General features: G+C 45.0%; 4 protein-coding genes across 10 annotated transcripts; 1 reads left to right on the plus strand and 3 right to left on the minus strand.

The window, feature by feature from the left end:
* Nucleotides 1–2,534: 2,534 nt before the first annotated feature.
* On the minus strand, nt 2,535–33,052 carry NOXRED1 (NADP dependent oxidoreductase domain containing 1). 2 transcript variants are annotated; one of them, XM_005561896.5, is made up of 6 exons: nt 32,772–33,052; nt 21,928–22,121; nt 15,632–15,812; nt 14,892–15,043; nt 14,055–14,277; nt 2,535–3,314 (listed from the first exon to the last, which is right to left on the minus strand). In XM_005561896.5, the coding sequence occupies exons 1-6, from the start codon at nt 32,924–32,926 to the stop codon at nt 3,140–3,142; spliced, it is 1,080 nt and encodes a 359-aa protein (XP_005561953.2). In that variant the 5' UTR covers nt 32,927–33,052; the 3' UTR covers nt 2,535–3,139. The 2 variants fall into 2 exon arrangements, 1 of the variants encoding a protein (XP_005561953.2); XR_012416041.1 differs by lacking the exon at nt 14,892–15,043.
* Nucleotides 33,053–36,620: 3,568 nt separating this feature from the next.
* Nucleotides 36,621–68,744, minus strand: VIPAS39 (VPS33B interacting protein, apical-basolateral polarity regulator, spe-39 homolog). Of its 5 annotated transcripts, XM_045396810.2 has the most exons (21): nt 68,634–68,744; nt 68,457–68,552; nt 64,856–64,948; nt 64,150–64,252; nt 61,436–61,582; nt 59,946–59,984; nt 59,528–59,592; nt 58,733–58,789; nt 54,744–54,836; nt 53,584–53,617; nt 53,012–53,114; nt 51,534–51,561; nt 48,398–48,471; nt 46,439–46,514; nt 45,818–45,952; nt 44,850–44,891; nt 44,432–44,521; nt 39,659–39,745; nt 38,982–39,071; nt 38,341–38,445; nt 36,621–37,581 (listed from the first exon to the last, which is right to left on the minus strand). In XM_045396810.2, the coding sequence occupies exons 2-21, from the start codon at nt 68,466–68,468 to the stop codon at nt 37,561–37,563; spliced, it is 1,494 nt and encodes a 497-aa protein (XP_045252745.1). In that variant the 5' UTR covers nt 68,469–68,552; nt 68,634–68,744; the 3' UTR covers nt 36,621–37,560. The 5 variants fall into 5 exon arrangements, with proteins under 5 accessions (XP_045252745.1, XP_005561951.1, XP_045252746.1 ...); XM_005561894.4 differs by lacking the exon at nt 68,457–68,552; XM_045396811.2 differs by lacking the exon at nt 68,457–68,552 and having other exon boundaries at nt 64,856–65,048.
* A 438-nt stretch (nt 68,745–69,182) lies between these two features.
* AHSA1 (activator of HSP90 ATPase activity 1) lies at nt 69,183–80,648 on the plus strand. Of its 2 annotated transcripts, XM_005561900.3 has the most exons (9): nt 69,183–69,408; nt 70,722–70,912; nt 73,266–73,348; nt 73,744–73,861; nt 75,696–75,784; nt 76,638–76,766; nt 79,223–79,324; nt 79,603–79,654; nt 80,253–80,648. In XM_005561900.3, exons 1-9 carry the CDS (start codon nt 69,329–69,331, stop codon nt 80,423–80,425), a joined length of 1,017 nt encoding a protein of 338 aa, XP_005561957.1. In that variant the 5' UTR covers nt 69,183–69,328; the 3' UTR covers nt 80,426–80,648. The 2 variants fall into 2 exon arrangements, with proteins under 2 accessions (XP_005561957.1, XP_045252748.1); XM_045396813.1 differs by lacking the exons at nt 73,266–73,348; nt 73,744–73,861.
* A 5,247-nt stretch (nt 80,649–85,895) lies between these two features.
* Nucleotides 85,896–108,282, minus strand: ISM2 (isthmin 2). Its single transcript, XM_005561901.5, has 6 exons — nt 108,119–108,282; nt 96,387–96,629; nt 94,413–94,758; nt 90,091–90,231; nt 89,754–89,834; nt 85,896–87,644 (listed from the first exon to the last, which is right to left on the minus strand). Exons 1-6 carry the CDS (start codon nt 108,257–108,259, stop codon nt 87,127–87,129), a joined length of 1,470 nt encoding a protein of 489 aa, XP_005561958.3. The 5' UTR covers nt 108,260–108,282; the 3' UTR covers nt 85,896–87,126.
* Nucleotides 108,283–111,738: the final 3,456 nt, after the last annotated feature.

Consider the following 111,738-nt stretch of genomic DNA (forward strand, 5'->3'; position numbering starts at 1 on the left):
ACATCTGTAATCGTAGCACTTTGGGTGGCTGAGGCGGGCAGATCACCTGAGGTCAGGAGTTCAAGACCAGCCTGGCCAACAAGGCGAAAACCCATCTCTACTAAAAATACAAAAATTAGCTGGGCATGGTGGCACATGCCTGTAGTCCCAGCTACTCAGGAGGCTGAGGCAGGAGAATCATTTGAACCCAGGAAGCAGAGGTTGTAGTGAGCTGAGATCGTGCCACTGCACTCCAAGCTAGGTGACAGAGCAAGACTCTAAAACAAACAAAGAAAACAAAGCAAAACAAAATTCCTGAAAATTCTAGTAATGCACCTTGTAGTAGGAACACGTTGGGGAAATATAATTAAAAATAAAATCTCCTGCCAACTCCAGAGAGAGAATTCTCTCCACAAATGCAGAAAAGAAACATTTTTATTCTTGAATAAGCATTAAACTATGATGCACATCACAGGCAAGCTGCTAAAGAGATTGCAAAGACAAATCTCACCCTTTTAGATGGCAGAGCAGATACAATCCATGACATACATGTTAATTATCTGTGTCCAAAGGAAAAATAAAACTTCTGTCTTGACAACAAGCAGAAGTTACTATTTGGAGCCAGGTACCTAGGCTAAACTCCCACAGAGACAGGGAGACAAAGCACCAACCTCCTCAGTGCTCACATTTCAAAGAGATGTCGCCATGGCATCCCAAAAGAGTATGTCCTGAAGTATAAAATGCTAGAGACTTATTCAGCTTTTTAAAAAGATTTACATACATCTCCAGGGCATAGTAAAAGGATTTATGGTGACAAGTTCTTTAAAGGAAATGGTTGTTTTTTGTTTATTTTTTTGAGATGGAGTCTCACTCTGTTGCCCAGGCTGGAGTACAATGGTGTGATCTTAGCTCACTGCAACCTCCACCTCCTGGGTTCAAGTGACTCTCTTGCCTCAGCCTCCTGAGTAGCTGGTATCACAGGAATGAGCCACCACACCCAGCTAATTTTTTTGTATGTTTAGTAGAGACGGGGTTTCACCATGTTGGCCAGGCTGGTCTCAAACTCCTGGCCTCAAGAGATCTGCCTGCCTCGGCCTCCCAAAGTGTGGGGATTACAAGCATGAGCCACTGCGCCCGGCCTAAAGGAAACGTTTTACGAAAAAGAAGTGGAGAAGTTCTCTCTTCCTTTTGGCATCAGGGAAAATTTAAAAGAAAAAAAATTTTTTAGCTATGTATGTATCTAAATATGTAAATACCTAAACATGGCTTACCACTATGAAATAGGTTCTGTGGTTTGCTTACAGACTCTTTCATGTGGTACTTTCCAGGTCTTTATAATATAAAATTTAGGCTAGAGTCTACCCATGACTGCACTTCTCAAAAGAAATTATAGGCTGGGCGCAGTGGCTCATGCCTGTAATCCCAGCACTTTGGGAGGCCGAGGCAGGTGGATCACCTGAGGTCAGGAGTTTGAGACCAGCCTGGCCAACATGGTGAAACCCCGTCTCTACTAAAAATACAAAATTTAGCCAGGAGTGGTGGTATGTGCCTGTAATCCTAGCTACTCAGGAGGCTGAGGCAGAAGAATCACTTGAACCCGGGAGGTGGAGGCTGCAGTGAGCCAAGATTGCGCCATTGCACTCCAGCCTTGGCAACAGAGCGAGATTCCATCTCAAAATAAATAAATAAATAAAAATAAAAAAGAAATTATAGGCCGGGCGCGGTGGCTCACGCCTGTAATCCCAGCACTTTGGGAGGCCGAGGCGGGCGGATCACAAGGTCAGGAGATCGAGACCATCCTGGCTAACACTGTGAAACCCCGTCTCTACTAAAAATGCAAAAAATTAGCCGGGCGAGGCGGCGGGCGCCTGTAGTCCCAGCTACTCGGGAGGCTGAGGCAGGAGAATGGCGTGAACCCGGGAGGCGGAGCTTGCAGTGAGCCGAGATCGCGCCACTGCACTCCAGCCTGGGCGACTAAGCGAGACTCTGTCTCAAAAAAAAAAAAAAAAAGAAATTATAAAATATTTCTCATTACCTGAATGGCTCCAGTTCCCCTCTAGTTTTACAGATTTAACTGCTCATTCTCTTCCTGAACTCACATTTTAATCCTGAAAACAACTGTGGGCTAACAACAGTCCTGAAGGACAGTGATGAACCTCCAGTTCCCTACACCTGAATGAATAGTAAAAGATATATTTTTCTGTTTTTCCACTGACAGAAGCCAGAGTGCCTCAAATGAACGTTCATGCCAAGTGTTAATATTTGATGATGAACCTAATATTTTCCCAAATTGGACTAACAAAATTTTATCAGAAACCATTCTAACACCATACCATTGCATTTGCCTGGCTCACGATTATGTAAAAAAATGAAATGTAAATGATTAACCTAAGACCATGGTGATTTACATATATAGCGAAAGGTTTTGTTCAAAAGCCGTTTAGCATTTAGCAAACAGCAGTTATGTTCTATGACAGAGCATAGTGACATCCCTGTTGTTTTCAACTGTTATAATTGACAAAAAGTATTTGCAAAACATAAAGGAAATCAACAAATTTGCAATACAGATCTATATTTTGCAAAGTTAGTTTTAGCCATTAAATACCAGTTTTTAAAATGATTTAAATGGGAACAGCTGTAAATAAGATAGTACAAGAACAGTCATATATAGTCAAAATAATCATGAGAGAAGCCATAATTCAATTAAGATGGTTTACCATACCTTCACTTCCCTATCCAAAATTGTGAGAAAATCAAACTATATCTTTTTCCAGCTACCTACTGCTGGCAAATGGATTGAAATTTGATTTATTGGAAAAGAAGTTGCAGTATGTAATTGTCTAAAACTTATAACATTATAACTTCTTGGATTTTAGAAGAGAAATAATTTGTATTAATAAGGCTTTTCTGCGGGAGCAGCTTACTTAAGTTAGGTTGTATAGTTTCACTAGTTGCTTCCGAAAGCCAGATACATATTGATGGATAGGACCACTTGTTTTATTCTACGTTTTCCTCATCAGTACAGTTTTCTAATTCCTGATGTCTATCATGTGGCAAACACAATACAGTCACAAGACTCCCACAGTCAATTGTGATAATCAGGGCATGATATTGTAGGGAAAATCTGTGAGTGGGAAAAAATCCTGATTCCCGAGTTCTCTTATTGGGATGGAGAGCCTGTGGAAACGACTGGCTGTTCTTTGGTTAGGGAGATGCCAAATGAAGCACAGTACAGATGGGTAAGGTGGTCTTGGAGAACAGGACTGCTTGAGAGATGCTGGCTAAACGGAGTTTCCTTGAGTTGCACAGCGGTCAGATCAAACCAGGGGAAAGGCCTGAGGTGAAAGAAAAATTGTTACTTTTTTATGTCTGTTCAGTATATCTGATTTGGCTGTCAAACACATCTTTTAAAGGAAGTTTTCCTCATAACCTTTTCATAAACTAGAAATTCAGCTAGAACTAGTCAATGTGTAGATTTAAGTGTACTTAATGGTGATTTATCACACTTATGTACATTTCTCTAAGTGTGTTTGGAGAGGAATTCATAGAGAATTATTGTAATATTGACATTGACACCCTTTGCAGAATATTTTTCTTGAATTTAGAAAGAACATAACATAAGAAGATCGTGGACATTAAGCAAGGAAGAAGTCTTATTGCTTTTAAGATAGCCTCTTTAGCTGTATAGATTAAAAAGTAGGCTGGGTGCAGTGGCTCATGCCTGTAATCCTAGCACTTTGGGAGGCCAAGACAGCAGGATCACTTGAAGTCAGGAGTTTGAGACCAGCCTGGACAACACAGTGAGACCCCATCTGTACAAATTAAAACAAAAAAAAAATTAGCTGGATGTGGAGGGACACACCTGTAGTCCCAGCTACTCAGGAGGCTGAGGTGGGAAATTGCTTGAGCCCAGCAGGTCAAGGCTGCAGTGAGCTATGATCACACCACTGCACTCTAGCGTGGGCTACAGAGTGAGACCCCCATCTCTAAAAAAACAGAGAGAGAGGAAAGTTAATATGCAAATGAATACTTAACGGGGCAACGTTAAATATTAGTCTATAGTGTAATTCAAGGTAAAAAGCCTTAAGACGGCCGGGTGCGGTGGCTCAAGCCTGTAATCCCAGCACTTTGGGAGGCGGATCACGAGGTCAGGAGATCGAGACCATCCTGGCTATCACGGTGAAACCTGTGATACTAAAAATACAAAAAATTAGCCGGGCGCGGTGGCGGGCGCCTGTAGTCCCAGCTACTCGGGAGGCTGAGGCAGGAGAATGGCGTGAACCCGGGAGGCGAAGCTTGCAGTGAGCTGAGATCCAGCCACTGTACTCCAGCCTGGGTGGCAGAGCGAGACTCCATCTCAAAAAAAAAAAAAAAAAAAAAAAAAAGCATTAAGACATAGGGTTTCGATATTTTTCAAAAGATCAGGAGAGCCAGGCACGATGGTGCGCACCTGTAGTCCCAGCTACTCAGGAGGCTGAGAGAAGAGAATTTCTTGAGCCCAGGAGTTCAAGGCCAGCCTGGGCAACATAGTGGGACCCTGTCTCTTAAAAAAAAAAAAAAAAAAAAAAGATCAAGAGTAAGGCTAAGGCAAAGATACCTGCTCTTACCAGTCTTATACAACACAGTACTAGACAGAAGTTCTAGGCAATGGAATAAGGCAATAAAAGGAAATTAGAAGGCATGGACATTGGAAAGGAAGAAATGAAACTGTCTCTATTCATACATGACATTATTATCTATGCAGAAAACTCCAAGGAATCTTTTTTTTTTTTTTTTTTTTTTGAGATGAGTTTCATTCTTGTTGCCCAGGCTGGAGTGCAATGGTGCGATCTCAGCTCACCGCAACCTCTGCCTCCTGGGTTCAAGTGATTCTTCTGCCTCAGCCTCCCAAGTAGCTGGGATTACAGGCATGCATCACCACGCCTGGCTAATTTTGTATTTTTAATAGAGACAGGGTTTCTCCATGTTCGTCAGGCTAGTCTGGAACTCCTGACCTCAGGTGACCCACCTGCCTTGGCCTCCCAAAGTGCTGGGATTACAGGCATGAGCCACTGCACTCAGCCCAAGGAATCTATTTTTAAAACCTCCTAGAACTAATGAATTCAGCAAGGTTGCAGGATATAAAAAAAACATATAAATATCAATTGTATTTATATATAATAGTGATAAACATGTGGACACCAAAATTGAAAATGTTATTTCATTTATTGTCACTCCAAAAAATGATATACTTAAATGTAAATCCAATAAAACATGTACAAGACTTGCATAATAAAAACTATAAAATGCTGATGAAATCAAAGAATATCTAGATAGAGAGACATACTATATTAATGCGTGGGAAAACTCAACAAAATGTCAGTTTTCCAAAAATTGATCTATAGATGTAATCATAAAATAAAAATTATTGACAACACCAGTTGCTGGTAAGGATGCAAAGAAACTGGATTATACATTGCTAGTGATAATATACACTGGTACTACTATGAAAAACAATTTGGCAGTGTCTTAAAAAAGTAAATATTCAACTACCAAATGACAATAATTACACTCCTGGTCATTCATTCCAGGTAAGCGGACACTTATGTTCACACAAAAGCCTGTATATGCATATTCATAACACCCTTATTCATAATAGCCAAAAACTGGAATCAACCCAGATGTCCTTCAACAGGTGAATGGTTAAACAAATTGTGATACAGCCATGCCATGGAATATTATTCAGCCATAAAAGCCACTATTAATACACATAACAACTTGGATGAATCTCCAGGGACTTATGCTGAACGAAAAAAGCCAGTCTCAAAAGGTGGCATACATATGATTCCATTTATATAACATTCTTGAAATGACAAAATTATAGGAATGAAGAACATATTAGTGGTTACCAGGTTTGCAGCTGTGAGGAGGCAACATGAAGAATTTGTTAGTGAAAGAAACTGTTCTATATCTTAACTGTATCAATGTCAATATCCTGGCTGTGATATTGTGCTACAGTTTTGCAATATCTATTTCCATGGATGGAAAATGGGTAAATGGGTACATGGGATTTCACTATTATTTCTTAACAATTTCATGTGACTCTGTATTTATCTCAAAAAAAAAAAATTATCTTGGCTGGGTGCAGTGGCTCACACCTGTAATCCCAGCACTTCGGAGGCTGAGGCAGGCGGATCATTTGAGGTCAGGAGTTCAAGACCAGCCTGGACAACATGGTGAAACCCTGTCTCTACTAAAAATACAATAAAATCAGCCAGGCTTACTGGCTGAATCCCAGCTACTCAGGAGGCTGAGGCAGGAGAATCGTTTGAACCTGGGAAGCAGAGGTTGCAGTGAGCCGAGACTGCACCACTGCCTGGGTGACAGAGCTCAACTCCATCTCAAAAAAAAAAAGTCTTGAATTCCAGTTTCTGGTCCAACATGTAAAAAGCTAGAAGTTGCCACTCTATCCTAACAATAATTAAAAAGCTGAACTAAAAAATCAATAACTCTTCTAGATGTGTAAGAAAGGTAGGGTCAAGAGCAAACTACTCTCCCTAAGACTGCAGGGACCAGAACGCAAATGCTCAGAATTAGCTTGCTAGAGGAGAAGCTCATGGGCTGAAACCTCTAGGGGAACCCAGTGCCAAGATAGGGAACCCGGAACTGTAACTGACAAGTTGCTGGAGGTTCAGAGTGGACAAGTCTGAGAATAAAAATGTCAGGGGGACCCAATTATTGGGGACCCTCACACATGATTTTTACTTCTAGGAGTTCAGCCAGGTTCTCAGTGATATGTGAGAAGAAGCCCCTTGTGCTTCCGTCAGAGGGAGAGGAAAAGGAACCATTTTGAAATATGCCATCTTAGCAAGGTTTGCCCTTGGGAGAAACTATTTAACCAGAGCCAAACCTTCTGGGGTTTTGTCTGAGCCTGACTGACCTGGGGGAAGAGAAATAGCCAGTTCCGGTCAGGTCTGCCCTTCCACGTGGAAGGAGTGGGCTCCTCAACTCCAGCCCACTTTAGCCATCCTGTTCCACTGAAGAAGGAAAAAAAACCTGAGAAACATGTGTGAAGTGTCCAGAGCACAGGCCCACTCAAAGACTGAGACCTACTCATAGGACTATAGAACACCTCCCCTCCTCGACTCCTTACTACATTATTAAAGTCCTATTTACAGGCCAGGTGCAATGGCTTACACCTGTAATCCCAGCATTTTGGGAGGCCGAGGCAGGCAGATCACAGTGTCAGGAGTTTGAGACCAGCCTGGCCAACATGGAGAAACCCCATCTCTACTAAAAATACAAAAATTGGCTGGGTGTGGTGGCGGGCACCTGTAATCCCAGCTACTCAGGAGGGTGAGGCAGGAGAATCGTTTGAACTCAGGAGGCGGCGGTTGCAGTGAGCCGAGATTGTGCCATTGTACTCCAGCCTGGGTGACGGGCAAGACTCCCCCCGTCTCAAAAAAAAAAAAAAAAAAAAAGGCCTATTTACACCAGTTCTTTTTACCTGGTACATCATGTCTGACTATCAAGAAAAAGTTAACAGGCATAGTAAAAGCCAAAAAACAAAAAAACACCAAAACCCACACTTTGAAAAGGTAGAACAAGCATCAGAACCACATATAGGAGGAATATTGGAATAATCAGACTGGGAATTTAAAATAACTATGAGACCAAGCAAGCTGACTCGCTCCTGTAATCCCAGCAATCTGGGAGGCCGAGGTGGAAGGATTGCTTAAGCCCAGGAATCCAAGCTTGGGCAACAAAGTGAGACCCCAGTCTCCACAAATAAAAAACCTAGCCAGGCATGGTGGCATGTGCCTGTGGTTCAGCTACTCGGGAGAGGTGGGAGGATCACTTGAGCTTGGGAGATTGTAGCTGCAGCGAGCAGTGATCATGCCACTGCACTCTGGCCTAGGTAACAGAGCAAAACCGTGTCTCAAAAAATAAAATATGACTAATATGTGAAAGGATCTAATGGATAAAGTAGACGGCAAGAACAGCCAGACTACGGAAGCAGAAAGAAGGAAGTTCCAGGAACCAAAAATAAATACTACTCATCAAAAACACTGTGACAGATATGAAGAATGTCTTTGAGGCCCCTATTAGTAGACTGTACATGGCCGAGGAAATAATCTCTGAATTTGAGGATATTTCAACAGAAACCTCCAAAACTGAAAAGCAAAGAAAACAAAGACTGAAAAATACCGAACAAAATATCCAAGGGCTGTGGGACAACTACAAAAGATGTAACATGCATATAATGAGACTAGGAGGAGGAGAGAAAGGAACACAAGAAATATTTGAAACAATAGTGACTGAGAATTTCCCCCAAATTAATGTCAGACACCAAACCACAGATCTAGGAAGCTCAAGAAGACACCAAGCAGGATAAATAACAAAAACAAACAAAAAACTATACCTAAACATATCATTTTGAGACTACCGAAAAACAAAAATAAAAAATCTTGAGATAAGCCAGAGGGAAAAAAACACCGTACCCATAGAAAAACAAAGAGAAGAAAGCTGATTTTGAGAATCATGTGAGCAAGGAGAGAGTGCAGTGAAACATTTAAAGTGCAGGAGGAAAAAAAAATCACTAACCTAGAACTCTGTGCAAAGTTATCCTTCAAAAGTGAAGGAGAAATAAAGACTTTACCAAACAAAAATGGAGGGAATTTGTTGCCAGTAGACCTGTCTTGCAAGAAATGCTCAAAGAAGTTCCTTAGAGAGGAGGAGAATGATATAGGTCAGAAACACGGATCTACATAAAGAAAAGCAGAGCACTGAAGAAGGAACAAGTGAAGATAACTTTAGTTTTTCTTACTTCTAATTGATCTAACAGATAACACTGTAAACCAGAAAGTATCTGAGACAAGTGTCAGTCAATTTAGAAAGTTTATTTTGCCAAGGTTGTGGCTATGTGCCTGTGACAGAGCCTCAGGAGGTTCTGATGACATGTACTCAAGGTAGTCGGGGCACAACATGGTTTTATACATTTTAGGAATACAGGAGACATCAATCACTATATGTAAGATGTACATTGGTTTGGTCTGGAAAGATGGGACAACTTGAAGTGGGGTGGGGTTTCCAGGTCATAGGTAGATAAGAGACAAATGGTTTTATTCTTTTGAGTTTTTGATAAGCCCTTTACTGAATACACAATTTATAGGAACAGTCTGTTATGCCTTAGAATGGCTTAGTGAAACAATAGGGCAAATGTTTAAATGTATGTTGCAAAGTTGTAGGATACAAGATTAATATGCAAAAGTAAGTCTCTTTTCTATATACCAGCAATGAACAAGTGGAATTTGAAATTAAAAACACATTACCATTTATATTAGCACCCCCCAAAATGAAATACTTAGGTATAAATCAAACAAAATATGTACAAGATCTATATAAGGAAAACTACAAAACTGATGAGAGGAATCAAAAAACAACAAAATAAATATAGAGATTTCGTGTTCATGGAGAAGACTCAATACTATAAAGATGTCAGTTCTTCCCAACTGAATTACACATTCAATGCAGTCCCAATCAAAATCTCAGGAAATTATTTTGTGGATATTGAAAAATTGACTCTCTAGTTTAAATGGGGCCAGGTGCAGTGGCTCACAACTGTAATCCCAGCACTTTGGGAGGCTGAGGTGGGTGGATCACTTGAGGTCAGGAGTTCGAGACCAGCCTGGCCAACATGGTGAAACCCCATCTCTACTAAAATACAAAAATTAGCTGGGCATAGTGGCAGGTGCCTATAATCCCAGCTACTAGGGAGGCTGAGGCAGGAGAATTGCTTAAACCCAGAAAGCAGAGGTTGCAGTGAGCCAAGATGGTGCCACTGCATGGAGCATGGGCAACAGAACGAGACTCTGTCTCAAAAAAAAAAAAAAAAAAGTTTAAATGGAAGAGCAAAAGACTCAGAACAGGCTGGGTGTGATGGCTCATGCCTGTAATTCCAGCACTTTGAGAGGCTGAGGCAGGAGGATCACTTGAGGCCAGGAGCTTGAGACCAGCTTGGGCAACATAGCAAGCTCCCATCTCTACAAAAAAATATAAAAAATTAGCTGGGCAAAATGGTGTGTACTTGTAGTTCTGTAGTTCTAGCTACTCAGGAAGCTGAAGTGGGAGGATTGCTTGAGCCCAGAAGGTTGAGGCTACAGTGAGCCATGATTGTGCCACTGCACCCCAACCTGGGCAACAGAGCAAGACCTTGTCTCAATGACAAAAAAGACTCAGAATAGCCAACTCAGTATTGAAATGGAAGAACAAAGTCAGAGGAGTAACACTACTCAACTTCAAGACATACATTAAAGCTACAATAATCAAGACAGTGTGGTATTGGTGAAAGACAAATAGAGTGGAACAGAATAGAAAGCCCAGAAATAGACCCACATAAATATAGTTAACTGCTCTTTGACAAAGGAGCACAAGCAATATAATGGAGAAAAGACAGTCTCTTCACAAATGGTACTGAAGCACTTGGACATCCACGTGCAAAAAAGAAAAAATGAATCTAGACACAAACCTTACACCCTTCACAGAAGTGAAGTCAAAATTTGTCACATTCAGCACTATAAAACTCCTGGAAGATAACATAGGAAAAAATCTAGCTGAACTTGGGTTTGGCAATGACTTTATAGTTGTTAACACCAAAGGCATGATCCATGAAAAAAATAATTGACAAGCTGAACATAATTAAATAATTTAAATTAAATAACTAAAACTAAAAGCCCCTGCTTTGTGAAAGACACTGTCAAGAGAATGAAAACACAAGCCACAGACTAGAGAAAATATTTGCAGAAGACAGATAAAGGACTGTTTTCCAAAACATACAAAGAATTCTTAAAATTCAACAATAGGAACACAACCCAATTTAAAAATGGGCTGGAGACCTTAACAGACACCTCACCAAACACAATATACAAATGGTCAGTAAGCATATGAAAAGATGCTACACATCAGGCCAGGCATGGTGGCTTACGCCTATAATCCCAGTATTTTGGGAGGCCAAGGCAGGCATCACCTGAGGTCAAGAGTTCAAGACTAGCCTGCTAACATGGTGAAACCCCATTTCTACTAAAAATACAAAAAATTAGCTGGGTGTGGTGGTGGACACCTGTAATCCCAGCTACTCGGGAGGCTGAGGCAGGAGAATCGCTTGAACCCGGCAGGCAGAGATTGCAGTGAGCCAAGATCGTATCATTGCACTCCAGTTTGGGCAACAAAAGTGAAACTCCATCTCAGAAAAAAAAAAAAAAATTACAAGGAAAATTTGACAGGAAAACTATATAGTTTACAACATTAATTAAATATTACAATCTTAAAGGAGAGGAGAAACAAAAATCTCATTAAATGCTTAAAAGGGAAACTGATAAAATTTGAAATAGGTTTTCTTAAAACTTGAGAAGAGTAAAATTAGAATGAGTAAATTAGGGCTGACAAACTAATAGAAGGAAACTTTTTGTTTTTATTATGGAAATTTTAAAACAAAAATAGAATGAAACATAGAATAGTATTAAGTAAAAAAGAATTTAACAAAAAATAGTATAACGAAACTCTGTGTGCCTATCACTCAGATTTAACAATTATCAATTTATAGCTAATCTTGTCTCATCCAAAACCCCACCTCTACTCCTTTACCCCCATCTGCTGGATTATTTTGAAGGCAATCCCAGACACTATATCACTTGATAGATTTATCACTAAAAATACAAAAATTAGCCAGGCGTGGTGGTGTGTGCCTGTAGTCCCAGCTACTCGGGAGGCTGAGGTGGGAAGATCATGTGAGCCCAGGAGGTGGAGGTTGCAGTGAGCCAACATTACACACCACTGCATTCCAGCCTGGGCAGCAGAGTAAGACCCTGTCTCAAAAAAATAAAAATAAAAACAAAAAAGTTAATGGAAAAAAAAGGCCCACCAAGTGCTCAACATTTAATTAAAATAGACCTACATCATGGCACATCATAAAATTTCAAGATACTGAGGTCAAAAGATCTTATAAGCTTCCAGAAAGGAAAGAAACAGGTTTCAGACAAAAGATTAAGAATTAGAATGGCACTGTGACTCTCAGCAGCAACTCTAGAAGCTGAAAGACAATGAAACAATGCTTCAAAATTCCCCCATCCAAGTACTAACCAGGCCTGACCCTGCTTAGCTTCCGAGATCAGATGATATCAGGCACGTTCAGGGTGGTATGGCTGTAGATGCAATGCCTCAAAATTCTAAGGGAAAATTATTTCCAACCTACAATTCTATACCTGGCTATGTTCTCGATAAAATAGGAGTTTAGAATAAAAGCATCTCAAAGAGTGTGAAAATTATTTCAATGCACCCTTTCTCAGGAAGGTACTGCAGGATATGTTTCCCCCAAATTAAGAAGTAATTCATGAGAGAGAAATAAGAGATGTTTCCATGACAGGAAACAAGAAATCCAATACAACAGAAAAGTGAGGGGAATCCCTGGGATAATGAAAAAGAAAAATCTCCAAGTCAAAAGTGAATCACAGGCATAGAAAATAAACTGTCCATTGATGATTGATTGGAATACAAAAGATAAGAGGGGAAGAAGAATCTAGGATTACTTCTAGGGTTCTGACTTGAACAACTTGGTGAAGCAGCATATAATTAGGTAAGAAACATTAGAAGAGCAGGTATAAGAGCAGGTATGTTTTTGGATGTGGTGAGTTTGAGTGGAGATGGTGAATACACAGTTACCTAGGCATAGCACTGACATTTAGGCTAGAGATGGTCAGTGTCAAGATGGCAACTTAAGTCCCCAAAGTGGAAAAGATCACCAGGAACAAAGTGTAGAATGAAAAGAAGTACAGCATGAAAAGAAAAAGGCCTAGGATAGAGCCCTGAAAACACCCAGATTTAAGGGTGAGGCAGAGGAGGAGCTAGCAAAGGAGGGGCCGGGGAGTCAGGAAGAAAATGAGAACGGGAGGGATCACGTCAGCCTAGAGAAGAGGCTGCTTCAGGAAGGATGGCATGTTCAATAATTAAGGAAGAAAAAGAGTTTAAAGCATCCAGTGGATCTAGTGACATGGAAGTCACTAGTAATAAGAGCAATAATCTTTGCATATTAGATTATCAAAGATCAAAAATATTTATTTGATAGTTATCAAATAGAGAAGTGGCACCCTCATATGTTGTTGGTAGAAATGTAAACAAGTACCACATTTTTTATAAGCAATTTGGGAATACCTATCAAATATAAAATATAAATATGTATAACCTTTGACCCAGAGATTCTTTCACATATGCCACCAAAATACTGGTCCAAGTGCGCAAAGTACAGGAATGTTCAAAGCAGGCCGGGCGCAGTGGCTCACGCCTATAATCCCAGCACTTTTGTAGGCCAAGGCGGGCGGATCACTTGAGGTCAGGAGTTGGAGACCAGCCTGGCCAACATGGCGAAACCCTGTCTCTACTAAAAATACAAAAATTAGCCGGGCGTGATGGCACAATCCTGTAATCCCAACTACTCGGGAGGCTGAGGCACTTGAATCACTTAAACTCGGGAGGCAGAGGTTGCAGTGAGCCGAGATTGCGCCACTGCACTCCAGCCTGGGTGACAGAGTAAGACTGTCTCAAAAAAAAAAAAAAAGTAAAAGTAGCCCGTAATGCAAAATTGGGGATAGGACGAGGAACTACATCTCTATCAAGTGAGACAGGGTGAATAAATTTAATGAAATAAATGTGTCTGGTGGACACCTAGGTAGCTGCTCATAAGTGAAGTAGCTATGATTGTACTAACATAGAATGGTAGCTGTGATACAGTAAGTACAAAAGCAGAATGCATAGTTCCCATGTGTATAACACTGTATATATAGGAATAGATGTGCATATACATTATAACAATATAAATCTTTGTAAATGCATAGATAAAAATATAAAAACTGTTAGAGGTGAAATCTATGAAACAGGATTTGGAAGGCAAAGGACGACATTTACTTTTCCACTCTTTGAAATTCTTTACAGAAAGGTATGATTTTTATCAGTGTTTAAAGAGAACATGAAAGGATAAAAGAAAAAAGTATTAACTAAGCAGAGTCTGGGAGAAATGAGAATGGCCAGCTGTCTGATGCCCTTACCTTTCCTGAGACAAGTTCTTGCCATAGGCTTTGCTGACAAAATCTGTTATTTGAAACTTTGGGCAAGATGCTGTGTCTTTCCCACAGTCTTCAAAGTGCACGGAGAGAAAGAGTTCACTCAGAAGCTGCAGCACTTGGGAGTGGGCCATGTTTCTTGCTGTGCATATGTTTAGGGCCGCATAAAACACTCCCTCCAACCACTTGATCTTGAGGATTATTCCCCCTACACATCAATGAGAAGGTAAATACCAGTTAGCACCACCAAAAATGGTTGCAGAGAACCTAGAATAAACCCCTGACCGTGAATAGCCACCTTTTTGAATAGCCACCTTTTTTTCAAGACAGGTTGGTAATATGAACCACAAGATAAACACTCCTTCCTGAGCCATAAGCCCTACTTGTGCCCTTTATAACACATCATGTGTTGACCATCCCAAAGGCGGACAGATACGACTAATGTAGACATTGCTAATGGTAAAAAGTGTCTCTAGAATAGTCGTTGCTAATAAGGAGAAGGAACTGGAGAAAACTGCAAGATTAGAACAGGGAAAAGCCATTTTAGTCCAACATTACATCCTCCTATTGAAATAAGCTATCTCCTCTTTTGGTTTTTAGTTTGTCTTTAACAAGTCCAAATGATCAAGCTTCTCAGCTCTTCCCAAGTAGCTCTCCTGCAGTACCTTGTGCCTTGCGCACACACACACACACACACACACACACACACACACACACACACACAGAGAGAGAGAGAGAGAAAGAGAGAGATTTAATAAGACAGCAATGGGCCAAAAGGAAAGTAATTTTCAAAAGAATGCCAGAAATATGTTGAGCCATGACCAGCAGGACTGTAGGGACAGGTAGCTTGAAGAATCGTAGGATCTTGGAGAGCAGCTATGACTTTCTTATTGGCCCCCCAGATGCTGACAGAATCTTCACCATACTGATACTGAGGCCGCAAGATATTGGTGTGGTTCAACAGTAGTTTCAGCCTGGAAGTAAAGCCAAGACAGGGAGTGCAATGCCAGGACTGGAATAAATGACCACATAACCCACTGTGTTTACATCCAACCCATAAACAGACTCCCCCACACAACTCAGAGATAAATGCGGGTCTGGGTCTGTGCTGAGAACACTAATTAATTGGACTGTTCATCCACCTAACAAATCCTTCCTTACTGAATGTTATGTGCCAGGCACTGGGCTAGAAACTAAGTGTGCAGAAATAATACTTGACACATACTTTCAGTAACTTTTCATGTTATTGACTGATGATTTCTCTTCTCATTGATGCATAAGGAGAATACTTCAGTGTTCAAGTAATGGGAATAAATGTTCTATTGCAATTGTAAACCTTTGTACAGCAAAAAAAAATGGTTTGTGGGTACTATTTGTGGGTAAGCAGGGAAGTTACAAAGAAGATTGGCTAACTATGTTCTTCTACAGATAAAGTTGCTTCCCCTTATTACTGGAAATGACCAGCTCTAAGAGGTAGGGGCTACAGTGGAGGTGGGAGGCAGAAGTCAGAGATAGGGAGACAGAACAGTTGTGCCAGTTCCGTTCTCACCCTAATAAGATACCTAGGTAGTGGGACGGCAGCTACAAAGCTGTACACAATGCTGGTCTTCTCAAGGCTGGTGTGAATTTCTACGCAGATATTAGGCAGCTGAGATGGCAAGCAGCAGAGGAATATCACATCGGCCCAACTCACCAGATCAGCGTTACGGTAAAAGCATTTGATTCCCAGCTTCTGGAGCTCACCTGGGAGGGAAAAAGGAAGACAGAAAGAGCACAGTACTAAGGAGTTTGACCTGAACATCAACTATGGGGAGAGGGTGATCATTATTTTAGCTCAGTAAATCAACCCAAGTCTTGTTGCTCCATAAATCAGAAGATATTCCTTCCTACAGGACTTCTAAAAGCCATGCAGCAATGCCCTAACTCTAGTACTAAAGCAGCAGTAGTAGCTGAGACTACAGGCACATGCCACCACGCCCAGTTAATTTTTGTATTTTTAGTAGAGCTGGGGTTTCACTATGTTGGCCAGGCTGGTCTCGAACTCCCATCCTCAGATGATCTGCCCATCTCGGCTGCCCAAAGTGCCGGGATTACAGGTGTGAGCCACCACACCTGGCCTACAATTCATCTTTATCTTACTTTTAGATCAAGTGCTAGAATATTTCCGATTTTTTTTTTTTAAGACAGGGTCTTGCTCTGTCACCTGTGGTGTGATTACGGCTTATTATAGCCTCAACTTCCTGAGCTCAAGGGATCCTCCCACCTCAGCCTCCCAAGTAGCTGGGACCACTGGTGAGTGTGACCATGCCCAGCTAATTTTTTTATTTTGTGTAGAGACAAGGTCTCACTATGTTGCCTAGGCTGGCCTCAAACCCCTGGACTCAAATGATCCTCCCACCTCCACCTCCCAAAGTTCTGGGATTACAGGCATAAGCCACCATGTGCTGCCCAGACTTTTTTTCTTTAGGAAGAAAAAAAAATCTCAGAGAAGCCTTTTACTCCAATGTACTGCAGGATAACCATGTGTCAGATAATATACAAAGTACTTTACAGTGTCTAAGGTATAACCCTCACAAGGACCTTATGAAGCAGAAATGAGTAGCAGTCTCATTTTACAGATGAGGAGACTGAGGATTCAAGAAATCATACGACTTTTCCAAAGTTACAGAGCTGCTGGCTTGAGGTGGTGGAAAAGACTAGGAGTGTGGAAGGTATAAATCAGAGGCTGAGAGGAGTTTGCAAATATTTAACAGTTTCTGTAAAGTATATACAAATTAATTTTATTAGGATATTTATAAATGAAGAAAGACTGGCAACTCATGTAGTTGCATAAAAACACTTACTGGTAGTTCATTTTTTTTTTTTTTTTTTTGTTTAGGCTAGAGATGGGATCTCACTATGTTATCCAGGCTGGTTTCCAACTTCTGGCTTCAAGCAATCCCCCTGCCTTAGCCTCCCAAAGTGCTGGGATTATGGGTGTGAGGCAATATGGATTTTCAAAAGTATAAACCTAAAGTGTACATTCACATCTGGTGATATGTCGTAAATGTCATTGGAAAACAGAATATAACAGACATTGGCGAGTGACTTCTTATGTTAACCACTGAGAGTACATGGCAAATGTAATGCTGCAGTTATCTAGATACTGATAAACCTGGAAGAAAGATGATTTGGTTTGGCTCTGTGCCCCCACCCAAATCTCATCTTGGAATTGTAATCCCCATGTGTCGAGGGAGGGACCTGGTGTGAGGTGATTGGATCATGGAGGCAGTTTCCACCATGCTGTTCTCATGATAGGGAGGGAGTTCTCACGAGAGCTAATGGTTTAAACATGGCAGTTTCCCCTGTGTGCTGTCTCCTCCCGCCTTGTGAAGAAGGTACTTGCTTCTCCTTCACCTTCCACCATGATTGTAAGTTTCCTGAGGCCTCCACAGCCATGCAGAACTGTGAGTCAATTAAACCTCTTTTGTTTATAAATTACCCAGTCTCAGACAGTATCTTTATAGCAGTGTGAAAACAGACTAATACAACAGGACAAAGTTTACAAAACAGGCATATCTATCATTCTCTCATGTGTTGTTCTCATTCTTTTCACGTGCATAGAAGCTGATGTTGAGCATTTTGAATTCTTGTTTCCTTACACAACACACACTGACATTTTACAACTATAATTTTATTCTAATAAATACATTGCTTTGCAAAGAATATATGTACTTTGTTGAAATATCACATATATTAGTCCTATTGATGGGATAAATATACCTTGACTGGTAAGATTTTTTTGTTTTTTTTGTTTATTTTATGAGGCAGAGTCTTGCTGTCATCCAGGGTGGAGTGCATGGTGCGATTTTGGCTCGTTGCAACCTCTGCCTCCTGGGTTCAAGCAATTCTCATTCCTCCCCTGTAGCTGGGATTTGAAAGTATGTGCCATCATGCCCGGGTAATTTTTGTATTTTTAGAAGAGATGGGGTTTCGTCATGTTGGCCAGGCTGGTCTCAAACTCCTGGCCTCAAGTGATCCACCTGACTCAGCCTCTCAAAGTGCTGGGATTACCAGCGTGAGCCACCATGCCCAGTTGGTAAGATTTTTTTCTAGTTTCCTTAGGAATATAGGAAAAAAAAAATGGCCAGGTGTGGTGACTCACTCCTGTAATACCAGCACTTTCAGAGGGTGAGGCGGGGGAGACTGGTTGAGCCTAGCAGTTTAAGACTAGCTTCAGCATTACAGTGATAGCCTGTCTCTATTTATAAAACCAAAAAAGAAAAAAACATTACAAATCAATAAGAAAAATAAACCTTGGCATGGTGGCTCACACCTATACCCCAGTACTTTGGGAGGCTAAGGCGAGTGGATCACTTGAGGCCAGGAGTTTGAGACCAGCCTGGCCAACATGGCAAAACCCCATCTCTACTAAAATATTATACAAAAATTAGCTGAGCATGGTGGTGTGTGCCTGTAATCCCAGGTACGTGAGGGGCTGAGGCATGAGAATCACTTGAGCTTGGGAGGCAGGGAGGTTGTAGTGAGCCGGGATCATGCCACTATACTCCAGCCTGGGTGACAAAGTGAGATTGTGTCTCAAAATAAATAAATACATAAATAAAGTAAGAAAAATATGGGTACTTCAACAGAAAATATGGTCAAAAGCACCTCAAGAAAATATGACATAGTAATAAAACCTAAGAAAATAAAACTCTTCTAGTGATTAATGAAAGACATATTAAAACAAGAAAATAACGTAAAGCATATTAAAATGGTGATGTTAAAAATGATCCCAGCACTGACCAGGGTGTAGTGAAATGGGTATTCTTATGCAATGTTGGTAAAAAAGTATACCTGAAAACCTTTTGGGAGGTCAATTTGAAAAAATACATTAGAAGTTTCTTTAAAAATTACAGATACCTACCACATGACCCAGCCATTTCACTGCCTGGTATTTACCCAAGAAAAATGAAAGTAGTTGCCCACATGAACACTCATATACACGTATTCATGGCAGCTTTATTTGTAATAGCCGAAACTGGAAACAGCTTAAGTAAACCAAATGAATAAACTGTGGAATAATCATGCAAGGAAATACTACTCAGAAATAAAAAAGGATATTGATATATAAAAAAACTTGGATATATTTCAGCTGGGCATGGTGGCTCACACCTGTAATCCCAGCACTTTGGGAGGCTGAGGTGGGAGGATCACTTGAGGTCAGGAGTTGGAGACCAAACCTGGCCAACATGATGAAACCCCGTCTCTATTAAAAATACAAAAAATTAGCTGGGGATGGTGGTACGTGCCTGTAATCCCAACAACTTGGGAGGCTGGGGCAGGAGAATCGCTTGAACCTGGGAGGCGGAGGTTGCAGTGAGCCGAGATTGTGCCGCTGCACTCCAGCCTGGGCGACAAGAGTGAGACTCTGTCTAAAAAAAAAAAAAAAAAAAAAAAAAACTTAGATATATTTCAAACAAATTATGCAGTGTGAAAGAAGTTAGACTAAAAAAACACTATAAACTGTATGATTCCATTTATATAAAACTCTAGAAAATGCAAACTAATCTATGGTGACAGAAATCAGATTGTTGGTTTCCTGGGTGGAGAGCTACAGGGAAGTGGACAGAAAGGGATTACCAAAGACAAGGGGCAACTTTTAGGGGTGATGGGATACGTTCATTACCTTGTGATGGTTTCACAGGAGTATACGTGCCAAAACATCAAATTGTACACTTTTAACTGTGTGCCATTTATTGTATAGAAATATTTTAGGGCCGGGCACGGTGGCTTACGCCTGTAATCCCAGCATTTTGGGAGACCGAGGTGGGCAGATCACCTGAGGTCAGGAGTTCCAGACCAGCCTGGCTAACATGGTGAAACCCTGTCTCTACTAAAAATACAAAAAAAAATTTAGCTAGTCATGGTGGTGTATGCCTGTAATTCCAGCTACTGGGGTGGCTGAGGCAAGAGAATTGCTTGAACCTGGGAGGCAGAGGTTGCAGTGAGCTAAGACTGTGCTCTCCACAATCTGCACTCCAGCCTTGGTGGCAGAGCGAGACTCAGTCTCAAAAAAAAAAAAAAAAAAAAAAAAATTAATAAAGCTGTACCACTTCTTTGACCTAATAACTTTATTTGGAAAATTATGTACAAGGAAGTTCAACTAAATAAGGTACAGTTAACATAAATTATAGTACATCCATACTTTGGGATACTACACAACCTTAAAATCTTTTTTTTTTACATTAATCTCTTACTAATATAATTAACATTTTAAATCCTGAGATGAAAACAGAGCAAGGAAGAATGGTGTAGGGTGTCTGGTGGTCTCAGCCACTGCTGGGCACAACTACAAAGTCTGTGCATCCAAACACCAGATACAGCAAGCACACCCTGCTAGGGAGAAGCAAGGGAGTGTGCTCAAAGCCTGCTGGGGTAACCTTCTACTGTGGGAAAGTGGAGGGGCTTAAAATCATTATTTCTTATTGATTGATTGGAGACAGAGTCTCACTCTGTCGCCCAGGCTGGAGTGCAATGACGCGATCTCAGGTCACTGCAACCTCCGCCTCCTGGGTTCAGCCTCCTGAGTAGCTGAGACTAAAGGCACCCACCATAACACCTGGCTAATTTTTGTATTTTTAGTAGAGACTGGGTTTCAACATGTTAGCCAGGCTGGTCTCAAACTCCTGACCTCAGGTGATCTGCCCACCTCGGCCTCCCAGAGTGCTGGGCTTACAGACGTGGGCAAATCATTATTTCAAAAAATGTTAAAACAATATGAGAATATGCTCATGATACATTATGTAAAACAAGCAGAATACAAACAACTATATATAGTGTCAATTACTGATATAGAGAAAAGAAAACATGGGAAGGAAATGATAACCTGAGTAGATTATAGGTAGTTGTACCCTTCCTTATAGACAAATTTTCTATAATATGCATATTATTTTACATTTTTTATTATTGAAGTATAATTTACATATAATGCAACACACAGATATGAAGTATATAGTTTGATCAGTTTTGACAAAAGCATACACCCATTTAACCCATACCTCTCTCAAGATATAGAACATTTTCATCTCCCCAGAAAAAGTTCCTTTGGGACTTTCTCAGTCCATCTCCCCAGAAGAAATCATTGTTCTGATTTCTATCACCATAAATGGAATCATTACAAAACTTTTTTTTTTTTTTTTTTGAGATGGAGTCTCGCTCTGTCGCCAGGCTGGAGTGCAGTGGTGTGATCTCAGCTCACTGCAACCTCTGCCTCCTGGCTTCAAGCGATTCTCCTGCCTCAGCCTCCTGAGCAGCTGGGACTACAGGCACGCGCCACCCCGCCCAGATAATTTTTATATTTCTAGTAGAGACAGGGTTTTACCATGTTGGCCAAGATGGTCTCAAACTCTTGACCTCGTCATCTACGCACCTCGGCCTCCCAAAGTGCTGGGATTACAGGTGTGCCCACCGCGCCCGACCACAAAACATTTTTTAAAAGCCAGTAAATGTCATTTTTAAAAACATAAGGCCAACTGCAAATGCCTGGAACTGTATAACACCCAACCAGACCCTAACTGATTCAGTCAGAAGATCTGAACTCTGTATGGAAAGCTTCCCTGTATCAAAGATCCAGAAAGATAATTCACCACCAAGGGCACAGGGAGGAGAGATGGATATAAAACATATACATGGAGAAAAAAAGTTGCTTTAAAGAACAAGAGAGAAAGTCATGCTTCTAACCTTTCTTAGGTCTAGCAAGCTGAGAACTCCACACGCTGTATGCAAGGACTCCTCTTTGGAGGACCCTTTCAAAATGGCTTTGTTGACACCTACACAGCACAACCAAGCCCCCTTTCTCCCACACACCGCTGCTCACCCAGAGCCTCTGGCCTCCGAGTGGAGATCCGCAGGCTTTCAGCAGGGATGGGGACGAGCTGCAGCAGTGTGCCAGCCAGCTGCTTCCCAAGGTGGCCACCTCCAATGATGCCCACCTTAAACTCTTCAGGAGTGGCTGAATTAAGGGAGTCAATTGAGAGATGTCTGGAACTTTGATTCTCATTTAATGATGCTCTGGAGAATGAACACACAGACACATACATAACATAAATACGTGCACACACTGTAGTTCTTTTTTTTTTTTTTGAGACAGAGTCTCGCTCTGTCACCCAGGCTGGAGTGCAATGGGGTGATCTCGGCTCACTGCAAACTCCGCCTCCCAGGTTCATGCCATTCTCCTGCCTCAGTCTCCCCAGTAGCTGGGACTACAGGTGCCCGCCACCACGCCTGGCTAATTTTTTGTATTTTTAGTAGAGACGGAGTTTCACCATGTTAGCCAGGATGGTCTCCATCTCCTGACCTCGTGATCCGCCCACGTTGGCCTCCCAAAGTGCTGGGATTACAGCCGTGAGCCACCGTACCCAGCCTAGTTCTTCTTAACTGTCAATCTCTGATGATTTCTGCTTTGTCATTTAAGGTGCTTGGTGGCACCTTAAGTACTTCGGAGATAAGGCATTTCAACTGTGTGTCATTTATCCAGCCTCACTAGGGAATGAAATGTTCCTCCTGAGTTAATTTTCCAGAAACAAAAGTATAACCCTTTTCAAGGGACCAAAATTTAAAATGTTTTAAATGAACATACTTTGTTACATGTATTATGCTTGTCTGGTTAAACAGTCTGAATATTTAATCATTTCACTGGCTCAGTACACCACTGTGAACAGTCACTATCATACAGCATACTGTAATGTCTATAACACATTGTGGGCCAGTCCCCTCATGTTTTGTTTGTTTCTGTGCAGACATCTGTCAAATTTTTTTTTTTTTTTTAAATCATGGTTAAAAAACACAGGCTGGGTATGGTGGCTCCCATCTGTAATCCCAGTACGTTGAGAGGCCAAGGCAGGTAGATCACTTGAGCTCAGGAGTTTGAGACCAGCCTGGGCAACATGGTGAGACCTCGTCTCTACAAAAAATACAAGAATTAGTGAGGCATGGTGGCGCACACCTGTAGTCCCAGTTACTCCAGAGGCTGAGGCGGGAGGATTGCTTGAACTCAGGAGTTTGAGGCTGCAGTGAGCTGTGCTCGTGCCGCTGTACTCCAGCCTGAATGACAGAGCAAGACCCTGTCTCAGGAAAAGCACACACACACACACACACACACACACACACAGCATGAACTTTACTATCATAACCATTTTTAAAGTGCACAGTACAGTTGTGTTAATTATACGCACATTGTCACTAGGCATGGTGGCTGATGCCTGTAACCCCAGCACTTCGGGAGGCCAAGTGGGTGGATCACTTGAGGTCAGAAGTTTAAGACTGGCCTGGCCAACATGGTGAAACCCTGTCTCTACTAAAAATATAAAAATTAGCCCAGCATGATGGTGTAAATCTGTAGTCTCAGCTACTCAGGAGGCTAAGGCAGGAGAATCTCTTGAACCTGGGAGGTGGAGGTTGCAGTGAGCCGAGATCCACTACTACACTCCAGCCTGGGCAACAGAGCGAGACTCCATCTCAAAAAAAAAAAATAGATAGATAGACAGACAGATATAGATACAGATATAGTTGTGCAACAGATCTTTAGAACCTTTCCATCTTGCAAAACTGGAACTCTATATGCTTTTTTTTTTTTTTTTTCCAAGACAGAGTCTGCCTCCATTGCTTGAGCTGGAGTGCAGTGGCACAATCTCAGCTCACTGCAGCCTCCACCTCTCACATTCAAGCAGTTCTCTGCCTCAGCCTACTAACTAGCTGGGATTACAGGTGCATGCCACCACACCCCATGCCCAGCTAATTTTTGTATTTTTAGTAGAGATGAGGTTCTCCATGTTGGCCAGGCTGGTCTCAAACTCCCCACCTCAAGTGATCCGCCCACCTCCACCTCCCAAAGTGCTGGGATTATAGGTGTGAGCCACTGCACCCAACCTGAAACTCTATACAATTTTTCTCTCTCCCCAGCCCCTGGAAACTACCATTCTACTTTCTGTTTCACTACTTTAGATACCTCATATAAGTAGAATTATGTGGTATTGTCTTTTTATACATGGTTAATTTCACTTATCATAATGTCCTCAAGCCTCATCCATATGAATTTTTGGATTTTTTTTCTATCTTCATGAAAAATGTCATTGGGATTTTGATAAGGATTGCAGTGCATCTGTAGATGGCTTTAGGTAGTATGGACATTTTAAAACTAAGTCTTCCAATCCATAAACATGGGATGTCTTTCAGTTTATTTGTGTCTTCCTTAATTTCTTTTAACAATGTTTTGTAGTTTTCAGTGTACAAATCTTTCATGCCCTTATTAAGTTTATTACTAAGTATTTTATTCTACTGGAGGCTATTGTAAATGTGAATTTCATAATTTCTTTTTCAGGTTGTTCATTAGTGTACAGAAATGCAACTAATTTTTTTTTAGTATGTTGATTTTGTATCCTGCAACTTTGCTGAATTTGTTTACTACTTCTAACAGTTTTTTTCTTAATGGAATCTTTAGGGTTTTCTACATGTAAGATCATGTCAGCCTGAGAACAGTGACTCATGCCTGCAATCCCAGTATTTTGAGAAGCCATGGTGGGAGGATTGCTTGAAGGCAGGAGTTAGAGATTAGTCTGGGCAACATAGCAGGACACTGTCTCTACAAAAAAATTAAGTTAACTGGGTGTGGTGGTGTGCATCTGTAGTGTAGCTACTCAGGAGGCTAAGGCAGGAGAGTCACTTGAGCCCAGGAGTTCAAGGTTATAGTGAGTTATGCTCATGCCATTGCACTCCAGCCTGGTGGACAGAGCAAGATTTTGTCTCAAAAACAAACAAACAAAACATGTCATCTGTGAACAGAGACCATTTTATTTCTTGCTTTCCAGTTTGGATGTCTTTTATTTCTTTTTCTTGCCTAATTGCTCTGACTAGGATTTCCAGTACTTCAACAGAAGTGGTAAAAGTAGGCATTTTTGCCTTGTTTCTGATCTTAGAGGAAAAGCTTTGAGTTTTGATTTTTTTTTTTTTTTTTTGAGACGGAGTCTCGCTCTATCATCCAGGCTGGAGTGTGGTGGCGTGATCTCGGCTCACTGCAACCTCCGCTTCCCGGGTTCATGCCATTCTCCTGCCTCAGCCTCCTGAGTAGCTGGGACTTCAGGTGCCCACCACCATGCCCATCCAACTTTTTATATTTTTATTAGAGATGGGGTTTCACCGTGTTAGGCAGGATGGTCTCGATCTCCTGACCTCGTGATCCACCTTCCTCGGCCTCCCAAAGTGCTGGGACTACAGGCATGAGCCACCACGCCTGGCAAGCTTTTAGTTTTTACCATTGAATATGATGTTACTTGTGGGCCTTTCATATATAGCCTTTATTATATTGGGATAATTTCCTTCTATTCCTAGTTTGCTGAGGGTTCTTATCATGAAAAGGTGTTGAATTTTGTCAAATACCTTTTCTGCATCAATTAAAATGATCATGTGATTTTTGTTCTTCATTTTGTTAATGTGCTGCATTATATTGATTGATTTTGCATGTTGAATCACTGTTGCATTCCAGAAATAAATCCCACTGGGTCATGGTGTATAATCCTTTCTCTTTTTTTCTGGGACAGGGTCTTGCCTGGTCACCGAGGCTGGAGTGTGGTGGCACAATCACAGCTCACTGCAGCCTTGACCTCCCAGGCTCAAGCAATCCACCCACCCCAACCTCCCAAGTAGCTGGGATTACTGGTGTATGCTACCACACTTAGCTAATGTTTAAAAATTTTTTGTAGAGACAAAATCTCATCATATTGTTACCCAGACTGGTTTCAAACTCCTGGGCTCAAGTGATTCTCCCACCTCACCGTCCCAAATTGTTGGAATTCAACAGGTATGAACCATTGCACTTGCCATATAAATCTTTTAATAAGCTATTGGACTCAGTTTGGTAGTATTTTATTGAGGAATTTTGCATCTGTATTCACTATGGGTATTGGTCTGTAGTTCCATTATTTTTGTCTGGTTTTGGTATCAGGGTAATGCTGGCCTCATAAAATGAGTTCAGAAGTGTTCCTTCATCTTCAATTTTTTTTGAAAGAGTTTGAGAAGGATTGTTCATTCTTCTTTAAATGTTTGGTAAGGCCAGGTGTGGTGGCTCATGCCTATAATCCCAGCACTTTGGGAGGCCAAGGCAGGCAGAACACCTGAGGTCACGAGTTCGAAATCACCCTGGCCAATATGGTGAAACCCCGTGTCTATGAAAAATACAAAAATTAGCCAGGCGTGGCAGGCGCATGTAATCCCAGCTCAGGAGACTCGCATGAACCCGGGAGGTAGAGGTTGGAGTGAGCCGAGATCACGCCACTGCACTCCAGCCTGGGTGAGAGAGCGAGACTCTGTCTAAAAATATATAAAAAATAAAAATAAATGTTTGGTAGAATTTTCCAGTCAAGTCATCAGGCCTGCGGCTTTTCTTGGGAGTGTACTATTATTTTTGAGTCAATCTTACTAGTTATAGTTCTGTTCAGATTTTAAAAATTTTTTCATGATTCAGTCTTTGTAGGCTGTATGTTTCTAGGAGTTTTTCTATTTCTTTGAAGTTATCCGATTTGTTGGCATGTAATTGTTCATAGTAGACTCTTACTCTTAAGATCCTTTTTACTTCGACAGCATCAGTTTGTTTGTGTTTATAGAAACAGGGCGTTGCTTTGTTTCCCAGGCTGGGATTACAGGCGTGAGCCACCACACCTGGCCTGTGGCATCAATTTTAATGTTTCCTCTTTCATTTCTGATTTTGTTATTTGATTCTTCTCTCTTCTCTGCCATTTAGTCTAGGAAAGGGCTGTTAGCTCTTATTTTCATTGACTTTTTTTTCCCCATTGTTTTTATAGTCTTATTTTGTTTATTTCTAATCTAATTATGTGCTTCCTTTTGCTTCCTTTGGGTTTAGTTTGTTCTTTTTCTAGTTCTTTGAAGTATAAAAAGTTATACTGTTGATTTGAGATCTTTCTTATTTTTAATGTAGGCATTTACTCCTATAAAGTTTGCTCATGGTACTGCTTTTGTTGCAATCCATACGTTTTGGTATGTCGTTTTCATTTTCACTTAAGATATTTTCAAATTTTCCTTGTGATTTCCTGTTTGATCAATTGGTTGTTCAAGAGTTGTGTTAACTTCCACATATTTGTGAATTTTCTAGTTTTTCTTCTGCTGTTTCTAGTATCATTCTATCATGGTAAAAAAAAAAAAAAAAAGACGGTTGGTATGATTTGAATCTATTTAAATTTGTTAGGACTTGTTTTGTGACCTAACGTTGATCTATCCTGGAAAATGTTCCATGTGCACTTGAAAAGAACGTGTATTCTGCTGCTGTTGAGTGGAGTGTTATGCACTTGTCTGTTAGGTTCTAATTGGTGTATTGTGTTGTTCAAGTCTTCTGTTTTCTTATTAACCTTTTGTCTGGTTGTTCTATCCACTATTGAAAGTTGGGTATTAAAATCTTCTGCTATAATTGTCTACCTTCAGTTCTGTCAATATTTGCCTCATATATGTGGATGTTCTGATGTTAGGTACATGTATAATTGTTGTATCTTCCTGGTGAACTGATCTTTTTATCATCATGTCATTCTTTGTCTCTCATGACAGTTTTTGAAAATCTATTTTGTCTGATACAGGTATGACCACTCCTATTCTTTTTTGGTTACCATTTACATGGAATTATCTTTCTCTATGCTCTTTCAGTCTGTGTCCTAACATCTAAAGTGAGTCTCTTGAAGATAAGATATGTATTGAATCTCTCTTTTTTTTTTTTTAAATCCATTCAGTCACTTGGTATCTTTTGATTAATGGGCTTAATCCATTTACATTTAAAATAATTACTGACAGAGACAGACTTATCACTGCCATTTTGTTTTTTCTCCATGTGTTGCAGTTTTGTTCCTCTTTTCCTCTACTGCTGCTTTCTTTTGTGTTTCACTGATTTTTTTTTTTTTTTTTTGAGACGGAGTCTCGCTGTGTCGCCCAGGCTGGAGTGCAGTGGCCGGATCTCAGCTCACTGCAAGCTCTGCCTCCCGGGTTTTTACGCCATTCTCCTGCCTCAGCCTCCCGAGTAGCCGGGACTACAGGCGCCCGCCACCTCGCCCGGCTAGTTTTTTGTATTTTTTAGTAGAGACGGGGTTTCACCGTGTTAGCCAGGATGGTCTCGAACTCCTGACCTCGTGATCCGCCCGTCTCGGCCTCCCAAAGTGCTGGGATTACAGGCTTGAGCCACCGCGCCCGGCCTACTTGGGTTTTTTTTTTTGTAATTATATTATTTTCTTTTTTTCTGTTGATATTTTCTTTGTAGTTACCATAGGAAATTGCATAAAAATCATAAAAATAGTTGTAACAACCTATTTTAAGATAACATCAATCATATACAAAAACTCTACTTCATCTTTTCCTGCCTCTGCTTTTTGTTATTTATCTCACGAATTATATCTTTTGGATATTTTTTATCCATTAGCATGGTTTTATAGTAATAGTTTTTTTTCAGTATTTTTATTTTTGAGACAGGGTCTCACCCTGTGGCCCAAGCTAGAGTGCAGTGGCGTGAACACAGCTCACTTCAGCCTTGATCTCCTGGGCTCAGGTGATCCTCCCGCCTCAGCCTCCCAGGTAGCTGGGAGTACAGGCACATACCACCATACTTGGCTAATTTTGTTATTTCTAGTAGAGACAGGATTTTACCACATTGCCTAGGTTGGTCTCGAACTTCTGGAATCAAGCGATCTGCCTGCCTCAGCCTCCCAAAGTGCTGGATTACAGGCGTAAGCTACCGTGCCAAGCCTATTTTTAATTTTTATTATTTATTTATATTTATACTTATTGATAGTTATAATTTTACTTTCTACATTTTATTATTTCTATATTATTTACATATATATTTTTTATTTATCTTTTTATGAGACAGGGTCTCACTCTGTCACCCAGGTTGGAGTGCAGTGACATGATCATGGCTCACTGCAGCCTCAACTTTCGAGGCTCAAGTGATCCTCCCACATCAGACTACCAAATACCTGAGACCACAGGTGTGTGCCACTATGCCCAGCTAATTTTTTTTTTTAAGAGATGTTGTCTCCCTGTGTTGCCCAGGCTAGTCTCAAACACCTAAGCCCAAGCAATTCTCCTGCCTTGGCCTCCCAAAGTGCTGGGATTATAGGTGTGAGCCATCACAGTTGGCCAGCTTTTATCTTTAAATCCTATACCACAATTAAAAATGATTTATGTACCACCCATCACAGTATTATGTATATGGCTATATATTCACCTTTGTCAGAGAGCTTTTTATTTTTGTATACTTTTGTGTTGTTGACTAGCATGTTTTCATTTCAACTTAAGGATTCCCTTCAGCATTAGTTGTAAGGCAGGTCCAGAAGTGATGAGGTTTTTTGTTGTTATTGTTTATCTGGGAAGCTCTTTCTTTCTCCTTTTTTTTTTTTTTTCCCTTGAGATGGAGTTTCGCTCTTGTCACCCAGGCTGAAGTGTAGTGGTGCAATCTCAGCTCACTGCAACCTCTGCCTCCCTGGGTTCAAGCAATACTCCTGCCTCAGCCTCCCAAGTATCTGGGATTACAGGTGCCCACCACCACGCCCAGCTAATTTTTTTATTTTTAGTAGAGATAGAGTTTCACCATGTTGGCCAGGCTGGCCTTGAACTCCTGACCTCAGGTGATCTGCCCACCTCGGCCTCCCAAAGTACTGGGATTACAGCCATGAGCCACTGTGCCCAGCTTCTCCTTAATTTTTGAAGCACAGGTTTGCCAGATATAGTATTCTTGGTTGACAGGTTTTTTTTTTTCTTTCCCCTTTTAGCACTTTGAATATATCAAGCACTCCCTCTGGCCTGTAATGTTTCTGCTGAGAAGCCACTGATAGTCTTCTGGGAACTCCCTTGTGTGTGATAAGTTGCTTTTTCTTTGCAGTTTTCAGTATTCTTTGCCTTTGACTTTTGATGGTTTGATTATAATGTGTCTCTGTGTAGTCCTCCTTGGGTTCATCCAAATTGGAGTCCTCTGAACTTCTTGATTTTGGATGTCCATTTCCTTCCTCAGATCTGGGATGTTTTTGGCCATTATTCCTTCAAATAAGCTCTTTGCACCTTGCTCTGTCTCTCTTCTCCTTCTGACATTCCCATAAGGCATATATTGACCCACTTGATAGTATCCCGTAAGTCCTCTAGATTTTCTTCACTTTTCTTAATTTTCCTTTTGCTCTTCTGATTTGATAATTTCAAATAATTGCTCTTCAAGTTTGCTGATTCTTTCTTCTGTGTGATCAAGTCTAATGTTGAACCACTCTAGTGAGTTGTTTCAATTCAATTATTGTGCTCTCCAGCTCCAAATTTTGGTTGTTTCTCTTTATGATATTATTTTATTCATGTATTGTTTTCCTGATTTCATCACTTTTTTTTTTTTCATAGAGACAGGGTCTCACTATGTTGCCCAGGCTGGTCTCAAACTCCTGGGCTCAAATAACCCTCCCACCTCAGCATCCCAAATTGCTGGGATTACAGGCCTGTAATTACAAATTAATCTGTAAACTGTGCCTGGCCTAGTTGTTTTTCCGTGTCTTGTAGCTCACTGAGCCTCTTTAAGATTATTATTTTGAATTCTGTGTTAGGCATCTCATAGATCTGTTTCTTTAGGGCTGGTTTCTGCAGTAGTTTGTTCCTATGTTTGAGCAATATTGCCTTTTTATTTTTTGCTGGATTTGGGCTTTTGAAAGAACAGTCAGGTCTCTCCCAATCTGTACAGACTGGCACCATACAGGGGAAGATCTTTCCCAATCAGCCCAACTAGAGATTCTGGGGCCTGTCAAATCTTTCCAGGAATGAGTCTTCTCTGGGCCGGGGTTTGGAATTTCCCAATTAAAGAGTTTTGCCTGTTTCTATTGCAGGGACTCATAATCTTTTCCTCACTCTGGTATCTATCTGCAGTACTGCAGGTTCTCTGTACTGCAACAAGTCACTGAGTGATCCTTTGTTTTCATCCAAAATATGTTGGTTCCTCATCGATGCTCCAAGTCATGTGAGACAGAAACCAATCCCTTAGACAGCCCCCCAAAAGGTAGAACAGTGGACAAACATTCCATTTTTCTTTTTCCCTCCAAGGGAGAAGCCACAAATTAGGCATTTTCTCCTGCTCACCTGAGGCTGGCTTGAGGAAAGGAGTATCTTAGGTGAACTGCAATGGCTTTTCTTACCCCTGTAAATGCAGCTATTCTTGGATTTGTACCTCTCCGGGGCACTACAATTTCTTAAGTGCTTGCTGGAGTTTTCATAAAGGCTTTTGGACCATATATTGTTAAGTTAGTGTCTCAAGGTTACAAAGTCTGGAGCTTCCTATTTCTTCATCTTACTGATGCCACTGTCAATGATACCACTGTCTGAGACAGCTGTCAATTTTTATTGCTATTAGATGTGAGTGCATTCCTTTCCTATGATACACCCACTCTTTCTAGTTTGCTATTTCAAATCTGCAGACTTGAGAAACCAGATAACTTGGCTTTTTAAGAAGGTTATGACTTATAAACATAAATGGTTTATAAAAACAAAACTGTTCATTCAGGGTACAAATTTAAACAATAAAACAAAAAGGAACAGAACTGAGAAACTAAGGATGAAGATTTCAGACCACTATTTTCAGAGGTCCACTTACTGTTGGTGCTGGATGTGTTTCCTTGGCCCAAGATTAACAAAGTCAGACTTCTGAATACATAAGGTATACTTTCATTGCTATATGAGAGCCTTATATTTGTTCTGTATTTCTGTAAAAACCAGTGTCTTAAAGCTCTGGATTTTGCTTCTAAGCAACACAAGTCACACTCTATTTAAGCCTTCTCTCCTGGTTGAAAGAGCACTTTCTCTTAGTGCCTGATCCTTCGAAATATAAAATGCCACCTGCAAGTTTCATGTATTGTTTCCTCACCAGTCATATTGAGTACCACCAATAGGTTTATGCATCCTTATCAGTAAGCCAATCGATAAATTCACTGAGCAGCCTGCCTCCTTGGACATATGCTGTATCTATAAACATGTTTAATTCAAATCTGGTCCCACCATCCAGGAATTAATCTAACTTCAGAAAAAAACTAAGAAGTAGAGTGAGGAGGTGACATATACTCCCAGAGTGACCTGGAGTTGCAGAATTCTGGAGCCTAATTATAGGTACATGCTTCACACACATTTCCTATTTAAGTGTCTGAAGCCATATTGATATCAGAATCAAGACTGGACTGAGAGCTTTTCTGCAAATCAATATTCCTGGTTTCAAGGAAGTCATTGGCACAGGACCTGTGAAGGCCTGGGTAGCCTTCCTGTAACGGAGCATTCCACTATTACCTCAGCCCCAAAAGAAAGAACTGATTCCACTTGCACTCCTTGCCAATAGATAAGGAATGGCTAGACATTAGCAACTGTGGAGGGCAAGCTGGTGGTAATGATGAGTGAGTGAATGGATGAACAAATGATCATTTAATCAATCCATCCACTAAAAGGTAATCACTACTAGTCCATGCTTTATTATGTAACCACAGCTAGGGGACCCTGGTATAGATTTTCCCGTCCTTTCAGACCAGGAGTCATTGACTCTGGGTTGGAAAAGATAGGATGACAATCCACCAGCCAAACTTACCCTCCGATATAAAAAAAATGTAAGACATTTGAATTCTCAGCAGTGAGATTCTTGTCCAACTTCCTCAATTTGGATACTCAGCTTACCTCAAATTATATAATAGTTTGCAGAAGAAGGTTGCATGGGCACAAGCTTCTATCATCAGTCCCCGAGAACGGCCCTGCAAATACAGCCAGATACGATCTTCCTCTGGAACCCCATACTCAAACTGCAGGGACTCAAGGTCCTGGAGCATGTCCATTTCCAAGCCACTATTTCCTGCAGTGATAGATACTAATCAGTTTGGCTCCCTGTCCTGGTAGAAGAAGGGTCTATGTAGGAGGTGTGTGTATGATGGTATGTGTGCCCAGGTCACAAGCACTCACGCTGGTGGGCTTCAGCAACTCTCTACTCCCAAATTCTGAACTTGGAATTCACCTCTCTTGAATTCACACTCTAGAGTGTGAGTGTTTGAGAATTCCTAATCACTGGCTGCCCATGAATCCTGGACTCATGAAAAATCTGTACAGAAACCCAAAGTGTTGTTTCTCCACACGGGTTACAGGCACTGTTTTTGGCAGATGAATTTACAACAGCAATTGAGTTTTACAGGTATTCTTGAGCCAGGACGTTTTCCCTTCCATTCCCTCCTGCGTTTTGGAAATAGGACTGAACACATAGAACCACATTTCAAAGAAATGCTTCCCTTTCACTGAACTCTGTTCTCCACAGCGTAGAAAAGAACCCAAACTAAATATCACTGTCCTCTGTCTAGGACAGGGACATCTAGATTTTATAAACTAAACTCAAAGTCATATAAACCCATCTACATATATCTATCACCAAACAGAGAAGATTGGCTCTGCTCCTCAGTACTTCTGATCCTGGAGGGTAAGAACTACATTTCTAAGGAGAATTACCCAAGAAACTTGTGATTATGACTCCTTAACTACCAGATTACAGTCTCTGAGTCTTAAAGGGGCCAGCCCCACTTAGAGGTTTTCCTGAGCTGAATATCAGGACATGAGTCCCTTCCACTACTTCTAGGAGTACCACACTAGAGCAGTATGAGACCCTCCTTTTCCCAAAAGAAGATTCTGGATTTCTAGGTTTTTTTTTGCAGACTAGAATATCCTACAGATCTTAGCACTACTTGAGTTAGTTTACAACTCCTTTTTGTGTTCAAGAAACCAATAAAAATTTTTTCAGGTGAAACCCACATAACATAAAATTAGCCATTTTAAAGTGAACAATTCATCAATACATTCAGAATGTTGTGCCACCACCTCTATGTAGTTCCAAAATACTTTCATATTCCCAAAAGGAAAGCCTACACCCATCAAGCAGTTACTCCATATCCCTCCCCACCCTCAGCCTCTGGAACCACCAGTCTGCTTTCTGTCTGGATGGATTTACCTATTCCAGATATTTTATATAAATGGAATCATACAGTATGTGACCTTTTGTGTCTGGCTTCTCTAATCCCTTTTATAGGAAGGCTGTTATGTGACATAATCTCTTTAAAAGCAAAGTCTCACCCCGGCACAGTGGCTCATGCCTATAATCCCAGTACTTTGGGAGACTGAAAGAGGTGGATCACTTGAGGTCAGGAGTTCGAGACCAGCCTGGTCAACACGGTGAAACCCCGTCTCTACTAAAAATACAAAAATTAGCCAGGTGTGATAGCACATGCCTGTAATCTTGGCTACTCAGGAGGCTGCGGCAGGAGAACTGCGTGAACCTAGGAGGTGGAGGTTGGTTGCACTGAGCAGAGATTGTGCCACTGCACTCCAGCCTCAGCGACAGAACGAGACACCATCTCAAAAAAAAAAAAGTAACATAAAACAAAAGCAAAGCCTCTACACTTGAAATGTGGGGCATGGAAGTTCTCATCAAACCCAAGAAACACTTCCTTACACCAAAACAGTCAGTAGGTCATCCTAATGTTGCCAAGTAATGCTTCCTGCTCCAAAGGAAAAAGAAGCTCAAAACCTCCTAGATCAGTATGACCAATGCAGCATACAAGTTGTACAGACATGAATTCTAGGCCTATCCTTTACTTATGCATTCTCAAAAGTAGGCATCAGTTGTTACTGTTTTGTATCATGTCACCTTGGCTAGGCTGAACTGCAATTTCCAGAATTCCCTTCCCTGTATGTTTCTGGTTAAGGTGGACCACCGGAGATATTTCTGTGCAAGACCAGGAGGGTGGAAATGAACAGTAACCAACTTGTGTTTCAGTGTGCATAATCAGAGGAAGTACTTTTGTAGTTCACACATGTTGCTGTTTATCTGCTGGGTACCTTGCTGGTGAGGGGCAACAGTTGGACCTGTAACTGCTACATCTTCCCTGGTTCCTCCTTCAGTTGCTCACTCCTGGGCTGGGTGTTTTTCGGTTCCATGACAAAGGCCACTAGCTTTTCCAGCAGCAGGACACCCACTTCATGAAGGTTGGGGGCTGTGAGAACTGACATGGGTCCTAGTCCCTGCTCACTCACTTTATAATGATCTTCCCTTGTTCACGGCCTTCCCTATGGATTTCAAGCTCTACCACTGGACATGAAGACAACTACCTTAATCAGACCCTCCAGCTGCCATACTTGAGTGGAAGTACTCAAACAGAAAAGACAGGCTCTACTCCTCAGTACTTCTCATCCAATTTCTCTAACAGGTCAGAGAAAGGTCAAATGTCTCTAACAAACTGCATATATAGATTAGATTAGATAATGCATATATATGCCCAATGGTTCTGCTTCTCTAAATGAACCCTAACCAATATACTAGGTAATAAAGTAACCACTATTTGTTTGAAGATGAACCAATAATTTTAGTACAATCTAGTAAATTAAACTCTTGTTTCTTCAATAGCAGGAAGGATGATCAAGAAAGGAACTAAACATGAGGTTACCTGGAATTGCAAAGTGGAGAAGCAAAAGCTGGAGTCTGATCCCCTTAAAGCAGAGTTTCTTAACACTGGTGTTACTAACATTTGGGCAGGATAATTCTTTGTTGTGGGGTGTCCCGTGGATTGTAGGACATTTAGCAGCATCCCTGACCTCTACCCACTGGATGCCAGTAGCACTCCTAGTGTGGCAACAGAAAGCAACTTCGAACATTGCCAAATGTCTCTTGAGGGGCAAAACTGCCTCCAGTTGAGAACCATATTGCCTTAAAGCATGGTATGCGCCTCTGTAAGAGCATCTTCTCTTTTCTTTCTGTGACTTCACCCACTCCACAGTCACAGGAACACAGAACTCTACAAAATGTTAGCTGGGTGTGGTGGCACATGCCTGTAGTCCCAGCTCCTCAGGAGGCTGAAGCAGGAAGATTGCTTGAATCTGGGATGTCAAGGCTGCAGTGAGCCATGAGGGTGACAGAGCAAGACCATGTCTATTTAAAAACAGGCCGGGTGTGGTGGCTCATGCCTGTAATCCCAACACTTTGGGAGGCCAAGGCAGGAGGATCACCTGAGGTCAGGAGTTCAATACCAGCCTGGCCAACATGGTGAAACCCCGTCTCTACTAAAAATACAAAAATTAGTTGGGCGTGGTGGCAGGCACCTGTAATCCCAGCTACTCGGGAGGCTGAGGCAGGAGAATCATCTGAACCTGGGAGGTGGAGGTTGCAGTGAGCTGAGAGCGCCACTGCACTCCAGCCTGGGTGACAGAGCGAGACTCCGTCTCACAAACAAACAAACTCTATAAAATTTTAGATTATCTAATGAATCCAGAGAAAGAAAGGGACTCACCCAGCATCACATAACTAGTTAGTGGTAGAGTTGGAAAAAGTCAGGCTTCTGTTAACCACATAGCCCTGCTTTGCCATAGCACTGTTACCCTATAACCTGACATGTGCTGACAGGCTGCTGAATGCAGTCATTGAGGAAGACTTGTAATAATCCTAAGATCCTGAGCAATTATTTCATAATTCTGCACAAAACCACCAGGAGCAGGAGAGAAGGCACCAAGGAAGAAATACTTTTATTAGGAGTCTACGCATGTCAGAAAAACCCAGTTCAGTCACAGAAAAGGAGGCAAATATTGGTACAAAGGAAGAATCCAAGTGTGAAAATAAAACCTCCATCTAAATATCCTAACAGAAATGCTGCTGAGTTTAGCCCAGGTGAAACTTTTGAAAGCTCCTGGTGAAATGAGATTTTTGCATAAAGAGAGAGCTCTCCAGCACTGCTGCATCTGAGCTTCTTAGAAAGTGACAGGTCTGGGCTAGCAGTAGAGGAAGAGATAAAGGGGATGTCTCATCACCCAAGCAAGGTCATCTGTGTTCAAGTGAGAGAAGAACCTTAGGGTTTTGGACAGAGTAAACTGGGCAGCAGAGGGGAAATGGCTGAGGAAACACAACGTCTAGGCAATGTGTGGCATAATGTGGAGGGGTCTGTGCAGTCTGGTGTGAGTGCATCTCCAGCAGGTCTTGGGAAACACTGGCATTCCTTCCTGAGGCCATTTTGGTTCTGTTCTGACTTCATTCAGAGCAGAACTGCCAATGTCCAGCACCAAGTCCTGGATCATAATTAGCTGAGTGGAATGGAGTGGTCACCCTATGACACCTGTACTTCTTCCTTTCTGGAGCAGTCACTTTTCTCAGACCAAGTGAGATCTTACCCAGTAGGGGCCCAATCTAGAAATCACTCCCACCTTCATATGAGCACCAGGTGAAGAGAATCATTCTTATGAGTCAAAGCTTTAGATCTCAATCCTCAGATGATGTTCCTTGGACAGAAGTTCAGTCAGAAGTTATCTGTGTCAAGAGTAGCTGGCACTGCCTGTTGATAATGGGCTCAAGCGATGTGATGCTGCAGCTCTCTCAAAGAGGAGCTCTCTCTACTTTCACAGGCAGGAAAGGAGGAAATGAGGCAGGTTTCAGGGTAGTCAATGCCACTTAATTCTTCCATCGAATTTGCTGTGGAAAGAGGAAACAATGAAGGTGTATGATCAGTTTTCACTTATCCCTATAGCAAGGCAGAGAAAATGCAACAAAACAAGGCCCATAGCTAGATAATGTAAGGAAAAGAAAAAGTAGAATCAGATCGGGAGGTAGGGGATGTTGAGAAATTTTTAAAAATATGTGGGGGAGTTCATTTATTCAAAGATGCATTAAACACCTATTTTGTATTTTACAAGCCTAATTTTGGTCATTTGACTCTAAGGTAGGTCCCAAAATACCTAACAGGGAACTAACTTTCATATTAACAAAAAGCTCAGTAATTTCATGCTGTGAGAGATGAACCAGCTGTGCTCCCCAGATAGTTAACATCTATTTCACCCAGATAGTTAACATCTATTTCTTATTGAAAAATAAGATTTTCAACAGGTAGGTCCCATCCATCCCCATGAGACCATACAGTTTGGATATTCTGAATCTGAAACATGTTTTCATACTTTCAATATTTAGTTTCTCCTACCTGCTAGGTTTAACTATTATCAGAGTATTACAGTTGAGTCTTAGCTTGAGGTCCCCAGATTACCCCCCTATCATACCGCATCTTAGGAGTAATTTCTGCTATTCAAAGCAGTGCTTTTGACATTGTGGCCAGAGGAGAGCCTTACATCCATGTGGATTAGCCAACTGCAATCCTTCCAGGCCTTGGGAACATATACTTGGTACTGTTTTGTGAACTGTCTCCTGAGCCTGCTGGAGGGATAAACTGTAGCTGCTCACCGAGCTGCTGAGAAGAGCATCAATCTTCTCCTCCTCTGCTGATCCTTTATCTACCTTACTCCTGTATGCTAGCAACTGTTGACGATCCTTCAGGTCCCGGCAGGTCTGTGCATCAAAACAAACAATACGAACCTCCAATCAGCCTTCTGTACAGGGTTCTTTTTGCCCAGGATGGTCTCAAACTCCTGGGCTCAAGCAATCCTCTCTCCTCAGGCTCCTGAGTAGCTGGAACTACAGGTGTGTGCTACTGTGCCCACATGAGGGCTTATTTCTTTTTGTCATTATCACTTTGACCCAAGGCTCAAAGAGAGGCTGAGAGGCTATAGTGGGATGACAGTGGGGTCCAATGCCTACAGAACTCCATGTTGGAGAGAAGACTACACAGCTTATGTAGCTTGATTTAGTTCTATGAATTCTCTAAGTATGACAAGTTTATAAAAACACAGAGAAACTAGTCAGAGGGCTGGGAAAATAACACAGGAATGCTGGTCTCCAAACGAACTCTTGCCAGATTATTCTGTTCATTCAGTCAAAACTGGTGGTAGCACCTCAGGATCTTGAACAGAGAATATTATAATCCCCACCACTGCACCCCCGCCACTGAGGATCTAACGGAGGACTCCCATTTCTTGGGGACTCACATCAATGACGACATCATGGCACTTGAACTTAGTGGCTAAGTTCAACTTTGTGTCCACATCTTCCACCAGATTGACATACTCCTGTAATATCTGTGCGAAGAGGTACTTCCGATTAATGATTCAAAGACCCATAAGGCACAGAGCTATACAAGGTACAAAAGAAAGTCCTGAAGACGGCAAAAGAGTTCAACAGCGAATGTTTACAATTCCCGTCATCAACCAAAGGACTAGTTCTGCAATGGGAATGAGGTAATGCTACATAGTACTTCCATGCTGCCTCAGTAAGCAGGAAAGAGCGCACTTCTCCTGATCCTAGAGCCAGATACACACGCCAGCAATGACAGTGCTCTAGATCTGATCCAGTGCTCTGCTCCTTTTTCCCTGATGTCTTTTCTCCACGAGTTCTGCTTCTCTATCATTTGAACGGTACCTCAATATTCCACTTGGGCTAACATAGTAGATGCTACTCAGAGAGGACAGTTTGGAATTGTTTCTAAAGGGGAGAAAGGGAGAGAATTTCAATCCCTGGCCTTTTCTATCTTGAGGCCTATTGCAACCATTGTGCTGCCTTTAAAGGAAAACAAGGGCAGATCGGGTTTCCCATCACTGACCAGTAAGAGGCTTAAAGTTAGGTATCCGAGAATATCCTGTACCCAACTCTCTTTAGGAACCATTACCTGCACAGGGGCATTGTTCTTGTGCAAAATTTCGACAACCCGATGGAAGCCAATGGGTGCTCTCTTCTTGGTATAGCCCAGCCAGTTCTGAAAGAGGAAGATGGGGCAGCGGTAGGTAGGCCAGGCACACTCAACACATTCTAGGCTAGTCTATGTTTTATGATCAGACCAGAATAATGTGGTGGGTGGGTGGAGGTGCTGAAGGATACAGAAATAATGAGAAATGAATTTTTCAGAAAAATCAAGCGATTTGAGAAAGTAGAAATGAATCAGGTTTGAAATAACTTCTTAGATCTATAGAAATGAATGCAGGGAAAAGTCTTGAAATACTACTAAATGGGGTAAGTAACTTACTTAATATTTGTAGTATGAACTTATCAATGTAGAAAATAATTCCATCTTCCATATCTTTATAAGTATAGATGTTTATTTGCAAATTCATGAGGGAAGGTCTAAACTTTTAACAGTGTTTGCCTTGAGAAAGGGGGTGAGATAGGAGTAGGTAGAAAATGAAAAAGGAACTTCACTCTTTCTATACTTTAATACAGTGTTTGATTTTGACAACAGAAATGTATTGCTTTGTTAATACAACTAATTACATAATTAACAAATGGGAAAAACAGAAAAAATTTCAAACCTACAATGGAAAAACAGATATTAAAAATGTAAACCAATTCATATGGAATCACCAAAGATCCCGCATAGCCAAAGCAATCAATGTTAAAGAAAAACAAAATGAAGGCCGGGTGCGGTGGTTCATGCCTGTAATCCCAGCACTTTGGGAGGCCTAGGTGGGAGGATCACTTGAGGCTAGGAGTTCGAGACCAGCCTGGCCAACACAGTGAAACCCCATCTTTACTAAAAATACAAAAATCAGCTGGGCATGGTGGCGCATGCCTTTAATCCCAGCTACTTGGGAGGCTAAGGCAGGAGATTAGCTGGAACCTAGGAGGCAGAGGGTGCAGTGAGCCGAGATTGCGCCACTTCACTCCAGCCTGGGTGACAGAGCAAGTCTCCATCTCAAAACAAAAAAAAAGGGGGGTGGGTAGGGGTAGGAGGCAACATGCTTCATGATTTCAAATTATATTACAAAGTTATATATAGTAATCAAAACAGTACAGTGCTGGCATAAAAACAAACACATAGACCAGTGGAATAGAATAGAGAGCCTAGAAATAAACCCAAGCATACATGGTCAGCTAATTTTCAACAAAAGCACCAAGTGGACCCAATGGGGAAAGGATAGTCTCTTCAACAAGTGATGCTGGGAAAACTGGATTTCCACATGTAAAACAATGAAATTAGACCTTTATCTTACACCATACACAAAAATCAACTCAAAATGGATAATAGATCTAAGCATAAGACCTGAAGCAATAAAACTCCTAGAAGAAAACATGGGAAACAGCTCCTTGACATTGGCCTTGGCAATGATTTTTTGGATATCACACCAGAGGCTCAGACTACCAAAGCAAAAAGTAAATTGGATTACATCAAACTAAAAAGCTGCACGTGGCAAAAGAAACAATCAAAATGAAAGGCAGCCTATGGGTTAGAAGAAAATATTTGTAAACCACATATCTGATAAGGGATCAATATCTAAAACATATAAAGAACTCGCACAAGTCAATAGCAGAAATAAAAATTACCAAATTTAAAAAATGGGCAAAAGACCTGAATGGACATTTCTCCAAAGAAAACATGAAAATGGCCAAGAGGTATATGAAAAGGTGATCAATATCACTAATCATCAAGGAAATGCAAATCAAAACTACAATAAGACATCACATCACACCTGTTAAGATGGCTGTTATCAAAAAGACAAATGATGTGTTAGCAAGGGTGCGGGGAAACGGAACTCTTGTACCCTGTTGGTGGGAATGTAGATTGGGGTAGCCAATGTGGATAACAGCCTGCTGTGAGCTACAGTCATGCCACTGCACTTCAGCCTGGGTGAGAGTGAGAGCCTCTCTCAAAAAAATAAAAATAAAAATAAAAATAAAAATAGAACTACCATATGACCCAGTAATCAATCCTTCTTTTGGGTATATACCCAAAAGAAATGAAATCATCATCTCATAAAGATACTTGCATTTCCACATTCATTGTAACACTATTCATGAGATGTTAACTATTCATGATGTAACTATTATAAGTTATTGCTGAGAATTTAAATGTCTATAACTTACAAAAATAATAAACAAATAAATAATTCCCTCCCCCCAAAAAAATAGCCAAGATAAGGAAACAATTTAAGTGTTCATTGACAGACAAATGGATACAGAAACTATGGAACTATGGTATATATATACATACATGCTGGAACATTAGCTTTAGAGATCTAACTACAAGATGAGGACTATAGTTAATAATATTGTACTGTAATCAGGAGTTTTGCTAAATGAGTAGATTTTAGCTGCTTTTGCCACAAAAAATAATTTGAGATGATAGATATGTTGATTTGATTAACTGTAGTAACCATTTTGCTATCTACGTGTAACTCATAACATCTTATTGTATAACTTAAATATATACAATATATAATAACATTTATCTTTAAAAAAAAAAGAAGAAAGATAACAAGTGCTGGCAAGGGTGTAGCAAAAAGAGACCCCAGTATACTGTTGTCGGTGGGAATGTAAATTAGTGCAGCCATCATGAAAAACAGTATAGGCGTTCCTCAAAAATGTTTAAACAGAACTAAAATATTATCCAGAAATCCCACTACTGGGTATATATCCAAAGGAAATGCAATCAGCATCTCACAGAGACATCTACACTCCTATGTTTATTGTGGCATTATTCACAAGAGCGAAGATATGGAAATAACTTAAGTGTCTACTGATGGATGAATCGATAAACCAATTGTGGTACACATATACAATGGAATGTATTCAGAACTTAATAAGGAGATCCTGACATGTGACAGCATGGATGAACCCGGAGGACATGATGCTAAGTGAAACAAGCCAGACACAGAAAGGAAAATAACTTCCTGATCTCACTCATACGTAGGATCTACAAAAGTCAGACACATAGAAAGTAGTTTCCAGAGAGGGGAAAATGTAGGTCAAAGTTGTAGTTATGCAGGATGAATAAATTTAGAAATCTAATGTACAGCACAAGGACTACAGTTAATAATAGTGTGGTGTATACTGGAAATTTGCTGAGAGAGTGAATTTTAGGGGCTCTTACCACACTCACAAAAAATGGCTAACTGTGAGATGATGGATGTTAATTGGTGTGACTGTATAATCATTTCACTATGTATATGTAGATCAAAACATTACGTTATACCTTAAATATATACAATAAAAATTAATTTAAAAAAAGGCAAATCAGGCCGGGCGCGGTGGCTCAAGCCTGTAATCCCAGCACTTTGGGAGGCCGAGACGGGCGGATCACGAGGTCAGGAGTTCGAGACCATCCTGGCTAACACGGTGAAACCCCGTCTCTACTAAAAAATACAAAAAACTAGCTGGGCGAGGTGGCGGGCGCCTGTAGTCCCGGCTACTCGGGAGGCTGAGGCAGAAGAATGGCGTAAAAACCCGGGAGGCAGAGCTTGCAGTGAGCTGAGATCCGGCCACTGCACTCCAGCCTGGGCGACACAGCGAGACTCCGTCTCAAAAAAAAAAAAAAAAGGGCAAATCAGTAGAGACATGACAACCAAACTCAATGCAAGGTCTTTGATTGGATCCTGATAGAAAAAAATACAGAAGCAAACCAAAACCAGCTATAAAGAACTAATTTAAATATGGACCATGATTAAATATATATTATTATATTAATGTTAAATTTTTTTAGTGATAATTATATATCTATATATATGTAATTTTTTTTTTTTTTGAGACAGGATTTTACTCTTGTTGCCCAGGCTGGAGTGCAATGGCGCAATCTTGGCTCACTGCAACCTCTACCTTCTGGGTTCAAGCAATTCTCTCACCTCAGCCTCCCAAGTAGCTGGGATTACAGGCGCACACCACCAAGCCCAGCTAATTTTTGTATTTTTAGTAGAGATGGGGTTTCACCATGTTGGCCAGGATGGTCTCAAACTCCTGACCTCAGGTGATCCATCCACCTCGGCCTCCCAAAGTACTGGGATTATAGGCGTGAGCCACCATGCCCGGTCCAATATTGTGCTTATGAAGTATTAAAGGAGAGGTGTTAAGATGCCTACAGCTTTCAAATGATTCAGAAAAGAAAAACACATAGGTATAGAAAAAGAGAAAGCATACATAGCAAAATTTTTTTTTTCTTTGAGACGGAGGAGTCTCACTCTGTCGCCCAGGCTGGAGTACAGTGGCGCAATCTTGGCTCCTTGCAAGTTCCACCTCCCAGGTTCACGTCATTCTCCTGCCTCGGCCTCCCGAGTAGCTGGGACTACAGGCACCCGCCACCATGCCCGGTTAATTTTCTGTACTTTTAGTAGAGATGGGGTTTCACTGTTTTAGCTAGGATGGTCTCAATCTCCTGACCTCGTGATCCACCCTCCTTGGCCTCCCAAAGTGCTGGGATCACAGGCATGAGCCACCGCACCCGGCCAAAATTGTTAATAAATTAGTGATGTGGATAAAGACTATTATACTATTATAGTATATATTTGATTATTATATGAACTATAAAATTCATTCTTTCAACTTTTCTTTAGGTTTGAAATTTTGGAAAATAAAAAGTTGGAGGAAAAATGTACACCAGTAAGCAGAACTTGTAACATGATAGAACCCTTCTGTCTCCCAAGGCCTCAGCAGCATTAAACAGTTCCAGGGCACACACCTTTGTGGTGAATAGGGCATCTACATCATTCCAGGCTCGAAGCTTGGCACGAGCAGCCAGGGCTGTCAGCACATACTGTTTGTCTGGGATCTGAAAAGCAGAGACCAAGAAAAATTAAGGGGAAGTAGAAATACATCAATGGGGGTGCTTGAGAATTTTAGAAAAGACAGACATTAAATATTTCCTGATATTGACTCTGCTCTTAAAATCAAAACATTTCTCAGTTCAAGAACTTCTTAATTCCCAAGCCCCACCACTGCTATAGGGCATTCAGTCTTCTCTCACTTTCCCAAACTCATTCCTTTCCACCTTCAACCTTGAATATCAAAGGACATACTGCACAGGGTTACAAAGCAACATCCACTCCATGTAGTTACCCTGATCACTCCTTTCATAACACTGACCAATTTGTATCTACCTTAAATGTCTTCTTCAGGTTGACGGGACTGCTGAATGTCCCCTAGGATGAAAGCGAAAAAGGAACTTAAGTGATATTGACTTTCCCATGTACCACCCAAGCTCTCATTTTCTCTCCCACTACAGAGACTTTCTACATCTTACTCTGTTGCCATTTAAACACAGAAGTTAATTTCAGAGAAAAGCTCCATTGGGAATAGTCAGATACCACTATAAGCTGGCTTATCGGGAACTGGATTAATAAGTACGGTGCTTTTTCCCATTTTCTGCTAATCCAAATAAGGGGAAAATGTCTGCCTGTTATCATGGAATCCAAACTTCTTCGAAAAATTTAGAAAGAAACAGGAACGGCCGGGCGCGGTGGCTCACGCCTATAATCCCAGCACTTTGGGAGGCCGAGGCAGGTGGATCACGAGGTCAGTTCAAGACCAGCTTGGCCAACATGGTGAAACCCCATCTGTACTAAAAATACAAAAAAAAAATTAGCCAGGAGTAGTGGCACACACCTGTAATCCCAGCTACTCAGGAGGCTGAGGCAGGAGAATTGCTTGAACCTGGGAGGCGGAGGTTACAGTGAGCCAAGATCACACCACTGTGCTCCAGCCTGGGTGACAGAGCAAGACTCCATCTCAGGGAAAAAAAAAAAAAAGTATCCACAGCTACTTGCTACCCTGCTGCTCTTCTCCACACCATGCTAATCCATTTGAAATCACGGACCTTTGAACAGAGACTTCTACAGGTAACAGCACCAGGGATAGAACTTGCTATGCTAGCATGCCAGCTCACTTGAAGCCACAAACCTTACAAACCTCTTCCCTCCTGGCCAGATGAGACCCTCTTATCCCTGGTGAGGGCCAGGAAAGCTTCCAGGTGGATTTCTGAGAACTATACATACCCATTATTAATAGAGTACATAAAAGTACTGGATTTGAACTGTTTTTTGTGGAATCTTCCATATTTTGCCTGTACCTCAGCCTCTGTGTAGTGATAGAAGCAGGAGTAGAAAAGCGTTGTCACTAGTGGCATGTTGAGGATGGAAGCTTTGCGGGGGTGCTTTCGGAAGATCTCAGTCTGTCCTGCTGATTCTAGATGGCGATCATTTGCCTATGGTAGAGTGAGCCAAGTAAAAAACAAAACAAAACAAAACAAAAAAACAAAAACAACAACAACAAAAAACAATGTCCATGAGTAGAGGCAGGAGAAAAGTCTTTTAATATTACAGCAGTTGTGTTTCCCACCCAAGGGAGTGAAAACAAAGAAGAGAAAAAGAAAGAAATTGCCTAGGAGATCCCCAGGGTAGTTTAAAATCCATAAAGTGATCATGGATCCACGTTGGATGGAAACAAATAGAAGTGGTGATGACATGGGAGATTTGGGATGAAGAAGAAATACTTCCAGGTTAACAGCTGGTAAGAGGAAAAAGGATCCTAAAAACAATGGAGGAAGGGGGCTATTGTATAGAGGCAGAAAATGAAAGGCTTTTAGAAACCAACAAGAATGACCCACATGCAGAGTATAGAAATCTCCTAGATGCTGAATGGCACTGAGCCTTGGCACTGACGCAGAAGATGTGGAGATGAGGAGTCTAACCTCAATAATGATCTGGCGTTCCAGGAGCGTGTAATGGTCCTGTATGTGTGCAGAATCTTCTGCTGAAAATGGCAAGCTGGTAGAGTGCCAGAAGGTTAGTATTTTTCTCTATTCGAAAAAGGAAACAAACCCAACTAAACCAAATCACCAGCAAAAGTATAAGAGGCTCATGGTGCCTCACAATTCTGATCTCAGTTCACCTTTAGAGCGTCCCTTAGAGGAAGAAAGACATAGCATGAATGGCGTGAATTTCATATTAAAGGTTTTGCCAATTCAAGAGGGATCCTGAAAGTCCACAAAATACTTATAGTCACTCATAATTTTGCTGATAAATGAATTAGGATCTTCTCATTTTGGAAGCTGGAATATTTGGTGAACCAGTCACAAAGCTAATGAGTGAGCCTAGGCAACTGCCCATCATCCACATCCCAGTGAAATTCTGTGGCTTGTGCTTAACTTACTGAGGGGACACCTAGATTTGTTAGCCATTATTTTATTGCAGAGTACAAAAGGCAAATTAAATTACATGGCATGGTGGTATGTTTATAGATTGACAAATATCACAAATGTCAAGGGTCCTGTCTTCAATACTGCATTATGCTTTTTGTTTGTGTTGAGATGGAGTCTCTCTGTGTCGCCCAGGCTGGAGTGCCGTGGAGTGATCTTGGCTCACTACAATCTCCACCTCCTGGGTTCAAGCAATTCACCTGCCTCAGCCTCCTGAGTAGCTGGGACTACAGGCGCATGCTGCCACACCCAGCTAATTTTTGTATTTTTAGTAGAGACGGGGTTTCACCATGTTGGCCAGGATGGTCTTGATCTCCTAACCTTGTGATCTACCCACCTCAACCTCCCAAAGTGCTGGGATTACAGGCGTGAGCCGCCACACCCGGCCACATTATTGTTATACATGAAGATGCTAAGGGATAGCATCTTGCCAAAAAGTTATGTGGTCAGTCAATGGGGAAGGCCAGGAACAGAAGTCAGGTTTTAAATGCCCAGTTCACAGGTCTATCTTTTAAAAAGTACTGCATTATTCCCCGTACTCTGCGCACTCCAGGAAGAACTCTGAGTTTTAATTGCACTATTCCAGATAAGTTTTAGCCACAGTGAATTTTTAGAAGAGATAAATTAGAGAGATGCTTTAAATTCTAGTTACTTCACTATTTTAACTTTTCTCCTTGTTTTCCAGAGGCCATATAACATATCTCAGTATTTGGTAACATTAAATGGATTTCACTGATATAATCGAATTTCTAAACTTGAAGCCAGGAAATCATGTCACACGAGGAATGGTTGAAACAACCATGAGTGCTGAACCTAAAGAAGCAAGGACTACTTGGGAGACGCTACACCTGTCTCAAAAGATACAGGGAAGCAAGTTTCAGCTTAACATAAGGAAGCACTTTCCAACAATGAAGGTTGTTCAAAAACAAACTGAGCTGTTTCAAGAGCAACGGGCACCCTGTCACAGGAATATGCAGAGCTGGGTTTTGTAATAATTTAAATTCTGGATGAAAGCTTGCCCTGGATCAGTGGTTCTTGGACTTTGGGGTTTCAAGGACCAGTAACACTGAAAAAAATGCATCAGGTCCCTAAAGTATTGCTATCTTTTTATTACCTAAGGTCACAAAAAAAAAGGTACAACGCATTTTGGTACCAAATAAGAGGAGAAAAGTGAGGACAATAAAAGATAACATTTCAAATTAAATAAATTTGGCTTTGGGAAAAAAATCTCTTTACATTTGTCTTTTTTTTTTCTCGGTTTACCACTAAGCAGTGGAAACTCTGCTGGGGACAAGTGTGTGAACACCACTGCATGAGGTGACCCTGAATGATGCTGGTGTGATTCATTGTTAGCCCTTCCCTTCCTGCCTATCCATTCCACCCTTTTTAATTTTCTTCATTCCTTCTGGGTAAAGGTATTGATACTTAAAATCATTTCTCCCCCATACTTACCCAATACAGGTCTTAAGAAATTCTTTTCGTTTGTCAGGGTCCTGAATGTTCAAATGCTCTCGATAATGAGATAGCTACAAAAAGCAAAAAAAGGCTTTGAGGTATTTTGTCTCCTTAGATGAGGGAGATAGCTAAATAACTGAACTTCCCATGCTTTAAAAAAAACCAAATTCTTCATTTCTTGGTATAAATGGTTATGGAGGGCGGGCGGGGGGATAGGCAAAGAGTGACTACATATCATTAGTAGGTTTATCTATAACTGCACTGTACAATACAATAGCCACTAGCTACAACTGTTTCTTTAAATTTAAATTAATTAAAGTAGAAATTCACCTCCTTAGTTAACACTAGCTACTTTTAAAGAACTCAATAGCTACATGTGACCAGGGCTACTATATTGGACAACATAAATATGTATATATTTTTTTTTGAGATGGAGTCTCGCTTTTGTTGCCCAGGCTGGAGCGCAATGGCACAATCTCAGCTTCTTGCAACCTCTGCCTCCCAGGTTCAAGTGATTCTCCGGCCTCAGCCTCCCGAGTAGCTGGGATTACAAGCACCCACCACCATGCCTGGCTAATTTTTGTATTTTTAGTAGAGGCACGGTTTCACCATCATGGTCTCGAACTCCTGACCTCAGGTGACCCGCCCCACCTTGGTCTCCCAATGTGCTGGGATTACAGATGTGAGCCACCGCGCCCGACCCAAATATGGAATATTTCTATCATCGTAGAAAGTTCTGTTGGCCAGTGCTGATCTATATAATGAAGCACTGAGTAGATACAGTACTGAGCTTTACCTTTAAGTTTCACTTTAGCCTCAGTATTTAACCGAAAATGAATATTTTGCTTCAAATTTAGATTTTGAAAAGTCAAAGAGTTAAATGCGTATTTCAGTGTTATTTTTGGCACCCTTGATCATGTGCATGATCAATGGTAGTATGATCATGTCAACATCTAACAATTATCATCAGTAATATAAATAGGGCATGTCATTCTGACTCACTGTTCATAAATATTCACAGATTGAGCCAACAGCTGTATATAAAAATGTAAATGTAAAAATGTAAATAACATAAGACAGAATAACAGAAATTATATATCATAATCCAATCTTTGTAAAACATTTCATATAAAATAGTTGGTGTACAATCATTCCTAATATTAAAGAAAGTGTACTATCAGCCTTGCCACTTCCAAAGTTTACAAGGTTGAAAAATTCAAAATCTATATACAACAACATGCATGATAAATCATCTTCAATTCAAACATGAGTATAAAGAAAATAAAGTTTTAGATTAAAATGAGTTACCCAAAACACATTTATTCTCACTAATCAAATTCAAAACAAAAAAGTTTACAAGAATGCTGTAAGAAGAAAAATCCTTATAGTTTTGAACTTACAGAGATTTAAAAATATAAACAGCTTTTCAGTGATTACTACAGGCTACTAATCATTTTCAGTTGATTAAGAAAAAGGATTTTTCAGATTGTCTCATGCTTTGAATATGAAGTACAAGTTCCTTTCAGAAAACATGTTACTGAGCCAGGTGAGATGGTTCACATCTGTAATCCTAAAACTTTGGAAGGCCAAGGTGGGAGGACAGCTTGAAGTTAGGAGTTTGAGACCAGCCTGGCAAACAAATGGAGACCCCCATCTCTACAAAAAGATTTTAAAAAATTAGTCAGGTGTGGTCATGTGCACCTGTAATCTCAGCTACTTGGGAGCCTGAGGCTTGAACCAGGAATTGGGAGTCTGCAGTAAACTATATGTAAAATACATGATCATGCACCACTGTACTCCGGCCTGTCTCAAAACAAAAACAAAAACAAAAACAAAAAAAAACCCATGTTTCTGAAAAGCATTTTCAGTATTATATTGTAATTATGCTGTTCAAAGGTTAACAATACTTAATGTGCCAACTGAATGTGTTGTACAGTAACTAAAAAAGCAATCCTGCCATCAACAGTGCTGAGAAATCCTTTTTTTGAGACAAGGTCTCATTCTTTCACCCAGACATGACCTCCCAGACTTAAGCAATCCTCCCACCTCAGCTTCCCAGGTAGCTGGAACTACAAGCATGCGCCACCATGCTTTACTAATTTTTACAATTTTTTTAGAGATGGGATCTCACTATGTTGCCCAGGCTAGTCTCCAACTCCTGGACTCTAGTGTTCCTCCCACCTCAGCCTCCCAAGGGCTGGCATTACAGGCATAAGCCACCATGCTTGGCTAGAAATTCTTATAGCTGCATTATAATGACAAGTTTTTTTGGTTTTTTTTTTTTAACATGAATTGCTGAAGTTTTAATAATACAATTGAGTTTTTGGTAAAATTTCAGATTTATTCTTATATTCCAGGAGTTCATTCTGTGATTGTGAAAATCTGCCAAAATTCAATCTTAACACTTGGCCATTGAATTCTCAGCCAAAACATGTTAAGTGTTTCATCAACTTGACCTATCTTCCTTCTTGACCCATATCTGATTTCTTAGCCTCTTAGCCTTCAACATTTTCTTTGTGAGAAGCCAAAACCCCAAAACTCCTACCAACCAGGACCTGAAAACAACTGAAAAACAAATTACAAATTGACCAGGCCAATTTTCACATATTTATTTTTTAAAACTTATTCATAAGCCCAACCAAAAGAGCATATAAAAAGAAAAATACATCATTCAGATTAAGTTTTCAGGTTTTCCAGGTGCCTCTCTCTTCTGTATATAATCAATATCAAAGAAAATAGCTCAATCAGTCTGGGATCTTGGAGGCTGAGGTTTGGCTTCGATTTCTGGGTTTGTTTCTTTTCTGAGACAGAGTGTCGCTCTATCACCCAGGCTGAAGTGCAATGGCATGATCTCAGCTCACTGCAACCTCCCCATCCCAGGTTATAGAAATTCTCCTGCCTCAGCCTCCCAAGCAGCTGGGATTACAGGCGTGCGCCACCACACCCGGCTGATTTTTATATTTTTAGTAGAGACAGGGTTTCGCCATGTTGGCCAGGCTGGTCTTGAACTCCTGACCTCAGGTGATCCGACCACCTCAGCCTCCCAAAATGCTGGGATTACGGGCGTGAGCCACCATGCCCAGCCTAGATTTCTGTTAAACTGGTCCCCAACTGAAACAAAGGCCACACTTACCGCCAGCTCTTCTGTTCTATCTAGGAACCTGGGAAGAAGCAGAAGGGAGCAGGGCATTTGTATCTATTTATGTGTGGCAGTATAACCTCACAAAATAGAGTGCCTCCTCTAGGAGAAACACAGTTCAGACTCATTTCCCTCTATACACAAGATAAATGGTTGATCAGGTATCATTGTTCCCCTGGTCTCTCTGGCTGATCAAAAAGCAAGGACAAGAAGGTATTGCAAGGAACTAATAACTTTGTTAACAGGTCTGACAGGGAAGCTCAGAGCCACCTACTCGGGCCCACAGAAAACTTGGTTGTTTTTTTTTTCCCCTAAGATTAAAGCACTATTCTCTGTTCATACAATCTTGAAAACATATTTTCTATATTGTTCTTTACTGTTTTCACGGACAGAGTACAATTTTGCCTCCTCCAAAGGCTTAGGTAAAACCTTGGAGCACCAGGACTTTTGTCTTCTGATTCTTCTTTACTCTGAATAGACCACCATAATTAACATTACCATTTTGGCTTGGAGGTGATGCCTGATAAAGCCTTGTTCGTTGGGAAAGAGGAAAGGAGGGAAGGAGGAAGGGAGGAAGCAGCCAGCCTCTGTGACCATGTCTTCTTTTACAAATTTCTGGCTAACACCTGTAATCTTGACCCTAACCAGGTAACCTGTTTTTCCCCACCTCAGTCTTCTGGGGAGCTCATTGCTGTGCTGGAGTCACTGGGTAATCACAGTCACTTTGGGCCACATGTCAGTCTAAACAGAGGTTCTAACCATTTCCCTGACACTGAAGAAAGGACATCATGTGCACATATTTTAATCCAAAGGTGGGAAATAGTCCCTACTGACTGGAATTAGAGGGAAGAAAAATATGATAAAAGACCTTAGACCTCTTTACCCCCAGCAGATATGCCTTTCTCTCACCAATCAGAATCCTACCTAGTTTTATAGGCCCATGCAAATCTAATCACTTCCATGAGGCTTCACTTGGGTATCCTGACTGAAAATATTTCCTTCTTCTCTTCTACTGTACTTCCCACTGGTATCACTTAGAAATCAGTAATAAAAGATACCTTTATTCTACATCTTTTTAAATAAAAAAATAGATATTAATACTACAAACTAGGTATTAGGCTAAGTGCTGGCTCACACACTACCCCTTCATCTTCATAATAACCCTGTGGGTCGGTGTCATCATCTCCATGTGAGAGATGTGAAAACCTCACGAAGAGGGCTGATAACTTGGCCAAGGTCACTCTATGAATGATGTGGGAGATCTGTAATAGCATTCAACCCAAGTGCGTGTGACTCCAAAGCCTGGTTCTTAACCAGCTTGCACCTTCTCATAAGCTGTGCTGTACTGCTAGTTATCTCCTCACACTTCAATAGCTTGTCGGGCAGTTGGTGTCTTCTGTTCCTTTGTATCCCTCGGAGTGCTTTGAAACAAGTACTTACTCAACTTTATAGACCAGACGATCGGTTCTTACCTGAAGAGGTCTAAAAGCAGCTTTTGATCCCCTATTTCCTTAAGGAAGTGAATAAGATGTCTCAGGGCAACCTGTCGCACCTCCAGCTCTCGGAAGAGGATCTCTGTCAGACAGTCAGGATTTAGGTTGAGAAAGATTAAAGCCTATTAGTCAAGTGTGAAATTAGTCTCCCTACTCACACATTCCAAACAATATCTCATCAAAGCCTAACAAAAGCTAAGAATGGTTTACCCCTACGTCTTAATTCACCATCAACACACTCTATGGTCTTGGGCAGCTCACAGCCATTGAGTCAGCTTTGCATTTCACACCAACCCAAACAGCAGGCACTTAGCATGGATTCTGACTTCTTCAAACCAACACAGCCATCTGAGGGGGCTCTGTGGTTAATGTAGTCATCACCCTAATGGATGCCCTCAGAGATGTGATGTGTGCTCTGAAGTCTCAGGCCACCCCAGTTGTCTCTGAAATAGACTTGACTAATGAATTCTGGTATGAAAGGCACATGGCATTCTCCCCTCGAATGTGGCAGACACCTTGCTGACTGAAGATTTCCTGCAAGCCATTCTCACCTTTGCTTAGTGTCCTCTTCAGGAAAATCAGAACCTACGGGAGAAAAGAACAAAGACTGTGCAAACTTTCCAACACAGAGTCGTGCCCCGAGCACTACAGACACGGGGCCAGCAACTCATTAGCAATCTCTGCAGGTACAGCCACCAGCTCTGTATGTGATGGAAGGAAAGCCAATGGATATCTGGAACTGAGCTGTGTCTTGGGGAGACCACATGCCCGTGCCCATGCTGCTGAGAGACACCTCCCTCTGAAAGAGGATATGCTCACACCTCTCCTCCCTGAGACTGTTTCATATAACACACAGTAGCCAACCTTCTGTGTCTTGGTTACAATCCAGGGTTTCACATAGGCTGGGCATGGTGACTCATGCCCATAGTTCCAACACTTTGGGAGGCTGAGGCAGGGAGATTACTTGAGCCCAGGAGTGTGAGATCAGCTTGGGCAACATAGCGAGACCCTGTCTCTACAAAAACATTTAAAAATTAGCCAGGCAAGGCCAAGCGCGGTGGCTCACGCCTATAATCCCAGCTCTTTGGGAGGCCGAGGCTGGTGGATCACCTGAGGTCAGGAGTTTGAGACCAGCCCAGCCAACGTGGTGAAACCCCGTATCTACTAAAAATACAAAAATTAGCCTGGCATGGTGGCCCACGCCTGTAATCCCAGCTACTTGGGAGGCTGAGGCAGGAGTATCGCGCAGTGAGCTGAGATTGTGCCACTGCACACTAGCCTGGGTGACAGAGTGACACTCCGTCTCAAAAAAAAAAAAAAAAACACAAAAAAAACTAGCCAGCCATGGTGGTATGCACCTGTGGTCCCAGCTACTCGGGGAGCTGAGGTGAGAGGATCACTTGAGCTCAGGAGGTCAAGGCTACAGCAAGCCATGATCACACCACTGCACTTCAACCTGGGCGACAGAGCAAGACCCTGTCTCCAAAAAAAAAAAGCAAAACAAACAAACAAAAAAACACAGGGTTCCACACTTAGTGCATGTGTCACCAGCTAAGCCCTTAAAGCACAGATTACTTAGAATCCTACACCTCCAAGGGGAATCCAGGATCTTTACTTAACATTTAACACGAAATATTAGTCTGTTTGATTGGATTTTCAGAAACTAGTGAAAACAATAATTAAACAAACAACAACAAATTTGACAACTCACGGCCGTAATGACGTTTCCGTCATGCATGCTTACTGCCTCTTCTAGGAGTTGTAGTTTGTCCTGTAAGGAGCGGAATCTCTCTAGTGAGCAGACCTGGCAGAATAACACTAGAATTAGCACAAAAGAAGACAGTTTTCCTTATTCCTTTGTCGCTGGACACTAAAGAATGAGCAATAATGAAACAAAATGTCCCCAAGGAGAGTCTCTTTATTTTTACACTAGGGTCCCCATAACTTATAAAACAGTAGGTTCCCACCACCCTCTCTAGTTCTAGTTCAGCCTGCTGCCCTACAAGAAGCTAATGTCCCGAAGTCTTGATAAAGTCAACAGAAATCACTTGTTCTTTTTAAAGAACCCTTACATCATAATTTGCATACAGTAGAATGTACCCTATGTAAGTATATAGTTCAGTGATTTTTTTTTTTTTTTGAGACGGAGTCTCGCTCTGTCGCCCAGGCTGGAGTGCAGTGGCCGGATCTCAGCTCACTGCAAGCCCCACTTCTGGGTTCACCCATTCTCCTGCCTCAGCCTCCCAAGTAGCTGGGACTACAGGCGCCCATCACCATATCCAGCTAATTTTTTTTGTATTTTTAGTAGAGATGGGGTTTCACCATGGATCTCCTGACCTTGTGATCCGACAGCCTTGGCCTCCCAAAGTGCTGGGATTACAGGTGTGAGCCACCGTGCCCGGCCAGTATCTCATAGTTTCAACTCACATTTTCTTGATAACTATAATTTTAAGTATATTTTTAAATGATTATTGGTCATTCATGAATCTTCTTTTGTGATGTGTCTGGTCAACTCTTGTGCCAATTTTTTATCAGACTGTCTACTTACCACGGAGCTAAGAGTTTTATCTTTTTTTTCTTTTTTTTGAGACAGGGTCTCACTGTATTGCCCAGGCTGGAGGGCAGTGGTATGATCATGGCTCAGTGCAGCCTCAACTTCCTGGGCTCAAGCAATCCTTCCACCTCAAGCCTCCTAAGTAGCTGGGACCATAGGTGAGTACCACCACACCTGGCTAATTTTTATTTTGTAATGATGGGACCTTGCTATATTGCCAGGTTTAATAAAAGTTTTATATATATTCTGGCCAAGTGCAGTGGCTCAGGCCTATAATCCCACACTTTTGGAGGCCAAGGCAGGCAGATCACCTAAGGTCAGGAGTTTGAGACCAGTCTGGCCAACATGGTGAAACCTCATCTCTACTAAAAATACAAAAATTAGCTGGGCATGGTGGTACACAACTGTAATCCCAGCTACTCAGGAGGCTGAGGCAGGAGAATCACTTGAACCTGGGAGGCAGAGGTTGCAGTGAGCTGAGATCATGCCACTGCACTCCAGTCTGGGTGAAAGAGGGAGATTCCATCTCAAAAAAAAAAAAAAAAGAAAAGTTTTATATATATTCTGGATGAAAGTCCCTTATAATACATGTGTTTTGAAACTACTTTCTCTGAGCTATGGTGGTCTTTTCATGGTTTTAACAGTGGTTTCTAAAAAATAAAAGTTTTGAATTTCGATGAAGTTCATTTTATCAATTTTTTCATTTATAGTTCATGCTTTTTGTGTCCTACGTAATAAATCTTTGCCTAAGCCAAGATCATAAAGATTTTCATCTATATTTTCTTCTAGAAGTTTTATAGTTTTAACACTTAATTTACATTTAGGTCTATGATCCATTTTTTAAATGGATTATTTAAAAAATAATTTTTTTAAATAATTTTTTTTCATTCCCAATCCTTAGAACCTGTGAAGTATGATCCATTTTATCCGTTCTTTTTGAGAGACAGGGTTCCGCTCTCTCGCCCAGGTTGGAGCGCAGTGATGCAATCATAGCTCACTGCAGCCTCAACCTCCTGGGCTCAATTGATCTTCCTGCCTCAGCCTCCTGAGTAGCTGGGATTACAGGCGCAAGCCACCACACCTGGCACTATGATCCATTTTGATCCATTAATTATTATGATCATTGCCAATTCTACCAAAATTGATCTGTACATTCAAGGCAATCCCAATCAAAATCTCAGCAACTCTTCTGTAGACACTGCCAAGCTGCTGCTAAAATCGATATGGAAGTATAAGGGATCTACAATAGCCAAAACAAGAGAAGAAAAAAGTTGACAGTTGAGAGCTTCAACAAAGTTGAAGTGTCTTGATTTCAAGATTTAGACAATAATCAAGACTGTAGTATTAGCTTAAGAATAATCCAATGAACTAGAATAAAGAGTCCAGAAATAGGACTACATATATATGATCATTAATTTTCTTATTTTTTTCTTCTTGAGACAGGGTCTTGCTCTGTCGCCTAAGCTGGAATGGAGTGGCACAATCTCAGCACATTGCAGCCTCGACCGTCAGGGCTCAAGCAATCCTTTCATCAAGTAACTGTGACTAAAAACATATCCTGCTATAAAATGATAAATTATATTTATATATTTATAATTACAAATTATATTTATATATTTATAATTATAAATTATAATATACATTTATATTATAAATTAGTCACACCTGGGTTTTTTGGGGTTTTTTTGAGACGGAGTTTTGCTCTTGTTGCCCAGGCTGGAGTGCAATGGCGCAATCTCAGCTCACCACAACCTCGACCTCCTGGGTTCAAGCGATTCTCCTGCCTCTGCCTCCTGAGAAGCTGGGATTACAGGCATGTGCCACCATGCCCGGCTAATTTTGTATTTCTAGTAGAGACAGGGTTTCTCCATGTTGGTCAGGCCGGTCTCAAACTCCCAATCTCAGGTGATCCGACTGCCTTGGCCTCCCAAAGTGCTCGGATTACAGGCGTGAGCCACCACGCCCGGCCACATACCTGGCTAATTTTTTTTTTATCTTTTGTAGAGACATGGTCTCACTATGTTGTCCAGGCTAGTCTTGAACTTCTGGGCTCAACAGATCCTCCCGCCTTGGCCTCCCCAAGTTCTGGGATTACAGGCGTGAGCCACTGCGACTGGCCCGATTTTCAACAAAGGCATCAGCAGGATAATTCAAAGGGGAAAGGATAGTTTTTTCAACAAATAGTGCTGGAACAAATGGAGATCTATATGGGGAAAACAATGAAACTCAAACCCTTACATCACACCATATGCAAACATGAACTCAATGAATCACAGATCCAACATAAAAGATTGTTCTCACTCTTTTTTTGGGGGGTGCGGGAAGTGGAGTTTCACTTTTGTCACCCAGGTTGGAGAGCAGTGGCACGATCTCAGCTTACTACAACCTCTGCCTCCCAGGTTCAAGTGATTCTCCTGCCTCAGCCTCCCGAGTAGCTGGGATTACAGGTGCATGCCACCATGCCCAGATAATTTTTTGTATTTTTAGTAGAGATGGGGTTTCACCATGTTGGCCAGGCTGGTCTAGAACTCCTAACCTCAGGTGATCCACCTGCCTTGGCCTCCCAAAGTGCTGGGATTACAGGAGTGAGCCACCGCGCCCAGCCTCTCACTTTTTTTTTTTTTTTTTTTGAGACGGAGTCTCGCTCGCCAGGCTGGAATGCAGTGGCGCGATCTCAGTTCACTGCAACCTCCACCTCCCCGGTTCAAGTGATTCTCCTGCCTCAGCCTCCTGAGTAGCTGGGACTACGGGTGCCTGCCACCATGCCCGGCTAGTTTTTCATATTTTTAGTAGAGACGGGGTTTCACCATGTTGGCCAGGATGGTCTTGATCTCTTGACCTCGTGATCTACCTGCCTCAGCCTCCCAAAGTACTGGGATTACAGGCGTGAGCCACCGCCCCCAGCCCAGGCCTCTCACTCTTAAATGCACTTTTCCCTCTCATCCATCACTCCTTCCCCACTATCCCATCAAAGCAACAGTAATGGAGAATCAGAAACTTTGCCGCTGACTTTCAACCTTAGTGGACTTATTTTCCCCCTGAAATTCATTGAACAAATGAGAACTGAAGAGAGGTCAAAAAATCTTCCCTGTGTGAACAAGCTGCCCAGCTTCCCAAAGAACCTCACAAAAATTCTCTGTCCTTACCTTTCCCTTCCGGAGGCGTCGCACTGTATCACTGGGGCTCCAGTCATTGCTGTAATCCTGGAATATTAGCAATACATGAATCCCAGGAAGTTAAGGAATCAAAGTTATCAGTGTACCAACTCCTCAACTCAAGTCTTAGTGTCTAAGGGGGAAATACTTTGTGGGAGGGAATGGATGTGAAAAAAAATGAAGAAACGGGACAGTTTTGTTCTGAGTTTCTGAAGGAACTAGAGCAGGGGCAATATAGGTAGGAGGAGATGGATCAAAGAGGGAGGAGCCAATTGACAAAGCCAGTGGCCCATGCCTACTGGTTCAGGACTGCAACCTCTAGATGCAATTAGAATCACGTTTTAGGATTCTAACAACTAATGCCTTTGGCCAACAGAAGGAAAGAGAGACGTTGGAGACATGTTCCTTTTCTGACCTTAGGATATATGGTTTCTTCCTTATGAATCCATTTGCTTTTTTATTTGCTTCATGGGAATATGAGCTCTACCAAGCTTCCAGACTGCAGTGATGATCACTGGGTTTCAAAGAACAGCCTTCAAGTGGGAGCATGAGTAAGCAAAGTACGGCAGGGCTGAGTCAGAATATAGAGATTATAAGTCTAAGTTGCACCCTTTCCTAGCTGTGAGACCCCAGGTAAGCCCTAATGTTTAGAAACCCAGTTTTCTTATCTATAAAAGAGGGTTAAAAAAATTTCTGCTCAAATAGTTGGGAAAATCAAGCAAGGTAACATATGTCAAGGTACTTTATACTGTGGAAACTGTCACACCAGTGTATGCTGTAACTCACCCTATACTCCCCTTTGGGTCTCCCCAGCTCTGGAGCATAGCTTTTGGCAGGTGTGTCTGACAGAGCTGAAAAAGAAGCAGCTGGTTCAGAAGGGCACCATGAATCCTGCTTGTCGTTCCTTCTCTCTACTGCTTCCTTCTCACATTTGTTTGACTTCTGGGCTCCCAATGTTAACTTTGTGGCCAAAAGCAGATCTCCGTTCTTCCCCAAAGGCAGCATCCCTAGAAGTCACCTTTGCCCCTGTAGCCAGAATGATTTCTACCTCCTTAGTCAGTATCAGAAAGTTCCTCTAATAATGACAGTAGATGCAGAAGAAAGTTCATCTTGTCATCTAATTACTACCTGTCCCCATAACTCCCCAGACTGTACCAGATCAGTAACATTTCCCACAGCAATTAAAAGAGGGTTCAATGCGTACCATCAGAAAGGGACTGGAAACTTCCAGGTCTAGTTCTACCTAAAGGTAAAGAACACAAGAGGGAAAAGGTCAACAGTTTAAGTCAGAGCCATCCAGACTTGGTTAAAGACACAATGTATACAGGGCTCTATAATGCAATATAGGAACTTAAGCCGTAAAAAATGTTTTATTCATCTGTAGAAATCTGAAGTGCCATTAAAAAATTGAGCAGGGAGAAAATTTTTTTTTAATTATGGTAAAATACACGTAACAAAATTTACCATTTTAACCATTTTTAAGTGTATAAGTCAGTAGCATTAAGTACATTCACGCTGTTGTACAACCATCACCACTATCCATCTCCAGAAATTTTTCATCATCCCAAACTGAGACTCTCTACCCTTTAAGCAACTCTATACCCTTTAAACAATAACTCTCCATTCCTCTGCCCCAGCTCTTGGTAACCACCATTCTACTTTCTGTCTCGAGGAATCTGACTATTCTAGGTCATACATAAATGGAGTCATATAATATTTGTCCCTTAGTGCCTTCTTTATTTTATTTAGCATCATGTCCTCAAGGATCATCGATGTTGTAGCATGTATCGGAATGTCATTCTTCTTTAATGCTGAGTAACATTCCACTGCATGTATATGGCACATTTTGTTTATCCATTCATCCATCAATGGACATTTGGGTTGTTTCCATCTTTTGACTATTGTGAATAATGCTTCTATCAACATGGAGGTACAAATACCTATTCAAGTCCCTGCTTTCCATTCTTTTTGATATATATCTACAAGTAAAATTGCTAGATCATATGTTATTTATTTATTTATTTATTTATTGAGATGGAGTTTTGCTCTGTCACCCAGGCTAGACTGCAGTCGTGCAATCTTGATTCACTACAACCTTTGCCTCCCAGGTTCTAGCAATCTGCCTCCCTCAGCCTCCTGAGCAGCTGGGATTACAGACGCCCCCTCACCACGCCCGGCTAATTTTTTATTTTTAGTAGAAACGGGGTTTTACCATATTGGTAGGCTGGTCTAGAACTCCTGACCTCAGGTGATCCACCCGTCTCGGTCTCCCAAAAGTGCTGGGATTACAGGTGTGAGCCACCATGCCTGGCCAGTTATATGTTAATTCTATGTTTAATTTTTTTTTAAAAACCCGCCATACTGTCTTCCACGGTGGCTGCACCATTTGGCATTCCTACCAACAAGGTGTTCTAATAGCAATGCACAAGGAGTAGGGAGGAATTTTGATCCAGGCAAATTTCTTCAGTACCAGTCACATGGTTAATGTCAATTTCATTCATCGTGTTCTAGAAAACCAGTCCAACCCCTCTGCATTTCTCTCATTTCTCTTGCTCCTGACCCCAGCTGCCAGCTCCAATGAGAATGCTTTATCCTTTAATAATCTTTTTCTTACAAAGTAGATGAAAATTATGGCCTAAGATTTTTCTGAAAAAAGAGGAGGACTTCCCTGTCTCTTTAAGCATATCTCTTTACCTCTAAAAAAGCTGCTCAGGGAGTAGGTAGAAGTAGGCTTGGGTAGTTGTGCATAGGAGGAGAAGCTGTTTCGGCTCTTTAGCTGTTCACGCCCCTCATGGCTGGAGCCACTATTACCAGCAGTCTCTTTGATGGACCATGAGATACCTGTGAGATAGTAAGAACTACATCAGCAATTCTCATCCACAATAAATCCTTGACATCCAACATTCAACAAACTCTAAAAGCTTTTCACCAGAAGCCCTGGTCCCTTGGCCAAGTTGGGGCAAGGAGAAAAGATAGAATCAAATAGAATAATCAGCAGAAAAATGGATCAAGGACATGAATAAGTGGATCACAGAAAAGAAAATTCAAATGGCTCTTTTTTTTTTTGAGACGGAGTCTTGCTCTGTAGCCCGGGCTGGAGTGCAGTGGCCGGATCTCAGCTCACTGCAAGCTCCGCCTCCCGGGTTTACGCCATTCTCCTGCCTCAGCCTCCCGAGTAGCTGGGACTACAGGCGCCCGCCACCTTGCCCGGCTAGTTTTTTGTATTTTTAGTAGAGACGGGGTTTCACGGTGTTAGCCAGATGGTCTCGATCTCCTGACCTCGTGATCCGCCCGTCTCGGCCTCCCAAAGTGCTGGGATTACAGGCTTGAGCCACCGCGCCCGGCCTCAAATGGCTCTTAAACATATGAAAAGATGCTCAACCTCACTCTTTTTTTTTCCTTTTTCTTTTTTTTTGAGACAGGGTCTCACTACGTTGCCAGATCTCTGGAGTACAGTGACTATTCACAATCATATCTCACAATCACGTCTCACATCAGCCTCAACTCCTGGCCTCAAGCAATTCATCGCCACCACCTCCAGAGGCACACACCACCTGCCCCCAGCTTTGCTAAGAGTACTACAAATTAAAAATATAATGAGAAACCATTAGTCCCCTCCAAGATGGGGAAAGATCCAAAAGCTTGATAATACCCTGTGTTGGCCAGGCTATAGGGAAACTGGAACCCTCCTCCATTGCTGGTGGTAGTACGAATTGGTACAACCTGTGTGGAGGTCAATTTGGCAATATCTACCCAATACAGATGCAAACATCCTATGTGAGTAATTCCACTCTAAGAACTGCTCTGTCGTTTATTCATCTAGGGTCAGAATACAAAGTCACTGATAGAAATATAAAGAGCAAAAGACTGAAAAATCTAAAATTCAACAGTGGGCTGGCTAAATAAATGATGGTAAATCCATACAATACTATGCTGCTATTTAAAAAAAGAAAGAGAAAATGAGAACACCCTTTATATACTGACATAGAAAGATCTCCAAGCTATATTAACACATAAAAAGAGCAAGGTATGAAGTATGCTACTGCTTGCATAAAAAAGGGATAAGAATACATGTTTCCATATACATTTCCAAATGCAAAAAGAGTCTTTAGATGAATACACAGGAACCAAGCAACAACGATTGTTTTTTGGGAGGACAGGAACTGAAAACTGAGAAGATACATAACAATATGGAACGGAAACTTTTCACTGTATACCTTTAATTTTTAAAAATCTTTAGTCATGTTATAGTATGGCCTATTTTTTAAAAACTTTTAATTAAAAATATTTCTTAAAAATCAGATGTGGTAGGCCGGGCACGGTGGCTCATGCTTGTAATCCCAGCACTCTGCGAGGCCAAGGCGGGTGGATCACAAGGTCAGGAGATCGAGACTATGCTGGCTAACATGGTGAAACCCCATTTCTACTAAAAATACAAAAACTTAGCTGGATGTAGTGGTGCGCGCCTGTAATCCCAGCTACTCGGGAGGCTGGGGCAAGAGAATCGCTTGAACCCGGGAGGCGGAGGTTGCAGTGAGCCAAGATCATGTCATTGCACTGCAGTCTGGGTGACAGAGCGAGATTCCATCTCAAAAAAAAAAAAAAAAAATCAGATGTGGGCCAGGGACGGTGGCTCATACCTATAATCCCAGCACTTTAGGAGGCCAAGGCAGGCGGATCACTTGAGGTCAGGAGTTCGAGACCAGCCTAGCCAACAGGGTAAAACTCCATCTCTACTAAAAATACAAAAATTAGCCAGGCATGGTGGTTGGTGCCTTTAATTCCAGATACTAGGGAGGCTGAAGCATGAGAATCGCTTGAACCTCGGAGGCGGAGGTTGCAGTGAGCCAAGATTGCACCACTGCACTCCAGATTAGGCAACAGAGTAAGACTCCATCTAAAAAAAAAAAAAAAAAAAAAAAATCAAATGGACTTTGAGAAAGTATTAAGTACACAGCTAAGCAGTGAGACTGGGCGGGTAAGGAAGTCTGCTCTGTCAATCAGTTATGAGTATACTGAGTTAAGTCAGCAGTTCCCAAATATGGCTACAAATTAGAATCACCTGCAGTGTTTATTAAAACTTGAGAGCCCCCCCCTACTCCGCAGAAGACCTAATGAACAGAATCTCTGGGATAAAGCCTAGGAGTATCTCATTTTAACAAGCACCCCAAATGAGAATGAAATAGCCAGCCGAGCCTCAACCCCTGAAGAGCAGACCTATATGGCCATGTGGGAACGCCTGCTGGATTTCCCAAGTATCTTCTCCTGGAGTTCAGTTTCCAGATGTATGCTCATCTGAAAATAGTCTTACCTCATTCCCTCTCCAAACCGGCACTGAAGAGACAAACAAGTACAGCCTTCATTAGTGATAAGAATCCTGGACATCTATCCCCGCCTCTTCTACTTACTTCCCACAGGTTCCCCACTCCAGCTGACTCGCTCCAGGTCATCATCATCATCATCATCCACGAAGTCTCGGAGGCTGTTCACCGCCCGCTTGGACTCCTTTAACTGCAGAGGGACACAAGGCCAGGGCGCTCAGGCAATCATCATTCCCCACCTCTCTTCCGACAATCAAGAAGGCTGAGGAATTGGGGCCTGAAGGTGGCCAACGCTCACCCTGTGCAATCGAAAGCCTAGCATACTAGATACCTGCCAAGAAAACAAACTGATTTTTAGCCAACACTACAGTCCAGTGGTAAAAGAATTAGGAGGAATCAAAGTCACTTTTGAATTCTCATCATATTCCTGGCAGTGACTTGCTATGTAAACCTGAGTGAATTTATTCACCTCTCTAAAAATAAATGTTTCCCCAATTGCAAAATAGACACAACAAAAATAAATCCTCCAATCCAGTTCATCTTTCAAAAATAAAAAATATATATCACATGAATAAAAGACTTGAGGTTCTTTAAAAAGAAAAAAAAACTGAAAGGAAGAAATCATCTTAAAAAGGTAAAGTAAAAAAGGCAGTGAGCTGGATTTTACAATCCTTCTGGCTCTTTCCTGAGCCTAATGAAGACATGGTCAAAAGCCAAGTTACCCAGACTGCAAGAGGAAAGAATTTTAGAGTGGCACTGTGGAAAAGAGTACAAACTTCAGCAGTTGACCTACCTGTGAAAGCTCATCATCTTCATCGTCAAAGGTGAAAGCCTTGAACTTGGAGCTGTTCCAATACTCCTCCTCATCACCCTTTGTCCGATTCATCTACAGTGACAGGAAGACATACATCGTCTCTTTCTGGGTCTCTCCCTAAAGAGTTCCAAAGCTTTAACTGCTCCCAAAAATCAAGGATGCAGAAAAGGATCTGGTAAAACAAATATTGAACCTGCCATATAAAACCACATTCTTGGGTCTCCAACTGATCAAATCATACTTCTAATCTTCTAATTACCCAGAAGTAGTCATCCATTCTTAGAGCATCCACTTTGTCCAGGGCACTCTCTCAGGTGTTGTAAGGTATATTAAAAAGTGCCAGAGACTGGGTGCAGTGGCTCAGGCTTTTAATCCCAGCAATTTGGGAGGCCGAGGTGGGCAGATCGCCTGAGTTCAGGAGTTCGAGACCAGCCTGATCAACATGGAGAAACCCCGTCTCTACTAAAAATACAAAATTAGCCGGGCATGGTGGTGCATGCCTGTAATCCCAGCTACTCAGGAGGCTGAGGCAGGAGAATCGCTTGAACCCGGGAGGCGGAGGTTGCGGTGAGCCGAGATTGCACCATTGCACTTCAGCCTGGGCAACAAGAGCAAAACTCCATCTCAAAAAAAAAAAAAAAAAAAAAGGGTCAGACACGGTCCCACTTCTGAAGGACCCTACAACACAGCCAGGGCATTCAGCATAGGTATATATTAAAAGCAACAGGCAACAGTGCAAGGCAGGCAGATGCTTTAAGAATCCATCACAGCCGGGCGCGGTGGCTCAAGCCTGTAATCCCAGCACTTTGGGAGGCCGAGACGGGCGGATCACGAGGTCAGGAGATCGAGACCATCCTGGCTAACACGGTGAAATCCCGTCTCTACTAAAAATACAAAAAAACTAGCCGGGCGAGGTGGCGGGTGCCTGTAGTCCCAGCTACTCGGGAGGCTGAGGCAGGAGAATGGCATAAACCTGGGAGACAGAGCTTGCAGTGAGCTGAGATCCGGCCACTGTACTCCAGCCTGGGTGACAGAGCGAGACTCCGTCTCAAAAAAAAAAAAAAAAAAAGAATCCATCACAAAAGTTTGCTGAATACACAAGGAAGAGCAATCAAAACATGCACAAAACAGACAAAAATTGCATTCGCATTTTCAACAAATATTTATTGAGCACCATCTCTGGGGCACTGTTCTAGGTTCTGGGAATACTACAGTGAATAAAATTGACAAATATTCCACTCTCATAAATGCCTGAAAGAATGGAAAGCAAAGTAATTAAAAGAAGTAGAACTATTTCACCTAAATCTTCAAATTATGACTATTTGATTAACAACTGTTGGCCAAAATTTGGGAAATGAGGGCATGGCCAAGAAAAGCAAGTATATAAAGAAGTAGTCAAAAGACCACAAGTCCCTGTTATAACTACTATAAAATTCAATTTTGCCCTGCAAAAACAAGTTTTGCCCTAGAATTACAAACTAGGCAGGGTACAGTGGCTCACATCTGTAATCCCAGCACTTTGGGACACTGAGGTGGGAGGATTGCCTGGGTCCAAGTTCAAGACTAGCCTGGGCAACACAGTAAAACTGTCTCTACAAAAAAAAATTTAAAAACCAAACAAAAAACCAGCTGGACATGGTGACGTGGTCCCAACTACTTGGGAGGCTGAGGTGGAGGATCACCTGAGCTCGGGAGGTTGAGGCTGCCATGAGTTGAGGTCACACAACTGCACTCCAGCCTGGGTGACAGAGTGAGACCCTTCCTGTCTCTAAATAAGGAAACAGAATTACAAACTAAACTATCATGCCAACTGGATTAGAATGAAAACTATGATTTAAGCCAAGGACTAGGTACTAAAACTCCCACAGCACCAAAAATAATTGTAAAGGCTAAACAGCATCAAGTTCTAAAAGAACCATTTGCTTTTCCTTTTAATAGCACCTTCATCAATAAGAGCTTGAGAAAAGCCTCATCATGGTAGTCCTGTTGAGGCTTTTGATGGCCCTTAAAGATATTCTACTGTTACTTCCTGACTCTGTTTTCAACTCAGGGGATATAAGGATAGCAAGGGTATTGTGGGAATTTTCTATCTTGTTCCTTCCCACAGCAGACATTGCTAATTGATTTCTACTGGAAGTGTTGCTTTAAAATCCTTTTCTGTATTTAATTTTAGGGAGATAAACCAAAAATGCTGGCAGACATCATGAAATCATCCCACACAGACATTGTAGTCAGGCAACCTTGAGTTCAAATCCTGGTTTCTCTTAATTCTGAGCAAACTGGATAAATGACTTTACTTTTAAGCCTTGGAGAAAATTATATCCTATCTCACAGGGTTGCAGGAACACCTATAAAAGTGTCTAGCGGAAAGTAAATACTAAATGTTAATTCCTTTTAATATGGAATATCATACTGACATTTTTCTGTCTTGGTTTCCCCATCTGTAAAATGGGCATAACAGATGACCTACCTTAGAAATGGTTATGAGGAGTAAACCAGTTAATACATATAAAGTGCTTAGTGCCCGACCCAAAATTAACACTCAGTAGTAACTTTTATTATTAATACATCATCATAGTACCTTGGGATAAAGCTAAAAAAGAAAATATTTTTTAGCAATCCTAAAAATTAAAAAAAATACAAAAATTCTGAGTGGCCACAAATGCTGAAGATGTGCACAGAACATATAAATGTCTCTGGCACACATGTCAGTTCATAAATCTGTCATTCATTTGATCCTCAGAACAATCTTGTAAGGTAGGCCTGGGAAATTCCATTTCCATGTTACTCACGGGGAAAGGGAGGCACAAAAGAGTTCAGTATCAAAGCCACCTTGTTACGTGCTATTTCAAATTACAATCCAGGCTTTCTGGCTTCTAGACCATTTCTAGTGTCCTGCATGGTCCTTCTATCTATTTTTCACTCTCTGGAAAACTAGAGATCATTCCTTCACTATAGTAGTTATCTACAAATAGACATAGAATATGTCTAACAAACACAATAACCTGCCAGAGGATTTCTGGAAATCTTTTAAACCATGCAATGGCAGTAGACACCTGCCATCAATTTGTATTTATAACGCCAAATGAGAAGCTAGGTTTACTTGACAAGTATAGATAATGATCTAATAGCTCCAGAGTTATAAGTAATCAGGTACAATCTTAAGAGTGACAGGTGCTTCAACATGATTTAAAACACTTCAGAGGTTTATCTTTGTCGTCTCCTGTTTACTGACAGACCACAAGGCAGGGTGAGGGATCTCAGGGGAGAACAGGAACTTTACAAAAGAAAACAGAAGGATCAGCAAGAAAACCACAACATCCTCCCTGCCTCAGAAAACTCCAAAAACCAGCTTCTGAGAAAGTCAGACTTGGTTTCAATTATCTTCCGAGCCAGGAAGATACAGGTGAGGCTTGTGAACTGAGACCAGGGAACATGAGTTAAGCTAGGATGACTCTACGGGTGAACGTCCAGGAAGCCATGGATCTACCGCAGTCGTCAGAGCCCAGCGGATCCCTGGCAGAGTTAAATGCTCTTTCTGAACCAAATGTCCGCTTCCGAACCAATCGTTGGTGCTTACTCGCAGCCCCATTCCCAAGCGTACTCCAGCGCCCAAGGGTCGCCCTGACTGAAAGAAGAGAATCAGGCCTGTGGTCGTAGGATGTAGGGATGCCTCCTAGAAGAGGGGAAAAGATCAAGATGCGGAGAGGCTGGACTCAGCCAGATAAGCGACCCAAGGGGCTTGGGACACCCTCACCTCTTACGCACAGAGCCCTCCCTCTCAGGACTGCGTCAGCCTCCGCCGCCGCTGGAACAGCCTCTCTTTTCAGGCTGTGCAGCTTAGAGAAGGGGGCAGAAAGGAATAATCGCGCGGCGGGGAGAAAACGCGAATAAAGAGGCCGCAGGGCATGCTGGAAGTTGTAGTTTCTTCTGCCTCTGCTGTCAGGCGCCGTCCCGATGAACCACAAGGCTTCTTGACTACAGCCCCCAGAAACCCCACGCACTGTGCTAGGTCATTTCCTCTCCCTTCAGGGCGACCTTCCGCGGTTATGCAGCGGGTCACGTAAGAAGACTACAAGTCCCATGAGGCTCAGCAAGGCCGATTTAGGGTCCAGGGAAACAATGAGACGTGTTCTTTGTTTTCCTATGGGTGAGGAATGGTTGTATGAGCAGTTGGGTTTCGGGACCCTTTTTGGGGAGAACCTGAGGGAGTCCGAAGGAACACTAAATCAGATGGAACCCACGGTGCGGCGAGTTGGGACGGAAGTAGCCGGTGGAAGTGGGGAGGAGCCGGAAGTTAAGAAGGGGAGGGGGTGGAGGGAAAAGCAAGCCAGGAGGTGCTTGCGGCCGCTTCTAGTAGTTTCCAGGCGCTGCCGGGCGGCTGGCACTAAGCGGTCCTGAGGCTGTGGCTGCGGCAGCTCCGGAGCTGGTGGCGCCGCGATAGGAGAGCTGATGGCGAAGTGGGGTGAGGGAGACCCACGCTGGATCGTGGAGGAGCGGGCGGACGCCACCAACGTCAACAACTGGCACTGGTGAGGGCCAGCAAAGCAGGCCGGCCTTGGGAGACCTGCGGCCGGGCCAGGGTTCCAGGGTTCCTGGAACCTCGGACCGGACAGAGCTGGGGCTGAAGTAACCCTGTCCGGAGATGGGGGCGGGTCCTTCCTGTGGCAGGGGTCCGTAGCCCCAGGCCTCTCCACTCCCCGGCCACCTTCTCAGTGCTTGAGGGGAGGGAGATGGACGTGGAGGGCAGCGCCCCAGAGGAGGGTTGTCAGAGAGACTGGGAGATAACGCCCTGGCTGCTGCATCCAGCCCGAGCAGGGAGGTGCTTACTACACGTGGCCAGAGGAGTCACTGAGACTGGAACCTCTTTTGATTGTGTTGGGAGACAGCTGTGAAAGGCCTAAGGCCAGGGGTCTGTAATTCCTGTTTTGCGGCTTGCAGTAAAATTAAAAGTCATTCATAGGGGACCGCTGCAGCAGTCCCGCGGGAGATTGAGAACGTGTTGTGCAGGTGCTCAGAGCTCAGATAGCTGCGGCCTCTCACCCGGAACTGTCAGGTCAGGTGTGTTGGAACTCCAGGTTGCCGAGCAGCCGTGGTTTTATAACCTGTCCGTTCTTAAAATACTGCCCCGCTTCATGAAATCTTCCCAAAGTAATGTTTCCTTACTTTTGAATTCCACTGAATTCTGTTCATAATGTTTGTATTGTACCGTTACTTTGTTGCAGCTTTCTTTGCTGTTGTTTTCTCTAATAGTTGATAAGCAGGAGGGCAGATAGTGATGTTTCTTTTCCATATCTCACTTTGTGTTCTCTCTTCTAACATGCAGAGTAGTTGACCTAATTTTTGTTGTTTTGAAGCCCTTGTCTTAACGTTTTTGTGGCCATCTAGGGGGCAGTGAATGTGTAGGAAGTTTATAATACAAGTGCGAATCTGATAGGTCAGAACACTGTGCCAGTGAGGTCAGGGTTATTGGTTGAATCCTTTCTGGGCCTTTTAGCTAAGTACTATTTTTCCATGGTCCAGTCTGTGTTCCTGATCAGAGCAATATGTGCAGTTTTCCACTTGGTCAAATGGGGGCGCCATGTTAAAGTATCAAGTATTCTCCAGCACCATCATGCCATTGAGTTTATACCATTCTCTACAGCAGCTGTCTTTGTTGACAGTGTGCAACCCCTTGTCTTCCTAGAAAAGGGTGACATGTTTGTGGACATACTGGAGTGGGACTGGGAGTTTTTGTGTTCCTTTCAAACTATTTGTCAGGCCTCCTTTAACCTCGTATTCTCTTGCATAGAGCAGTATATCCTCCATTTGACTGCTAGTTCATAGCTTTGTTTCTGCTTTGCAGGACGGAGAGAGATGCTTCAAATTGGTCCACGGATAAGCTGAAAACACTGTTCCTGGCAGTGCAGGTTCAAAATGAAGAAGGCAAATGTGAGGTGACAGAAGTGAGTAAGCTTGATGGAGAGGCGTCCATTAACAATCGCAAAGGGAAACTTATCTTCTTTTACGAATGGAGCGTCAAACTAAACTGGACAGGTAAGTCTAAGCTGGGCTGTCAGAGAGATTAACTGTGTTTTGTTTAACCTGTTAAGTAGCTGGAGAGAACAGTTTTGAGGAGTTACAAACGTTGAAGGGAGAAGACAGATGTTGCTGCTTTGCAGTCCTATGTAAAGCAGTATTGGGTACTGAAATTTCTTTGCCATTGTGGGATGCTAAATGGATTTCCTCTCTCCGGGTCTCATCAGTCCCACCCATGAAGTGGCTGGGCCACTGCATGTTTGGGCCTTGGTCTTTGTTGGAACACCTAAGGTGATATTTCTTCAGACTAGCTACATGTATCTCGTGAGTGATTTAAAAGAAGGAAGGAGGGGTTTTTTTGTTTTGTTTTTGTTTTTGTTTTTGTTTTTTTGGTCTTGATCTTTTTTTTTTACTCTCCTCAGTGTGACTCTAACAAATTAAAAAGAAGCTTGTGTGTGACAGTAATTTGGGGCTGTTTTATCTCTCTTCTAGTTTTGTGTCCCTTCTGTATGACATTAGGAAAAAATTGAGGTCATGCGTATGCCCGTTTTGGACAGTCCTGACTGTCGAGAGCCTGAATGTAAAAAGACAATAAAGTTAAAGGAGTATGAGATAGCTACTGTCTGGGTATGAGGCAAGGCATGAAATTTGTGCTTTGATAAACATTTCTAAAGTGAATAGTCTTATCATAAAAAAGGGTGAAAGTAGATTTATCTGTCCTTGATTTTTGTTCATTTGTTTTTAAAGTACACTTGAAGCATAGTAGTATGGAAGGAATCTTTGGTGTCATTTTGCCCAGACCCCCCCTTTTTTTTTTTTTTTTTTTTTTTTGAGACGGAGTTTCACTCTTGTCGCCCAGGCTGGAGTGCAGTGGCGCGATCTCTGCTCACTGCAACCTCCACTTCCTGGGTGCAACCAATTCTCCTGCCTCAGCCTCCCAAGTAGGATTACAGGTGCCTGCCACCACGCCCGGCTAATTTTGTATTTTTATTAGAGACAGGTTTCACCATGTTAGTCAGGCTGGTCTCGAACTGTGTCTGGCAGACACTTTTTTTTAAAATATAGGCACTAAAAATTGGTAGCATAGTTTTGTGCACATTAAATGGTAAGAAATAGATAAATACAGGCCAGGCGCGGTGGTTCATGCATGTAATCCCAGCACTTTGGGAGGCCAGGGCGGGCAGATCATGAGGTCAGGAGATTGAGACCATCCTGGCTGACACAGTGAAACCCCGTCTCTACTAAAAATACAAAAAATTAGCCGGGCGTGGTGGCGCGTGCTTATAGTCCCAGCTACCCGGGAGGCGGAGGCAGGAGAGCTGCTTGAACCCAGGAGGTGGAGGTTGCAGTGAGCTGAGATCGCACCATTGCACTCCAGCCTGGGCAACAGACTGAGACTCCATCTCTAAAGAAAATAAATAAATAAATAAATACTACAGTAAATATGGTGCTTTATCATTAAAAAGACCTGAAGGTTACTTGTGAAAGTGGGCATCAGAGCCAGGCACGGTGGCTCACGCCTGTAATCTCAGCACTTTGGGAGACTGAGGCAAGTGGATCAAGGTCAGGAATTGGAGACACACCTGGCCAACATGGTGAAACCCCGTCTCTACTAAAAAATACAAGAATTAGCCGGGCATGGTGGCACGTGCCTGTAATCCCAGCTACTTGGGAGGCTGAGGCAGAAGAATTGCTTGAACCTGGGAGGTGGAGGTTACAGTGAGCCGAGATCGTGCCACTGCACTCCAGCCTGAGTGACAGAGCTGTCTTGGGGGGAAAAAAGTGGGCATCAGAAGGGTTGCAGCTTGAGGACTACTTTGGAATGGTAGAAGGAGAGTCATCTACAATCAGAAGGAACATTACACTAGATGAGGATGGGTATGGCTCACAATACACGCTGTAAACCGAGGTCATTGGCAGATAGGTGTTTGAGATATGTGTGTTTTATGTATCCTGTGTAGTTGGGTGAGGCTTTCCGTATTCACCTAGTGTTTCTCATGGATGGAGTCACATATAAGCAAATGTGAACTTCTCATTATAATCAAATTGCTCCCTAATATCTCAGTTGCACTGAAATAAATTGATATTTTCAAAAGAAGTTTCTAGCAGAACTACTGGCTTTTGACCCAAGTTCTCATGGTATAACTCATGCTAGTACCAATAACATAGTTGGTTTCCAGTAACCTGGTGAGGAAAAGACATTTCTTTTGGGGGTGCGGGTATTGATTGCATCTGGCATGTGGCATTCTCAGAATAAAGAGGATCGGTTCAGCCATCCAAAAGCAGCAGAAGTGAGGTCGCAGTTAGGACCCTGGAGCAGAGACCTTTCCTGCCTAGGAGTGGACTAATAACATTGCATTGGTTTTGACAGGTACTTCTAAGTCAGGAGTACAGTACAAAGGACATGTGGAGATCCCCAATTTGTCTGATGAAAACAGCGTGGATGAAGTAGAGGTTCGTGCTTCCTAACTCCTAATCCGAGTCCTCTATATCCTCTTACTCTCAGATGAGAAAAGTGACCTGTCATTGAGGATTCATAGTGCAGGCTTGGTCCAAGCATTCAGAACCCGAGTCTGCAGATACTTTGCTAGGCGTGTGGTGCCACTGGAAACTTCCAGAGCAATTTGCACTTTAATTCTTCACTTTAGCTAGTGACATGGGTTCTAACTAACATTAGCCATTTGACAGAGAGGACTCAAGAAGGAACACTAATGGGGATTGTACGAATATCGCAGTACTCATGCATTTCCTTTGGAAATGTCAGCAGTTACGTGATTGCTCAGCCCCCACATTCCATAATGAGGGTGCCCCTCAAGTTATTTACCACCTACTTCTCATCTTTCACTCAGATTAGTGTGAGCCTTGCCAAAGATGAGCCTGACACAAATCTCGTGGCCTTAATGAAGGAAGAAGGGGTGAAACTTCTCAGAGAAGCAATGGGAATTTACATCAGCACCCTCAAAACAGGTATCCCTTGAGTAGTTCTATATGCCTTAAGGAGGTAGTTTCCACCTGTTAGACTGTGGTTAAGGGCCTGGACAGTCCTTTCTTTGGCAGATGGGTAAAGATTTGTGGGGAGGGGGCTTATTTCATCTTAAAGTCAGTCCATAAGCTCGGAGTAAGGGAAAGATCTGGAGCTGTGTTGTCCAATACTGACAGTTGAGCATTTGAGATGTGGTTAGACCAAACCGAGATGTGCTGTGAGGGCCAGGCACAGTGGCTCACACTTGTAATCCCAGCACTGTTGGAGGCTGAGGTGGGCTGATTGCCTGAGCTCAGGAATTCGAGACCAGCCTGGGCAATATGCCGTCCTACAAAAAATACAAAAATTAGCTGGATGCGGTGGTTGGCGCCTGTAGTCCCAGCTACTGGGGAGGCTGAGGTGGGAGAGTGGCTTGAGCCCAGGAGGCAGGGAGGTTGCATTGAGCTAGCTGAGATCATGCCTCTGCACTCCAGCCTGGATGACCAAAAAACACAAGAGCCGTGCTGTGAGTATAAATTACACTATGGGCTGGGTGCGGTGGCTCACGCCTATAATCTCAGCACTTTGGGAGGCCGAGTTGGGCGGATCACTTGAGGTCGGGAGTTCAAGACCAGCCTGACCAACATGGAGAAACCCAATCTCTACTAAAAATACAAAATTAGCTGGGTGTGGTGGCGCATGCCTGTAATCCCAGCTACTCAAGAGGCTGAGGCAGGAGAATCGCTTGAACCTGGGAGATGGAGGTGGCGATGAGTCAAGAACATACCATTGCACTCCAGCCTGGGCGACAGAGTGAGACTCCGTCTCAAAAAAAAAATTATATTTGAGGCTCACATTATATTTCTAATGGACAGCGCTAATCTAAAGACTTGGCATCGCGGGACTCATTACTTAAATACAGTCTGGACTATCTTTGATGTGCATTCTCCAGGGATATTTAGATGGTTAGAATAGAAGTCAACTCAGCTTTCCCCTGGGATTCCATTTCTGCCAGTGTGTTCTGATCTTGGTGTTGGAATATGTATAATAACCATCAAAGAAGATGATAGAAGGTGATAGACACCTTTTTGGGGGAGGACCAGTACTCCAGTGCCATAACTAGTTGTGGCTTTTCTACAGAGGCAAGGCAGAGTGGAGGAAAGATACTAACCATGCATCCATGGGTGCTGGGTAGATTACCTACTCTTGAAGTCATCAAAGTGCCACAGCGTTCATGCCATCCTTCCATAGTAGACCTCACATGCACTTAATATGTTATAATGTTTCCAGTTGAGTCAGGAGGATAAGCTTTTAAAAATAATCCCAGTGGCCGGGTGCCGGTGGCTCATGCCTGTAATCGCAGCACTTTGGGAGGCTAAGGCCAGTGGATCACGAGGTCAGGAGATCGAGACCATCCTCGCCAACATGGTGAAACCCCATCTCTACTAAAAATACAAAAATTAGCTGGGCATGGTGGCGCTTGCCTATAATCCCAGCTACTCAGGAGGCTGAGGCAGGAAAATAGCTTGAACCAGGGAGTTGGAGATTGCAGTGAGCTGAGATTGCACCACTGCACTCCAGCCTGGCAACAGAGCAAGACTCCCATCTAAAAAAAAAAAAAAAAAAAAAGATAATCCCAGTGAACACACTATATTCTATAGCATATACCCTGATACCAGTCTGGCATAGACCAAAAGTAAAGATGTAAAAATAGCCTCTTCCTTTTCTGGTCAAAACCTCATTCTGTAGTAGGATGGCTATGTTTGTCAAGCTGTAATGAAACTCCAGATCTCAGCTACTAAGAAATAACTTCCATGAGCTGGAATTTTATCTTTTCAGAGTTCACCCAGGGCATGATCTTACCTACAGTGAATGGAGAGTCAGTAGACCCAGTGGGGCAGCCAGCACTGAAAACTGAGGAGCGCAAGGTAAATGGTTTTCCCCCGGGGTGGGAGACTGTCTGCAAAGGAACTTGAGAGACTGCCTTCTTAATTCCACATGTCAGCTCTTTGTGTCCCTAACCTCTAAGCCAGAGCAGCTGTGATCTGCTCATGGTACTTTTTTAGAGTCCCTGCAATATGCATTCATTCACCCATCTTTAACCTGGTTTTAATTTGTTTATCGCAGACCCCTAGAGCAAGTAGAAGCTATCAGACAATTAAAAGTCTGACTCTTGATTGCATTTAGCACCAATTAGGAGGTTATGAACAAAGGATGGTCTTCATCTATATAAGTCTTCAGCCTAATTGGTATGTTGATATCTCAGACTTTGATTTTAGAGGTCCCATCAGGAAATGGAGTTACATCCCTGTCTTCACCCAGTCTCTCCAGTTTACAGGGCGAGCAAGTACTTTATCTGGAGATGGAAGTTTGTGGTTCAAGCTCAGCACTTGGTTTAGAGCCCTGTTGCTCTTTTGTCAGCATAGTAGAGTGGATACTCTGGAAGTGGGGAGAAAACTGCTTCCAGCTATTTAAGCATAGAAATTGTTTGAGAATTACACTGAGCTCTTAAAAAATATCTCAATGATTTGATTTGTTATTTGACTATCAGGGTCTTCCTTGTAGAGTGGTTATTTTTACTGGGAATTGAGGATGTTTCCAGAAACATGACCCTCATGACTAAAACACCTACACACTCAAATTCCCTTCAAACCCCTTGGAATAATTAGCCTCGGAGGTGAAAATTTTTATGAGAATGAATGGTACAACTGTCTCTGAAGCCACGCTGATTGAGGTTGTATCATTACTCTGTACTGACCGTTTTCACTGCCACTTTCACAGGCTAAGCCTGCTCCTTCAAAAACCCAGGCCAGACCTGTTGGAGTCAAAATCCCCACTTGTAAGATCACTCTTAAGGAAACCTTCCTGACGTCACCAGAGGAGCTCTATAGAGTGTTTACCACCCAAGAGGTAAGTCAGTCTTGTCCTTCAGGCCTCGTGCCATCTGCCCTGAGTGTGCAGAAAAGGTGCTCACAGCTGGAGCCATGAGGCCTTCATCAAAGTGAAGTTTCCCTCCCTCTATTCTTTTTTTTTTTTTTTGAGACGAAGTCTCGCTCTGTCACCCGCCCAAGCTGGAGTGCAGTGGTGCGATCTCGGCTCACTGCAACCTCTGCCTGCCGGGTTCAAGCGATTCTCCTGCCTCAGCATCCCAAACAGCTGGTACTAAAGGCACACGCCATCATGCCCAGCTAATTTTTATATTTTTTAGTAGAGATGGGGTTTCACCATGTTTTTTAGTAGAGATGGGCTGATCTCAAACTCCTGACCTTAAGTGATCTGCCCACACCTCAGCCTCCCAAAGTGCTGGGATTACAGGTGCAAACCACTGTGCCCAGCCATATTTATTTATTTTAAAAACAAAAGACCTGGTCTTGCTATGTTGCCCAGACTAGCCTTGAACTCCTGGGCTCAAGCGATCCTCCTTCCTCAGCCTCCTGAGTAACTGGGATTACAGGTGCACATTACCATGCCTGTCCTAGTTTTGGGTCATATAAGTAGAAATCACTGAGTGAATCTTATCAGAAAAGTGAATGGCCATTCTTGGTTACTCTGTAGCACAGAAGAATTCCTGGCTTCTTTCTGTTGCACAGCTGACTTGTACCATTCTGCTGCTATAGTGTGGAGTTGAGAAACATGACTGTATTCAGCTTTATTATCTGATAGTAAAGGTGGTTAGGATACGTGGAAGTTCTCACATACTCTAGGACAAAATTCCAAGATCTTATTTTTTAAACAAAAATGCAAATACAGCCATAAATTAAGAGGTACCATGTAGTATATGGGTGTTAGTATGTCTGTGTGCCTGCACTCAAAATACTCTCATGATAGTTCTGTCCCCCTTAGAAAACCAAGAACTGGAGAAGCAGTTAAATGGACACAGACTTCAGTTGAATCTCTTCTTCCAAACTAGCTAAAGTTTTCAGAGTTTTAAAATACTTTTGTATGGGAGGATTCCTGACATTTTTAACCTTCTGTTCCTTTTTAATTTTTTACCATGTATTTGTATTACCTACTTAAAAAAATAGTAAAGCCTTTTTAAAAGTAAAAGTGGCACTGTTGAGTAATCGAACACAGCAAAATGATACTGATTTGATATATATGGAGTAGGCCAGGCACAGTGGCTCACACCTCTAATCCCAGCACTTTGGGAGGCTGAGGCCGATGAATTGCTTGAGCCCAGGAGTTTGAGACTTGTCTGGCCAACATGGTGAAGCCATCTATACAAAAAATACAGAAATTAGCTGGTGTGGTGGTACACACCTATAGTCCCAGCTCCTCAGGAGGCTGAGGTGGAAGGATCACCTAAGCTTAGGAGGTTGGGGCTACAGTGAGCCATGATCATGCCACTGCACTTTGGCCTGGGCAACAGAGCGAGACCCATCTCAAAAACAAAATAAAAGGGCTGGGCACGGTGGCTCACGCCTATAATCCCAGCACTTTGGGAGGTCGAGGCCGGTGGATCTGGAGGTCAGGAGTTCAAGACCAGTCTGGCCAAGATGGTGAAACCCCGTCTGTACTAAAAAAACAAAAAATTAGCCGGCGTGGTGGCACATGCCTGTAATCCCGGCTACTCCAGAGGCTGAGGCAGAGAATTGCTTAAAACCTGGACAGGCAGAGGTTGCAGTGAGCTGAGATCATGCCACTGCACTCCAGCCTGGGTGACAGAGTGAGACTCCGTCTCAAAAAAAAAAAAAAAAAAAAGATGTATGGCATAGATCTACTTTGGGACACGTTCTCAGAAATGAAAATAGAAGTCTCAAACATTTACTTGAGAATTTTCTTTCATAAGCTCATTCTCATATCTTTCTGAACCATATACTATTTCTTTTTTTTCTTTTTTTTTTTTTTTTTGAGACGGAGTCTCGCTCTGTCGCCCAGGCTGGAGTGCAGTGGCCGGATCTCAGCTCACTGCAAGCTCCGCCTCCCGGGTTTACGCCATTCTCCTGCCTCAGCCTCCCGAGTAGCTGGGACTACAGGCGCCGCCACCTCGCCCGGCTAGTTTTTTGTAGTTTTAGTAGAGACGGGGTTTCACTGTGTTCGCCAGGATGGTCTCGATCTCCTGACTTCGTGATCCACCCGTCTCGGCCTCCCAAAGTGCTGGGATTACAGGCTTGAGCCACCGCGCCCGGCCTACTATTTCAAATAAATAAAAGTAAATGGGTCCAAAGTAATGGCATCATCGGATCAGAAAGAATTCCCGAAGTCAAGTCCTGACTGGTAGTAGAACAGAATAGAGGGACACCTTGGACCCGCCTGTGGGGCAGACTGGCGGAAATGAGAGTTGAGACATGCAGCCTTCAGCTGGCATTTGTCCCTGGGTCCCACTGAGAGCCATGTATCTTCTGCCTCTTTTTTTTTTCCTGCAGCTGGTGCAGGCCTTTACCCATGCTCCCGCAACATTAGAAGCAGACAGAGGTGGAAAGTTCCACATGGTAGATGGCAACGTTTCTGGGGAATTTACTGATCTGGTGAGTACCTGCTGGCCCTAGACTTGGGTTGTTGCGTCTGTCTGGTCAGCTGAGTGACATTTCTCTTGTTTCTCAACTCTATAGGTAAAGTTTAAGGCTTTAATCTCTTTGGTTAATAAAACATTTTGTTTTTCAAAAAAAGGCTGTGATTTGAACTCTCTTGCAAGTAATACAGTTGCACAGACGGTGGACTCCGTATGAAGGGCAGATGACTGATCCTAGCTAGGACTGGGTCCGTTGTAGTATATAATGTAGACTGAGCTGTTTGATTATTTTAGGTCCCTGAGAAACATATTGTGATGAAGTGGAGGTTTAAATCTTGGCCAGAGGGTAAGTAAACATATATATTGCCATTACCCCCAGAACTTTTTCTCTTTGCTGTAGTTTTTTTTTTTTTTTTTTGCTTTGTTTTTTGGAAACAGGGTCTCACTGTCACCCAGGCTAGAGTGCAGTGGCATAATCACAGCTAACTGCAGCCTTAACCTCCCAGACCCAAACGATCCTCCTGCTTCAGCTTCCCAAGTAGCTGAGACTACGTGTACCACCACACCAGCTTTTTTTTTTTTTAATTACTTTTTTTGTAGAGATGGGGTCCCACTACATTGCCCAGGCTAGTCTCGAACTCCTGGGCTCAAGTGATCCTCCTGCCTCAGCCTCCCAAAGTACTGGGATTACAGGTTGCCCAAGTAGCTGGGATTAGAGGCGCATGCCACTACACCCAGCTAAGTTTTGTAATTTTAGTAGAGATGGGGTTTCACCATGTTAGCCAGGCTGGTCTGGAACTCCTGGCCTCTGGTGATCCGCCCATCTCAGCCTCCCAAACTGCTGAGATTACAGGTGTGAACCACCACACCCAGCCAGGTTGCCCCAGTCTTAAACTCAGATGGAAACCCTAGATATGAAACCCCATCCCCTCTGCCTTTCCCAGGGCACTTTGCCACCATCACCTTGACCTTCATCGACAAGAATGGAGAGACTGAGCTGTGCATGGAAGGTCGAGGCATCCCTGCTCCTGAGGAAGAGCGGACGCGGCAGGGCTGGCAGCGGTACTACTTTGAGGGCATTAAACAGACCTTTGGCTATGGCGCACGCTTATTTTAGGGCCAGCGGCAGGGGACTTCAGCCTCCTGGATACTTCAGTCCAGCCCTCTCCTGACTGGGACTTGCGACTCACAGGATTGCATCGTCCCAGCCGCTAACTTGGGGCCAGGGCCCCTCCCCTCCACATATACCTTGGGTTTGTGCATGTTTTCTTCTGGGTGGGTTCAGAGGGCAATTTCTCTTTTATGTGTACATATGCTAAATAAACATAATTTAAAAAACATGCGTGTCTGGAACCTGTGTTGATTGAGTGGCTGGTATTGAGAGCTCCCTCAAAGGTTCTGAATTCAGTAAAGGATGGGGTGGATGGCCTTGTCTCTATTCTGGATAAGTGTGGGTAATTAAGAGGCACAGCACCTGCTTCTCACTACCAGGCATTCCTGAGCTAGTCTTTCTTACTGGTAAATAGTTCCTGCCTTTTTACCCGTAAAAGTAGGGGAGGGTTGGTACCTGGGTAGAGAGTGCTAACAAACACTATACCTCTACTGCCAGTGCAGCTGACTTCTCACTTTGCACTGCCCATAGCCTCTTACCCTCTTGAAAGGGTTAGTGATCACCAGATGCTGCTTTGGGATATGGAAAGGTGGGAAATTCCTAACTTGTGGCAGCTTCTGTTACGTTGCATAGTTACTGAGTACCAGACACTACACTGTTTACTTGCATTAACTCATTTGATCTCCATGATATGAAGTAGGTACTCTGGTCATTTGTTTTACAAGAACTTAAGTCTTGGCTTTTAAATACATGTATTTGAGTCGGGCGCGGTGGCTCAAGCCTGTAATCCCAGCACTTTGGGAGGCCGAGACGGGCGGATCACGAGGTCAGGAGATCGAGACCATCCTGACTAACACGGTGAAACCCCGTCTCTACTAAAAATACAAAAAACTTAGCCGGGCGAGGTGGCGGGCGCCTGTAGTCCCAGCTACTCGGGAGGCTGAGGCAGGAGAATGGCGTAAACCCGGGAGGCGGAGCTTGCAGTGAGCTGAGATCCGGCCACTGCACTCCAGCCTGGGTGACAGAGCGAGACTCCGTCTCAAAAAAAAAAAAAAAAAAAAAAAAAAAAAAAAAAAAATACATGTATTTGACATATAGCCAGGTGTAGTGGCTCAGGCCTATAGTCCCAGCACTTCGGGAGGCTGAGGCAGGTAGATCACTTGAGGCCAGGAGTTTGAGACCAGCCTGGCCAACGTGGCGAAACCCCATCTCTACTAAAAATACCAAAATTAACCAATGTGGTGGCGCACGCCTGTAATCCCAGCTACTCTAGAGGCTGAGGCACGAGAATTGCTTGAGCCCAGAAGGTGTGAGCCAAGATTGCACCACTGCACTCAAGCCTGGGTGACAGAGTAAGACAGTCTCAAAAAATTAAAAAAATAAATAGTTTACATACATACTTGCTACAGGTGAGCCTTGGATTTCTTTTTTTTTTTTTTTTGAGACGGAGTCTCGCTCTGCCGCCCGAGCTGGAGTGCAGTGGCAGGATCTCGGCTCACTGCAAGCTCCGCCTCCCAGGTTCACGCCATTCTCCTGCCTCAGCCTCCGGAGTAGCTGGGACTACAGGCGCCCGCCACCTCGCCCAGCTAGTTTTTTGTATTTTTTTTAGTAGAGACGGGGTTTCACCGTGTTAGCCAGGATGGTCTCGATCTCCTGACCTCGTGATCTGCCCGCCTCGGCCTCCCAAAGTGCTGGGATTACAGGCTTGAGCCACCACGCCCGGCCGAGCCTTGGATTTCTTAACACCCAGACTGAACAATTAAGCAGAGTTGAGATTTGCAACAAGGACTGTAACTGCAACAAGGACTGTAACTGCAGAGCCCATATTCAGGAAGTTGTTTATTTAACAATATGTGGTACCATTAAGTTTGCTGGGCACTGACCATGAGCCAAGTGTTGGGGATATAGTGGATTCAGACTGCCACATTGCAGGAAGAGGTAACAGTACCTGAACAGGGAGAGTCACTCCTGGACAAGCCTCGCCCTGACTTCCTGCACCCCAGCATGAGTCAGTGCCCTCTAAGCCAGACACTACCTCCTACAGCTACAGCTATTTCCTTCATCTATTTTTTGCCTGTTTTATTGGGTGGCAGCAAGAACTTGCAGGCTAAAACTGGTTAAAGCAGAGTTCAAGATCTGGTTCATTTACATTTCCCAAAGCCATCTTTGGCTTGAATTATAGGAGTGCTGGGCTGAACTAATCTACATCTAGTTTGACATTACATCTGCCTCCTAGGGGTCCAAAATGACACCTTTTGCTGAAGAACCTGGACTCTAGCTTGAATCAAATCAATAAGCCCTTCCTAACAGACCCCTCCTAACACAGAGACCATTAAAAAATGAGCCTTTGGCTGGGCGCGGCGACTCACGCTTGTAATCCCAGCACTTTGGGAGGCCGAGGCAGGCAGATCACAAGGTCAGGAGTTCGAGACCAGCCTGGCCAACATGGCGAAACCCCATCTCTACTAAAAATACAAAAATTAGCCAGGCGTAGTGGCAGGCACTTGTAATCCCAGTTACTGGCTGAGGCAGGAGAATTGCTTGAACCTGGGAGGCAGAGGTTTCAGTGAACTGAGACCAAGCCACTGCACTCCAGCCTGGGCGACAGATGAAGATTCTGTCTCAAAACAAAAACAACAACAAAAAAGAGCCCTTTCGGCCAGGCGTGGTGGCTCACACCTGTAATCCCAGCACTTTGGGAGGCCAAGGTGGGTAGATTACCTGAGGTCAGGGATTCGAGACCAGCCTGGCCAACATGGTGAAACCCCATCTCTACTAAAAATACAAAAATTAGCCAGGTGCGGTGGCAGGTGCCTGTAATCCCAGCTACTCAGGAGGCTGAGTGGGAGAATTGCTTGAACCCAGGACACGGAGGTTGCAGTGAGCCAAGATCATGCCATTGATTGCATTCCAGTCTAGGCGACTGAGCAAGACTCCGTCTGAATGAAAAAAAAAAAAGAAAAAGAGAAAGAAAAAATAAGGCTTTTCATACACATCTGGATGGAAAGTTACCAGTTCCAGAACACTTAGAATTAATCAAGTAGAGATGACCAATACATTCGTTAAACCCAAGGCACCAGGCTAAGTGCCTGCCATGTGACATGTGCAATTGCCATTACATGCCAGTATTGATGGCTATTCAATTCTTACCATTGCCATTTTACTGATAACATTTTGGTTAGCCATCTGAACCTTTTTAGCAGATGGTATAGCTAGAAATAAAACTGTGGACTTTGACTTGTGTTTGAATAGTAAAAGTTCCCCACTTCCTAACAAATTGGGTGAACATCCTTATCTGTAGAATGCGTATAATAGGTGCCTTGTGAGAGTGTTCGAGATGATACATGTGGAAACACTGGCACCTGGTGTCATTTAGCAAATAGTCCCTGCTGAGTCCATTCAAAAGCCCAAGTGTTTTCCCTTAAGCCAGAATACTATTTTGAAAAGCTGGCTAATTTAGTCCAAATTGCATATCTTGGGCTAAGAGCTCTGCCTGCCTGAGAGGAAGAACAATGCACAAAAGTCGACTCCACTCCTAGAGATTCTTGCTCAGTGGGTGTGGGGTGTGGCTCATAAACAGAGTTTAATAAATATCCCAGGTGATTCTAATATCAGGGATGCACTTTGAGAAGCACCTCAACATGTGAAGCAAACTTCATTGTAAAGAGGGAGGCACAGCAGCACATTTGTGTCCCTTTTGCGACTAAGGATCTAATCATTCTGTCTTCCAAGAGACAGAGGTCAGCAGACTCCTACTGTTGGTTACCTAAAACTCTAGGAAGAATTCAATCTGACCAGCCTTGCCTAGCCTAGGGCCGTTTGTGAGGCAAACCAGAGGGGGAAAAATTGGGCAAAACCATCTTGGTTGCTGGGGTAGCTGTTAAGGTAGAAATAGTCAGTGGTATTCATGCTGGATTCATGACCACGGATGAACTCCTGGTGTTGGGGACAGGAAGAACAGCTAGTCAAGCCAGTGATGTGACTGACACCAGAAAAGAACGGAGTGGAGGGACCCTCTCTGGTTTCATGGGCTTCCTCTGGGCTCTGATACCAGCTGCTCTGGAAACCCTCCCTTCATCAGGCTCACTGCTCCCGCCGTTGGCGCTGCTCCTCACACACAGGTGCTCCTAAAGCCAGTCACCACCTGTGCAGTGTCTTTCTCCTTTGCATTGCTTGAATAAACATAATTTCATAGCCGACCCACTCCCCAGCCCCTTTTGTTTAGCTTCTCTCATCTGTGGCCTGACATGGTAGCAATTTAGCATGCCACTTTAAACGTACAGATTTAAAATGGGGTTGGCTAAATTCAGTATGAATGATAGAAAACCATTAGATACAGATTAAGACAGTATGTTTAAGAGGCAAGGTGAGTTATATTAGAAAGGAGGGGAATTAGCAGTTTCATTAGAAAGCAGACTCTGGGATTACTCTGTCTTGTTACTTTTAAAAGTTTCTGCTGAAAAATAATTAGCTTCAAGCTGGGTGCAGTGGCTCATGCCTGTAATCCCAGCACTTTAGGAGGCCAAGGCAAGTGGGCTGCTTGAGCTCAGGTGTTTGAGACCAGCCTGGGGAACAGGGAGAAACCCCGTCCCTACCAAAAATACAAAAAAAAAAAAAAAAAAAAAAAATAGCCAGGTGTGCTGGTGTGGGCCTGTGGTCCCAGCTACTTAGGAGGCTGAGGTGAGAGGATCACTTGAGACTGGGAGGCGGAGGTTATAGTGAGCCGAGATCGCGACTGCACTCCAGCCTGGGCAACAGATGGAGGCTCTGTCTCAAAATAATAATAATAATTAATCTTATTGAATTCCTTAGACAAGAGAAAGGGAGTGAGCATGGCTCCCATCTGGTGGCCCGAAACACTGCCCTCTCTAACCCTCTCGTATTTCTAGTTGCAGATACAGTATTTTTAGACTATGGTTCAGGACAGGCTAATATACTCACCTCTGGGAGTGATCGTCATTGGAAATGTCTGACTCTCCGATTGTCTCCAGTGGCGGCTCTGGACCCATCTTCCTTTACTGTGCTTCCTGACACATCCCTGTCCTTCCCCACATGTCAGGAGTGACAGTGGAGTGTCTAGTTGGGGTGCCAACTGAGGCAGAGCACAGATCCACGTCTCATCTTACAGCTGTAGTTCTTTGGGCAAGTCTTTGTTGGATCCCCTCACAGCAAATGACTTCCTGGTGCAGTAAACGTGATTTACCTCTCTGACAAAGCTCAGAGTGAATGTGCCCCTGAGGTCCAGCCAGCTCCTCGCCCATCTCCAAGGCAGTGTGAATAAGGATAACTGATATTTACAGTCTAACCCCTACATGCCACAAGCTCTGCCTGCCCAGCTGGTCCAGGAAATGAAAAGAAGCCTGCTGTGGGTTAGGTAAATTACAAGCACACCCAAGGGAGCTTGACTTGGACCATAAGCAAGGGTTCCTTACACTCCTCCGCTCTGCCAGGGCCCAAAAATCTTCATCAGGCAGAATTTGAAAATAAGGTGCTTTATTGTTGAGGATCCCAGAGAGCTTCAGGGCGGCCATCTAGGGGCTAGGACGGAAGTCCCCTACCTTTTGGTGGCTCTTGTGAACAGAGACAGTTGAGACTTCAACATTTCAACCCCATAGAAGGCAAGCAAGTGTAGCTACAGGGATGGGGAGGCAGGGAAGAGGTATGAGGTGTACCAGGAGAGTGATTATGTGCATCTCTTCCCAACTCTGAGTTCAGTGCATTCAGCGATGCTGGGAGTATGACATGGGCCACTGCTGGGAGAATTTACACCATAGAAACTGCCCAAATGCAACAAATCAGGGCTTTTTTTTCCCTCCCAGAGAACTGGTTTACTATAGATGTGTGACACACGGTCCTGAGCCAGTGCTGAACCCACCCAAGCCTGGCTACTGTGACAAGCTGTCACCTCCCCACTCGGGGAGTGCCAGCTCCCAGCCCTGCACATCCCTACGATCAGCAGAACAGAGAGGGCTGAGCAAAGGAAAGGGACTGGAACTGGGCAAGCCATTTCCTGCCTGGAGTCCACTTCACCTCAGCTGGGATGGCTTGCAGCCCGAGACTAAAGTGGTGTCCAACAGAAAGGCAGCTTGGGGCTACAGATAGCCTCCTGTGCAGTGGCTCATGTCAGGGAGTGGGGAAAGAAGGGCATGTGCACCACCCAGAGATAAGGAGGAGTGGCCACCCGGGCTGCATGCCCCCCTGGCAAAGGGTGGCTATGCCCATGAGAAGAGTGGCACTTCCTCTGCTGGCCACCAGGGGCGGGTGTGAGACACTCATGGCAGATCCCGAGAATCGGGATGTTTCTGGAGCTGCTGGCTTACACCTATGTGCAGAGCCAGGGCAGAAGAGTCCAGCTCCCAAGGAGGAGAAAAATGAGTGGCCAGGCTCCCAGCAGGCAGCAGAGGGAGGCCCTGGCAGACACAGGCACGTATGCACATTTCCAGGACTCCCAGGGACACCCACCCTGGGCCCTACATACCCTTCAACCTTCTCACTAACCCCACTGAGATATCTGCCTCGGGGTCACTTGCAGAAGGCACGCAGCCTCGGACCGACCTCGCTGAGGGAGCCCTTTCCTCACCCTGTCTGGGCAGGGGCGGGGTGAGGGCCCTCCCAGGAAAGTTCTCCCGTGCAGCAGCAGCAGCAGCAGCAGCAGCAGCCGCAGCCGCCTGCCCTCTGCCTGCAATGTCTGTTCAGCAGCCCCGTTACTAGTACTCCTTGGCCTCCTGCAACTGTGCCAGGTACTCCTCCTCCGGGGGGTTGTTGGTGCAGGCCCGGCCGTTGTTGGGGGGGAGCATAGCGTGGAGGCGGCTCCAGTCCCCCTTGCACAGGATCCAGGGCGTCGTATCAAACTTGAAGTGCAGCTCAGGTGAGAAGTCGGTACTGATGAGGTCGGGCATGCCGGCGCCCTTGCCACGGGTCAGCAGCCGGCTGTCGTCATCATAGCAGCAGTGCTGGGCGGCCAGCGTGCTGCTGTTCCTAGACAGCATGGAGCGCAGGCAGAAGCGCGCCGTGGGCTGGTAGATGTCCAGGCGCTCGCGAGGGCTGCTGGCGTCCCTCCACCGGAAGCTGCGGCCCTGATGCTCGTCCTGCAGGCTCACAGGGCTGTCCCTGGCCTCCAGTGGGTAGGCACACGGGCAGCTGGGCAGGTCCCGCAGCATCTGGCTCAGGTATTTGGTTAGGAAGTCGCTCTTGCAGTTCAGCCACTTCTCACAGTAGTCCACATCTGCAGAGGGCCACAAAGTGCAAGAGGGAAGCCGGTGAGAGAGCTAGCTAGGCCGGTGTTGGGTGGGGACTGATTAAGGGCCAGTGCATGGGGAGAGAAGGCCCAGGCTCCAGCTGGTGCAAAGGTGTGGCTTGGTAGGGCCTTGGGAACAGAGAGAGGCTACCCCACACCACCCAGACAACCTGAAGCAAAAAGCTCTTGCTCAGAACAGACACGGGCCAAGGGGCTGGAGCAGTGACCCAGAGGTCCTCTGCAGTGCCAGTGTCACATCTTTAGGTGCTGAATGATGGGAAAGATCCTGAGATCTTGGAAAAGGATCTGGGGTGGGTGGAGACAGGGACAGCAACTTTTAACCAACTGGTAAGAAGGTTTCAGTATTTTAGACACTGGCCCATTCTTGTTCTGAACGCTGCCTTTCTCAGGCGGTCTGGCCTGGGGTGAGTCACTTGGCTGCTTTGGCCTCCTGTGGCCCCCTCTGTCTATGCTGCTATCCTCCCCATCTCCATCTCGGGAAATGTGGCCTTTTTAAAAAAAACTATATTTTTATTTAATTTTAAAATAAATTATATCCCTCAACAAAAATCTGAGGCTAAAGTACAACTGTCTGAGGTTCTCTTAAATAGAAGAGCTGAGGAGCCAGGCACGATGGCTCACGCCTGTAATCTCAGCACTTTGGGAGGCCAAGGCAGGAGGTAGGAGTTCGAGACCAGCCTGGCCAACATGGTGAAGTCCCGTCTCTACAAAAAAATACAAAAATTAGCCAGGCGTGGTGGTGCATGCCCGTAATCCCAGCTACTTGGGAGGCAGAGACACGAGAATCACTTGAACCCAGGAAGTGGAGGTTGCGGTGAGCCGCGATCGCACCACTGCACTCCAGCCTGGGTGACAGAGCAAGACTCTATCTCACCGTTTCACCTGGTCCCCACGGCACAGCACAGCAGAGGCCAGGAGCCTTCATAAACCAGAAAGAGATGCCCCCCACGCTCACCAGAGCCCTGCAGCGAGCAGGGAAGGGGAAAACACTGCAGTCACCAAGGAACAGCAGACAGAAGAAAAATGGCCTTGGGGAGCTGGCCATGAGGGAATGCGCAGAACCTTGCTCCCACTCCCCAGAATCTGCCTGAGTGGGTGCTGTTAACTGCTGGGTCTTGTTTCTCGTTTCCCTTCTGTGCCCTCAACCTAATGGGATGAGCTGTCCAGCCCCGGACACTGGGGCACTGATTTTGATAGTTTGAGGCCCTGGACATCCCCAAGGGACTGCAACCTTGCCCAGGATCCAGATGCTGGGATTTGGGTTTTGACTGGAAGTGAAAGAGGAGCCTGGGAAACGGGACCACGGGAGAGGGGAAGAGACACGCATTTCCCAGGCCCACCCCTGCTCTGGGAAACAAATTGCTCCTTTCTTTCTGCTCCCAAATCTTTACGGCCTTCTTTGCAGTGCAGGGCTCACATGGGTTATGTGTGTCTTTCCCTCATGGGACCTGAGCTCCTTGAGAACAGGGACTAGGCCTCAGGCTGCTGACATCCCCTGCCCCAGCACCGTGGCCAGGCACATGATGCGGGCTCAGTAGGCTCTTGCTGTGCTGAGTGCAAGCCTTATCTGCAAGGTGGGTCTCCCTGCCTTCCTTGTAGGGTGCAAGTGAGACCAAGAGACACAGACTCAGAGTGTGCAGCTGGAAGCCTGGCCCACGCCCAGCTGCCTGGAGGAGCAGTGCTGGAGTTCTGAACGCTGACCCATTTCTGACTGCACTGTATCCTCCTCCCCAGACAGAGTCTGCCCAGGAGCCTCCAAGGGTGACCAAGGAATGGAAGTCAGAACGTACCCACCCCATCCTGCTGCCAGGGAGGATAGGATATGCCCCACCAGATGATCTCTAAGCTCTGCTGCTCCCATTAAGACCTTCCCAGTAGAAATACCAGCCTAGGAAAGGCCAATGGGCTGGCTCAGAAATGCCAGGGCCCCCTGTTGGGGAAGCAAGCCTTCCAGATGGAAGCTGTGCTCTCCGCCTCGTCGAGAGAGGCCAGGTTCCTGCCGTGGAATAATACCCCACCCTCCCCTGAGAGCATGTCCTCCAGACCACCAGGGGGCAAGCCTAGCTCCCCACTCACCTTGGTCAGGCATGTCCGTAGCATTGCGGGCTAGGAGCTGCCACTCCTCAAGGAGGCCCAAGGTGTCCTTGTCCTCAGTGCCTTTGGGAAGAAAGGAGGCCAGGCTGGTGGCTCCGCAGGGCACCTCAGTGCCCCGATGGGGGAAACCGCCCCCCCCCCAACCTCAGAAGGCTCTCGGTACCCACAGCAGCCAAAATAGGCCTGGGACAAGGCAGGACCACCATGCTTGTGAGCTTCCTGCATCCCGTCTCCCAAGCCCACTCACATTCCCAGGGGACCAAGCCTCCAGCCTAAGCCACACCAGCCACTCCTATGCAGGGGTAGGGGCTCCTCTCACCAGGACAGTTGGGCAGGTCACAGGTACGGGTCTGGGTGACAACACAGCCTAAGCCACAGGGCCGAGTCCTCTGCTGGTTGCCAATGCTACAGTTCCCTCTGCAGGGGGACCAGGGACCCCACTCCTCCTGAGGCTCATAGTCTGGGTGAAGACAGGGAGCTGGGAGTGAGTGCACACAGCCCACAGGGCAAATCGGTACAAATCAGCACAGGGCACCCTTTCCTCAGGTGGATGCAGCCCACGCCAGGGCTTCCAGCCTCACAAATGAAGCTGGGCTGGATTTCAGTTCCACCTGCTCCCTCGACTGGGTACCCTTCTGCCATGAACAATCTGTGCAAATGTATCAGGTGGCCCTGAAGAGACAGTATAAGCCCTAGTCACCTATTCTGTGCCAACACAGCAATAAACAGGAAAGGATACCTCGGGCTGGGAGCCATCTGACCACTATTGGTGTGACCTTGGGCAAGTCCCTCTACATCTCTGAGCTATAGATTTTTTACTTGTTTCTTGTGTCAGGGTCTTACCCTGTTGCCCAGGCTGGAGTGTAATGGTGGGATCATAGCCCACTGCAGCCTTGACTTCCTGGGCTCAACAATCCTCCCACCTCAGCCTCCCTAGTAACTGAGACTACAGGCACGTGCCACTAAGCCTCGCTAATTTTTTCTTTTTTTGAGACAGAGTCTCACTCTGTCACCCAGGCTGGAGTGCAGTGGCACAATTTTAGCTCACTGTACTTCTGCCTCCCAGGGTCAAGTGATTCTCCTGCCTCAGCCTCCCATGTAGCTGAAATTACAGGCGTGCACCACCATGCCCAGCTAATTTTTAGTAGAGATGGAGTTTCACCGTGTTGGCCAGGCTGGTCTCAAACTCCTGACCTCAAGTGATCCGCCTGCCTCCGCCTCCCAAAGTACTGGGATTACAGGTGTGAGCCACTGCACCCGGCTAAGCCTGGCTAATTTTAAAATTTTTTGTAGAGACAGGGTTTCGCCATGTTGCCCAGGCTGGTCTTGAACTTCTGGGCTCAAGCGATCCTCCAGCCTCAGCCTTCCAAAATGCTGGGATTACAGGTGTGAGCCACCCACCTGGCCTGAGCTATAGTTTTTATGTCAATCAAAACCAAGGATGACAATATTTCCCTTGAACTGGAGATATTTAATAATTTTCCAGGCTGGGCATGGTGGCTCATGCCTGTAATCCCAGCACTTCAGGAGGCTGAGGCAGACAGATCGCTTAAACTCAGGAGCTCGAGACCAGCCTGGGAAATATGGCAAAACCCCACTTCTACAAAAAATTTTTAAAAAGCTGCTGAGGCTGAGGCAGGAGGATCATCTGAGCCAGGGAGGTTGGGGCAGCAGTGAGCTGTGATCATGCCACTGCACTCCAGCCACAGCCACTGTGTCTCACTCCACACACAGTGAGACTCTGTCTCAAAAAAAAAAAAAAAAAAAAAAAGAATTTCCCTGTTACCCATAATAGGGACCCACTTCTGATCTGAGGGAGCTGAAATACACTGTGGCTGGGCCCATATCCTCAGGCTGTGCAGGGCCTGAGACCCAGTGCTTTCTGTGAAACCCCCAAAATACTGAGAGCTGGTTCCACACTTCACAGACAGGCCAGCACTGGCGCCAAGAGTTTAAGGAAAATTAATGGGAGAAAAGCTGAAAAACATGGAAATTTTTCCTTTTTTGTTGTTTTTTTTTGTTTGTTTTTTTTTGTTTTTTTGTTTTTTTTTTGAGACGGAGTCTCGCTCTGTCACCCAGGCTGGAGTGCGGTGGCCGGATCTCAGCTCACTGCAAGCTCCGCCTCCCGGGTTCACGCCATTCTCCTGCCTCAGCTTCCCGAGTAGCTGGGACTATAGGCGCCCGCCACCTCGCCCGGCTAGTTTTTTGTATTTTTTAGTAGAGACGGGGTTTCACCGTGTTAGCCAGGATGGTCTCGATCTCCTGACCTCGTGATCCGCCCGTCTCGGCCTCCCAAAGTGCTGGGATTACAGGCGTGAGCCACCACGCCCAGCCTGTTGTTGTATTTTTTAGAGACAGGGTCTCACTCTGTCACCCAGGCTGGAGTGCAGTGGTGTAATCACGGCTCACCGCAGCCTTGACCTCCCAGGTTCAAGTGATCCTTCTGCTTCAGCCTCCAGAGTAGCTGGGCCTACAGGCAGGCGCCACTATGCCCAACTAATTTTTGTGCTTTTTGTAGAGACAGGGTTTCAACATGTTGCCCAGGCTGGTCATGAACTCCTGAGCTCAAGCAGTCCACCTGCCTTGGCCTCCCAAAGTGCTGGGATTACAAGGCATAAGCCACCGTGCCCGGCCAATCATGGAAATTTTCTGTGAGTTTACATTATTTTAGTGAACTGGGAAGAGCCTGTCACAACCTAGTCTTAATCATAGGCACCTCTGTCCGTTGACAAGATACCAGGGCTCCAAGGGAAATGGCTGCAACTATGCATAAAACACGTCTGCACCCAGAGGAAACCTGAACCACAACATGCAAAAATAAAAATCATCATCATGGCCGGGTGCAGGGTGGCTCACACCTGTAATTCCAGCACTTTGGGAGGCTGAGGTGGGCAGATCACTTGAGGTCAGGAGTTCGAGACCAGCCTGGCCAAGTTGGTGAAACCCTGTCCCTACTAAAACTACAAAAATTAGCCAGGCATGGTGGTCCACACCTGTAATCCCAGCTACTTGGGAGGCTGAGGCACCAGAATCGTTTGAACCAGGGAGGCAGAGGTTGCAGTGTGCCGAGATTGTGCCACTGCACTCCAACCTGGGCAACAGAGTGAGACTCCACCTCGAAAAAATAAAAAAAAAAAAATCTGTCATCATGAGAGGCTGGTAGGCTTAAGGTAATATTTTCTGAACAGTTTGTGCTGTTGTTACGTCTTTTTCTAACAAAAATAATAAAAATAGTCAATACATTCTTTACTCCATGGTGGTACTGTATATGTCTTAACTCAGTACTCTCTACAGCCAACTCCATGTAGTAAAGATTATACCAGCCGGATCACGAGGTCAGGAGATCGAGACCATCCTGGCTAACACGGTGAAACCCCGTCTCTACTAAAAAAATACAAAAAACTAGCCGGGCGAGGTGGCGGGCACCTGTAGTGTCAGCTACTCGGGAGGCTGAGGCAGGAGAATGGCATAAACCCGGGAGGCGGAGCTTGCGGTGAGTTGAGATCCGGCCACTGCACTCCAGCCTGGGTGACAGAGTGAGACTCTGTCTCAACAACAACAACAACAACAACAAAATTATACCAGCAGGGCACGGTGGCTCACGCCTGTCATCCCAGCACTCTGGGAGGCCGAGGCAGGTGGATCACGAGATCAGGAGTTTGAGCCAGCCTGATCAACATGGTGAAACCCCGTCTCTACTAAAAATACAAAAATTAACTGGGCGTGGTGGCACACACCTGTAATCCCAGCTACTTAGAAGGCTGAGGCAGGAGAATTGCTTGAACCTGGGAGGCGGAGATTGCAGTGAGCTGAGATTGTGCCACGGCACTCCAACCTGGGCAACAGAGCAAGACTCTGTCTCAAAAAAAAAAAAAAAAAAAAAGATTATACCATTCCCCAGTCTATAGAGGAAGGATCTGAGGCACAGAGAGTTGAAGAATGTTTCCCAAGGTCACTCAGCTGGTAAGCAACACAGCTAGGAGTCAAAGTCACACACACAATCTGAAAATAAGGTCAGTCGTGAGTGATGGAATTTATAATTTCTCAATCCTTGGAAACTCACAGATGTAAATAAATATAATAGTAACATATGTCTTTTGCTTAGAGGATATCAGGGATTTTTGTGACAGTCAAATGTTGTTTAGAAAAAAAGAAAAAAAAAACAGGCTGGGCACAGTGGCTCATGCCTGTAATCCTAGTACTTTGGGCAGTCGAGGTGGGAGAACTGCTTGAGCCCAGGAGTTTGAGACCAGCCTGTGCAACGTAGGGAGACCTCATCTCTACTAAAAATTTAAAAATTAGGCTGCCCTGGTGGTATGCACCTGTGGTTCCAGCTATTCCGGGGCTAAGGTGGGAGGATCGCTTGAGCCCAGGAGTTTGAGGCTGCAGTGAACCATGATCATGCCACTGCACTCCAGCCTGGGTAACAGAGCAAGACTTGATCTCAAATAAAAAAATTTAAAAAAAAAAAAAGGAAAAACTCCGCAAGCTATTGGCAATGTTACTTCTGAGTTGATGATGGTGTTTGAACAAGGCCTAGGCTCCTGGCTTCCTCAGATGGTCTTGCCTGGGAAGCCTCCACCCTCTCCCCCACCCCCATTTCCACTCAGTACCTGGGGATGCCAAGATGGGGGTGCTCACCGTAGCTGACAGAATCCTTGAGGACCCAATTCCCGGGGGCCAGCCAGCCCTGGTCCCAGTTGTCTGTAGTTCCATTGAACCAGAACACCTCCTCTTCCTCATCTGCCTCTTTGTCCTCTTGGTCCTCACCCTCGATTTCCTCTGAAGGATAATCCTCGTCTTCCTCCTTTTCCTCCCTCTTCTCCCCTGGGGCCCTGTCTTTTTTATCTCCTTTGTAGTCTCCCCAGAGGAAGGACCAGAGGTCGGGCAGCCAGCTAAGGGTATCCTTGGGCGGGGTATCGCTGGGCTCAGCCAACAGGTCTATCTCCACCTGGGCCTGGGGGTCCTCCACCACCTCGATGTTCACCTGCAGGAGACAGGCCAGGCCAGCCAGTGAGGGAGGTCTTAAAGCTGCATTCCAAGGAGAGGGGGGATGATGGGGTCAGGGTCAGAGGCGAGAGGCCCAATCTTTCCTTCAAACCAGCTGTCTTCTACTGGCTGACATTCTTGGCTAACCTTCCTGGCCTCTTAGGGCACAAGAATCACAGCTTACGGCCTGGAGGTGCATTAGAATCACCTGGGGACTCCTAATTCCCAGACACCAGGTATGGACTGAACTGGTCTGGGCTGGGGCCAGGTATGGTGGTTCTAACACGTGCCAGGGTTGACACTCACTAGCTTAAGAGAAGCTGGCTTTGAATCCCGGCTCTGCCAGCATGCAGCTGCTGGGCCTGGGCAGTTCTGAGCCTCCAATTCCTCATGGTAGGGCTGGAAGCTGAGCGCTGCCGACACAGCAGCCCTCGGAGGAGCTCTCTTGCACCACATTATGGATGGGAAATAAGTAAAATAAAATCATTTATGTGAAACTGAACTTCGGAAACATTATTTTTGGCTATTCAATAAAGTAACATCAGGTTCACTGAACAAAATTTGGAAAAAACCAGCAAACTATAAAGAAGAAAATGAAAATCGCCTATATTCTGGCTGGGCTCGGTGGCTCATGCCTGTAATCCCAGCACTTTGGGAGGCCGAGGTGGGCAGATGACGAGGTCAAGAGTTCGAGACCAGCCTGGCCAACATGGTGAAACCCCGTCTCTACTAAAAATACAATAATTAGCCGGGTGTGGTGGTGCACCCAGCTACTTGGGAGCCTGAGGCAGGAAAACTTCTTGAACCCAGGAGGCAGAGGATGCAGTGAGCTGAGATCATGCCATTGCATTCCAGCCTGTGTAACAGAGTGAGACTCCATCTCAAAAAAAAAAAAAAAAACAAAGAAAAAAGAAAGTCACCTATATTCTATCACTGGCAGAAAACCTTCCAGTTTTTTTTTTGTGTCTGTATGTGTGTGTGTGTATGTGTAGGTAAGTAGAGAAAAGAAGACAGACACTTTCAAATAATTTTAGAATTGTGTTTTATACTTTTTTCCCCTTCTGACGAAAGTGTTTTGTAAACCGTAGCTGCTACACAAACATGCAGGATTATTATCATGAAGGACTCACCCCAGGCAGTGGAGCCTGAAACTATAATTCTGCCAGCTGCTCTCATTTCCTCTCCTATAAAGCCCTTCAGGTGGCTGTACCCCATGCCACCAGCCCACTCCATTCCATACTGAACCCCTTCTTTAGGGGATCAGACATGCAGGTCTTTTCCAGGAGGCCTCCTTAGATTCCTGGGATCCCTTGTAGCCTACAAAGCATTTCCCACTCACTGGTGCTCACACAGCCCTGCTAGGTTGGTACTGTTTGTCTCTTGCCATGGTCTAGAGAACAAAGGCTCAAAGAGTCAAAAGACTTGCCCAAGGCCCATAGCTAGAAACTAGAGGGGCAGGTACTCTGTCCCCTACACCACAGGGAGAGCATGGGGAGCCTGCCCTCACCCCACACAGCAGCCCCACCCTCCACAGAGTCCAGGATGCAGGGTACCCTGAGCCCACCTTATCAGCCCTGCTCCTCTCTGGGTGTCTGCAGGAGCTGCTGGCCCTTCTGCAGTTCTCACCTGGATATCAGGGTTAGGGGTACTCAAGGTTGTGTTGGCCGATCCTGGCAGCGTCTGCAGTTCCAGCAGCAAGGGAGTAACCTCTGGGGTCCTGGGAGGGGTGGCATTGCCTGGGGTCAGGGCTGCTGGCTCAGTGACAGTCCGGTGTCCATGTTGGTGTGGCTCTGCCTGCAGGCGGGTTCTGGGGAGCAGTGGTGCCTCCTCCTCTTCCCTCAGAGGCCTAGGATCTGGGGAGGCTGAGGCCTGAGGGAGAGAAGGGGAAGGTGAGGTAACAGGTCAGGGCTCACCCCATGGGGACCCAGAAAAGGCTGGCCAGGCAGACCCAGGAGCCCTGGGGTCTGACTGGGTCATAAACTCACCCTGTGATTTACACCTCTCTGGAGTGTGTCTCTGTCATGTAAAATCTTCACACCACCTGCCTTAAGGCCCTCAATGGGTAAGGGAGGGTGTAGCTGGTCAGACAGTGGACTATGTCCACAAAGCACTTCCATAGCAGATGCCAGTGTGAGGCAAGAAAAGGAGGGTCATTTCACAGATGAAGAAACGGAGGCCCAAGAAGGGGAGACAGTTGTTTCAGAGAATGGTGCCCTTTGCAGACAATGTGCCTCCCACTCCCCAGGGCCCTCACAGGCCAGAGCAGAAAGGCCCTCAGGGATGCGCCTGGTCCTATCGGGGAGTGGGCAGCAGGCCTTGGCCTTTCCCTTCAGCCGGCTCCTGTCCACTCAGCCCCGCCCAGGCCATCCACATGAGGGCTGCGTTCCTCGGTGCCTCTGACCACAGTTACCTTCCTCCGCCTGCCTGCCTGGGGCCTGGCTCCTGTTTGTACTCCAGGCTACTGGCATGGCTGACTCAGCCAGTTCATCCCTTCCAACAGCCACTGGCCATGGTGTCCTCACCGGGACAGTCCTTGCTTCAGATCAGATGGTAAGGGAAAAGCAGATCCATGTCATCTCTGACTCCTGTTCCAGCATTCATCTGCCCAGACAGTGGAGCACTAGGGGCTCAGTGGCTGCCACTTGCCTCCAGGCTATAGCCACTGCCCAGGTCTCTATGCCAGGGCAGAAGGAGCACCTCCCACAGCTGCCTTATAAGTCTCCGGGGCCTGGCACCTGTGGACCCTGCTTCACTCAGGCCACACCATTGCCACCCCTCCCGTCTCATACCCTGGGCAGTATGGTATGGCTGACAAACACTGGTTCTGAGAGCCAGAAAAGCTTGGGTTCAAATCCCAGCTCTGCCTGTTACTAACTTCTTCAACTTGACAATATCCTCGTCTGCAGATTGAGGATAATCATTCTTCCCTGCAAGGACTGTGAGAATTTTATTTATCAAACATTTCCACAGCATTTACTGCACACCAGGTACTATTCTAAACACTTCGTCACTCATTTCATCCTCCCTGTCTTACATCCTCATGGTCATGCCTGTCTTACAATGGAAACTAAGGCACAGAGAGGGCAAGTAACCTGCCTGAAGTTGCACAGACATTTAGCAATAAAGCCAGGATTTAAACCAGGCAGTCTGGGCCTAAAGCCCATTCCCTTAACCTGCGTGCTATAAAGTGATAGTATTGCATCCCCTTCAAAAATCAGGGGCTTAATCAGCCTAGTTTCTCACTGTCACTGACTTTTTCTTCTTGAAAGTTTGGAAAGAGATTCAGAATCCTCTGTCTCTCCCTCTCTCCCCTCCCCTTCTGCGGTGTCCAAACATCTGGCTCCAGGGACCCTGCAATAAACGCCTGGTCCCAGGGCAGCCGTGGGCCCATCTCAGCCCCAGCCTGGAGTCTCTTGCTGAGTCAAAGTCCTCTAGTCTAGACAGCAGGGTGGATGAGTGCAAGGTGGAACGGTGAGTAATGCAACAACTCAGCCCCTTCACTGACCAATGAGGGAGGCCTGGAGCATCCCCGAGTGCTGGCTTCTTGGCAGCTCCCACCCACAATTCCACCAAAGGCCTAACTGTGCCTGTGGCTTTGTTCGGCATCTCCACTGTCTGCAGTCTCCGGGGCATAGAGACAGGCAGTCTCAGAGCAGCAGGTGTTCAGGGTTGTGCAGCCTTTTGGCTGATCGGGACACCCTAGCCTGATGGTGGCTGGGCCTGCCTGTGGCAGGTGGTACAGTGGTTATGCAGTGGTTCGCATCTGGGGACATTGGAAAGTGGCCCCAGGAGATGCCAGAAGAGGGTAGGGAAGCGAGACAGGGAAGGGGAGGTGACAGTCAAGGATGCAGTCAAGCAGCAACCTTGATGGGCATCTGCAGCCAATTCCCCCAGGCTCCTCTGATACCCCTCGAGCAGGGACAGAGCTGGGGATTTATCTGGCAACTCCAGCAGTCCTGGGTTAAAGGCTCTGGGGCTAGAAGGGAGGATCTGCTCTCCAGGCACTTCAAGTGAGCCACGTACAGCTCCCAGCAGGGCTGAGGGATCAGGGCCGGGCATCCAGAGGCCCAGCCCATAGCCAACCTCTGGGCACATCTTACACACCAGGCCTTCCTACGCAATTTCTGTACCATCTGTCACTTTTTCCAACTCGAAGGTAAGTTCTGTGCAGACACGAATTTTGTCTGCTTTGTTCACTGTGGGATACTGTGCTGAGCACTGTGCCTGATACATTATAGGAGCTCAAGAAATCACTGCCACGTAAACAAATGAACACCAGCAACCCTGAGGGGCGAGTGTGATCATCTTTATGTTAAAAATGAGGCTATGGAGGCTCAGGGAGGGTAGGGGACTTACGTAAGGTCTTAAAGGTTACAATAAGAGAACTAGGATTCAGCTCAGCCTGGCCTGATCTCAACACCTGCGCACTGGTACACACCATGCATGCGTGGACAGACACTGGGGACAGTAACCCCTCGTGGGCCACCACCTTCTGTCTTCACAGAGCAGTTCCACTTTCATCATCTCAGCTGAATGTGGTGGAAATGAGTTCAGGCTGGAGTCCACATGACCGGGTTCAATCCCAACGTATACACCTACTAGCTGCGTGACCTCAGGCAGGTTACTGAATCTGCCTTAGTTCCTTCCTTTGTAATTTAGGGAAACACCAGCGCCTGTCTCATAGGCTCGTTGAATTAGAATAGTATCTTGTAGGTGGTGAGCACGCAAAGAACGTTACCCAGAGGTGGCAATAGATGGTACTCAGAAGGCAGACAGGAGCCATCAGGGGCACCCCCCTTGCCAGGCAATGTGCCAGTTCTTTACACCTCATTCAGATCCCCCGAACACTGCTGCAAAATCACTCGGCAGGTGTATTCTCACGACATTCTGAGGGGAATTCTGAGGCTCCTGGTTGCTGAAGCACTCTAGCCCTATCTCACAAGATCACCTCTCTCCATCTTCTAAGCTTACATGTGGAGTTGCATGCATGTCCAAACACACAAGGCCATTCTTTTGGGGGGTGGTGTCACTGCCCAAATAGAGATACATCCTGAGGCACATCTTCACCAGTTCTCTCTCTCTCTCTCACCCCTAAGCTTACTTTCCCAGGCTTGGCCAGGCAGCCCCTGACCCATATGTTTCCAGTTAACACGACAGAGTCCCGATCCCCACAGACCCTTACTGCATTGCACGAGCCCGCCTGCCAACCTGTTTCAGCCCCTTCACAGTTCCCCGTTCTCCCTTCTCCTTTGTGCCTCAGGGGCCAGAAACTTGTTTTGGATCATTAAATTCAGTCACCAAATGCAGGTCCCGTAGCCCTAGCTGCTGAAGCCCGGGGCCAGCCACAGACAGCCAGGCTGCACACTAAGTCATGCTGGCGGGAGGTGCTGGAGACCCAGCACACAACAGCAATTGCCTCTTTAGCCAGGCCTGAGACCCCGCATACAACAGCAATTGCCTCTGTAGTCAGGCCTCTTCAGCCACAGGCAGAGGAATAGGGCTGGATTTCATTCTCCCTCAACTACCTTCCTGATTGGTAAGTACTATTCTTTTTTTTTTTTTTTTTTTTTTGGAGACGGAGTCCCACTGAGTAGCCCAGGCTGTAGTGCAGTGGCGTGATCTCGGCTCACTGCAAGCTCCACCTCCCGGGTTCATGCCATTCTCCTGCCTCAGCCTCCTGAGTAGCTGGGACTACAGGCGCCCACCACCACGCCCAGTTAATTTTTTGTATTTCTAGTAGAGACGGGGTTTCACCGTGTTAGCCAGGCTGGTCTCGATCTCCTGATTTCATGATCTGCCCGCCTCAGCCTCCCAGAGTGCTGGGATTACAGGTGTGAGCCACCGTGCCCAGCCAAGAAACCCCATGTTTTCATTCGGTACTGGGCCCCACAAAAAACAAGGCCAGCTGGCTTTCCAAGGTAAAGGCAATAAAAAAAGAAAGAGAAAGAAAAGTAAACCAAAAAAAAGTAGCCAGTTTTGCCGATCACCCTATATGTACAGACTCACTGGATTCTCACAACAACACTTTAGGTAGCTATGAGCATCATCATCACTTCATAGACAATACAGCCAAGGATCAGAGAGGTAAAGTAACTTGCCTGGAGTCACACAGCTAGGGGCTGGCAGAGTGGGATTTGATGTCAGTGGTCTGGCTGGAGTCTGTGCTCTTAAGCCTTGTGCTTTGCTAACTCCAGGCAGTGGCTGCACCTTCTGGTTTGCTGCCTGCTGCTTTGCAGTGCTGAATGTGCTGGATGAACAAAACACTATACAGGATGTTCAACTCTCCACATCCATCCTTCCCTTTAATCCTCATAACATCCTGAGACTGAGATTGGAGAGGCTGGAGAATTGCCTGGGGCCTCTGAGCAGCCAAGCTTCCAGGCCCCATTCCTGTCTTTCCCTCTCTCCCTCCCTGGGGTTTCCAACCCTTTAGAGACAGAATGGTCTGGAGGTATAAGGAAGGCCATAGTTGAGGTCCAGGGAGGCGGTCAGCTGCAGAAGGCTAGCAGTTGAGGCCACAGGCTTGGCACCACGCAGACCTAGGTTCTAGTTCTCCCGGGCACTCACTCACTGATTGGGCTAGAAAGACCCTGCAACCAAATAAAGTCAGCCTTTAGGAAATACATCCTTCTCATTGCCACACACCTGGCAGGTGAGACCTTGTACCTCTCCTACAATCCAGCCCCTGCTTCCAGGCAACTGGCTGGACAACGGACCAGGACTGAAGTGCTGGGCAGGCACGCCCACCATGTGCATGACACTGCCTCAGCTATCTCAGGGACCCCAGGCTCCTTCCTCTGCCCTTAGTTCTGTCTCAGCCCATACCCTCAACAATTGCTTCTTTCACGGCCATTTAACCCCTGCTGCGGCAGCATGAACCACCCCCATCCCGCCTCAGGTGGGCCAGTCCTTGCAGACTGGAACAGCAGTCCTCTCTCAGTTCTCCTCTGTTTGTTTGTTTGCTTGTTTATTTTTAAATAGAGATAGGGTCTCACTCTGCAGCTCAGGCTGGAGTGCAGTGGCACGACCTCGGCTCACTGCAACCTCTGCCTCCCCAGCTCAAGCAATTCTCCTGTTTTAGCCTCCCAAGTAGCTGGGATTACAGGTGGCTGCCACCATGCCCAGCTAATTTTTTTTTTTTTTTGTATTTTTAGTAGAGACAGGGTTTCACTATGTTGGCTAGGCTGGTCTCCAACTCCTGACCTCCACCTTGGCTTCCCAAAGTGCTGGGATTACAGGCATAAGCCACCGCGCCTGGCTTTTTTTTTTTTTTTTTTTTTTTTTTTTTTGAGATGGAGTCTCACTCTGTCACCCAGGCTGGGGTTGCAGTGGCACAATCTCGGCTCACTGCAACCTCACCTCCTGGGTTCAAGTGATTCTCATGCCTCAGCCTCCCAAGTAGCTGGGATCACAGGCACCTGCCACTAAGCCCTGCTAATTTTTTTTCTTTTTAGTAGAGATGGGGGTTTCACCATGTTGGCCAGGCTGGTCTCGAACTCCTGACCTCAGGTGATCCACCTGCCTTGGCCTCCTAAAGTGCTAGTACAGGTGTGATCCACCGCCCAGCCTTTTTTTTTTTTTTTTTTTTAATAAAGACAGAGTCTCACTCTGTAGCCCAGGCTGGAGAGCACTGGTGCAATCATAGGTTACAGGAGCTGTGACCTCCTGGTCTCAAGTAATCCTCCTACCTGGGCCTTCCAAAGTGCTGGGATTACAGGCGTGAGCCACCACGCCCAGCCTCTCTTGCCTAATTCTACCCCCTCAACCCCTTTGTGGCACCAAGTCCCCAGCTCTTCTTTCTCCCATGCCAAGGTCTTCCCTTGCCTGCCAGGGACGTGGTGGGTGCCAGGTTTAGGTGCCCAGGGGCTCTGGAATTAAGCAAAACTGAGTGGGGATCCCGGTTCACCACATACTAACCTTGGGTTAGTTATTGGGCCTGCTGTCAGTTTCCTCATCTCTAAAATGATAACAAGACAAGGAACACACATGGCGGCTATTTGAGTGGTGTTCTCATCCTAACTAGAACAGAAAATACCCAGGACAGAGCTGGGTCACTCTGTGCCTGACCAGCACTCAACAAACTGGCCCCAGCCTTTTTTTTTTTTTTTTTTTAAGACAGGGTCTTGCTCCGTTGCCCAGGATGAGTACAGTGGTGCGTTCATAGCTCAGTGCAGCCTCAAACTCCTAGTGATCCTCCCACCCACCCTCCAACTAGCTAGCACTATAGGCATGCACCACCATGCCTGGCTTGGCCCAGCCTCTTTAATTTAATTAATTTATGTATTTGAAGACGGGGTTGGCCAGACGCGGTGGCTCGCACCTGTAATCCCAGAACTTTGGGAGGCCGAAGGGGACAGATCATCTGAGGTCGGGAGTTCAAGACCAGCCTGACCAACAGGGCTACTAAAAGTACAAAATTAGCCAGGCATGGTGGCACATGCCTGTAATCCCAGCTACTCAGCAAGGCTGAGGCAGGAGAATTGCTTGAACCTGGGAGGCAGAGGTTGCAGTGAGCCAAGACTGCGCCATTGCTCTCCAGCCGGGGCAACAAGAGCGAAATTTCATCTCAACAAAGAAGACAGGGTCTCACTCTGTCACCCAGGCTGGAGTGTAGTGGTACAATCAATCATGGCTCACTGCAGACTCAAACTCCTGGGCTTAAGCGATTCTCCCACCTCAGCCCCCAGTAGCTGGGAATACAGGTGCGTGCCATCATGTTTGGCTAATTTTTGTATTTTTAGTAGAGACAGGGTTTCTCCATGTTGCCCAGGCTGATCTTGAACTCCTGAGCTCAAGTGATCCACCTGCGTTGGCTTCCCAAAGTGCTGAGATTACAGTTATGAAACACTGCGCCTGGCCCCCAGCCTCTTTTTACACTATCCGCATGTCTGGTGCTTTTTCATCCAGTACTGCATCTGACAGAACGGGTTCTTATTTTACTGTGGGAGTAAACTGAGGCTCAGCAACAGACCTGCCCAGAGAGGCGGGGGCCACATTTTGTTCACAAGGCTAATGATTTTTTTTTTTTTTGAGAGGGAGTCTCGCTCTGTCGCCCAGGCTGGAGTGCAGTGGCATGATCTCAGCTTACTGCAACCTCCGCCCCCTGGGTTCAAGTGATATCCTGCCTCAGCCTCCCAAGTAGCTGGGATTACAGGCACCCACCACCACGCCTGGCTAATTTTTGTATTTTTAGTAGAGATGGGGTTTCTCCATGTTGGCCAGCTGGTCTCGAACTGCTGACCTCAGGTGATCCACCCGCCTCGGCCTCCCAAAGTGCTGGGATTATAGGCGTGAGCCACGGCACCCAGCCTAATGATTCTTTTCAAGACTTCAGATGAGCAGACTGGAGCATGACATGCAAAGCTGTACAATAAGGTCCCCAGCGTAGCTCCTTCTAATGACAGACCTGGCTCCTGGCTAGGCTTAACTTTTCTGTGCCTCAATTTTTTCATCTGGAAAATGGAGATAATGCCCATGTCAAAGTAGTGTAACAATGAAATATTCTCATGTTAAGAAATTCATATGGACTCTGTAAGGCCCAGAGAATGCTCACTACCCTTTCAGCAACCTTTACTTTTAGATCCAGGGGTCTGATGTTCTTTAGCTTCTTCATTAAGGTCTTTGGGCTGGTCAGTTATTTCTTTTTCTTTGTTTAATTTTTTTTTTTTATTTTTGAGACGGAGACTCACTCTGTCTCCCAGGCTGGAGTGCAGTGGCACAATCTCAGCTCACTGTGACCTCTGCCTCCTGGGTTCAAGCAATTCTCCTGCCTCAGCCTCCCGATTACCTGGGATTACAGGTGCCCTCAACCATGCCCGGCTAATTTTTGTATTTTTAGTAGAGACGGGGTTTCACCATGTTGGCCAGGCTGGTCTTGAACTCCTGATCTCAAGTGATCCACCCTCCTCAGCCTCCTAAAGTGCTGAGATTACACGTGTGAGCCACTGCGCCCAGCCTGGTCAGTTATTTGTGACACACCACCCAAGTCCCTAGAATAGCAATCTGCATTCTCTCAACATGACTCCTTAAACTAACACCTTTGCCATAGACAGCTTTAACACAAATCATGCAGACTCATGGAACGATGTCAGAACTGGACAGGACCACAACGACGACTTAGGCTCTCTTGGCTCTCTTTTTTCATTTTATTTATTTATTTTTGAAAAAGGGTCTTGCTTTGTCACCCAGGCTGGAGTGCAGTGGCACCATCTCATCTCACTGCAACCTCCGCCTCCTGGGCTCAGGAGATCCTCCCACCTCAGCCTCCTGAGTAGCTGAGACTACAGGGGCGCACCATCACGCTCGGCTAATTTTTGTATTTTTGTGGGGGTAGAGATGGGTTTTCGCCATGTTGCTCAGGCTGGTCTTGAACTCCTGGGCTCAAGCAATTCTCCCCCCTTGGCCTCCCAAAGTGCTGGGATTACAGGTGTGAGCCACCGCGCAGGCCCCTCTTTTTAAATGTGAGAAATCATCCGAGGTGAGTCACACGTGCATTCATGACCCACTGGGATCAGAACTCCAAGCCCTAGACTCCAAGCTCTGCTTTTTCATTGTGACACTAATTTGTTTTCACATGTTTTTGATGACTCTGCCAGGCTTTGTACTGGAGCTGAGGAGATGATTTTGGCTCTGAAATAACTCATCCTCTAGGTTGTTCTTGTTAGGGGAAGATTTGGCAAACATGCTAAAAATAATTACAATACAAAGCAGTAAGTACTAAAATAGAAAGTATTCATGCCAAGTGAGCAGAAACAATGCCAATTTAGTTAATTTTATTATCACTGTCATCTCTCTGTGGGAGGAGGGACTGGCGAGAGGCCTCATCTGTCTACAACAGTCATTCTCCACTATGGGCAGTGGGGATGGGGTGTCCTACAGGAAGCACATGGAGTGTCTGGTCCTGGTGGGGAAGCGAGTGCTACAGGCACCTAGTGGGTAGAGGCCAGGAATGCTTCTAAACATTCTATAATGCGTAAGACAACAGCCCCTACCACAAATAATTATATGGCCCAAAATGACAAGGGTGCTGAGGCTGAGAAGAGCCGGTCTAAAGGATGCATTTTCTTTCTTTTTTTTTTTTTTTTTGAGACAGAGTCTCGCTCTGTCGCCCAGGCTGGAGTGCAGTGGCCGGATCTCAGCTCACTGCAAGCTCCGCCTCCTGGGTTTACGCCATTCCCCTGCCTCATCCTCCCAAGTAGCTGGGACTACAGGCGCCCGCCACCTCGCCCGGCTGGTTTTTTGTATTTTTTTAGTAGAGACGGGGTTTCACTGGGTTAGCTAGGATGGTCTCGATCTCCTGACCTCGTGATCCGCCCGTCTCGGCCTCCCAAAGCGCTGGGATTACAGGCTTGAGCCACTGCGCCCGGCCTAAAGGATGCATTTTCAATAGGGGCAATAAGCAGATCTTGTGAGAGACCAAAAAGTCTTAAGATATTACAATGGTTTGTGACATTCCAAAGGGCCATAATACATAAACAGACAATATATCTGTGGTATTAAAATGTCATGGGGAAGTCAGGCGTGGTGGCTCATGCCTGTAAGCCCAGCACTTTGGGAGGCCAAGGCAGATGAATCACTTGAGGTCAGGAGTTTCAGACCAGCCTGGTCAACACGGTGAAACCCCATCTCTACTGAAAAAATACAAAAATTAGCTGGGCGTGGTGGCAGGCATCCATAATCCCTGCTACTTGGGAGGCTGAGACAGGAAAATCACTTGAACTTGGGAAGTGGAGGATGCAGTGAGCCAAGATCAAGCAAGACTCCATGTCAAAAAAAAAAAAAAAAAAAAAAAAAAAAAAAAAAAATTCGGCCGGGCATGGTGGCTCACGCCTGTAATTCCAGACTTTGGGAGGCTGAGGCAGGTGGATCATGAGGTCAGGAGCTCAAGACCAGCCTGGCCAAGATGTGAAACCCCATCTCTACTAAAAATACAAAAATTAGCCAGGCACGGGGGCAGGCGCCTGTTATCTCAGCTACTCAGGAGACTGAGGCAGGAGAATAGCTTGAACCCGGGTGACAGAAGTTGCAGTGAGCCAAGATCGTGCCACTGCACTCCAGCCTGGGCGATAGAGTGAGGTTCTGTCTCAAAAAAAAAAAAAAAAAAAAAAAAAGGAAGAATAGCCGGGCACCATGGCTCACGCCAGAAATACCAGCACTTTGGGAGGCTGAGGCAGGAGGATTGCTTGAGCCCAGAAGTTCAAGACCAGCCTGGGAGGCAGAGTGAGACATCATCTCTACAAAATAAAAACCAAAAAGATTAGCCAGGTGTGGTGGTGCATGCCTCTAGTCCCAGGTACCTAAGAGGCTGAAGCTGCAGGATCGATTGAGTCTGGGAGGTTGAGGCTACAGTGAGCTATGATCACATCACCGCACTCCAGCCTGGGTGACAAAGACAGACCCTGTCTGGAAAAAAAAAAAAAAAAAAAAAGAGAGAGAGAGAGAGAAAAGGAAGGAAGGAAGGGAAGGAAGGGAAACAAGGGAAGGAAGGAAGGAAGGAAGGAAGGAAGGAAGGAAGGAAGGAAGGAAGGAAGGAAGGAAAAATGGCAAGATGGGAAGAACTATTCTGGCCTCCCACAGCTCAGTAGATGGAAGGACCCAGGACCCAAGACCGAAGGCCACCTGCCACACAGGCCTGCTCCTGCAGACCCTAATACAAGTCTGGCTGTCTTTGTGCCCATGGGAATGAACGTCCGCTGCATTCCAGGGGACAATAAGCTGGACTGTAGACCCCTCAGTGACTGGAAGACACGGGGTTTGACAGACCATGGCTCCTCTCCATGGCCAACACCACTCTTCCATCTCATTACTGTTTTATACCCCAACGCCCACCCACAGTCCACGACGACAGCGCCAGTCTCGGGCTGGCCACCCCTGCCAGTAGCTGGAGAGCCCCACTGTGCCTCCGCTTGTCTCATGGAAGGGGCTCACCTGACCGTCTGAACCTCAGCGGCCCCGGCCCGCCCGCCACTCCGCAAAGCGCCAGCTTCCTCGCACCGGCGGGACTCCCCTCCAAGCCAGCGAGCACCTGGACAGGAGGCTGCAGGCAAGGTTCGCTCAGGGCGAGGAAGCCTGGCCACCGCGGAGGGTCGGCCACCTCACTCCGCACAGAAGTCAAACTTGTCCCCCGGCTGGTCCGCAGCAGCCGGTCTCGCGGCCATGCGCAGGGAGTGGGAGCCCCGAGGTCCGGCGCACCTGGCCAGCGCTCGGTGTCCGGGAGCTTCCGGCCGGCCCTGGCCCCTCTCTCTCCCTCGGGGGGTCGCAGCCTGTGTATGTCCCGGTCCCGCTTCCCGCACGGCTAGAGCCGGCGGGTCGGGGAGGAGGGACCGCCCGCGCCGCAGCCCGGTGCCGCCGCCCCTCACCTCCGCCAGCCTCGTGCGGTTCCCAGGCCCGGGTCCGCCGCGCCCCGGCTTCCTCGTGGGGAGCCCTCGCGCCACGGCCAGCAGCGCCACCAGCAGCAGCACGCAGAGGAGCAGCCCGGCTCGGTCGCGGAGCGCACGCATCGTCTCGGTCCCGAGGCCGCTCTGCCTGCGCCTCTGCCCGCGGCCGCGAACCCAGTCGCGCCCCGCCTCGCCTCCTCTGGGGGCGGGACCTGGGGATCCTGAGGGGCGCGCGGGGCGGGGGACGCGCAGCTCGCACAGCCTCTCCGGCCCCTGCACCTCGCGTGGGCGTCCGCACAGCTCTGGGGTCAGCCCACCTGGACGTCCCCTGCTGTCCTCGGAGGGGACCCTCGGCGCTCCCCGACCCATCTGGGCCCTGCGGGCGGCTGTCTTTGATCTGGCCGCCTCCCCGCCCTCAGTCCCCGCTGCTGTCGCGGTCGCAGCCCCCAGCGAATTCCTGTTGGCGAGAAGCTGCGGCCCGGCGCGCTCCGGCCCCTCGCTGCGACCTGCGGGGCCCTGAGGGTCCGACGCCACCTCTGCCCTCCCCTACCGCGCTCCGACTGCGACCTGGACCGGCGGTGCCGCGCGGGCGAGGGAGGCGCAGCCGGACGCGAGAGTGGTGCGCGTCTTCGGATGCCGGGCAGATGTTTGGTTGCGCCACGAGGAAGGATTGCTGGGGGGAAGCCAGGGCTCTTCCCAGTCTACTGCCGGAGGTGGAGACCAGAGCAGAGGCACAAGCCAGCACCTGCCACTCTGCGCCCAGTGTCCTCGGAATGTTCTCAGAGCATTTTTGAAAACCGGAGAGCCGGCCGGTGGCTCACGCCTGTCATCCCCGCACTTTGGGAGGCCGAGGCACGAAGATCACTTGAGGTCAGGAGTTGAGACCAGCCTGGCCAACATGTTGAAACCCCGTCTCTACTAAAAATACAAAAGTTAGCCGGACGTGGCGGCGCGCACTCGTTGTCCCAGCAGGTGGGAGCCCCTGGCCCATACACAGGTGGAAGAATCGCTTGAATCTGCGAGGCTGCAGTGAGCCGAGGTTGCACCATTGCACTCCAACCTAGGCGACAGAGTGAGACCCTGTCTCAGAAAACAAAACAGGAGAAAGTTGAGACTCAGATGTGAGGATAAAGTCCCAAAAGGACAGCCAGGAGTCTGGGGTCGCCTAGTGGTATCCTGGGTGAAAGAGTGAAACTGCCCACTTCCTCCAGTGGGACCCTTGGTGCAGGGATCCTCACGTAGGCCAGCAGGGTCACCAAGATGGCCTGCCTCTGAGCAACCGACACAAAACCTTAGCTTATGGCAAAGATCAGGAACTCTGAGAGGCAGTGCCAATCTTTACAGCCTGCATGGGGCAGCTAGGGAATGTGAACGAAGTGACGCCAGGAGGGGTTGGGACAGGTCGGTGAAGAAGCAGTCACAAGGCATTGGGGACATGCCCACCCAGGGGCCATAGCAGGGCGCACGAAGGATGACTCAAGTTTCAGGGCAGGATTAGTGGATCCCCAGGAGTGTTAGAGAGGATGAACAGCAAGCCCAGCTACTGGCGTAAACTGCTGGGTCTGGGTCAAGTTAGAGTAAGACTGGGGGCGGGACTGTGCTTTTCTGGAACTACTGCTGTTTCCAGGGGCACAGCTGCAGGGTTTTGAATGGGGCCTCACAGGGATGACAACCTGGGTCTGAATTCGGCCATGGGGATTGGAGTCTTTCACCATTTACCAAGTAGGTGATATTATTGGACAAATTATTTGACGTCTTCGTGCTCTTGTCCTCTGTAAAGGTGTGGGGGCCCGGGAGCAGGAGGGGTTACCCATCTCACCTGGGCACCAAGTGTGAGAAGTGTGAGTAAATGAGAAGTAAATGTGAGTAAATGAGAAGCCATGTTTCCATGTTGAGAATTTGTATTAGAATGAACCATATGAAGTTGCCATGTTTTGTTCAAAAGGTCGAATATTGGCAATTTCATATGGCGCAACCTAATAGTGTGCCTGGTACATGGTAAATACTCAAACGTTAGCCTAAAGAAACCCTGTTTATGACCACCTGCTAGACCATATTGCATTTACTAGACTAAATGCAAGGCCACCTTGTTCTTTTTCAGGATTTTTTTGGGGGGGTATAAATATTTTTACATCCTGCTGATTATTTTGTCTTTTTATCACACTCCTGCACCTTCCACCAGATCAAAGGAGACTTGGAAGACAATGAGTTCTTTCATTCATGAGCACCTATCTCCATGACCAGCAGTCACCACTGGACTTCAAGCCACGCCCCCAACTACAGATAGCCTAATTGGTCCTGCTGCAGCCACTCTTGTTTTTACCCTCCCCAACTCCCCATGAAGCTGATTGTCTTTTCTCTTTTTCTTTAAGATGGAGTCTTGTTCTGTCACCCCGGGCTGGAGTGCAGTGGCGTAATCTCGGCTCACTGCAACCTACACCTCCCGGGTTCAAGCGATTCTCCTGCCTTCAGCCTCTCTAGTAGCTGGGATTACAGGCACTCATCACCACGCCCAGCTAGTTTATTTGTATGTTTATTTATTTATATATATTTTTTGAGATGGAGTTTTGCTGTTGTCGCCTAGGCTGGAGTGCAATGGCGCAATCTCGGCTCACTGAAACCTCCACCTCCTGGGGTTCAAGCAATTCTCCTGCCTCAGCCTCCTGAGCTAGCTGGGATTACAGGCGTGCCCCACCACGCTTGGCTAATTTTGTATTTTTAGTAGAGACAAGGTTTCACCATGTTGGCCAGGCTGGTCTTGAACTCCTGATCTCAGGTGATCTGCCCACCTCGGCCTCCCAAAGTGCTGGGATTACAGGCGTAAGCTGCTGTGCCTGGCCGGCTTATTTTTCCTTTTGAAAATAACCTTCACTGAGATATAATTTACATATAATAAAACATGCCCATTTTAATTGAGCCATTTAGTTTTCATAAACGTGTACATCTGTGTAATCACCACCACAATCATGATGTAGAACTTTCCCACCATTCCAATTTCCTTCTGTGTGCCGTAGAAAAAAATTGTGCATCAGTGGAAAACTTCATTGTGTACATAGTGCAGATACTTCTAGGCTGTTTGAGTCTAGTCTTTCATTGCCTTTGAGCTACTGCTCTATAGGTTGTAGGTAACTGGTAGTAAAAACAAAATTCTTGTCCAGAGAAACATGCAGTCTGCCTGTCCTGTAGAAGTTCGATTGACTTCCTTCTCCCAGTATGGAAGAAACAAGTTTGCCTTCATTTGAACATTAATTTCAATATTCCTGATTTATACATGTTGGTTTTTCAATATCTCCTTTGAACTGGTTTTAATGCCAGTTTCCTCATTAATAAGTAAAATCTTTAACAGGTGTTCATTTTTTTTTTTTTTCCTCGAGATGGATTCTTGCTCTGTTGCCCAGGCTGGAGTGCAGTGGCACAATCTCTGCTCACTGCAACCTCCGGCTCCTGAGTTCAAGTGATTCTCCTGCCTCAGCCTCCTGAGAAGCTGGGGTTACAGGAGTGAGCTACAGGGCCTGGCCTAAAACGTGTTCATTTTTATATCCATGAGAGACATGACTTCATGCTTATTTTTTTATTTTTATTTTTTCGAGACTGATTCTTGC

This window comes from Macaca fascicularis, chromosome 7 (assembly GCF_037993035.2).
Source record: "Macaca fascicularis isolate 582-1 chromosome 7, T2T-MFA8v1.1".
NCBI lineage: Eukaryota > Metazoa > Chordata > Mammalia > Primates > Cercopithecidae > Macaca > Macaca fascicularis.

Bases quoted from the DNA above. Each gene is read 5' to 3' on its own strand.
- NOXRED1 (XM_005561896.5), bottom strand. From the start codon at position 32,926: ATGGACATGCTCCAGGACCTTGAGTCCCTGCAGTTTGAGTATGGGGTT. The intron at 15,044-15,631 runs GTATCTTATTAG...CTTTACTTCCAG, and splicing joins GCTGCCGTCCCACTACCTAG to GCTGAAACTACTGTTGAACC. The intron at 3,315-14,054 runs GTAAGGGCATCA...CTTTCACCTCAG, and splicing joins AAGAACTTGTCTCAGGAAAG to GCCTTTCCCCTGGTTTGATC.
- VIPAS39 (XM_045396810.2), bottom strand. The intron at 54,837-58,732 runs GTAAGGACAGAG...TTATTCTGCCAG, and splicing joins GACGCCTCCGGAAGGGAAAG to GTCTGCTCACTAGAGAGATT. The intron at 37,582-38,340 runs GTGAGCAGCTAC...CTCTTTCCACAG, and splicing joins ATGCTCTTCTCAGCAGCTCG to CAAATTCGATGGAAGAATTA.
- AHSA1 (XM_005561900.3), top strand. From the start codon at position 69,329: ATGGCGAAGTGGGGTGAGGGAGACCCACGCTGGATCGTGGAGGAGCGG. The intron at 70,913-73,265 runs GTAAGTCTAAGC...TGGTTTTGACAG, and splicing joins CGTCAAACTAAACTGGACAG to GTACTTCTAAGTCAGGAGTA. The intron at 76,767-79,222 runs GTAAGTCAGTCT...TTTTTCCTGCAG, and splicing joins GAGTGTTTACCACCCAAGAG to CTGGTGCAGGCCTTTACCCA.
- ISM2 (XM_005561901.5), bottom strand. From the start codon at position 108,259: ATGCGTGCGCTCCGCGACCGAGCCGGGCTGCTCCTCTGCGTGCTGCTG. The intron at 90,232-94,412 runs GTGAGCACCCCC...GTCTTCACCCAG, and splicing joins CAAGGATTCTGTCAGCTACG to ACTATGAGCCTCAGGAGGAG. The intron at 87,645-89,753 runs GTGAGTGGGGAG...GGCCCTCTGCAG, and splicing joins TACGGACATGCCTGACCAAG to ATGTGGACTACTGTGAGAAG.